Genomic DNA, 122,486 nt, shown 5'->3' on the forward strand with positions numbered 1-122,486 from the left:
CCCAAATATGAAGAGGTACTTGGAAAAAACCCTGGAACACCTTGGGCGCTTTGCAGAAACCGAGGTGAGACACATAACTCAGGATCTAAACAGCAGAGCAGACGCCCTATCCAAGCTAGTAAGTACCAAGCCAGGAGGAAATAACAGAAGTCTGATCCAAGAAACTCTCCAGGAACCCTCCGTGGTAAAAGTAGAAGACAAACAAGAGGTCCTTGAGGTAGTCGGACTAAACCTCGGATGGATGAACCCCTTGGTCGAATACATGAAGTTCGACATCCTTCCCAAGGAGGAGAAAGAGGCTAAGAAAATTCGTAGGGAAGCACAATACTACACCTTGGTGAGAAATATTCTCTACAGAAGGGGGATATCAACACCATTATTAAAGTGCGTACCGACCTCAAGAACTATCGAGGTGTTAGAGGAGATACATAGTGGGATCTGTGGAAACCATCTCGTGGCAAGGTCATTAGCCAGGAAAGTGATCCGAGCTGGATTCTACTGGCCAACCTTGCAGAAAGATGCCACAGAATTTGTGAAAAAATGCCAACCATGTCAGATGCATGCAAATTTCCACGTGGCTCCCCCGGAGGAACTCATCAGTATCACTTCTCCATGGCCCTTTGCAAAATGGGGAATGGATTTGTTAGGTCCTTTTCCCCAGGCGCCAGGACAGGTCAGATACCTGATCGTGGGAATAGATTATTTCACAAAGTGGATAGAAGCAGAACCATTGGCCACCATCACCGCACAAAGAAGTCGGAGGTTCCTCTACAAAAATATCATCACAAGGTATGGGATACCTCATTCCATTACTACAGATAATGGAACCCAGTTCACCGACTCTACCTTTAGAAGCCTAGTAGCCAGTATGAAAATCAAACACCAGTTCACCTCGGTGGAGCACCCGCAAGCCAATGGGCAAGCCGAGGCAGCCAACAAAGTCATACTAGCAGGGCTAAAGAAGAGATTACAAGATGCAAAAGGAGCCTGGGCTGAAGAGCTCCCACAAGTGCTATGGGCTTACAGGACAACCCCCCAATCCGCCACTGGAGAAACACCATTCCGACTAGTTTATGGCGTAGAAGCCATGATCCCAATAGAAGTCAACGAGCAAAGCCCAAGAGTGATTCTCCATGACGAGATCGGAAATATACAGGGGCACAAAGAGGAGCTCGACTTGCTCCCCGAAATCCGAGAGGAAGCCCAGATAAGAGAAGCAACGTTGAAGCAAAGGATGACTACAAGGTACAACAAAAAAGTCATTCGAAGAACATTCGCCCCGAACGACTTGGTCTTGATCAGAAACGACATTGGAGTCAACAAATCAGGGGAAGGAAAACTCGTTGCAAATTGGAAGGGACCTTACAAAATCAATGAGGTCTTAGGAAAAGGTTATTATAAGGTGACCGACTTAAACGGCACCGAGTTACCAAGGTCGTGGCATGCTTGTAACATGAAAAGGTACTACAGTTGAAAGCGAACTCTACTCCCTGATGTACTCTTTTCCTAACTTCATGATTTTTTCCCAAAATCAAAGGGTTTTTTCTGGAGAAGGGTTTTTAATGAGGCATCATAGTAGGGGCTAAGGGGAATAAACTGTCAAAAACCCTTAGTAGCAATAAAGTACCTCCCCAATTAATAAAGATCTTTTTCATCTTACAAATATCTCTTATAAATTCCTTCTTTGTTTTCTCTTTCGACGAAACGCGATGACTTAAGCTCGACAAAATGTGAAAATCCCATGAACCGACCTAGATGGTCGTCAGGATAAAACGACGAGGTACAAGTCGGTGTAAAGAGGTTATAAAAGTTGATCGTAATAAACTCGGGAATTATCTGACTTACAAGTCGGAAAAACCGAAAAATAAAGAAACGCATCGCAAAAATAACCTAAGTCATAAAAACTCAATAAAACAAAATTGAGTACGAGGAATAAACAAAAGAGAACGAAAAACCCAGGAAAAGATCAGAAAGCTGTCCTTAAAATCCTTAAAACAAAAAGGTGCAGAAAGACAGACAAGCCAAAGAAAAGGTTTTTTTTTTAAAAAATCAAGGAGAGTTCGAAAAATCACCATCGAAAAAGCATGCACACATAAGGTAACTTAAACCCTTATCCAAAAAAGGGTACTTGTTTTAACTTAAACCCTTATCAAAAAGGGTATTTTTTGTTTACGGCCTTAAAAGGCCAGAAGAAATTGTTCAACAAACAAACATAAAGAGTTTAAAAAAGGGGGGACCCACAGGCCGGGCCCCAATATAGCCAACAAAATTATTTTTTCAAAAGAGGAATAAACGGATCACCACCACCAGAGTCGGGAAGAGCGCCACCGGGACCGGGAAGAGAGGCATCCATAGGAGGTGAAGAGGAAGTCGGAGGAACGGTAGAAGAGCTCGGAGCGTCCTCAGGACGAGGAGGAGACTCTATGATTCTCTGCCTCCGAGTCTTCAATTCTGACTCGGAAACAATCACAGGGACAGGAGGATCCACAATGGCACCATCAATGACGACTTTGTCGGGATCTAAAGGAGAAAGGTCCAAGTCAGGAGCAATGACTCTAACCTGCTCCTTAAAGACCCTCCAAGCCTCCTCGGCGCCATCAGCAATAGAGTCCTCCAACTCGGTATAGGCCTTCCAAGAATTCAGCAGATCATTCTTCACAGCCACAAGATCTTCAAATAACTTTTGATAGCTGCCCTGCGCTGTTTTCCTCAAGTCCACCTCCATGTTGCATTGGGCTTGCAATTTTCTCTCCTTCTTCCGGAGGTTATCTCTCTCCTCCTTCAGCTTGGCGACTTCCTCCTTCAACTCCCTCTCATGCTCTTGATATATACGAAGTCTTCCTTCCAGCTCTTCGACCCTTGAGGTCATTCCTAAAGAGCTGAGAGGAGCCTTCTCAAAAATATCCAAGAGTTTGCCACAAACTCCCGCCGCCTTGAGACTCTCTTCAACCAGAGTGGTAAGGTGGTGACGAACAGACACATCATCCATGCTTATACGAGCATGGGGGTAGATGTTCTTTCGGACGAATGCAAGAGCATCCGCCTTCACCTCACCCGAAGAGCCAGACTCTAAGGTCTTGCGCTTCTTCTTCTCTGGCTTAGGAGAAGGTCGGGCAGAGGGGGGCGGCTGAGAGGAAGCAGAAGAAGAAATCACAATAGGCTGGGAGGGAGTCCCAACGTTCCGAGGAGGAGGAGGAGGAGAGATAACCGCCTTGGCGCCACCAGTCCTGGCGCGAGACCTCGCTTTGGCCTCCTAGACCCTCTGATAAGACTCCTGAGCATTCTTCTTCGCCATCTCTACAAAAAATAACAAAAAGTCAGACAAGTCGGTACAAGAAAACACAAGTCGGAAGTAAAAAACAAAAGCTACCTAGTTGCGCCTGGATAAAAGTCGGAGACCCCTGGAGGAATTTCTTAGTGTCCAGATATGGGGCCCTCCCCCACACTTCTCGGAGGAACCCCACAACGGCCGCCTCCACTTCGTTTAGATCATCCAGACCATACTTCTCACAGGGGGAGGCCTCCAACCAGTACAAGGGAAAGCAGGGGGAAGAACTCTCGTCCAGAAAAAAGGGGTGGTGACCCTCTACAGCTTGAACTTTGAAAAAATAATTTTTAAAATCATGGAAGGATTCGTCAAAAAGGGTGAAAACTCTCCGACCCTGTATGGCTCGGAAAGATACCCACTGTTGCTTATTGTTTAGCCCACTAAAGGGTTTAGTCATATGAAAAAGATAGAAGAAAATCTTCAAAGAGGTCGGAAACTCCAAAGCTTGGCTGATAAATTGATAAATTTTCAAAAAACCCCAAGAATTGGGGTGAAGCTGGGTAGGGGCAACTCGACAGTGACGCAAAACAGACATCTCAAAGTCTGAAAAAGGAAGAAAAACACCCAAACGGGTGATCATACACTCGTACATAAAGAAAAAATGAGGGGCCGCCTCATTGGCCCTCCTGAAGCAAACCCGGTCTTCTGGACCCGGGACTACCAATTCATACTTCGGCTCATCTTCCTCAGAAGCACAAATTATGTGGTGAGTGCGAATATGGGTAATAAACTCAGTATCGACCGAGGGTTCCTCCCCTAGGACCGTGACATCAACCCACTGAGAAAGAACATCTACGGAGGCCATTTCTTTTTTCTTAAAAGGGTGACAAAAACCTACAAAGGAAAAAGAAAAGGAAAATAAAAAACACGGTCTCTAAAGGGAGGGAATACGGAACCAAAGTCTACAAACCCATCTACCTACAAAATAAAGGTATAAAAATAGAAAGGCATGTTACAGAAAGAACTAACCTTTATCCGAAAATGAGGGCTGGAGGAAGCAAAAGCCTTCGAAAACGTAAAGGTACAGCACGAACGAATGAAGAGGAAATTTGAAAAATCGCAGAAACGAAACAATGAAAGAGAGGGAAAGTATTTATAAGTACGTTAGAGGCACAATGGTAAAAACGGGGCAGTCATTAAAGACGCACCGTTACCAAGGCCATTAATCCCTACGCACATCCCTAATAGACACGACGCTTGATTAGACGTAACTGTCAGAACCAAAAGGTCACGAAAAGTCACGTCGGCTTCAGACCATCACGTCGGTCCTCCAACAAGTCGGCTACAACCCCGAGTAGAATACTCGAACCCAAATCTTAAAGAGAAATTGGGCTCGAGTAGGGGCACTGTTCATACCCTGGCCCAATAATAAAGGCCCAGAACCAAGCGAAAGGCCTAATCCAAAGGGTTGGGCCTCACCCAGTACCAATCTTCGTCTTAGGAAGTCGGTACTCGCCACGACTTGCTCTAAAGAAGTCGGGAACGAGGGTTAGCTGGCAGATAAGCACTCATTTGAATGAATAACTGCCCCTAGAATCTCTCTAACCACTTCCACAAGCCATATCTTAACTTCCCTACGATAAAGGGACGGTTAACACCTTAAAAAAGTGGCACTACTCCAACGGTGGTTATTGATTCACCACTATAAATACACTGACACTTCTCAGGTATCTCTAAGTCCCAATACTCTCTAGACCTGCTCACACCCTTGCTGACTTAAGCATTGGAGTGTCTTTGCAGGTACCACCCCCCATTCTTTCGCATACACAAGTCGGACGGAGGGCACCGAGTTGCAGATCCACTTGAAATCCTCCTCCTCCATACGTTTGGGCCAACCAACGCCGTCCAGCCCACTAATCTCCGGTTACCCATCGTAACAATATTATTATTGATTGTTGGTGATTGTTGATTGAATATGGATATAATATTTATGCCATGATTTCTTTTAGTTATAAATTGTGATTTTTGAATTTGAATGTAGAATTTTAATGATGATATGAGATATAGTTTAGTTAGTGGGGAAGTTATGAAATTTTAAATTTTATTATCATATGAATGATTGAATTTAAATTTTAAAAGATTTATATTATACTTTTAATAATTTTATTTTATATTTAATGAAACTGGTTTGACCACGATTCAACTATGGTTAGACCATTGAATTATTAAATCAGTAATTTGACCGGTTCAATGACCGGTTCGGTTCTCGCAATAATCAAATGAGTGGGAAACCAAGTGAGACTCAATTGCACTACAACACCCTTTCATAATTTCCTAAATTTTATTTATTTCCTTTGGGTGGTAATTACTAATAATTAGATTCCATCATTTTATTCCACAGAAGCGAAGCTGATTAATCCAAATTGTGACCAGATTCAATGCACTAGCATCATTTCTTTTTGGCACCGGAGATATCTCCACTATTTTCCAATCCAACAAATTAAGAATTAATATATTATAATATTAAATTTTATTTAAAAAATTATTAATTAATAATTATTACATACTCAAAATAAAATTTAATTTCTCAATATTTATTTAAATAAACTAATGAAGTAATAACTAAACCAACTCTTTCGTAAATGGACTCGCATCATTGACACTTCAATTTTAAGTCCAACCTTTGTAGCTTAGCTATTAGCGTCTCTACTCCGAAAGCAAAACAAAACAAGATTCCCATTTTTGGGGGGATCATTGCTCCGTCTCCCCCCGCCTCAGTACTCCGCCGCATCCAATGGCCTTCTCAGAGTTCCGACCACTCGACGACAACTCCCTCATCGAATACATAAAATCAGTGCCGGCCCTCTCCTCTAAGATCGGCAACGACTTCGACACCTTGTCCGTCAAAGAAGTTGGAGATGGCAACCTTAACTTCGTCTTCATCGTTCTCAATTCCACAGGTTCTTTTGTCATCAAGCAGGTAACATTTTTTTTATACTTCTCCCCACTGATCCAAAAATCGTGGGCACTCGCAAATTTAGTTTATTTTGTAGCTTTCGATTCAAAGTTCGATTTTTTTATTTTAAGGCTTTGCCTTATATTCGCTGCATTGGGGAGTCATGGCCGATGACGAAGGAGAGAGCATATTTTGAATACCTGGGGCTGAAAGAAGAGGGTCGCTTGAGCCCTGAGCATGTTCCTGAAGTTTACCACTTTGACCGTACAATGTCATTGATCGGCATGCGTTACTTGGAACCGCCACATATAATATTAAGAAAAGGGTTGATAGCTGGAATTGAGTACCCTTTGCTTGCAGAGCACATGGCTGATTTCATGGCCAAGACACTCTTTTTCACTTCTCTCCTTTTCCGTACAACTTCCGAGCACAAAAGGGACGGTATGTGTGAGCTTTCCCATTGTTACTCTTTTCTTTAGCAATTGTTGTTGATTGATTCACACTCCTCAACTCATTTTTTGGACAATTCGATATATTTGTTAATCGGAGAACTAAGAAGATTGTTTATGTCTTCTTCACTGATTGATAGTATCACCTTTATCAATCTATTACTCTGCTTCAAAGTTGATTGAGCTGAAACTGGTTATTTTAGTTTAAGTTTTGCATTAGAAAAAATGTTTCCTTTCCCTCGTTTGGTTGCTTGTGCTTTGCTTATTCAGTTATTTGTGCTTGTGGAAGTTTACCTCTGTAGTTTATTCTCCATTTGAAAATGAGTGATAAGTGATAAACTGATATTCTACTTGTGAGTATGAGGAACGTTGTTGCATATTGATGTTGCCTTAAGCTGAATTCATGCTGGCTCCATGCAGTTGCCGAATATTGTGGTAATGTGGAGTTATGCAGACTCACCGAGCAGGTCGTGTTCTCTGACCCTTATAAAGTTTCTCAATATAATCGTTGGACTTCCCCTTATCTTGATCGTGATGCTGAGGCTGTTCGGGAAGACAATCTTCTGAAGCTTGAAGTTGCTGAGCTGAAATCCAAGTATTATGACCAGCACACTTCTTTTACTGCATTATGTGTAGCAATTGTGGTGTTAGGGTTTTTATACTTTATAAGAATGTACATTTTTGTAGGTTCTGTGAGAGGGCCCAGGCTCTAATACATGGAGATCTGCACACTGGTTCTGTTATGGTTACCCGTGAATCAACACAAGTTATTGATCCAGAATTTGCATTTTATGGACCAATGGGTTTTGATATTGGAGCATTCCTGGGAAATTTGATTCTGGCTTACTTTTCTCAAGATGGGCATGCAGATCAAGCAAATGATCGAAAAGTAGGTTTCCTTCTTTATGTATATTGGTTGTGTACTCTTGTGGCTCTTTGTGGCTTCTGCTCTTAGCATAGTCCAAAGTTTTTTATCGGAAAAAAAAAAAGAAGGAATGAAACAGAAAAACACACAGGCACACACACCCCTATTCTGCATAATCTGATTTAAACGCTTTGATTCTCTTTGGTTCTTTTCGGAGGCCAAATCTGTGCATTTTTACAGTTTTGAAATACCTTGGACTGTTCTGTTGTTTTGTCCTGCCTTGTCTTGTTTGTGTAGTGCTAGTGACTTTGCTTTATTATACTAATGAAGAGAAGAATTTCCTGGTGTGCATGTGCACATTGGTGAGCTATCAGATTTATATCATGTGAAATCCAAGAAGTCGTAGAGATAGTTTACAGAAATATGAGCTGTAGTTATAAAACAAGACTTGGTAGGATGCCAATTATAACTACCATTTTCTTTTGCTGTATTTTTTCTCTTCATTTTGCTGGACTTGTGGCTCTGGTAATGTTATTGCTTAGAACTGCAGCATCAATGACAAGCTGGGATTTGTTATAGTTGTGCATTTAGTAATAATTGTGAAGACCGTTGATTGCTGGGGCAAAAGTGTGTTGTTTATTGTCTGATATATACTGATATTTACATTATGCAGGCGTACAAGGAGTGGATTCTTAAGACAATCGAAGATACCTGGAATCTTTTCCATCACAAATTCACTGCTCTTTGGGATGAGCACAGAAATGGTGCGGGTGAGGCATATCTTCCAGCTATATATAACAATCCTGAGGTTCAGCTGCTTGTACAGAAGAAATACATGACAGATTTGTTTCATGATAGTCTTGGGTTTGGTGCTGCCAAAATGATAAGGTGAAATTGCTGAGCATCATTTTTAACCAGAATGCTATATGTTTAGTGGGACTTATTTTGTTAGTTAGATATAAAACTATTTGAGAGCTTCTGCTTAAATTGGGCAATTGACTTGATCAGACCCTTTTTGACCAAAATGGCGACAATTTTGATTGTAGTTTGCATTATTCCTATAAAAAATATGGATGGTAATATTAGAATGTGTCTTTTGCATGACTCTAGTCTAAAGTGCTCGTGTGAGGAAACATGTTAGTTATAAAATTCAGTGACAATGTTGGAATTGCTCTCTACTTTCTAATGTGTATATAATCATTTACACTGATGTTTAGTTGAGGTCATCCTGGCCCTAGAGCTATCTCCATTGTGCATGCCATGTTCTGATTTTATATTCAGTAAGATATATATTTGTTGAACAGTATGATTCTGAAGCAATGGCTTGTATTTATGATTTGAGCAACATGAACATTCTTAGGAGGCATGGCTAACCCCTTTCATTATGATCATTAATACACAGGAGAATAGTTGGTGTAGCTCATGTTGAGGATTTTGAATCCATTGCCGATGCTGCTAAACGTGCAACATGTGAAAAGCGAGCACTTGATTTAGCTAAGGCGATTCTCAAAGAAAGGAGAAAATTTGAAGGCATTGCTGAAATTGTATCAGCAATTCGGCAATATGAATCCTGATTCATGGTTTTCATATCGATACCTCATCATGTATCACGTTTTCCTCCTGTACACTACTCGAGATTTTGGTGTTCTGCTACATTTAACAGTTTCACTGTCAAAGTTATGTATGAAAAATATAAATTTTCTGCTTGAGTGTACTAATTACAGTTTTATGTTACATCTTACTTGCAGCAAGGACGTTTTGTTAACACAACTTTGTTCAGCTCAGTTGTTACTTATTATATTGTAGATATATTATTATGTGCAAACTACTTTTTACATGGACACACATTTAATATATCACATTTAGGCAAACTTACAAGTTACAACTAACTTTATTTAATATATACTTGCTTTTCTTTTTATAACTTGTACATACCTTTTTGTGAGTGAGGCTAGAAAAACACTTTAAACTATTCTTATGTCATAATTCTTACAAAGCTACAAACTAAGGATTGATCAGTTGTTGAGATCATATAAGGCCTTGTATTCAATCCAAAGTTGAGCAACTGGCTTCCCTAGAAGCAGAACAAAGTAGCTCTTACTGTATCCATTTTGCATCATCAACTTGTTCAAATCCGCAACAAACCCAGCTCAGATATTTTCACAGTAGTCTAGAAAGTATGCAGTGACTTGGTATCCTTGGTCCCAATTAGAGCCTTCACCTACATCACCCCAGCTATCTGCAGCATAGTCAGCCCTCAACCTCACAAAATCTGCCATGCCTTCAACAAGCCCTGAAGGCGGCCGGGCCCTGTCACTCCCATCGGATAGCAATATATGCGCCATTTCGTGATAGATGACCCCAGTCATTTCCCTTTTGATATCTCTATCACCACCAGGTACCTTTCAGTGTACCCTGCACTCACATGAATGTTGTTGTCGCTGGTAGTGAATGCGACTCCATCGATGTTCTCAACTGTGATGGAGACTTTGTTGACTGCTGCAAAATTGCTGTTTAGGCCAAATAATCTGTCTAAGAAGTTGGTGGCAGCAATGAGTGTTTGCTGGGCATATTCAGCACCAATTTCCTGATCAAAGGGTGGAGAGGGCATTGTTTAACACAACGTATTCAATTGCATTCCCCAAGGTAGCAGCTGTTAGAGTTAGTGCAAGACACAGGATCATGTGATTGAGGTTTAGAGCCATTGTTGTTTGTGTTGGGAATACTATGAGATCGTCTGAGTTGCTTGTTTGGCTTTAATAGAAGGAACAAGAGCATGACATGAGTGTGATAAAGTGGAAATTACTTGTGAAACAAGGTTTTGTTGGCACAAAGATTGTCCAACAGGCAGTATCCATATTGCAAGTCCAAATAGATCTTTAGAATATGCATATGCAGAAATTTTCAATTTCTCAATTGTTGGAAACCGGTCCTACAAATAGATCGATGTTACATTAGTCAAAGGTGGATCATCAACGCTAAAATTTCCTTTGATAGTAATCATGTTTGGTACGACTTCAAAACAAAATGTTCGGTACGAATCAACAATTGGTACACTAGTTGTTGCTACTTAATTTCTTTATCAAAAACACTATCCAATCATGAAACAGAAGTGCTTTATAGAGTTTACTTTAATGAGACATGATTATGGCAGATAGAGTGCAGCTTCCCCAATCCCCACTTGGAATAATGGGTAAGTGACACTTAATTAATCCTCTAGCTGAAAAAATGCATCAATGACTTAATAAGCCTGCCTTGTCATTATTCCACCACAAACCCATTTCCAGACTGTAAAACTTCACAAGATAATACTACAATCTGCTTTAGCATTATAATGCTTAATTAGGCCATGCATGTTTGAGTAATAAACTAATAATAGTTAAAAAGCTTTAGCTTTTGCATAATTACTTTTCGTCGAAGCTTATTGTCACCTTAACTTTGGTGCATTAGTTTATTTTTACCTTTAGTTAAATAAATATTAACTCTTTTACGTAATATATTTTATGTCAATAATTCCAATTTAAAAGAATAACTTGCTAATCAGGTTAACCACTCTTTTGATAAAGTTTTAAAAAATTGAATGTTTAAAATTTGGCAAAAACTCGTATGCAATTGTCATTATAACATTTTTGACTAAATTATCGTCTAACAATTCTCAATGGTCAACTTTATATAAAAACAATTGCATATAAACGATTGTCTTAAAATTTATTAATTTTTTCCTTACCTTTAATAGTATGTCATTTTCTAAAGAAAGTTAGATTATTTATTACTTTCTTCGCATCTCATTAGTATTCATCGTGATATGCTAAGTTAATCTTAGAGAAATAACTAAACACAAGATGAATCAAACAAGCTATAAGTAAACCATTATAATATAATTGGTAGAACATACAACACTTATTGATGATTATACATATTTAGTATGATTTGATCTTATTGTTTTCTTAGATATTGAAAATGATTATGATATGTTGCCATACTTGGCCTTATAATCCTTCCACAACTGATCAACAGTTTTGCCAAGCAACTGAACAAAGAACTGATCACTATAACCATTCTTAAGCAACTTGTTCAAATCAGCAACAAAGCCATTCTTGAGGCCATTACAATAATCCAAAAAGCGAGCCGTGACGTCATAACCCTGGTCCCACTTATTCCCTTGGCCAGGCTTGACCCAATGGCTAGGACCCAGGTTAGCCTTGAGCCTGACAAAATCCGCAATCCCTTCAATCAAGCCACCAGGGGCTTGGCCATTCCCGTTCCACTGCCACACGTGAGTCATCTCATGGTACAAGACGCCAGTCACTTCTGTCTTCACGTCACCTGAGTAGCTTCCAACGTATCTTGCACTAAGGTGGATCTCGTTGTTGCTGGTGTACGCAACACCGTCCATGTCATCAACGAACAAGCTCACTTTTTGGACGGTTTTTCTGTCAGAGGGGTTACTGTTTTGTTGGAATACTGACCATATGAATTTTGTGGCTTTGTCAAGGGTTTGTCTTGCGTACACTGCACCTATTTGGTCACGGAATCGGACACCCCCTGAAGTTGAGAGGGCCCTGTTCGTTACGGTGTAGTCCACTGCACTTGATCCTTGCATTCTTCCCGCTGCAAGGATTACTAGGAACAAACACACGGTGGTTTCATGAGTATGCTTCATCATGCTTTTCTTTGCTTCTTCAGGTTATTGCTTATTGTTTTGTCACACATTTATGGGGTGCTTTATATAGAGAGAAAAACAAGCGGTCAATTATTACATTTACTAATTCAACTTATGCGGATGTCGGTGGAAACCAAGTATAATTGACATGATAATTTAATTAAATTTATTAAATTATTTAATTATTTTTAACTATTAACTCTACATACTGAGTATTTTATTATGGTTTCATGAAAAATCGGATTTTGGTTTGTGCTTCGTGATCTCAGGAGTGATTTTCAAACATATTATTCAAAAAGTGATTTTAATTAAACGATTTTGTTTACTTTTTGGCTGGTCACATTTTGGTTCTATATACTTTTCCTTTTATTATATGGGAGATGCTTTCATAAAAACGCGTAAAACATCTTTTTGTAAAGACCGCTTACATGTCACATTATTATTGAATGTATTAATAAATCGGTTATTTTTTAATTTCTTAACAAATTAGAATAAAATCGATTTTTTTAATAACAATAATAATAAATCCAACTTTTTTAGGGATCTAATTGTATTTTTAAATTTTTAAGGATTTAAATATTTGCAAAACAAAAAGTCAGATATATATTTATTCTTTTATAAAAAAATTTAAAGATATTCGATTTATATTTTATAATTTCATCAGATCAAATTGAGTCTAATAATTATGATGCAGATAATTAGATTTATTATTGTTGTTATAATAAATTGATTTTATTTTGATTTATTAAAAAATAAATTATTAATCAATTTAATAAAGATGTCCAATAATAATATAATACATATAAATATCTTTAAAAAAGATATTTTTAGTATTTTTATTAAAATGGTCTTCTCGTTTATATTCCGTCCCATTTGTTATCATTATTAATTTATTATATGACCTGGTCAAGTCTTATAGGTTGCTAACGTGATGAGGAAAGACATATGTTCTTATATCTTAGTGGATAAGAAAGAAAAATATGTTGCATTTCATTTTGCTAGCGCAATTAATGAGACCCAACCAACTCTAAATTATTAAAGTTTTATTAGTTGAACTGTATATTAAATATAACAACTCTGTTATCATACACTATATGTATATGAAAAAGTACGAGAAAATAATAGAATATTTATATAATGTTTTTTAAGAAATTCTCCAAAGAAACTAAATAAATGTTTTCCAGGTTATGATTGAAACAAAAATTTAAAAATAATAAATCGGCCTCTTAAGATATCCTCCTTGTAGAATCTGTTATAGATGGTGAAAATTCAGGTGAAGTCGATTTTACGTGAAGTTGATATGTGAGAGTCGTCAGATAAAAATTTAGTCAAATCAGTTAAATCATCTAATGATTCTCAAATTTCAACTTTACGTGAAGTTGACTGCACTTGAGTTTTTATCGTTGTAGATACCACAAACAAACTCATAAGACCGTCATTACTCACTAGGTCGTTTGGGTTGACTGACTTTTTCAAAAATAAATATGAGGTGCGCACCCTTAATTTACGGACATATGTCAATTTCTCTTGGTTAATTATCTGGCCGCCGCATTATATTATAGTCAATATTGAATATTCAGAGTCCTTAACACTAACATTCAAAACCGGCACGACAAGTTTATTATCTATCCACCTGTGGCTACCCTACTATTTTTTCTTGCTAGTTCCTCATCTCATCTCATCTCATCTCATGTCCTTGTTTGCTTCCTTTTATCGTGTCTCAATATCAATGTTTGATTATTTTGAATGTATTTAAAAAATTCATTTGTTTTTCTTGTCTTTTCTCTCTTCAAAATAAATAAAATAATTTACTACTAAATCTAAATCTAATCGTACCAAAATGTTTGATTGCTTTACTTGTCTCGCTAAATTAAGCTTAAATAATGAAACAAAACTAGCTTGTACGTAGAAGGAAACCTTAAAAGTCTACATGGAAATATTTTTTTTTTAGAATATTTTACCTTTGAAAGTAATTCTTTCATGTTGAGGTTTGTTAGTAGTCCTCTTTAATTAACTTGGTTCTATACAAGGTTATATTATGATTTTGGCTCGATAAACCTAGTAATTAGTGGTACAAGTTTATATTGTTTATATTATTTAAAAAAATTATTGTTTATCTAGAAAAGTAAAAAAAAAAACTCTCTTAAGTTTCATTATGTTGGGTAGGGGTGTGTATGGGTCGGGTGAAATTGGGTTTGATGTGATCCAGATCCGACCTGAAATATATATCGGGCCTATTTATTAAACCCAAATCCGGCCCTAAACCGGATGAAACCTATACACTCTCGGGCCACGATTATACCGGGTAAAAACCGAGCTGTTAACATTACATTACCTTGACACCTTCTTATAAGGTAACATGTGAAAATATCCAAATTTCCAAGACTCCAACCATTATTTAACATGGTAAAATTCACTTAGAAAAATATAACAAGAACCAACTCTTCTCTAAAATTAAAGCATAACCATAATCAATACTAATATTGTCTAATAACACTAAATATTTAAATCAATATAAATAACACAATATTATGCATTAGTCTAAAATCTTATGCATTTTAAATATAAAACATTAACTTATAGTCTTATAATAACTAATAACACAAAATATTAAGGTTTACAATACTTAAATTTCACATAAGAATAGCCATCATCTATCACTAATAACACAAAATATTAATTGTGTATGATGACGGGTCACCGGGCCGACTTCGGATGACCCGAGCTGAAACAATGACCGGATCTGCTTTTGAGACCCTTACTCGACCCTAGACCCGATGAAATCACACCAAAATAGTCCCTAAAATGTTCGGAGTCGGGCCGAATTTTTGGGCCGGATCGAGCCATGCACACCCCTAATGTTGGGAATATAATATACTCTCTCGTTCCTTTTTTTCGTGGGGATAATATTCTCTTTTCTTTCGTTTTTTTTTTTTTTTTTTTTGGTCATGGGGATATTCTCTTTACAAAATAGCACTGCTAGTAGTTTTCTTGAATTTGGGTTTGGTGTTTAGGGCCTTGACACTGATTTTGGGTTGAAAACTGACAAACTGGATGGAAGTATGTATTTATTTTTGTTCGTGGCTAATTTTTAGGGTTTTTTGTAGGAGGCAACATAACTGGATAACTAGAGGCCCACCAGAATCTTTTTACGGATTATAATCCATAGTTATGTCTGATAATGGGCCTAGACAATACTACTCAAAAAAAGAAAACGAAGAGAATCTATTAAAAAGAATATTTTTAGTTACCAAAAAAAAAAAAAAAAAAAGAATATTTTTAAATTTTTAAATTAGCATACACATTTTGATCACTCTGTCAAGTGCAGAAACTGGATTGGCTCCTTTCATAGTAAATGAGACAAGTACACTCAACTTTATGTAAAATTAATAATTAAAAACTATTAAATAAAAATTTAATTAAATTATTCAAATTATTTTAATAATTGTCCAGTTATAAACCTCACTTAAAATTGACTTTAGCTGAATTTTCATCTTAGTCATGAATGAGACATTGAAATTTCCACAGAATCGAAGCTGATTAATCTAAATTGTGACCAGATTCAATGCACTCGAATCATTGACGCTCCAAGTTTCAGTCTTTCAGTCAACTCATTCTACCTTTAGCTAATGGCGTTCCTCCTCCGAAAGCAAAACGCACCGAATCCACAAAACAAGATTGAAGATTCCCACCTTTGGGGATCATTGCTCTCTCTCCACCCGCCTTAGTGCCCTACTACCACCACTATTCCGCCGCATCCAATGGCCTTCTCAGAGTTCCGACCACTCCACGACAACTCCCTCATCGACTACATAAAATCAGTGCCTGCCCTCTCTTCTAAGATCGGCAACGACTTCGACAACTTGTTCGTCAAAGAAGTTGGAGATGGCAACCTTAACTTCGTCTTCATTGTTCTCAACTCCGCAGGTTCTTTTGTCATCATACATGTAATTTAAAAAAAAAAAAATTTACTACCCACTGATCCAAAAACTCGTGGGCACTTACAAATTTCGTTTATTTTTTAGCTTTCTGATTCAAAGTTCGTGTTTTTTTTAGGCTTTGCCGTATGTTCGTTCCATTGGAGAGTCATGGGCAATGACGAAGGAGAGATCGTATTTTGAATGGTTGGCGCTGAAAGAAAAGGGTCGCTTGTGCCCTGAGCATGTTCCTGAAGTGTACCACTTTGACCGCACAATGTCATTGATCGGCATGCGTTACTTGGAACCACCGCACATAATACTAAGAAAAGGGTTGGTAGCTGGGATTGAGTACCCTTTGCTTGCAGAGCACATGGCTGATTTCATGGCCAAGACACTCTTTTTCACTTCTCTCCTTTTCCGTACAACTTCTGAGCACAAAAGGGACGGTATGTGTGAGCCATTGTTATTGATTGATTCACACTCAATTCATTTTTTGTACAATTCAGTACACTTGTTTATCTAAGAACTAAGAAGTTTGTTTATTTATCTTCACTGATTCATAATGTCGCCTTCATTAATCCATTACTCTGCTTCAAAGTTGATTGAGCTGAAACTGTTATTTCAGTTTGAGTTTTGCGTTAGAAAAAATGGTTCCATTCCCTTGTTTGGCTGCTTGTACTTTGCATATTTGTATTTGTGATGCCTCTGTAGTATATTCTCCATTTGAAAATGGATGTAATAGATAAACTGATATTTTGCTTCTGTGAGTATGAGGAACATTGCGTATTGATGTTGCCTTAAGACATGTTTGTGTTAAGCTGAATTCATGCTGGCTTCATGCAGTTGCCGAATATTGTGGTAATGTGGAGTTGTGCAGACTCACTGAGCAGGTCGTGTTCTCTGACCCTTATAAAGTCTCTGAATATAATCGTTGGACTTCCCCTTATCTTGATCATGATGCTGAGGCTTTACGGGAAGACAATTTGCTGAAGCTTGAAGTTGCTGAGCTGAAATCCAAGTATTATGACCAACACTCTTCTTTTATTGCAGTATGTGCAGCAGCAATTGTGGTGTTAGGATTTTTTTTACTATATTATAAGAGTATACATTTTTGTAGTTTCTGTGAGAGGGCCCAGGCTCTAATACATGGAGATCTGCACACTAGTTCTATGATGGTTACTCATGAATCAACACAAGTTATTGATCCTGAATTTGCATTTTATGGACCAATGGGTTATGATATTGGAGCATTCCTAGGAAATTTGATTTTGGCTTACTGTTCTCAAGATGGACATGCTGATCAAAAAAATGATCGAAAGGTAGGTTTCCTTCTTTAGGTATATTGATTGTGTGCTGCTGTGGCTCTTTGTGCCTTCTGATCTTAATATAGTCCAAAATTTTTGAGGAATGCTAGGGGGCCAGCAACTTTGTGATTTGTAGCCATCAAATAGCCATCAATGATGATTTTAATGGTGTGAGATGGATGTGAGATTTCATCCAATGGCTCACTTTTCTTTGCTGATTACATGCTGGCCAAAATTTAACAAAGTTGCTGGCTCCCTAGACTTTTCCAAAAATTTTTACTGCAAAAGAAAAAGGAAGGAACAGAAAAACTTGCACACCTCCTACTTTACATAATCTGACTTAAACACTTTGATTCTCTTTGGTTCATTTCAGAGCCAAATTTGTGCATTTTTATAGGTTTGAAGGAATGTTTCTGTTTTCTCGTCTTGTTTGTGTAGTAGTGCCAGTGACTTTGCTTTGTTATCCTAGTAAAGAGAAGGATTTCTTTGTGCACATTGGTGAGCAATCAGAGTTATATCATTTGAAATCTAAGAAGTTTTAGGGATAGTTTCACAGAAATATGAGCTCTCCCGTAGTTATAAAACAAGACTCGGCAGGAAGGAATGTCAGTTATAACTGCCATTATCTTTCGCTGTATTTCCTCTTCATTTTGCTGGACTTGTGGCTCTGGTAATTCTATTGCTTAGCTTTGCTGCAACAATGACATGATGGGATTTTTTATAGTTTCATTTGATGATAATGGCGAAGACGAATGATTACTGCGGCAAAAGTGTGTTATTCCTTGTCTGAATTCTGATATATACTGATGTTACGATATGCAGGCGTACAAGGAGTGGATTCTTAAGACAATTGAAGATACCTGGAATCTTTTCCAGCACAAATTCACTGCTCTTTGGGATGAGCATAGAAATGGTGCTGGTGAGGCATATCTTCCAGCTATCTATAACAATCCTGAGGTTCAGCTGCTTGTACAGAAGAAATACATGACGGATTTGTTTCATGATAGTCTTGGGTTTGGTGCTGCCAAAATGATAAGGTGAGATTGCTTATCATCATTTTTCACCAGAATGTTATACTTATTTTGTTTATATTAGCTTACACTTCTCATTTTGATTATTATCTAATACACAGGAGAATAGTTGGTGTGGCACATGTTGAAGATTTTGAATCCATTGCTGATGCTGCTAAACGTGCAACATGTGAAAAGCGGGCACTTGATTTAGCTAAGACGATTCTCAAAGAGAGGAGAAAATTTGAAGGCATTGCTGAAATTGTATCAGCAATTCGGAAACATGAATCATGAGTTATGGTTTATATAGATACCCCATCATGTATCATGTTTTATATCTTATGTAAATACCATATTTATATGGCATCATCTGAGTAGAAGTAAATAAATCAACCAGAGTTGAGGATGCCTAACTTCTATTAATCTTATGCATATTTTGTTCAGTTTGAAATTCTATGTTGAATATGATTTTCATTTCTCTGCACAAGATAAAACAAAATCGTATTGCAAATAAAGCATATAAAATTCGACTAAGTTAAGTGTATACCAAAATTAACCACTAAAGTCAGTCACAAGTATAAAATACATGTTGGAATACAAATACATATTGAAAATAAACTAAACTATACATATATTTATACACAAATATATTCGTAACTGATTTTGGTGTATAAATAGTATTTTTTTATAAAATTTTGTTGACTGTTGACACTTTATGTTGCTTGTAATCATACATTTATACATGATCGGGAAACCGGGATAAAAAATGTTACTAGTTGTGGCCGGCATTATAGGCTTTGAATTGGTTTTGTTGTTGTACACAATAATTAATTATATATATATATATTGGTTTTGTTATATACAATGGATTGCTGTGAGATTTAAATCCTTGACATTTGCTTAAAGTCTTAAACTGAATAGTAAACTAACCACTAGACCAACCCAACTTGCTTAATCATGCATGGATAGATTAGTAAAATATATCAATTAGTACTAAAAACAGAAAATTGATCTACCACGCTGATATATGTATATATAGATTATGTGAATATATGTTATTTAACCTGCGTTAAATTTTCATATATGCAAGTGTATTTGCTGGTAATCTCTTTTAATCTGATGAAACCTTTAAATATATTTTCCAATTTTGCGTTTCATTAAAGCCACATTTGTTTACATAAAATAGGGTTTCATTGTCTCATTTCCCATTGTATGCACGTAACATGTGAACGCATGGATGAATGTAATACAAAAAAGGAACGAATTACTCATTACTCTTCATTTTTATTTGTTTTAATTTAACATAATAGAGTCGTGTATGTATGTTGAAAGTGTGTCTTTTCACACTTAATTACCAGCTTTCTAACAACTAATTAAGAGAAAAAGTTTATTAATATGCATATATATTTATACTAGAACTAGCACTAGCAATAATATAAATACATTTTACAATATAATACAATACAATCGTTTATATTATAAAATTTGTATAAATTGAAAAAAAAAAAAAAAGAAGAAGAACAAACTGCTTTATGCTACACTAAAAATAAGAGCAAATTGTCACGTGAAATTGTCACGTGCATGTTCATCCTACTCATTATAAGCTACATGAAGAAAATCCAATTTTCCTAAGCATTAATTAAACACATACAGTTGCCATACCTAGTGTATAGTAATACATATAATTGTAAAGAAAATGAAAAAATGAAGTTTAATTTATTTGTTGGTGATCAATGACCAATACCTCTGTGGCTTGGCCCAGAATAAGCCCGGTTGATTATGGATGATATGAAGGAAGAAGCAGAGGAAGATTGATGATCTTTGAGGAGTGGTCTGGCCTCAACAGTATTCATAGAATATGAGAGCAACAAGAGAAATAAGACCATGACCACTGAAAGAGAGTAGTAATCTTTCATTTCTTCTTTTTTCTTTAATAAGGACTTTACTTGAGTGAAGCAATATATATTGGAATTGGAATGGGTTGGTGTGAAGCATGATGAGAGTGAAACAAGTTCTCTATATATAGCGTGGGAATTGCTTATTCATTTCTTTGAATTCAAGTTTGATAAGTCACCATTTGTTCTTTGACTTTAACCGTTTGGCCCGAGTTAGGTAGCGGGCTTTGAAGGTTATTATTTGCTCATCACCTTTCATTTCATTTTCTATTTTGAACTTTGAATAAATAAATATGGAAAACTCTAAGCCAGTAACTTTGTTAAATTCTGAACAGCATATAACCAGCAAAAAAAAGTGAATCATTGAATGAAATTTCATACCATTAAAACTATTATTGATGGCTATTTGATGGCTACAAATAACAAAAGTTGCTGTCTCCTAGCATTCTTCTATTTTTTTATTATATAATGAGTATTTTAAGAGTGTTTATTAATTTTTAATTATTTAATATATTAAAAATTATACCTTTTTATAATTGTTTTTAAACCTTAACAAATATTATTGTTAGCGCTTATTAAAAAAAAAATCTTACTATAATTAGCCTTTTGTTTCTTGTGTTTGTTGTGGGGCATGTTAGGAATAAGTCAGCTACCTAGTTGGAATATCACTAATACAAATAATACAAGTATATATAACTAGGTGGGTGTTATTTAATTTTACAAAGAAACCAATCAAACTATATACAAAATTCTTTCTTTCACATCCATCAAACTATATCAACCTACCAAATTCTTCCTTTTAACCTTATTTCGGTCATTTTTAATCATTCTTTAACATATCACAATATGCCTCTGATCTGATCTTTCCCTTGTTACTATTTATTATTATTATTATTATTATTATTATTATTATTATTTATCTAGCTTGTTAGTTTTAGTTTTGGGCCAATGTCTCAATTTCAAAGGTTTCCTTTCACACATATGCAATGGAAGTTATTATACAGTGAAAATTTAGGTAAAGTCGACTTCACGTGAAGTTGATATTTGAGAGTCGTTAAATGAAAATTTAGTCAAATCAGTCAAATTATCTAACGGCTCTCAGATATCAACTTTACGTGAAGTCGACTGCACTTGAGTTTCCACCTTATTATATTATAAGTAGAGAAGAAATTTGCCTAAGTGGAAATTAAACCTGTAAAGCTTGGCAACAATATCAAAACATTATTCAAAGCATTACTAATTAGCTAAGGCAGGCAGGTAGCCTGCACGTGATGTGAATTTAAAGAGATAATAATAGAGAAAATTGGAAATGGAGTTTGAATTGGTCTGTCTCTCTTAGAATTTTTTTTTTTCTTAAACTAAAAATAATAATACGTAGTTAGCAAATAAACAAATTAAATTGTCTCATTGGATGTCTCTATATTAATACATGTTTAAGGTAGTTCACTCTTGATTTGTATTACGAAGTCAACTGATTGAGGGAAACTGCTGTTTAAGCTAGTTCACTCTTTTTGAATTTTTTTTGTTCTGTTAATTACTGGGGTCCCTTATTAACGAGTCAACTTTTATAAACGCTTTTGACATTATTATAATTATTTAAAGCATAAATCTCTAAACCCTGTTCATAGTTGTGTATATTAACTACCTAGGGAAAAATGCTTTGGTGTGAAAATAATAACGGAAAAAATATTATAGGTTATTAAAATTTATTATTTTTAATTATCAGTTAGTTATTAATATTTTAAAGAATATCATAAAATATATTATTAGATTATTAAATTAAAAAAATTAAATTCATGATTAAATGATAATAAAAATAATAAATTCTAATGCTTTTAGCATATTTGTAATAACATATAAATAATAATTTATTAAATATATTAATTATTTAATAATTTTTAATTATTCTTATATAAAGATATGTTTATGCAGTATCGAGGCATATCCTGAATGTACAACCATCTTGAATTAAGTAGCTACTTCATTATGACTACTTTGTTTGGGTCAAGTCAAACTATTGTTCCGTATAACTAGCTACTACAATAAACGTTAGCAAGAAATCAACTTGGGTCAGGTTGGTTGAGTGGTTAGCTCACTCGTCCGCTTAAACAAGTGTCAGGGTTTGAATTTTGACTTGTGCATGTAGCAACTCATTGGCCAGCGGCAGACCCTTAAATGGAGTTCAAATTTGTGACGGATTAGTTTTTGACCTGTCGAGTTGGGGAATACGGTGGGCAACTAAAAAAAATAAACGCTGGCAAGAGACTTATTAATAACCTCACATTTGAATGTCTAGAAATTAAAATCCATGGTACCGGGGATGACTTCCTATTACAAAATTTGTTAAGTAATAAGTAATCTTCTGCCATTTGAACGACTTCATATTGCTTGCAGTCAATACAAGTCATTACGTGGAAATTCATGTTATCATTTACCAATAGTCCAATACACATGGTTGAAAGAGGTTTTTTCACAAGTGTTAAGGGTAAAAAAGGGACAAATATTCACCAATGCTTTCAAAGGGTTTATTTGAGTCTGTGCCCTGTTTCCTAGTTTTTGTATTGCCAATAAAAACTTTCCGGGCCTGAAATTTGGACTACTGGCCCATATACAATTGTTTGTTGGGGCTCATGCTGTAGTTATTATACATTGGATAGCATCTGGTAACTGGATTTAGGGGCGTACATGGCCCGGTGAAATCGGGTTTGATGTGATCCAGACCCGATCCGAAATATATACCAGGCCTATTTATTAGATCTGAACCCGGTCTTAGACCCGATGAAATCTATATATTTTTGCGTCACGGTTATACCAGGTAAAAATTGGGTGAAAATCAGACCATTAACATTACATTACATTGACACCTTCTTATAAGCTAGCATGTGAAAATATCTAAATTTTACGTCGAACCAAAAATTTTTTTCTTCTTCCAACTTTTCGAGCCTCCCATTCATTTTCATTGCCCGTGGATCCCCCTTCTCCTAATTCTTTTCACTCTACTAATGAAGAATTTATAAGAATTCACTTAGAAAAATATAACAAGAATTAACTCTTCTCTAAAATTAAAGCATAACCATAATCAATACTAATATTGTCTAATAACACTAAATATTTAAATTAATATAAATAACACAATTAGGGGTGGAAACAGGCCAGGCTTTGCTCTTAACAGGCCTGGCCTGTCATACAGTTGATTGGCCTGAGCCTGGCCTGCAGCCTGTTATAGGCTCTTTATAAAGTATTAGGCTTGGCCTGTTATTCAGCCTGGCCTGCCCTGAAGCCTGTTAAAAGGTCTGCTAATTTTTTTTTTTACAAAAATAAAAATATTATTTAAAAAAATTATTTTTTAATAAAAATAGTTATATGTAATATGTCATATATTTAATATTTGTAAAAAATTTTAAACTTTTAACATATTTAAAATATACAAAAATATTTATAATAAAATATAATAAATTTAAAATATCTCATAATTTTATTAATAATAAATAATTATTTATATATTTAATTATATTTTAACAGGCCCAGGCAGGCCTGACAGGCCTATAAGGCTAATTAGTGAGCCTGGGCCTGGCCTATTAATGTATTAAGGCTTTTAAAAGAGCCTGGGCCTGTACCTATTTTATAACAGGTCAGGCCAAATACAGGCCAGGCTGCAGGCCCCTGGCAGGCCGCCTGGCCTTTTTCCACCCCTAAACACAATATTATGCATTAGTCTAAAATCTTATGCATTTTAAACATCAAAATATTAACTTATAGTCTTATAATAACTAATAACACAAAATATTAAGGTTTATAATACTTAAATTTCACATAAGAATAGCCATCATCCATCACTAATAACACAAAATATTAATTGTGTATGATGACCGGGCCGACTTCGGGTGACCCGGATCCGACCCGAAATAATGACCGGGTCTATTTTTGAGACCCTTACCCGACCCTAGACCCGGTGAAATCACACAAAAATAGCCCCTAAAATATTCGGGGTCGGGCCGTGTCTTCGAGTCGAGCCGGACCATGTACACCCCTAACTGGATTACGGGATTTTTTATTTAAATAAAAATATTCTATATTTTTATACCAAAAAAAATTCTACATTTAATTATTTATCAATTGAAATGACAGTAAAAAATTATAGGCTAAAACATATTTTTTATCTTAAAATTTGTAACAAAATTTTAAATACTCTAATTTTAATTTTATTTTAGATTCTACAAGAATATTTGTGGGACCATATTTAAATAGTAGTTTGAAATTCAAAGTGAAATTTGCTCCTTAAATACTTAGTGTTAGTTTGTTTAAAATTTTATATTATTTTTTAATTATTTTATCAATATAATTATACAAATAGCAAAATTTTATTCATTCTCCATCCAACTGCTATCATATCTCTAATAAGGGAATACCGATTTCATTTTATATATCAATTCCAATGCAAATTTCAATTCTAAATCAATTCACTCCTTGAAATTATTAAAAGTGATACTCTAAAAATACTTCATTGGAGATGTTCTTAAATTTTATTTTGTTTAAATCTTGTCCCAAAAATCTTTCAATTTGCATCAAATATATCTTTGACAACTAAATTTTAAAAAAATTTAGGACTAATTTAATAATAATAATTGACAATTAAGAGCTAATTTCTTATGTTAAAGGTTGTCTATGAAAAGTTTTTGCTAAATTGGTCTTAATTGTTTTTAAAAATTAGTCTTTAGGGATATATTTGATTCAAATAAAAAATTTCTAATACAAAATAAAAATAAAATAAAATTTAGAGATACTTTTAAAATTTTCGACAAACTTCAAAAACAAAATCTATATTTTACCTTTTTTCAGCTAATGCTCAAAGAAAAAAATATTATATCACAATTTCGCATACATTGCTAGTAAAATTGAGAAAGTAAACATAACATAAACATATAAGTTATACTGCACAATTTTTATTATTTTTAATAACTTATTTACATTTATATTCATTTTAAAACATAAATATTAATAAAAAATATTTTAATTTAAAATAAAAGATAGAAAAAACTAACAAAAATAAAAATTAAATTTTAAAAATTTATATTTTTATAAACTTATGTATTTAAAGTGAAACGACTTACAGTTTTTAAAATTCACTTAATTTTATCGTTTAATTTGTTAGCATTTAAAAAAGATGAATGTTAGAAGGCTAACAATAAATTTCGATAGTCTCTAATATTTTTGTAAAAAAAATTATTGCCAAAACTTTTGATATTAAAAAAGTTAACATAAAATATAATCTTTGAAAGTAATGAGCTAAAATATTGATTTTTTGTTATATACACAAATTTTAACTATATTTGACGTACACTAAAATCAGCTATAAAAAATAATTATTAGTGTAGAATATATATTAAAATATAAAATATATATTAAAAATAAATTAACTTTAATTATATTTATACACAAATATATAATAAGTAATTTTTTGTGTGACTATATGATGATTAATTTGATGATGTACATATAATATAATTTTTAAAAAAATTGTTCTAATTCTCTAGGGTACTAATTATTTTTTATATAATTGATAAAGTTGTGTAGTACACTAATATGAATTTAAATTGGTGTATTTTATAAGTGTGATGTACAACATAAATCATGAGGACTAATTTGTATAATAAAAAAAATTGTAATTTATGATTTTATAAATTATACTTTTTTAAATTAAAAAATTGAAGCAACTCATGATTTCTAGTCACCTTTTGTTTTATTTAAAATCGTAATTAATATCCTGATTATTTTTTTTTATTTTTTCTCTTATTTAAAATCATTGCTCACGATTTCTTCTGATGTCATATACTTTTTATATCACTTTATTACACTAAAATATCATAATATTAACAAAAATTACTAATAATATTCTAATATAAAAAAAATTAGCCTCTCTATGTTTGAAAGTTTGAGATAAAAAAGCACAAACAAAATTTTAGACCATAACAATATTCTCTTCTCTTCACTTTGACGGACTGACTGTACACATTTAATTTAAGGAAAAATATAGGGGCAGCAATTTTTGTGTTTTTTGGCTAGCACTTAATCATTAAAACAAAAGTGAGTGATCTCTCACTATTAGATGTAATCTCACACCATTAAAAATACTATTGATGGTTGTAAAATACCAAAATTGCTGGCCCTAGCATTTCTCTTAATTTAATTTAATTTGAATATACAGCAACACCACCCGCCAGATGGATAAATTATGAAGTTAAAATTTGAGAATAAATTTTCTCAGTTATTTTTTTTAAAGAAGTCACTTAGATAAAGATGTTAGATAAAGATGTCAAAAACGTCTTTTTTTTAAAGATATTTTTTAAAAATTAAAATTTAACACATATAATCAATTAAATTGTATTATTTTTATTAAAATTAGACCCGACAAATTAATTTAGTAAAAAAATTAATAAATTAAATTTTGAATCGGTATAAATTAATATTTGTTTATTAAAAAATTACTACAATATCCCTATTATAAAACACAACTAAAATATCCCTATATATATATATATATATATTTTAAAAACTTTAAATTCTAACCCTATAACGATAAAAAAGAAAATGACTAAAATTTAGAATTCTCAAAATTAATATATATATAATAAGAATATTTTAGTCATTTTATATAATAAAAGTATTGTAGTCATTTTTTATAAAAAATAATATTAATTTAGACGGATTCAAATTTTGATTTACTATTTTTCGGTCAAATTAATTTATCTTACTTAATTTTGACAAAAATAACATAATTTAAATTATTATATGTATTAAATTTTAATTATTAAAAAATATCTTTAAAAAAAAAATTTTTTTTTTTTGTATCTTTACGAGAGTATCCCCTTTTCTTAATTATTTGGTAAGATGTAATTTTTTATCTTATTTTTTTAAATAAAATAAAAAATATATAAAAAACATTAAATAATAAAATATTATATTTTATTAAACAATTGAAAAAAAATGACAAGATCTAATTTACGAATCAAACCATAACTACAACCCTACAACTACAACGCATCCCGTCACAGGTGACGACTGAGGAAACCGGTAATAAAATATCCCTGATACGATTATTCCAATACTAACATTTTTAGTTGAATATGATATTATTCTTTCTCTTAGCAGATGAATTTTGTTCACATTTTCAAGACTTGGATTATAGAATTGTTCTCCTAGCTAAAAAGTTGCCAACCCTTTTGGAATAACTTCATTTTAATTACTAGTATCTGAATCTACCGAGATTTACAAGGGACAAAAACATAGATTAAAAATATATGGCATCCTAGAATCCTAGTTGAGGCCACACATATCCCTAAATCCTTCCTCTGAGAAAAGGGTCCCTCCACAAAATAGATGATACATAATTTAGGACAAAATCTTGACCTTTCAATTTGTACCCCCATGTGTACACTTTGAACTATTCCTGTTAATAGTTATATCCACTTTCCCTTTTCCTATACTTTACCCTCTAATCCTTCCATCTCCAATTTTGTCACACCCATTCCCCAAAACATACAAAATTTGTAAACTATATATTCATTCATAATAAATTCATATATAAGAAAATTAATATACTTTCTACAACTAACTCATTCTTTTGCATATAACAAAAAGGAAATGAGTGTAGTTGAATAATAATAACTGTATGGTCTATTTGGATTGGTGGTGTGCATAAGGTGTAAGATTGTTGGCTGCACCAGCAGGTGACCAGAAATCAGCACCGTTGGTACTTGACACGTGTAGGGTGGATTGGAGGGGGATGAGGCAGAGTCCCATGCTCTTCAAGTCCCTCTTGTCTTCTTTCACTTGCTCCTCCTCCTCCCCCTGAAAAAACGGGTACAGAAACCAAAAAAATGTGGTGTCATAAAATGAAAAGAGTTGAAACTTGAAATGGGAAACTGTCACAGTTTGACGCATTAAACAAAGGTCAACATTTTCAAGTAAGTGTAAGGTTTGGAAGGTGGGTGGGGGTAGTGTTGTCCACATCAAAAGTAGGACCCTCAACATCACAACTTTACCGTCTCTAACTCCTTTCCTTGGCTTCTTGTGGATTGGTTTAGAAAACCAATTAATTGCAATAAATCATAAGCATACAAGAATCTGACGATAGAAAGAGAAAGAGAAAAAGAGATTGCGTACACATTGATGTTGAAATGAAGAAGGAGAAGAAGAAGAAGAAGGCAAGCGCTGCAAGTAAGGGGAGCATAGCACTTGAACTTGGTCATGGAGAAATCTTATGTAGCCCATTGCCTCGTGAAGCACCGAAGCTGTATCTGTCTGCGCATGCATCATCAATTTTCATTCAATCAATCAATCAAGAATATGAATTTTATTAATATTAATATATTAGGTGAAAACTTAAATAAAATCAACTTCACATGAATTGATATTTGAGAGTATTTAGATGATTTTCATCTATCTAAAGACTCTCAAGTATCAAATTTACCAACTTCACGTTTTACCAACTTCACGTGAAGTGAAGTTGACTGCACTAAATTTCAACCTACGTCAGTTGCTATAATGCTACCTTCCCAAAGGGAGAAACTAGTTGTTGCAATGCTGCAATTCGTTCCCCGAGTTTCTCCTTCTTCTGCTAAACCAATTCCAAATATTAATTATATAAAATATATAAAACCATATACTTGTATATATGCATACAGAAACAGAATCACACATGTAAAGTTTGTTGTTTTTTTTAATATGAAAAGGACGTGTCATGTGTGTGACAGCGAAAGTGTTGAGTTGAAAAGAGAATAGGGTCATGCAACTGCAAAACCCAAACAATTAAAATGTTTGAAATTCCTCACCTTTGCATGACCGCTTGAAGTTGAACTCGGAGGATTCTCTGTTTTGTTCTTCTTGTTGTTACTGTTAGGCACCTTCACAATGGGTTGTAGCCCCGGCCAATTTCGCTTTTTCTGCAAACTCTTGAGCCACACGGTGAACAAAACGAAATATTTGAAAGAAAAAGAAAAGAAATAAAGAAAAAAAAAAGGAAGATTATTACATTGGTCTTGGACATGGAGTTAATGGCGGTGGTGGTGTGGTTGCATGAAGAAGCAGAAGAAGAATCACTTGAAGTGATTACAGATTTCTGAGGGGTAGCGTTGGTTTCAGGGAGCAAGAGGTGGGGTTGAAAGTCTCCAAAAGAGAGCATTTTGGGTGGCTTGTCAATGGAGAAAAGAGGGAGATGGTCCACAGCAGCAGCAAAACCCAATGCATGTTGATGATGATCATCGTCATCTCCGAAGAGTAGTTGAGAGAAACTACTGCTCCCTGTAGCTGTGGTCAAATTGTCCACCTCAAAATCAACCTTGGCCTCCATTAAAGACTGATGTCAGAACTCAGAACAGAACACACAAGGAAAAAAAGCAATTTGCAGTCACAGCTACAAGAGTAGAAGAGAAGTTCTCTTTTCTTTTCTTTTTTTTTTTTTTTAATTTTATTTGGAGGAAGAGTAACAGAGGCAATAATAATAATAAAGGGAGAGGTCATAAATGTGTAAGTGGCAGAAAGTGTGAGAGACATTTGTAACCACGTTAATGTCACTGCTGCTCGCTGTTGTTTAGAGTTAAAGTGGTAAGTGTGTGGTTAATTTTTATTTAACAAAAGTATGTAATTCATATTTTCATTTTCATTTTCATTTTAGATGATGAAAATGCGGTTAAATATTAGTGTAGTTGGGCTGAGTGAGAGAGTGGGCTATTTCCAAGGAAGGCTTTGGTTTTCGGCAAGAAGTGGTCAAACCCACCAGGCCCGAGAAAACCGTGGTTTCGCCCTCCAATGCAAATGCAACCTTGTCTATTCTCAATTTCTTACCAATTTCTTACCCTCTCAGTGTTTTGCTTTTTTTTTTTTCTTTACCCAAACAGCATCCCCCAACCCGATATGTTAAGGACTAATTCGTCGCGGATTTAAATTCCATTTAAGGGTCTGTCGCTGGCCAATGAGTTGCTGCATATACAAAGCGGGGTTCGAACTCCCGACATTTGCTTAAGCGGACGAGTGAGCTAACCACTCGACCAACCCAAATTGGTTCAGTGTTTTGCTTTACCCCCACAAGGATGCTACTTCTGTAATAGTAGTATAGTGCTAACTCTGCCCATCAATTTCTTAAGAAATACTAGTAAATATTTTTCATTTTTTTATTTTTACTTCAACAGAGTTTGTAAATATATAAGTTTAATTTTAAATAATTGGTTTTAAAATTGCATGTCTATTACTAACTGAAAAGAGGAGAGTAGATAACCAAAAAAAAAAATGAAAAGTCAAAAGAGCATAATAAGCAGAGGTTCATGTTCACACATGAATTTCTTCCTTAAAGTAGGTGCATTTATTCATATCTGTTAAAAACATTAAAAAGAAAAAGCATTTTCAAATTGGTCTATAGTATTCCATCAATTCTCATAAGTATTTATTTTAAAATTTTAGTGGTTTTTTAAAAAAGGAATATGCATTTAGAAAAGAGAAAGTTTAGTGGCCGCTATTTTTAGCCAATAATTTAATTTCTTTTGGTAGCATTTGAAAGTGGAGATTGAGATTGAAATTAGAAAATTGAGATACAGGATGTATTTATTAGCTAGATATTAGAATTAAAATTTTAATAATGATATATAAAATTTTAATCTCTTTGATACTTCTAAAAAATAGAGATATATAGGATTAAAATTTTTAGAAATAGAGACTAAAACTTTTATAATATTTATTTTTAAAAATACTCTTATTTCATTTTTCAAATTCTAAATCTACTGTTCAATTTTCATAAAAAAATGTTTGAGAACTATTAGAATTTATTATTTTTGGTCATCAACTAACCATCAATTGAATTTATTACTAAAAAAATATTATTGGATAAAAAGAAATTTTGAGTAATAAATATTATTTTTTTACTAAATTTTAAATCTTAAATTTTGTACTCTAAATTTTAATAACATCAAAATAAAGTATTAATTTAAAATATTAATTAAAATTGATAAAAAAATATTGTCATCTGACATTTATTTTTTTGAAGGTGAAAATTCAGGTGCAGTCAATTTCACGTGAAGTTAATATCTAAGAATCGTTAGATAATTTAACTGATTTAACTAAATTTTTATCTAACGACTTTTAAGTATCAACTTCACGTAAAAGTCAACTTCACCTGAGTTTTCACTTTTTTTGAATCTATATGAAAACTTAAAAGTAAAAACTTACATCAAATACTCTTAACACTTGTATAAAAATATAATAATTATTAATTAATTATATATTTAATTTTTTTAATTAACAAAACAAACAGAATTTATATATGATTGCCAATAAAATACTGACGTCAAATTAGTGTTTATTATAAATTATAAATATAAATGATATACATATAGCGGGATTTAAAAATATAAAGTAATAAGTAGACTTTTTCAAAGTTCAATCTGGAACGAATTAGATTTTGAAAAAGAGTGTCAATTAATTAAGTCTTTTACTATAATAAATAGTAGATATATTATCTCTTTTTTTTTTGTCAATTTATTATATAAAATTTAACAATAATATTTATCCATATCATTAATTACAGTTACGTGTTTATTTATAAAAATAAATCATAAAGATAATAATTTTTGAAACGAAATTTCACTTATTTTGTTAGGATTCGTCAAAACAATATCATTTTCTTATTCATATAATCACAGGACAAGTCATTATAAAAAATAAAACATATAAATAATTTCGTTTCGTTTTACATTATCCATTAATAAAAAGATATAATATATTTATCGTTTATTATTGTAATTGATTATTAATATTTTTTATATTAATTAATTCGAAATCAAAATTTTTTTGGATTTAATTGTCACTTTTTTTAAAAAAATGAATCATTAAAGATAGTTCTTAATTTTTTTTGGTGACAAGGTAGCTTTTTAAATACTTGCAGTGTATTTATATATTAAGAACGAAATTTAAAAGAATTCTACTAATAACAACTTTAACTCTTTTAGAACCAATTTTCTAAAAACACTTATTAATAAAAAGTAAACAAAAGAAACTCTAAATAATAATTAAATACACACAAAAATGGTACACTCCATGTCTCCATTTCATCTCTTTGAAACAAACCATGCAATAAGTTATCTCAGTGATATCATCATGAAGTCCGGTAAGTCAAAGAGTTGCCAAATTGTGAGCCAGTAAAGGGGGAAGACTTATTAATACGAAATTAAGAGTTTAAGACAAATATTTTTGGTGTAACTACGTAACTGAAGAGCAGATGGATCATGCGTACTTCCAACGCTCCTCACAGACCTCACCTTAATGGAGCAAATTTCCTTTTATAAATCTAAGAGAGAAGAACAAATAGGTCTTTGATTTTTTTTGTTTGTAGATATTTTTGTTTTCAAAAAATAAAAGATATATTTATGTTTCTGATTTTTTTTAAAATGTGGATAAATTTATTCCTCTATTAGACTTAACAGAAAATACTGACGTGATTTCTGTGGTGCTGACCTGACCGTTACGGAATGATACATGTACTATAGTTTCTGAAAAGAGAACGTATTAATCCCCAAGCTCCAAAACGACGCCGTTTCTCTCCCACTCTTCCGAACACATTTTAATTCTCATTACAATATCCATAACACTCATGTTTGATTTTTTGAATTACTGAAAATCCTAAGAAGACAAACGATCAAACTCTCTCTTTCCTGTTTCTCACTCCAAAAATTACACTACGTATAGAAAAACAATCGGTGCGGGGTGAAGTTGCTGTCGGAGGTTAAGAAAAAGGTTTTTGTTGAGGTCGTTATTGCTACCTTCGTCGTCAGAAGGTAATAGCACCTTACTTAACGTTGAAGTTTTGGTTATTGTTGTGTGAACTAAGGGTGAAGGCATTATGTGTGTATGTTGACAGTGTAGGTAATAGTGGTGTTATGAAGTGAAAAAACTATTTTTAAAATGTTGTGTTTAGAATTAGAAGGATGGATTGTGTTAGGGCAAAGAAGTTTCATTCATAATTTTTGTAACTATTTTTAGATTGACACATAATTGTTCATGGGTTAATTTCAGATGGTTGATATTTTTGTGGTGCCGGTTTTTCACCACAGAGGTAACTTTGTCAGAGGAAGTGATGGATCCCTGGTTTATCAGAATAGAAAGGAAGAGAGGTTCCCTGAGATGAACCTAGACTTTGTGAATTTTGGAGACCTTGTAACATTATTCAAGGGTTTAGAATACCAGTCATACAAGACAGTATACTGGTATGATCCAACAAGTGCTGACATTGAGTCTGGACTAAACATATTAACTGGGAATGCAGGGATCAATGCAATGCGAGAGAACATATTAAAGAACCAATAGACTTCTGAGTTCTATATATACTTTGATTACCCTGTTTATGATCCTGAGGTTGTTGATGATGTTGGTAAGAATAGTGATGGCGCAGTGGATGTGGATGTAGATGAAATTTTAGAGGAACTGAAGACATCCTCTTCATTAGATGACGGGTACGAGAGCATGAAAGATTTGTTATATAAACCTCCGCCAGCTGGATTTGAGACTGATAGTACTGAAACCGACAGTAATGACGGGGTTGCTGGTGGCAAGAGAAAAAGAAGTATGAAGGGTAAAAAGAAGGTACTGGCCCCTAAGAAGCCAGTTGCAAAGAGGCAAGGGTTAAATGAAAAGTCTAAGGTTGGAAAGAAGAGGGTTCAACATGGCACAAGTGTGAATGCAAGAGAAGAAAATAGTGGAGGCGCTAATGCTGGGACAGGTAGTATAGGTGGGGCCCAGAGGGCTGATGGGCCGAATGATCAAGGAGGTGGTGGTGATGGGCCTAATGTGCAGCCGGATAATCCAGTGCTAGGTGGATTCTATGTCAGTAAAGTCCCAGTAGAAGTGGAGGAAATCATGTTTGAGTATGAGTCTGAAAAATTGCATACACCCAATTCATCTGAGGATGAAGGTAACAGTAGGAAATTTCATGAGTTTGATGATGATTATGCTCATGGTCAGGGCAGATTTGAGTTAGGAATGAGGTTCGCCACTGTTGAAAGGTTTAAGGAGGTGGCAAATGATTCATTCATTGTTGAAGGAAGGGAGCTGAAATGGATCAAGAATGATAGGGGGATGGTCAGAATGGGTTGCAAGGATGAGGAGTGTCCGTTCTTGGTTCATTTGTCATACAACAAAACCTTGTAATATTATCAAGTTAAGACGTACCAGCATGAACATACTTGTGCAAGAAATTTAGGGAGTAATGCAGCTGATTAGCATTGAATTAGCAAGAAAATTGAAAAGAGGGATCGGCTGGCCCAAGGTTCATAATAGGCATAAAGATCCTACTGAGCCATTGATGCAAAGGGAAAAAATTGAAGAAGTTATTCTCTATGTTTTGCAGCAAATGTGGTGAAAAGGGCCACAATTACAAAACTTGAAAGGGAGCTCCTTCAAGCCCCAATTGAAAGTCGAAGACAAAGCGGCCTAAGAAGAAGGAAGGTAGCACCTCACAAGCACTAGTTGTGCTTCTTTTGTCACAATCAGCTCCCCCACCAGAGGTAAGATCACTTTATGGATAATAGTGTATTTGATTATACACTTCAACAATAATTTTGTCTTATCATTAAATAAGTCAGGGATTAAACTGTCTTAGTACTAGAAACCACAGGAATTAGTATGTCTTAATACCATAATCTTCAAGGACTTATCTGTCTTATTATGCTATTCCTGAAGGACTAATATGTCTTAATATTATTCACTACTATGTCCAGGATGCTTCAAATAGCCAACCAGGCAACAACAACACCCTACTGTAATGATGCAATTATTTGTCATTATAATCTGTTTGATATATGCATTGACTGAATATGGTTTGATGTGCTTTGCGTTTTGTCATGTTTTGGTCCCCTCCTTCCTACAGGTTCTGAGTGCAGCTGGCCCAAGTCCTCCAAATATTGCACCAGGTCCAACCAGAGTTACAAGATCCACACTTGTGATAGCACCATCAAAGCCAACAGTTACTCAAGGTAGGCCACCGGCCCCAACTTCAAGCTGTCTATTTAAGCCTCCAAGAAAAGCTCCATTAAAGTTTAGACCAAAGCAGAAGATTTTTAAACCACCAGCTCCAATTGGTCAATAACCAGCACCATCTAACACACAGCAGGCAACAACAGTTTAGGAAGTCTCCCAAATGCCAACTCCATCTAACATACAAACTGCTGCACAGAATCAGGAGGCTCCATTCCCAACTGTACCAAATGTGTCAACATCTAAGGATTTCAGGGAATGAAGAGTCATGCCATTATGTTATTTCGGAATAAATGTGTACTGTTGTAATTCTTAATGGCAAATTCCAGATATTTTTCTTTTCTTGTTAGCTATTTTTTGGCTAGCCGTTATTGGTCAAGTAAAAACTTGTTAATGGTAGCATGCCATACATGTGTAGACATTACTAGCAAACCGGTTTCCTTTTTTTGTTTGGTGTCAGTTCTAATCATGAATGTTTATTTACACAACTTTAATATCAGTTCTTGAATGTTTAATTACCTGTGATTTTGCCAGCCTTCGCTTTAAACATACATTGCAGCATACAGGCTAAATAATGATACGTTTATAAAAAGGACATGTTGAATTTTCCTGGTAAGAAATTATCATATTTATCATTTTCAACCAATGATCAATTCTTACAACCTAAAACAGCAATAATTAGGACAATTAAAATCACACATATACACCACCCTGTTGGTTTTATTTTTATTTTTTATTTCTAAAACTATTATCCTCTTTCTCCAAAAATCTGATCCTGTTTTTCATGTCTTGCTTCTAGTGATGCTCTTTAACATCACCAATTTCTTTCTCTCCTAGATACCTTGTATCAATCATTCCAAGTCTTTCAATGTGCTCATCCAACCACAAAAAGAACTTGCAATAGGGTTGTCTTACCTACACAAAATCAGTCCATATAACTCAGAAAAAAATATGGTTTTGGGGATAAACCCTAACACAAACAGAGTTTCACAGACTTGCTTCACATACCTTATAGAACGGACATCTCATAAATAATCTGTTAGGATTGCTCCTCATCTTCGACGTGAACAGGATTGCATTTTCTCCACAGAAGCACTTTGGTGAGACGTCATCTTTGCCATCCTTCCCATTAGGAACCGAGCCTTCAGCGAACTGGTCTTGTCTTCCTCCATCTCCACTTCTTCTCGAGCCACATGATACTCCATCGGATACCATAGGATGAAATGCTCCCTTTCTTCGTTCACCCGCTTCACCCGCTTCACTCTATCTGTGCATTCGAAGGATTAGGGCTAAAGAATTTGAAAGATTGGGGGTGGGGAGAAACGACGTTGTTTTGGAGCTTGGAGACTAATACGTCTTTTTTTCAGAAACTATAGTACACGTGTCATCTCGTAACGGCGAGGTCAGCATCATGGAAGACACATCAGCATTTTTCGTTGGGTCTAACGGAGTGACTTTAACGGAGGGATAAATTTATCTACATTTTAGAGGGGTCAGGGACATAAAATATTTTTCATTCTTCGAAGACGAAAAAATTTGTAGAAAAAATAAGTTAGGGACTTTTTTGTCTTTTTCTCTAAATACAACTATATGACTGGATTTATTTACTGGCAAAATACTGATACAAAAACACAAAAATATAAAATTATATTTAATAATAAAATATAAATATATATTATATTTAGATATATTAAATTAGTATATTTATATTATTTTTGACAAAAAAATAACAATATCTTTTATAGGAAAAAAACATAAAAATACTGATAAAAAATATAATTTATTTGTTATTATTTTTATTAGTTTTTTATAATTATATTTTTTTATTCTTATATATTTATTTTTAAATTTTTTGTATGAAAAAAAAATAAATTAGATTTTTATAATTTATTTTTTATATTTAATTTATTATAAAATAAAATATAAAAATATTAATTTTTATGTCTTTATTTTTTATATTTTATTTTTATTGTCATGTTATGTACACAAATGAGTAAATTATTAACTAAAAATATTTAGATTGTATATAGATTAATTTGACTTTAAATATATTACATAATGCTTAGTTAGCTTGAGTTTTTCAATTAAATATAGGTTTAATTATTTTGTCAAATTCTTATATTTTATCAAAATTTTAATTAGATTTTTATATATATATTTTTAATTAAATTTATATATCATATTAAATTTTGTAAATAAGTCTTTACCGTAATAAAAAGATTAGAATTAACGGAATATTATATTAAATTATATAAATATTCAGTCAATTGTTAGGCATATTCGTTTTGTTTAATAGAATATTCCATTAATTTCAATGTTTTTGTCTCGACAGAGATTTAATTACAAAATCTGATATGGTATAGGGACTCAATCGAAAAGAAAAAAAAATACAGAGACCTAATTGAAAATTTAGTGAAACTATAAAGACTGACATAATAATTAAACTTAAACCTTAAATATAATAATAATTTATTTTGATAAATCTGACGGCATTCAACGAATTTTTTGTAGCGCATGAAATTAATCTAAACATTTTGGTATTTAAATTTTTAATTTAATTTTGATACATTGTATTGCAGGTAAAATAATTTTACATATATATTCAATTACGTAATGTTATATTAGATATAATTATATAACTGTATATTATACTCTCAACGTATTAAAATTAAACTATATATATAAAATAAAACTCTACATCCAAACAAAATACTTAACCAATTATAACCAAGTTGTTATAACTTTTCAAATCACGCGCCTCCTTTTCCTTCTCCGTTTCTTTCTCTTTCTTCTCCTCCTCCTTCTTCTTTACATCTTTATTAGTTCTGATTTTCTCTGATGCCATCATTAAATAATTTCGATTCATTTCTTAGTTTATTTCGGTTCATTTGTGTGTTACTTGAGGTTCACTTGATGCTGCTGATAAATAATATTGACCAAATTTTTTATTCTTTAAATAATTTTTTAATTGTTTATTCAAATTTAAATCGAATTCGACTTCTTTGTGAATTGAGTTAGGTTTACTTGATACTACTTTTAAATATTCACCAAATTTATTATTTCTTAAAAATTTCGTTGATCACTTAGTTTAGAGAGTGCACAGTATCAAGTCCAAAAAAAAAAAAACGATTGCCCAATGTACATCTGTGAACCTCAAGCAACAATAGAAACAGAAGCAAGAAGGAAGCAGCATAGCCAGCAACCTTGTGCCTTCCCTCCTCTCTCTGTTTTGTTTAATTATTTTTGTATGCGTTTGTTTTCTTTTAAATTAATAACTTCTGAACAAAAATTCTAATTTAAAATTTTTATTAATTGACCAATAGTCCAGTATTGCCAAGAAATATTACACACTAATTGAACAATTCTATTTTTTTTAAGCTATCGGACTAATTTTGATCCCAAACAATTATTATCTAGATAAATTAATAACATTAATATTACATAATTCTTTTAAGGGATAAGTATTGTTTTGATCACAAACGTTTAAGGTCGGAATCAAATTCGTCCCCAATGTTATTTTGGATTTAAAATCGTCCCCAACGTTTTATTTGGGAGCAAAATCGTCTTTTTGGACGATTTTACCCTTATATCACAAGACACAGAGAGAAGCAACATTGCTTCTTCGTTCTTCATTTCTTCTCAGTCTCATTCTTCAGAGAAGAGAGAGAGAGAAGGAGAGAAAAAAAAAGTCTATCCGTCGCCGACACCGACACCCTCCCTCTCGACCTCGCCTCGCCGCGCCTCGATTTTCCCCTCGCCCTTGCTTCACCGCGCCTTGCCCTTGCCTCGCCTTGCGTTGCCTCACCGCACCTGGACCTCGCCCTCGCCTCTGGTTTCTCGTCGTCGTCGGGAAGGTGGTGGTGGTGGTGGTGGTTGTGTTGCTCGCGTTTCCAGCATCACCGCCACGCCTCCCTTTCTCTTCCCTCCCTAATCTCCACTATCCAGATTTACTACCACCACCACCACGCAGCTCCACCGTCAATGCCATCATAGGTAAGTTAAGATTCAAGTTTCTAATTCTTGTTCTTATTTATCAGAATCTCTAATTTTCAAATTCATCACAAAACCTAATTTTCAAATTCATCACAAACCTTTCTGAATCTGTGGTTGTTGTTGTTGGATTTGAGGAATTTGAAGAAGATCTGAATTGCTTGATGCTATTGCTTTTTTCATTCTTTTTTGTTTTTTGTTTTTAATTCTGAATTTGTGATTGTTGTTGTTGGATTTGAAGAATTTGAAGAAGAAGAAGAAGATCTGAATTGCTTGATTCTGTAGTTTTTTTATTCATTTTGTTTTTTTTTTTAATTCTGAATCTGTGGTTGTTGTTGGATTTGAAGAATTTGATGTTTATCACAATCCCTAATTTTCTAAGGATTTGAAATTGTTGTTGTTAATTGTATTTAAGGATTTGTAATTTTAAATTTTGTTAATGGAAGAAGAAGGAAGAAGAAGAGTGGACTGGTAAAAAAAGGGGGGCATTTTTGTCATTTAGAAAAAAATTTATTAAAAATGACGATTTTAATATCGTTTTAAAACGTTAGGGACGTTTTAAATCCAAAATAATGTTGGGGACGAATTTGATTCCGACCCTAAACGGTAGGGACCAAAACAATACTTATCCATTCTTTTAAATTGAAAGCAATTATAGTCAATTTCTGGACTTTAAGTCTTCAAACAAAATTTCTTTTCCAATGATAATAATTGATTGTAGCGTTGGTCTAATAGCAATAGCGTAAATGAAAAATTGTATGAAAGTTTATCTAGATGCACAAATGAATTGAAATGTGCTTTTCTTGTTAATTGATTGTTTATCACTTTTTGTTCAAATCTGAACCAAATTTGGTTCATTTATAAATTGAATTAGGTTCACTTGATACTATTTTTAAGTATTCATCAAATCTATTATTCCTTAAGAAATTCAGTTTATCTCTTAGTTTAATTGAGTTCATTTGCATGCAGAAATGAATTGGAATGTGTTTTTCTTGCTGAATGAATGTTTATTACTTGTTGTTCAAATCTGAACCGAATTCAGTTCATTTGTGAATTGAGTTATATTCACTTGATACTACTGTTAAGTATTCACTAATCTAAATCAAATTCGGTTCATTTATGGATTCAAATGAACCTCAGTTAAAAGGAGGAAAAGAAAAAATGCAGCAACAACAAAAAAATGACGATTGAGAGAAAATACCCAAAAAAGAAGAAGGAAGGCGAAAAAGAATAAGAAGGAAGGCGAAGAAGAAGAAGGAGGAAGAACGCGAAAAAGAAAAAAGAATGCAAAGAAAACGTTATTGAAACGCGTATGTGTACATGTAGTTGTAATAAACATGATTTTTGTTGAGTTTGAACCTACTTGACTGAACTTAGATATAAAATTTTTTGAATGTGTAGTTGAAATATATATATATATATATATATATATATATATATATATATATATTAAAAAAAGGTTATATATATTGGGATCACTAGCAAAAGCTTCTTATTTTTTTGTTAAGGGAATTTAACTCCATATCTTTATATGGAATATAAGTGTAATTAATCTCGATCAATTTGAGTTGATATTCTAATTAAGGGTCTATAATTAAACGAAGGAGACCACTTCAATAAAGATATTAAAAATATTTTTTTAAAGATATTTACATGTGTCATAATATTATTGGATATCTTTATTAAATCGGTTAATAATTTATTTTTTAATAAATCAGAATAAACTCGGTTTATTATAGCAATAATAATAAACTCAATTGTCCGCATTATAAGCATTATAATTATTAGATCCGATTTGATCCGATCGATTTACACAATCTAAACCGAATCATGTTAAAATTTTTTGATAAAAAGACAAATATATTCCTTATGTTTGTTTAAAAAAAACTAAAAAAAAAATGATCCAGTGTGTTATGTAAATTGGTCGGTTTGACCGGATCTGATAACAATTGACTTTATTATTTTCGTTATAAAAAAATTAATTTTATTCTAGTTTGTTAAAAAATTTAAAAATAACCAGTTCATTAATATGTACAATAATAATGCGACACATAAATATCTTTACAAAAAGACATTTTATGCGTTGGAGCATCCTCCTTAAATGAATGCATCTCCTTTTCCATTCGAGTAAATATCCCACCCGACCCTGACAATTACCTCGAAAGGACAACGAGGTCCCAAAAAAAAATACACAATCCGACCCCTGATTAACTTGTTTTAGCACAGAAGCTTCGTTGTTTTTTCGAAATAATTATTAAAAACATAATTGAATTTTTTTATCAAGTGTCTCGTTATCTTTTGAAATAATTGTCCAAGAATGTTTTGGTTTTTCTCATTCCATTCCCAAATAAATTCGGAGATATATAGATTACTGTAATTACGAAGTAATGCGTGTGAGACTAATCAAATCTCTTCATCAACAAAACCTCCCTACTCATGGGTTTCAATCAAGAGACAAAAACTTCAGGGTCATGAGTTGGAAAATCTACCTCCTAAGGACCTCTCATGCAATTTTTTCCCTCCGGTGGGTCTTTAGGCCTTCTGCACCACGGAAATTATTTTGTTTACATCTATGCCTGCTCGTTTTGTCTTGCTTAAATAATATACAATCTTAATAAGTACATGAAATATGTCAATTAAGATTATGGTGAGTGGATGGAAATTAATAAGTATCATATATATATATATTAGTTAGAGATCATAAAACGATTTTATTGGAAAATCTTGAAATTCCTTACAAGCCACGGCCTTTAGAGTGCCACAGATGTTCAATCTTAACCACAAAACCTAACAGCAACAACCACAACTATTTTGTTTTGTATACATAAAATCAGGGTTTTACTCGGTCAATTATTTTTGAAAATGTTATCTAGAATATATAATACAGGACGGGTATTATGTTATATCAGTATTTTTATACGAAGAATGTTAGGGTTCAGCAACTTTTGTAATTTGTAGCCATCAAATAGTTATTAATGATAATTTTAATGGTGTGAAATTGATGTGAAATTTCATCAAATAACTCATTTTTTTTAACAAAATTGCTGGTCCCTAGACTTTTCCTTTTTATATAATTAAGGGAGATTGTATTTTGCTATTAATGCGTTTAATTTATCAAATACTTAAATGAAACGAACATGTTCAATTAATCCGAACCACATACATGAAATTATACATGACAAAATAGGCGAGCTTTAATTTTTTTTTTTAATTAAGCACTCAATTCTTTATATATATATATATATATATATATATGAAAAATTCTATGGTGACATGAGAAGTGGTGGTTAAAAATGACCAAAAGTTAATTAACCTATAGAAAGAAGATATGTGTTGATACAATGAATTGAAGACGAATTTAGAATGCTCGAACTCCTTGTTCCATATGCTGCTAAGTGTCAAGCTTGTAATATGTGAAAAATTTTTTAAAATGTGAAAAATTTTTTAAAATGCTTCATAAGAGACTCAAACTATTGCCCTCAATCCCTCGTAGATACAAGGAAGGTGATCATACCACTATACTGTAATGCTCTTTGCTATTATATAGACAAATTATATATATATATATATATATATTATTTTACTTATATTTAATTTTAAAGTTATTCATTTTAAAATTAATTATATTTTATTTAATTATAAATTTTATTTAATATATACAAATTAAAAAAATAAACATAAAAAATTTATTAATCACAATTTTTTTTTTTATAATTATATCCAATACCTTTTTACTATATACTTCCCTTTCTCTTAAAAAGAAAACACTTATTTCAAGAGAGAAGGAATAATATCTGTGATATTGGTTATAATTTTCACACTTGCAATTTGCAGTTGAGTTGAGAAAAATAACAGATGAATTGTTTTTTTTTATGTGAGTATATCTGATACAGAAAACACATGCATGAGGAGTTGCCAAGTCTACTGGTACACGTGTAAGGATAAAAGCCCCAAAACTAACCGAAACAAAACCTGAATCTACTCCTGAAGCAGCAATCACAAATCACATGAAACGAGACAATAACCAAATTCCTTTCAATATTCCACAGCCATCAGAGTGAGTGTAGAAGAATCTGAGACATACAGAAAGCGAAATAAAACTGGACGCCATTAATGAAGCCAAACTCGAACCTCAAATAAGACACACTAACCCACTCTCAACCACCAGTTCCTCATCCTTGCATGGCTTCAACTCCATCCAAGTTTTCAACCCGGTTATCATTCATCTCCTCTTTATAACCCCCCTTCACCTCACCCATCAAAACTTCAAAACCACAAGCCATACAGAGAGAGAGAGACGTAAACTATGGATGTCTGGTTGTGGATATCTGATCTTCCCAACTCGGCCGAGTGGGATGAGTCTGACTCAGTCCCCACCTTCGAACTTGCAAGTTCAGGACTCGGCACTGAAGAAGACCCAACCCGGTCCATTGAGCTGAAAGCCGAGCGAACTTCTGGGTCAGACTCTGAAGCTGCGGTAACATTTACCGTGTGCTTGCAAGGGTTCCACCCATTCAATGCAGAGAAGCCGCTTTGGGTCTCCGAAAAGTGCCAGCTGTCAGCAGAAAACCCTTTCCTCCCGCTGCTCCTACAGCTCCTCCAAGAAATCATATCCAACTCACCCACGGCGCATGATAGCACGTGTCCTAGGTCACAGCTCCAGAAGCTGAAGCCGGAGCCCATATCATGGATCATGGACTCGCACACACCGGAGTCCCTCTCCATGTTCTTCAACCTCGTCCTCACCATGCGCCTCTTCTGGCTCTGCGCCTTCGACGCCCCCAGCGAAGCCGGCTCCCTCTACTTTCAGTCCCTACTCGCTCCCACGCTCGAAACGGCGTCGTCGAAGCTCGCTTCCGTCCTCAGAACCTTCTTCATCACCGTCGGCGTTGACACGGAGCTCTGTTTCATGCGAACCCTCGGGTTCATAATAGCAAAGTGGTGCATTATAAGAGAGATGGGCGTAGGATTACAAACACTGCTGGTTCCTCCGCCGCAGGTGAGGAACCCGAGATTCTCTTACTCGGCGGAGAGTAACGGCCTGTGGATTCTGAAGGGTTACGCGCCAGTGATGACAATGAAATTGGCGCGAAGCAACGGTCAAAAGAGTCAGTTCCCAGGGATCGATGCAAAGGAGTCAATACTACGCTACACTATGGCGCACCAGCAGCTAGAGGCACACGTGCAGATCGAATACACCGTTGGATTCCGCGATGGCTTCATCCAGGTTCGTGCACGTGTCGACAACATACGCCTCCACGTGGCGAGGCTAGGGTTCGGGCAAAACGACGACGTTGCGGAGTTCCTCGAGGAGAAGCACTTCCCTTCCCGCGTTAGGGTCTGGGTGGGCCCGGAGATTGGAGCTACGTACGTGTCCGGACTTAGCCTGGGCCGGTCCACGGAGAATCGAGAGAGGGAAGTGGAAGTTCAGAAGATCGTGAAGGGTGATTTCGAGAAATCACAGGTTTCGAATGTGAGAGCTTCGACGAGGTCAGCGAGGAGAACGCACACGAAGAGTTGGAGAATGGATCAGGACTCGGAAGGGAACGCGGCCATATTCGACGCCGTTTTGTACGATAACGCGACGGGGCACGAGGTGGCATCGTGGAAGCCCACGGGCCCAACGGGTGATGACCCGTTCCATGGGCTGAGAGGGCGATACGTGGGGTCAAACAGGGCGTTCAATAAAAGCGGGTCGGTGGTGATTGCTGGGGATGAGTATGGAGAGGAAGTAGGGTGGAGACTTAGCAAGGATATGGAAGGGAGTGTGTTGAAGTGGCGAATTGGTGGTGAATTTTGGGTTAGTTATTTGCCCAACCGAGCCAAGGGTTCTCATTTTGAAACTCGCTATATTGAATGGTGCGATGAAGTTGATTTGCCTCTAATTAAAAGTGCGTCCATGCACCATGCATGAAATGAACTTTGTACGTGTAAATAACTATATTCACCTAAATTGAGTTTAGATATGTATTGTAAGTGATTCTACTTTCTCTTTAGTCTCCCCCCTGTAATGTATGTGGTGTATAATTAACGGTTGTTTAGGGTTTAGGCTCTATGACCACTTAAACGAAGCGTTCTTTCTATCTTACATTAAAGTCACTTACATAGCATAACTCCTAATAGTATAACACCTTGTTGAACTATATGTAAGCCCTACATTGTATGATTCAAATATCTAAATAAAAATAAATGACAATTCATGGGCAGAGGGATACGTACTGGGTTATGAATCGTAGCTAAGACAAAATGGATAAAAACAATGAATTAAAGAACCTTCTCAAAATTTAGTTCTGGCAATGGCGATACCTATTGCAAGGAGGGACATAAAAGAGAGACAGAGAGGACCATAGGAGTTCTAATTAGGGGTGCACAGACCCGGTCCGGCCCGAAGGCCTGGCCCGGTCCCGAACACTTTTGGGGCTAATTTGGTGTAATTTCATTGGGTTTAGAGTCGGGTAAGGGTCTCAAAATTAGACCCGGTCATTATTTCGGGTCGGGTCCGGGCCATAGCTCGGGTCACCCGAAGTCGGCCCGGTGACCCGGTCATCATACACAATTAATATTTTGTGTTATTAGTGATGGATCATGACTATTCTTATGTGGAATTTAAGTATTGTAAATCTTAATATTTTGTGTTATTAGTCATTATAAAACTATAAGTTAATGTTTTATGTTTAGAATGCATAAGACTTTAGACTAATGCATAATATTGTGTTATTTGTATTGATTTAAATATTTGGTATTATTAGACAATATTAGTATTGATTGTAGTTATACTTTAGTATTGATTGTGGTTATGCTTTAATTTTGAAGAAGGGTTGGTTCTTGTTATATTTTTCTAAGTGAATTTTACCATGTTAAATAATGGTTGGAGTCTTGGAAATTTGGATATTTTTACATGCTAACTTACAAGAAGATATCAACGTAATGTAATGTTAACGGCCCGATTTTCACCCGGTTTTTACCCGGTATAATTGTGGCCCGAAAGTGTATTGGTTTCCTCGGGTTTATGGTCGGGTTCGGGTTTAATAAATAGACCCGATGTATATTTCGGGACGGGTCTAGGGCACATCAAACCCAGCTTCACCCGAACCATGTGCACCCCTAGTTCTAATCATTCAAAAGAACGTGGATTTGTGAAATTAGGGCTTGTTTCTTAAAAATTGCCATTGGACAGTCGATTACCTCTTACAATAGCTGCCTACAATAATGCAAATCAAACACAGCTTTGACTGCATCTTAAAAAGAAAATTAATTAATATATATTTTAAGAGCAAATAAAGTTAAGGTTATTATTAATAAAAAATTTACAATTGTATAATTGCAAAGAGTCTTTGGATTATTAACATTGGAATTAGTACCTTTTATCTTTCTTTTTTTTTTTGAGAATGATTAAGTTCTATATATTCTGGATCAGAAATAATTTAAAAGAAGTTACTTGCTGTTTTAAAAGCGTATCTTGACTCTTCTTTTTGCACCAACTTGTTATAATTTATGGATTGAGAGGAATTGTCGAATTATTGAGATTGTCATGAGGGTTCAAATGCTTGCTTTCATAGAAAAAATCTTTATCTAAATAATTCGACAATTCAGCCACACAACTCTTACTCTTGTACCTATTGTAATGTCATTTGGATATTAATAGACGGTGAATTTCGTGGTGCCTTGGAGTAAGATGGCTAAGGATGACTAAAGTTTAACTGACTAATGATATGCAGACACTTGGCAATGCAGGAATCTGAACAAGGAGTTGATCAACGTCACTCAATGCACTGTGATCGTGTTAATTTGGGTAAACAATTTAAATATTTTTTTTTTAAAAAAAAGAGTTTAAAGTATAATTTTTTTTAAATAGCAGTTTATAAATAAATTATTTTGTATTTAAATTTTTAGTAATAGAAGTATTTATTTTAAAGTTGTAGTATGTAGATAAATAACTCAAAAATTATAATTTTTTATATAAAAAAGTAAAAATTAAAATAACGATGATAACAAATATTTTTCAAGTTAACTATAAAAATAATAGCAAGTTATATAAAAATAAAATCACATGTAAAAAATAAAATTAAAATTGAGATTTTATACTACACACAATGTTAAATACAAATTTAATAATAAAAATAGAGTGATAAAATGATAAAAAATAACTATAAGAAATATATGTAGTAGGTAGTTTAGATGGAACATTGTTTTAAAATAGTAGCGAATGGTCAATATTTTTAGCAGATGAATCATTACGTGAAAATGGTGGAAGGCCAGTATTTCCAACAGAAACAGGAAATATTTTCACAGACCCAAGAATGAAAGTAGATCTTTTTTGTTTTGAAGTCAATTTTTTTAGAAAAGTGCAGTGATAGAATTAGGGATGTCAATGGGGCAGGGCGGGGGCGGGGGATGCCTCCCTGCTCCCCATCCCCGCCCTCAGATTTGCTCCCCATCCCCGCCCCATTCCCCGCCGTGGGGGAATATTGCTCCCCATCCCCATTCCCCACAGGGCCCCATTCCCCGCGGGGACCCCATTCTCCATCTACATAATAGTTCTAACTAATTATTAATTTCCATATGAATAGAGCTACAAGTATCTATCTTATACAAAAACTGCAAGATTTTATACAAAAAGTCTAAATGATACGATGGTGACTTCTTTCGAAATAATACAATGGAGGGACGCAATGACGGGTCAAAGGAAAAAGCAGTGAACGAGGTGGGAGATGCGGCAATAGAGAGGAGAATGGACACGACGGTAGAGTTACGAAAAAGAACGCCGCAAATAGAAATTACGACGCGGTAAGGATGATGGCATGGTGAGGTGTGACGATGCGGTGAGAGGGTGACGAGGGGGTGGCTGCAGAGAGGTTGGATGGAGTATAGACAGCCTTAGGGATCTCTGAATTGAAGAAGGATTATGCAAATAAAGATTAGGAGTTTTGGGTTTCTGTATATATATATATATCTCTGAATTGAAGAAGGATTATGCAAATAAAGATTAGGAGTTTTGGGTTTCTGTATATATATATATATATGTATGTATGTGTGAGAAATGACTAAAAAACATATATGAGAATAAACTATTAAAGATAATTTAAGGAATTAATAAATTTCGGGGAATAGTGGGGACGGGGCGGGGATCCCCGCTCGGGTCCCCGCGCCTGCTTCGGGGGAATTTTGTCCCCCATCCCCATCCCCACGGGGAAAATTCCCCACAATCGGATCCCCATTCGGGGCAGTCCCCGCAGGGATCCCCGCGTCTCGGGGAATTTTGCCATCCCTAGATAGAATGACTTATCGAAAACGAGAAGTCATATATTTTTACTCTTTTAAAAAGCTGTGAATTAACTTTTTAAGAAGTTAAAAACTGTTTTTAAAATGGTGCCAAACAAGCATATAATGACTTTTCATAATTAAAAAAAAAAACAAAATAGCTTCTGCCGTTTATCAAACGGGTTCTAAGTGTGGTAACTTTGAATTGTTTATTACAAGGGCTGTTCGAAAATTTTGCTTATAAAAAAATTAATTGTGCAACCTGGGCCTAAGGCTTGATGGACAAAAAGTAGTTTCATTAAAAATTGTTGTTTGTCCAAAATAAAGGAGGAAAATGAATGTATCTGATTTTTGAATAGAAGAAAAAAAGGATCTTGGATTTGAGAGAGATGACTTTATAACAATGTTGGTGTTTTTTTTTTCTTTAAGTAAATAATAAAAATAATTACAAATTATTATAAAATAAATAACTCAAAAAGATATAATAGATATAAAATAAATAAGTATAAATAGAAGACTCCAATATTAATATTTACTAATATAATTATCTCACGATAATAAAAGTAATTAATATATTTACTAATATTATAAAGAGTGAGAGAGAGAAATATTTAGAATATTATAATATATAGAAAGAGAGAGAATTGTTAATTTCTTTTGCCTCGTTCATGCTTTTATAGGCAAACAAATTCTACTTTTCAAACTTCATTAATTGTGCTTTGTCATGAGAAATTGCTACTTTCAACAATCAACATAGGAAAACTGAACCGCCCATAAATGGGCATCCATCCTTGTTGTAACGCCCCCCTTGGATGCTCATTTAGAAATATGATTCATTAAAACCTTACTAAAGAAAAATTCAGTGGGAAAAAATCTTAGTGAAGAAAAAAGAGTACAATATCCTTCGTGACGGGGATTGCCTCATTAAAAACCTTGTTAAGAAAAATCCAATGGAAAAAAAACCTGACTAAGGAAAAAATAGTACAGTCTCTCCATTTTGTCGACATCATTTAATGTCTCGAAATCGGCACATCCCAATCTCATGTACCAATCTTTTAAAGGAGGATTTTGGGAGTGACTTTGTAAATAAATCTGCCAGATTATCACTTGAATGGATCTGTTGGACATCAATTGTCCCTTGATTTTAAAGATCATGAGTGAAGAAGAATTTGGGAGAAATATGTTTTGTTCTATCACCTTTGATGTATCCGCCTTTAAGTTGAGCAATGCATGCTGTATTATTTTCAAATAAGACAGTTGGAGCTATCTTATGATCAATCAGTCCACATGATGACAGAATATATTGGATCAAACTCCTGAGCTAAAAATACCCGCGACTTGCTTCATGTATTGCTAGTATTTCAGCATGATTAGAGGAGGTTGCTGCTATTGTCTGTTTCGTGGACCTCCATGATATAGCTGTACCACCATATATGAACATGTATCCTATTTGAGATCTCTCTTTGTGTGGATCAGACAAATATCCTGCATCTGCATAGCCAACTAGTTGTGACTTGGATTCATAGGGATAAAACAACCCCATATCAATCGTTATATGAAGATATCGAAAGATTTGTTTGATTTCACTCCAATATCTTCTGGTTGGAGAGGAACTATATCTTGCTAGTAAATTCACATCAAATGATATATCAAGTCGTGTATTATTAGCAAGATACATTAGCGCTCCAATGGCACTAAGATATGGTACTTCAGGATCAAGGATATTTTCAATCTCTTCTTTAGAACGGAATTGATCATTTTCCACATCCAAAGATCTTACGATCATTGGGGTACTCAAGGGATGTGACTTATCCATATAAAATCTCTTCAAGATCTTTTCTGTGTATGTTGTTTGATCAATAAAGATCCCATTTTTTGTATGCTCGACCAGCAGGACGAGACAAAATTTAGTCTTTCCAAGATCTTTCATCTCAAACTCTTCTTTTAGAACTTTTATAATAGTTGGAATCTCTTCAGGAGTTCCAATGATATTTAAATCATCAACATACACAGCAATTATGATGAATCCAAATGCAGATTTCTTTATGAAAACACACGGGCAGATATCTTCATTCTTAAATCCATTTTTGGCCAGATACTCAGTAAGACGATTATACCACATTCGTCCAGATTGTTTTAGACCCTATAAAGATCTTTGCAATTTGACTGAGTATAACACTTGCGAATATTCATTGGATGGTTTAGATATCTTTAGTCCGTCAGGGACTTTCATATAGATATCCCGATCTAATGAGCCGTATAAATAGGCTGTTACCACATCCATTAAATGCATATGCAGTTTATGATATGCAGATAAACTGACCAAATAACGCAATGTTATTGCATCCACTACAGGGGACTACGTTTCTTTATAATCTATACCGGGCCTCTGTGAAAAATCTTGTGCTACAAGTCGAGCTTTGTAGCGTATAACTTCAATTTTCTCATTTCGTTTTCTCACAAATACCCATCGGTATCTAGCAGGTTTTACATCCTCTAGTGTACGGACTACAGGTCCAAAGACTTCACGTTTTGCAAGTGAGTCTAATTCAGCCTTCATAACTTCTTCCCATTTTGGCCAATCATTTCTTTGTCGACATTTTTCGACTGATCTTGGCTCAAGATCCTTACTTTCATGCATGATATTTAATGCCACAGTATATGCAAATATTTCATTGACAATTGTCTTATTTCGGTCCCATTTTTATCGAGATCTCGTCATTTTACAATTTTCAGGTACCTGAACTTCTTCTGGCGTTAAAATTATATAAGAATTTTGGACAACTGTAGGTGTCTTTACTATGTCTTTTTCAGCAGGAATAGTATTGACCTCTTTTATTTTCCAAGGATTTTTGTCTTTGGAACCGACATGCCTGCCACGCTTTTGGCGTGAATTTGCTTCAGTGGCTATTTGTCCGACTGGGACATCAATTTGGATTGGGGTATTTTTCGCCGGTATATAAGATTTGATTATCCTCTTTGTATCGGAAAATGCATCAGGCAATTCATTTGCTATTCTATGCAAATGTATAATCTTTTGAACTTCTAGTTCACATTGCCCTAATCGAGGATCTAAATGCATCAAGGATGATGCATTCCAATTAAGTTCCTTTTCAGGAAGCTTATTCTCTCCCTCTAATGTTAGAAATTTTGATTCATCAAAATGACAATCCGCAAATCGGGATTTAAATACATCTCCAGTTTGTATCTCAAGATACCTCACTATGGAGGGAGAATCATATCCAACATCTATCCCCAATTTTCTTTGGGGTCCCATTTTGGTGCGATTAGGTGGTGCAATGGAAACATATATTGCACACCCAAATATTCTTAAATGGGAAACATTTGGCTGCTGGCCAAAGGCTAATTGCATAGGAGAGAACTGATGGTAACTCGTTGGCCTCAAACGAATAAGTGCTGCGGCATGTAAAATAGCATGCCCCAAATCGAGGTTGGGAGATTTGTTCTCATAAGTAAGGGTCTAGCAATTAATTGGAGGCATTTAATAAGTGATTCTGCTAATCCATTTTGTGTGTGAACATGAGCTACTGGATGTTCAACACTTATTTCATTAGCCATACAATAAACATCAAAGGCTTGGGAAGTAAATTCACCAGCATTATCAAGACGAATTGCTTTGATTGGATTTTTTTAGAAATTGTGTTTTTAACCGAATAATTTGAGCCAGTAGTCTCGTAAACGCCAGGTTGCGAGAAGACAATAAGCACACATGTGACCATCTCGAAGATGCGTCTATCAGAACCATAAAATATCTAAAAGATCCACATAGTGGATGAATAGATCCTCATATATCACCTTGAATTCTTTCTAAGAATTCAGGGGACTCAAATCCAATCTTTACTGGTGATAACCTTAAAATTAACTTTCCTTGAGAACATGCAGCACAACAAAATTCACTAGATTTAAGAATCTTCTGGTTTTTTATTGAATGTCCATGGGAGTTTTCAATAATTATCTGCATCATGGTTGTTCTCAGATGACCCAATCAATCGTGCCAAGTTATGAATTCATCTGGGCTAGTAAACTTCTAGTTTACAGTGGCATGTGATTCAATTGCACTAATTATGGTATAATATAAATCAGATGAAAGTGAGGGCAACTTTTCTAATATAACCTTTTATTTGAATCATGAGTTGTGATACATAAGTACTCATGACTTTCCTCATTCATAGTCTCAATATGATATCCATTTTGGCGAATATCTTTAAAACTCAACAAATTTCTTAGAGACTTGGTAGATAATAATGCATTATTTATTATGAATTTTGTTCCTTCGGAAAACAAAATTATAGCTCTTTCGGAGCCTTCAATCACATTGCCTGAGCCAATAATAGTATTAATATATTCTTCTTTTGGCACAAGATGGGTAAAATATATATCACTTTTGAGAATGGTGTGTGAACTTGCACTATCCGCAAGACATACATCTTCATTATATATCCTTACCATTTTTCTTAAAAGACAAATAATAATAATAAAATAAGTAGTATGCACAGTTATATTGAATACTTGATCGGAATTATTTTTCTAAAAAACATTGTACATCAAAATAATGTCATATACTAAAATTTTATTTTAAAACTTGACACATTTAATGATATAAACATGAATATTTTATTATTTATATACATCATATTTGAAACTTAAATATATAAAAAATAAAACTTAACAATAAGTTCTTTACATTATTTATTTACATGGATACTTAATTCCACATATTAAACTATTCCATCATTAATCAAATGACTAATATTTCCTTTAGGATCCTCAAAGAAATAAGATAGATCATAATGAGTGGTGGAATTTTCAGTATCATTTGAAACAAAATTCGTTTCCTTTTCTTTATCGTCCTTTTTCAAAGATGTTTGATAAAGATCGACTAGGTGCCTTGGTATACGACAAGTACGCGACCAATGTCCATTTCCTCCACAACAGAAACACTTATCCTCTATTCATTTATTTTGCCCAATATTTCTTTCTTTATCCCACTTCTGGTGAGATCATCTCTTTTGAACATAATTCCTTTTTCTTCCATAATTTTTCTTGTTGCCAAAACCTTGCCATTTACCTCTTCTAGGGTAATGACTTGTCGCATTTACTTTAAGAAATGGGGCGGCGCCAGCTGGCGCGCTTCATGATTCTTTAAGAGCAACTCATTGTTGCATTCAGCAACAAGAAGGCAAGAAATTAAGTCAAAATATTTTTTAAATCTTTTTTCTCAATACTACTGTTGTAGGAGTACATTCGAGGCATGGAAGGTCGAGAAAATTTTCTCTAACATATCATTATCAGATATCTTTTCCCCACATAATTTCATTCGTGAGGTGATTCGAAACATTACTGAATTATATTCATTGGATTTAAAATCCTGTAGACGCAAGTGCGTCCATTCATATCGGGCTTGAAGAAATATCACCATCTTTTGATGATTATACCTTTTTTCAAGGTCTTTCCAAAGATCTGCAGGATCTTTTAATGTGAGATAATTCATTTTTCAATCCTTCGCCAAGATGACGACGAAGAAAAATTATAGCTTTGGCTTTATCCTTTTGGAATGTATTATTTTCAGTTTTAACGATATCTGTAAGATCCATTGAATCAAGATTGATTTTAGCATCTAATATCCATGATAAATAATTATTTTCAGATATATCAAGAGCATTGAATTTAAGATGAGAGAGTTTCGATATAATAAAAATTTGTTACCTGAGTCTTCATAAAAATTTGATCAGAATCTCGTACTGATAACGTGTTATAAAGTAAATAACTCAAAAGATATAATAGATATAAAATAAATAAGTATAAATAGATAACTTTAATATTAATATTTACCGATATAATTATCTTATTATAATAGAAATAATTAATATATTTACTAATATTATAAAGAGTGAGAGAGAAATATTTAAAATAGTTGTAATATATATAAAAAAAAGAGAAAATTATTTTTATTGCTTGTGTATTTTTTTTGCCTCGTCTTGTTCATGTTTTAATAGACAAATAAATTCTACTTTTCAAACTTCATTAATCGTACTTTGTCACGAAAATTTGCTCTTTTCAACATAAAAAAACTGAACCGCCTATGAATAGACATCCATCCTTATCCATTCTGTTGTAACACAAATAATAAATATACATTTTTTCACAAACCGATTTGTTTGAGATTCGCCGACTCAAGTTCATTTTACAACAATTAAGTTACAAATTGACAATGATGTAATTATGCTAGACCGCTCTTTGATTTCCCCGTCAATCTATGGCGCCAAAACACGTCTAATGGTCCAGCTTTGAGATTCGGCCAAAGATACATTTGAAAACTTTCGTTGCAGTATCCGCCAACTCGAAAAAGATGTTCTTTTATTCCCCTCTTTTTCGTGCAGAGGCACTACGGGCCTCAAATGACTTCAATGGAAAAGCAATCTTCATTTGTTGCAAGGCTATTGCTGTTTCTGCTCTTAGCTTTCAATGTTCCACTCACTCATTCCTCATCATCATCAACAGTAAGTAATTTCAGCACTCTCTGTTAGTTAAATAATCTATCACCTTCTACTATGAATGATGTCAACTAGTGTCTTGATTTTGCAATGCAGGAGAATGGAGAATGGGATATGGAGGATAATGGCACCCTCAAGGTTACGTTCTCTGAGGGTGCTACCCACTGGACCGATGCCATACCCATCGGAAATGGCCGTCTTGGGGCCATGATTTGGGGTGGCGTTTCATCGGAACTTATCCAGCTCAATGGTTGGTAAACAAACACCCTAAACCTAAACCATCTTTCTTTTGATTTCAGCTTGAATATTTGATGAGGTTAGAGTTAGAATGTATGCATAGCTGATCAACTATGTTACGTGTACACCACAAAATCAGCCATCAAAGTCGACTCTAGTATAAAATACATATTGAAATACAAATACACATTAAAAATAAATTAAATCATACATGTATTTATACACAAATATATTGGTAGCTGATTTTGGTGTACGAATAACATTTTTAAAAGCTGATTATAGCCATATGCCCAATTACATATTCAGAAATCAGAATTGCTACTAACCACGACAATGGTTCTTGTTTCGTTCTTATTATCCACATCACACAAAACTACTTTTTATAGGAAGCCTTGTGATGCCCTTAATTTACCATCAATCATTTTGGAATGCTTCATCATGATGTTTGTTAGATTAATTGGGGATAAGGAGCAAAAATCTGCTCTGACAGTTGAATGTTTTTGTTGAAAATTATATATGTGAGCTATCAAGGTTAAGGTTATGCTGCATCCTGCAGAGGGAAACCAAGCAGCTATCTCTTTCTGATGCATGTTGTTTGCTGAAATGAAGACTTTTGAATTGCTTTACAGAGGACACACTTTGGACTGGGACGCCTGGCAACTATACCGACAGCACCGCTCCGGCAGCACTGGCTGAAGTCCGCAAACTTGTCGATAATAGAAATTACTCTGGAGCTACAGAAGAAGCTCTCAAATTGTTAGGAGGTCCTGGTGCCGTATGTAATTTATTATAGTTAATATAATCCCCACCGAGCCTAATTTATCAATGATGATTTATATATTAACCCGGCTTTGGTGTTGACAAACCAACAATATGATATCTAATTATTTATAGTCAACTAGGATTCTCATATTTTGAGGTTGTCTACTCCACTCCTTAAATATCTGCTTAGTGGTCTTCATTTGGATTTTGGAGTTGCCAAGTTGGAACATGAGTTAAAGGAAGCTTTAACATAGTCATCTCTAACTGTTAGTTTTTTTTTTATTTTTTATTTATGTGAAGATGTACCAACTTCTTGGTGATATCAAGTTAGAATTTGACGATTCTCATGCTACATACTCGAATGAGTCTTACTACAGAGAGCTGGATTTGGATACTGCGACAACAAAAGTAAAATACTCTGTGGGTGATGTAGAATATAGTAGAGAACATTTTGCTTCTCATCCAGACCAAGTAATAGTGTCAAGAATTTCTGCAAGCAAGCCAGCTTCGTTGTCATTAACAGTGTCTTTGGATAGCAAATTACCTCACAGTTTGCAAGTTTGTGGCCAAAATCAGGTACTAATGAAAGGAAGCTGTCCTGGTGAGAGGCAACCACCAAAAGTGAATTCAAGTGCCAATTTAAAGGGAATTCAATTTTCCGTTGTTCTTGATGTACAGATTAGTGGTGAAAAGGGGATTGTGCATGTTTTGGAAGGTTCAAAATTAAGGATTGAAGGTTCGGATTCTGTTGTTTTGCTTCTGACAGCTTCTTCTTCTTTTGATGGACCATTCACAAAACCTGAAGACTCTAAGAAGGACCCTACTTCAGACTCCCTCAACACAATGAAGTCGGTAAAAAAATTGTCATATGCTAACCTTTATTCACGTCACTTGGATGACTATCAGAACCTATTTCATCGTGTGTCATTGAAACTCTGTAAAAGGTCAAATCTTTCCTCTCAAACCATTCCAACTTCGGCAAGGGTCAAATCTTTCCAAACAGATGAAGATCCTTCACTTGTAGAGCTTTTGTTTCAATATGGTCGATATCTACTTATTTCAAGTTCACGTCCTGGAACTCAGGTGGCAAACCTGCAGGGTATATGGAACGAAGAACTTGAGCCTAAATGGGAGTATGTTTTCCTATCTATGTTCATTTATTTCCTCCCCACCCACCCCCAAACTATGGCAAGATAAAAAAATTACAACAAAAAGTGTTCTAATTATCATGAGAGTATGAAAGGTATCATTTATTTTTCTATATATATATATATATATATAAGTAATTTAACTGTCCTTTTTCTTGTCATCTAGTGGTGCTCCTCACTTGAACATTAATCTTCAAATGAACTATTGGCCATCTCTTCCTTGCAACTTACGTGAGTGTCAAGAGCCACTATTTGATTACATTTCCTCTTTGTCAGTCAGTGGAAGTAAAACTGCAAAGGTATCTCCTGCTTTCACCTTTTCCCCCAATTGAGGCCAAAAGCAAAAGAAACAGTGGCTGCTATAACATATAGCCATTAGCAGAGCATCTGGTTGCCATGTCATGGATTTTTTTTTTTGTTGTATCCTGAATTCGATTTGATACTGTATACAGGTGAATTATGAGGTAAACGGTTGGGTTGCACATCAAGTTTCTGACATATGGGCTAAATCGTCCCCTGATCGAGGTCGTGCAGTTTGGGCATTATGGCCAATGGGTGGAGCTTGGCTTTGTACCCATCTATGGGAGCATTATACTTATACAATGGACAAAGTAAGTTATGGCTTTTGAATAACATATTTGAGCGGCTCAAAGCTGGTCTTGAGAGGGGAAGTAAAAGTAGATTTACCAATTTTAGATCTTCCCAAGTTGTTGAATTTGCAGATCATTTAGTATTATAACTTGTAGAACCAGTCATTGCACTTTACTTTTGTGGTTTAGAGAAGTCAAAATAGAAATATTGAAAGGATCATTGATTTTTCTTTCATATTAGGAGTTTCTTAGAACCAAGGCATATCCTTTGTTGGAAGGATGTACTTTATTTTTGTTGGATTGGTTGATTGAAGGCCATAATGAATTATCAGAAACCAACCCGTCAACTTCACCGGAACACATGTTCATTGCACCAGATCAAAAGCCTGCCAGTGTGAGCTACTCGACAACCATGGACATGTCAATCATCAAAGAAGTTTTCTCATCAATTGTATCCGCTGCTGAGGTGATCTTTTGCTCAAACTTAATGATTATTATCTACTATGAATCTTGGTAAATAAGTTTTTCAAATACAGGTTTTGGGGACAAGTAATGATGCTGTTATCAAAAGAGTAACTGAGGCTCAGTCCAAGCTTCCACCAATAAAAATTGCTAGGGATGGATCTGTTATGGAATGGGTAGGCCTCCCTTCTCTGTTGTCCATTTTGTCAGAATTTGAAGTGGTAGTAGTTTGGTCGCATTACTCGCATATTGATGAAGTGAATAGTATATATTTTGAAAGACCTATAAACCCATTGTCATAAAGTTTTGAGTTAAGATATGATGTTAAAAATGTTCTCTCGTTTCTCAATTCATTGATTTAGATCTGCTGGATTTTTAACTCCCCTTGATCACTTGCGCCAACACATTTTTCTAAATTTAAGATCTTATTTATCTGGCAGGCAGAAGATTTCCAGGATCCTGAAGTACATCATAGACATCTTTCGCACCTATTTGGCCTCTTTCCAGGGCACACAATAACTCCTGAAAAAACTCCAGACATCTGTGAAGCTGCAAATCGCACTCTATTCAAAAGAGGTTTGTTATGAGAACTTTCAATTCTAAATTTGTTTCCAGTGTGAATAGTTTAACTTTTCCTTAAAACATGCATGGCTGTTATTTGTTATGTTGAAAAAACTATTGAAAGAACTATAATAGCTCTAAGTAAGTTATTCATATCATTTTAAAACAATTATATAAGATGCAGTGGGATAATTAAGATTATTCTAATGACGGTATAGGAGTCACAGTTACAAGCCTGAATCAGATTAAAGATTGTTATGGTTAAGTTACCGGTTACCCTGTATCTGTAGAGTTTTAATCCTTACATACTAGAAAACAATTCAACATTAGTTGCCATTTCTGCACTGTATTGTCACAGGAGAGGATGGTCCCGGGTGGTCAACAACTTGGAAAGCTGCATTGTGGGCACGTCTTAACAACAGTGAGCACGCATATCGCATGGTAAAGCACTTGATTGTCTTGGTGAACCCTGAACATGAAGTTGGTTTTCAGAGAGGACTCTACAGTAACCTGTTCAATGCACATCCCCCTTTTCAAATCGATGCAAACTTTGGGTAAGCACCATCATTTTGGAAGAACTGTATCATATTTATATCTAAGCTGTCAATTTCATTTACACGGTTCCACCATATGAAGGCTTGAGCTGAAAACAAAAACATTCTGACATTGTGTGTTGCCAGTTTCTCAGCAGCAGTTGCAGAAATGCTTGTTCAAAGCACAATGAAGGACCTTTACTTGCTTCCGGCATTGCCTCGCGACAAATGGCCGAACGGCTGTGTGACAGGATTGAAAGCACGCGGCGGGATCACAGTGAACATATGCTGGAAAGAAGGAGAGCTGCATGAAGTTGGGCTGTGGTCAGGAAACCAGAAATCCCTAGTGAGAGTACATCATAGAGAAACCATGGTCCTAACAGATTTATCACCCGACATAGTTTACTCATGTAATAGCCGGTTGAAATGTGTGAAGACATAGTCTGTTGCTGGATTGAATCCTTGAAAATCTTTCTTCCAACCTGCCGAATAAATCTTCTACTGTGCATGCATGATTTTGGTAGTTCAAGCAATTATAATGTATTCTCCTAGAGTCATGTTAGCCTTGGAGTATGTAATTTAACGGAGTAGTATTAAACCAAATAATGAATTTGCATTACGGTGGAGGGTGTAAACTATAAACTATAAAACACGTTAATAATTCTACCATTTTTTAATACAAACCTAAACAAAGACCATTTCTTTTTTAATTCAGCTTCACGTGATTAGACCACTTATGTTATATTTGAGTATCAAGATCTTACGATAATGAAGCGCATGTTTTCCAAATTGAAGTATCTTTTACTCTCATATATTCCTAGCAAAATCCCAAGTGCTTTGAATGAAGAGTAATAATAATAATTGTATTTGCCTCTCAATAATGCCAAATTACCTTCCTAAGTGCGTCCAAACACGAAGTGGATTTTGTGCGTGTAAATAACTAATCTTCACCTAAATCGATTAGGATATGATACGTGTATTTATATAGTGTTTAGATATGTCTTATACTTTGTCCACTATATTATTGATCATTATAATATCGAAAAAGTTTAGGGGGAGCAACTTTATTAAATTTTGGCCAGTATATAACCAGAAAAAAAAAGTGAACCATTAAATGAAATTTCACACCATTTAAATCATCATTGATGACTATTTAATAATTACAAATTACAAAAGTTGCTAGCCCTAACACTCCTCTTATATATCAGTAGGGTTGAAAGGGAGAGAGGTTAGCCAAACGAGATGTAGCTCTACTCGTTTTAGACATAGCTTAGATTATATGCATAAAAAAAACTTATAAAATTTATTGGACTGATGTGTCGAAATATTATTTAGTTTGGATTTTTAATTATTTACTTGTAAAAAACCCAAAACAAAACCAAAAAATCATATTCAAGGTTAACTAAGATTGTAATTGTCACAAAAAAAACTAAGATTGTAATTCTTTTAAAAATGTTTGTTTATGAATTAGAAGTATGATTATAATATGTAACTAACAATTAATGTATAAATGAATTATGAGTTACAAATTATAAATTTTAAGATTATCTAATATTAATTTATTTTTTAAAGATTATTATTTTAAATTATAATTTATAAAACGGACTTTTTAGATAAATTTATGAGCTTGTTGGATTTTTAAACAGGTTGAACTCGAACTTTAAAAAAACTTACAAAAAATAACAAATTTAGACTTAAATTATACATTTACAATACGAAATAGACTCACTTAAATAAAAATTCATCTCGATTCGGTCAATTTCTATCGCCTAGTAATAGGTTAAAAGTGATTTTACTTGCTCTTAACCCTTGTTTAGTCTAAAACACTCTCTTTGGGTGATTTAAAATACTTTATTTATTAGAAAAAATCTTAAACAATTATTTTAAAAGATAATAAAATTCTCAAAAAAAAAAATATTTTTTTAGTTTTTCATATTTATTTTATGAAATTGATTAGCCGTTCTATCAATATTTTTTCACTATATTAATAGAATAAGTCTACATAGCATGTTAAACTATTGATTTATCCATTAAAAACCAACTAAGATTAACAAATTCTTTTTTTTTTGAAAATATCGTTATCCTTTAATAATAATTGTTAAGAATGTTTAGCTTTTATTTTTATTTCTTATTATTTTTTTAAATACATTAGTTAAATTTATTGTGTAAAATTAAGAAATATTAATAATTTTTAAATTATTTTTACTTATAAAAATTAAATAAAAAATATATTAATAATTAATATATCACATAAATATATTTTGAAGAGAAATCATTGATAAATAGACTAACCAATCTCATAAAATTAAATATTAAAAATTAAAAAAAAATTATTTTTTTTAGAAATGTCATAATTTAAAAAAGTTTATCAAGATCAGGTTAAATATTCAATCTTTATTTATAGTAAGGTGAAAACTGTGCAATTGACTTTACGTGAAGTTGATGTTAACTGATTTAACTGATTTAACTAAATTTTTATTTAACGATTTTCAATTATCAACTTCAAATCAAATCTATTATACCTGAGTTTTCTTTCTATAGCAATCATGCATTTGTGCAAATTTAGGGCTTATTAATTTCAAAAAAGAAAAGAATTCTGACAAATAGTACTATTATTCTCAACTCTGAAACGTTTCAATATCATATTATCATGTAACGTAATGGTGTAAATGAGTGGACCACAATGACCTTAACACCAATCAATAACAAGAGATCAAGAGGCCGAAAACTAAACAATCTATGTAGAATTAGAAATCTAAAAGGTTAATAGTTAAATTCGTTTTTGAAACATCACTCATCTTTTAAATTAGTTGCTAATTTTTTTTTTAATTATATTAATCCTTAAACGTAAGTTAAATTAGTTTTTTCATTAAGATGATGACGTATCATGTTAAGTGTCATGTAATATGATGATGTGATAAATTAATGTCATGTGTTACAAAATGATTGGTTGACGTATCAGATTAGTGACACTTAGTCAAAAAATTATTTATAATTAAAATAGTTCTTAAAAGTCTAGATGTAAGTGATTTTCATCTCTAAAATTTTAAAATTTAATCAAATTAGTCCTTATATAAATTTCTTTTATTTTTTTCATAATATTAAATTTAAAATTTTTTTGTAGTACTAATTTTAATATTATTTTTTAGACCTTAATAAATAAAATTCTCTTTACATAAAATAATAAAAATAATTAAATTATTATAAAATTATTTTATCATTTGTATTTTAAAATTTTACATTTTCAAATTATAATTTTTTTAGTAATTTTTTTTATTTAAACGAATTTATCAAATTATTGTTGATTATAAATTTAAAAATTTAATATTTTAAATCTCACTAAATAATATAGTAGTTATTGTAAAATTTAAATCTTTTAAATTTTTTAAAATTATAATTTTTATTATTGCTTAATTTATATGGTAGAATTTAATAATTGAAAAATCGATTTGTGGGATTATTTGTTGACTCTTAATATTTTAATTTTATTTTTTTAAAATAACTACTATATTTATTTAGTAAAATGTAAAAGATTAAAACATTTAAAATAATTATTATATTTTATTTTTTTAAAATAACTATTATATTCATTTAAAGTAATTACTAGTTTTAATATTTTAAATTTCACTAAATAAATATAGTAGTTATTTTAAATATTTTAATCTTTTAGATTTCACTGAATAAATATAGTAGTTATTTTAAAAAAATAAAATTAAACTATTAAGATTCAACAAGTGATCCCACAAATTGATTTTTTTATTATTGAGTTCTACTATATAAATTAAACAATAATACAAATTATAATTTTAAAAAATTTAAAAGATTTGAATTTTAAAATAACTACTATATTATTTAATGATATTTAAAATATTAAATTTTTAAATATATAATCAACAATAATTTGATAAATTTGTTTAAATAAAAAAATTTTACTATAAAAAAATTAAAATTTGAAAATGTAAAATTTTAAAATACAAATGACAAAAATAATTTTATAATAATTTAATTATTTTTATTATTTTATGTAAAGTAAATTTTATTTATTAAGGTCTAAAAAATAATATTAAAATTAGTACTATAAAAAATATTTTAAATTTAATATTATGAAAGAAAAATAAAAGAAATTTATATAAGAACTAATTTGATTAAATTTTAAAATTTTAGAGATAAAAATGACTTACGTCTGTCGTCTCTGGACTTTCAAGAACTATTTTGATTATAAATAACTTTTTTACATGTTGAGTGACACGCGACGTGCTAGGTGTCACTAACCTGATACGTCAACCAATCATTTTATGACACGTGGCATTAACTTACTACGTCATCATCTAACTAACAAAAAGACTAATTTAACTTACGTTTTATCTTTCAGGAATTAATATAACTAAAAAAATCTTTTGAAAACTAATTTAAAAAATAAATGATCTTTCAAAAAACCAATTTCAGTATTAACCCAAAATCTAAACCAAGACTCCAAGAGACAAATAAAGGAGGAGTTATACATAACTAGCTTGCTACAGAGAAAGGGGAGTAGATCATCTTCAGTGAAAAAAATTGGATGGTATTAATTGTGATTTTTCACCTTTTATTGCTCTCTTTCATATTTAATTTTAATCCCACTTATAAAATTAATTGCAAAAAATCACATTACATTTTGTGGAGTGTTAAAAAAACTGGAGAGAATCCATTTAATCAAAAGAAAGAATGTACTAACTTTTAGTGGTACGTACTATGTAAATTCTACGTGTACTAAGCAAAATTCCATTTCCAATATTCTCAGTTTATCACTTCAAAATAGTTTTCTCTAATCAATATTATTCTCAATTTGTTCTCATCGGACTTTGTGGGAGAAAGTGCAGGCACTACGGGCCTCAAATAAATGACTTCAATTGAAAAGCAATCTTCAGTTGTTGCAAGGCTACTGCTCTTTCTACTGTTAGCTTTCAATGTTCCACTCTCCCATTCCTCATCATTAACAGTAAGTAGTTGCAGCACGCACTGTTACTTCATAATTTATATCCTTCTACTGTGCATGATGTTCAGTAGTGTGTTGATTTTGCAATGAAGGAGAATGGAGAGTGGAATATGGAGGATGATGTCCCCCTGAAGGTAACATTCTGTGAGGGTGCTACTCACTGGACCGATGCCATACCCATCGGAAATGGCCGTCTTGGGGCCATGATTTGGGGTGGCGTTTCATCAGAACTTATTCAGCTCAATGGTTAGTAAACCAACACCCTAAATCATATTTCTTTTGATTTCATTTTGGACATTTTTGTTTAAAACGTATGTTTATGAAAGTGAAGAGATTTCGGCTAAACCATGCATAGAAAACTGATTATAGCCATATCCTAAATTACATATTCAGAAATCAGAAATGCTACTAATCACTACACATCTACTTAATATTTAGAGGAATGCTAGGGTGCCAGCAATTTTGGTGTTTTGTAACCATCAATTGGCCATCAATAGTGTTTTTAATGGTGTGAGATTACATCTAATGTTGGAAAATCACTCACTTTTGTTTTGATGGTTAAGTGTTGGCCAGAAAACACAAAAGTTGCTGGCCCCTAGACTTTTCCATAATGTTTATTCACATCACACATAACTAATTTTTTATAGGAAGGCATTGTCATGATGTTAGTTAGATTAATTGGGGATAAGGAGCAAAAATCTGTTATAACAGTTGAATGTTTTTGTTGAAAATTATATATGTGAGCTATCAAGCATAAGGTTATGCTGCATCCTGCAGAGGGAAACCAAGCAGCTATCTCTTTCTGATGCATGTTGTTTGCTGAAATGAAGACTTTTGAATTGCTTTACAGAGGACACACTTTGGACTGGGACACCTGGCAACTATACCGACAGCACTGCTCCGGCAGCACTGGCTGAAGTCCGCAAACTTGTTGATAACAGAAATTACTCTGGAGCTACAGAAGAAGCTCTCAAATTGTCAGGAGGTCCTGGTGCTGTATGTACTATGTTATAGTTAATATAATCCCCACTGCATAATTTGTAAATGATGATTTGTATATTAACCTGGTTTTTGGTGAAATCAACAACATGATACACAATTATATATAGTCAATGGGGAATTGAGTAGGTGACTATTTTGTTACATATAATTTACATCATTTTATTTAACTAGGATTCTCATATTTTTGAGGTTGTCTACTCCACTCCCTAAATATGTGCTTAGTGGTCATCATTTGGGTTTTTGGAGTTGGAACATGAATTAATGGACGCTTTAACATGCTTGGGAGTCATCTCTAACTGTTATGATTTTTTTCCCGTGAAGATGTACCAACTTCTTGGTGATATCAAGTTAGAGTTTGACGATTCTCATGCTGCATACTCTAATGAGTCTTACTACAGAGAGCTGGATTTGGATACGGCAACAGCAAAAGTAACATACTCTGTGGGTGATGTAGAATATAGTCGAGAACATTTTGCTTCTTATCCAGACCAAGTAATAGTGTCAAGGATTTCTGCAAGCAGGCCAGCATCTTTGTCATTTACAGTATCATTGGACAGCAAATTACATCACAATTTAAGAGTTAGTGGCCAAAATCAGGTAATAATGGAAGGAAGCTGTCCTGGTGAGACAAAAGAGAGTTCAAGTGCCAATTCAAAGGGAATTCAGTTTTCTGCTGTTCTTGATGTACAGATCAGTGGTGAAAAGGGGATTGTGCATGTTTTGGAAGGTTCGAAATTAAGGATTGAAGGTTCAGATTCTGTTGTTTTGCTTCTGACAGCTTCTTCTTCTTTTGATGGACCATTCACAAAACCTGAAGACTCTAAGAAGGACCCTACTTCAGACTCCCTCAATACAATGAAGTCAGTAAAAGAATTGTTGTATGCTAAGCTTTATGCACGCCACTTAGATGACTATCAGAACCTATTTCATCGTGTGTCGTTGAAACTCTCTAAAAGCAGTAAGACTGCTGGGAAGAATAGGAAATTGGTTTCCTCTCAAACCATTCCAACTTCGGCGAGAATCAGCTCTTTTCAAACAGATGAAGATCCTTCACTTGTGGAGCTTTTGTTTCAATATGGTCGATATCTACTTATTTCAAGTTCCCGTCCTGGAACTCAGGTGGCAAATCTACAGGGTATATGGAACAATGAACTTGAGCCTAAATGGGAGTATGTTTTCCTATCTATGTTCGTTTATTTTCCAGGTAGCCTCCCCACCCACCCCCCAAACTAAGGCAAGATAAAAAAGACAGCAAAAAGTGTGCTAATTAGTAATTATCATGAGAGTATGGAAAGGATCATTGATATATATATATAAGAAATTTATCTGTTTTTTTTTGTCATCCAGTGGTGCTCCTCACTTGAACATTAATCTTCAAATGAACTATTGGCCATCTCTTCCTTGCAACTTACATGAGTGTCAAGAGCCGCTATTTGATTACATTTCCGCTTTGTCTGTCAGTGGAAGTAAAACTGCAAGGGTATCTCCTACTTTCACCTTTGTCCCCAATTGAAGCCAAAAGCAAAAGAAACAATGACTGCTGTAGCATATAGCCATTAGCAGAGCATTTGGTCACCATGTCATGGATTTTAATATTTTATATGTTGTATCCTGAATTCCATTTGATCCTTTATACAGGTGAACTATGAAGCAAATGGTTGGGTTACACATCATGTTTCTGACATATGGGCTAAATCATCCGCATATGCAGGTCCTGCGGTCTGGGCATTATGGCCAATGGGTGGAGCTTGGCTCTGTACCCATCTATGGGAGCATTATACTTATACAATGGACAAAGTTAAGTTGTGGCTTTTGAATAACTTATCCAGGCCTCAATTTAAAGAATAAGCTCAAAGCTGGTCTTGAGAGGAGATGTAAAAGTGGTTTTAGCAATTTTAGATCTTCCCAAGTTGTTGAATTTGCATATCATTTACTATTATAACCTATAGAGCCATTCATTGCATTTTATTTTTGTGGTTTCAGTATGACAAAATAGGAATACTGAAAGGATCATTGATTTTTCTTTCATATTAGGAGTTTCTCAAAAACAAGGCATATCCTTTGTTGGAAGGATGCACTTTATTTTTGTTGGATTGGTTGATTGAAGGCCGTAATGAATTATTAGAAACCAACCCGTCAACTTCACCGGAGCACATGTTCATTGCACCAGATCAAAAGCCTGCCAGTGTGAGCTACTCGACAACCATGGACATGTCAATCATCAAAGAAGTTTTTTCATCAATTGTATCTGCTGCTGAGGTGAAAAAGATCATTTGCTCAAACTTATGCTTATTAGTTACCATGCTAGTTTAATCTTGGAAAATAAGTTCCTCAAATACAGGTTTTAGGGACAAGTAATGATGTTGTTATCAAAAGAGTAACTGAGGCTCAGTCCAAGCTGCCACCAGTAAAAATTGCTAGGGATGGATCTGTTATGGAATGGGTATGCCCTCCATTTTCTGTTATCCATTTTGTTAGAATTTAAAGTGTTAGTAGTTTGGTCACATATTGATTAAGTGAATAGTGTATATTTCAAAAGACCTATAAACCCATTATCATAAAGTTTTGAGTCAAGATATGTTAAAAATGTTCTCTGGTTTCTCACTTAATTCATTAATTTAGATATACTAGACTTTTAACTCCCTTCGATCACTTGAGGCAACACATTTTGCCAGCTTTTGCCATGTGGTATTTGTTATTTTGTTCTGATTTAGGGTGATCAAGTCCCACCATTAAGCATTGGCTTTCAACTCCATGCCAAATTTAAGATCTTATTTATCTGACAGGCTGAAGATTTCCAGGATCCTGAGGTGCATCATAGACATCTTTCGCACCTATTTGGCCTGTTTCCGGGGCGCACAATAACTCCTGGAAAAACTCCAGACATCTGTATAGCTGCAGATCTCTCACTAATTAAGAGAGGTTTGTTATGAGAACTTCCACTTCTAAATTCTTTACAGTAATGAATGGTTAACTTTTCCTTGCAACATGCATGGCTGTTATTTGTTATGATGGAAAACTATTGAAAGAACTTAGTAGCTGTAAGTAAGTTATTCATCATTTTAAAACAGTTATAAATGATGCAGTGTGATAGTTAAGATTATTTTAATGACAGTATAGGAGTTACAAGCCTTATCAGATTAGAGATTGTTATATATATGTTATCCTGTCTCTGTGGAGTTTTTAATCCTTTAACACTAGAAAACAATTCAACATTGTTGGCTTGTTGCACTGGGTTGTTGCAGGAGAGGATGGTCCAGGGTGGTCAACAACTTGGAAAGCTGCATTGTGGGCACGTCTTAACAACAGTGAGCACGCATATCGCATGGTAAAGCACTTGATTGTCTTGGTGAACCCTGAACATGAAGTTAGCTTTGGAGGAGGACTCTACAGTAACCTGTTCACTGCACATCCCCCTTTCCAAATTGATGCAAACTTTGGGTAAGCACCATCATTTTGGAAGAACTGTATCATATTTGTATTTCCACCATATGAAGGCTTGAACTGAAAACAAAACATTGTGTGTTGCCAGTTTCTCAGCAGCAGTTGCAGAAATGCTTGTTCAGAGCACAATGAAGGACCTTTACTTGCTTCCGGCATTGCCTCGCGACAAATGGCCGAACGGCTGCGTGAAAGGATTGAAAGCACGCGGCGGGATCACAGTGAACATATGCTGGAAAGAAGGTGATCTGCAAGAAGTTGGGCTATGGTCAGAAAACCAGAAATCCCAAGTGAGACTACACCATAGAGAAACCATGGTGCTAGCTGAATTATCACCAGGCATAGTTTACTCATGTAATAGCCAGTTGAAATGTGTGAAGACTGAAGACATATTCCATTGCTGAATTGAATCCTTGAAAATCTTTTGGTAGTTCAACCAATTAGCCTTGGAATATGTAAATCAATATAATGAATTTGCATTACAATGGAGGGTATAAACTATAAACTATAAAACCCGTTAATAATGCTACCATTTTTTTAATACAAACGATAAAAAAAAACATCATTATTTTTTTAGTTCAGCTTCACGTGATTAGACCACTTATGTTGAGTATCAAGATCTTACGGAAGAAACTATAAAGCGCAGGCTTTCTCAAATTGAAGTATATTCTTGAGGTAACGTAATAACGTATACGTTCAAACTTGTATATTATATGTCATTGGAAAACTTAAAATCTTTGTTTTCTCAATAGAAATCTTTTACTCTTAAATTCTTAACAAATATTCCTAGCAATTTTTTTTTTGGGTCAAATGGATTCTAAAAGAAACTATTTCCATACTTCGTTCATTAGTACTTGATTGAAGTTACTTGCTTGCGGTATTTTGATTCATATTTGAAAATTAAAATTTTTGTTTTTAAAATTGAATAATATGAAAAAGAGTAGTTCTTGATTTCAACTGCATTACTCCAGCAAACAAAATCAATTGCTTTTACTATGTCATTTAGTTTGGATTACTTTACATATATGATGCCAACTTAAAAGTTAAGCAAAGTGTCACTACATCACTTTCATGACACAGTAGTGAACACAATCTACGATCTATTTATTTTTATTATATAAAAATTGATACTAATTTTTTATATAATAAATTTAAATTATATATTTTTCTTCTAATTATATCATATAAGCAACTTTAATGATTTGACAAAATTTAAAAATCAACCAATTATCATTTAATAAAATTTTAAAAAATAAAATAATTTATTTATTATTATTCACTAAAACATAAATATTAATTAAATACAATAAATATATATTAAAAATGTCATAATAATTATAATAATTTCAGTTATAAATATTAAAATTTTACAAATTATACATATTAATAATATGTCTATCTTACTCTTTTAAATAAATTTAAATTTTACATATTTTTTTACTAAATGATTATAATTATAAAATTAAGTCATAATTTTATATTATATTTTTGGTATTTTTTAATTTTATTTATTTTTCAAACTAAAGTAAGTTTAAATTTGGCACATCTCTTTACTAGATATATTTTTAAATATATCATGATATAATTTGATATTATATTTTTGGTGTTTTTCATTCTCATTTATCTTTTTTAATTTTTTTTAATTATTTGTAAAGCAAATAATACTATATGAGAAGACAAAATATGAGTACTAAAACAAATAAAAAAATAGAAGTAACAAATGAAGATGTCGTTAAGTCACCAAAAACAAAAAAATGAAGATGTGGTTTGTACAACTCTAATATAAAAGGACTACATCTTTTTTAAAAATAAATAAATTTAAATTTTTAAACTAATAAACTATATTTTAATTTTTATTAAGTAAAAGCAACAAATAAAAATGTAGTTATATACAACTCTAATATATAAAGTCTAAGTCTTTTTATAAAAATAAATAAATTCAAATTTTTAAATTAATAAATTATATTTTAATTTATATTATATTTTAGTTAAATAATTATATAAAATTATATATAAATTATCAAATAAATATCTACAAAATATTTTTAATATAAATAATTTACATTTAACATTAAATTATATATTATCTGATTAATTTTTAAATAATATAATATTTATTAAATTATACCGTAAAGTGTAATTATTTTTGCGTGAATCTCACTCTAGTTGTATTTAAATTTTAATAGTGGGTGTGACATTTACGATTTGAGTATCTAAAACATTTAACTTTAACTTTTAAATTTTATAGGCAACCTCAGAGATTATTAAGAAGTAGCAATTAAAACAATAAATGCTAGTGGGCTATTTGGGCACGTGACCCCACAGCAGAAGCCTCAGCATGCTGATATTTTTTATGTATGGGATAATGATCATCGCCGAAGTGTTGGATACATATATAGCACAAACTTGGTGAGTTGTTGCCAGGCCAGTGCCTAAACCTAAACCGGTTGGAACATCTCATTTTCGTTTCTATTTATTATCTAAGATCTGAATGCAGTACAGTGAAACGCGTTTATAAGTAGATAGATTTCAGCACTTTCAACAAAACCAAATAAGAAATGGTTTGGTTGGTGAGTTTAACTTTTGATACAATAAATTTAAAATTTAACGCTAGCATTGATTTTATACTTTTGAATATACAGTCCCACATTTCCATTTAAGAAATAAATAAGCTACAAAAAATATCTCCAAACTATTAAATTATAATAATTTTTTTACGAAAAAATACCTTTGAAAATTGAAAGTTTGAAACATTTCCAAACCCTTACCGGTTTTTAAATATGTATTCGCAAAAAATTTTAAAAATTGAATTTTAATGGGAATTTTTTACAAATCTAATTAAAAAATGTGACTTTTTATTATTAAAATTTAGTCATTTTATATTAAATAAATAAATTTTATTAATAGTAAAAAATATTTTTAAAAATAAAGAAATTATATTTTTATAAATTTTCAAATCAAATCCAAAAAGTATTTGTTTTTTTTTATATCAAAGATAGGAGACTCGAACTCACCAACCTCTTAATTGAGTATGAGAAGTCTATGTCATTTGAGTTATAACTCATTGGCATCCAAAAAGTATTTGTTACTCATAAAACAATGATATTTTTTATTTTTTGTGATATTTAAAATATCATTAAATTTTAAAAGTATCTTTTATAAATGATTTAATAATTCGGAAAACAATTTTACCTGTATGGTCTGAAAAGAAAAGAAATTGGCTCTTTGATTGTTACTTATTGAGTGATGGATAGTGTGTAAAGAGGGAGATTTTCCTTCTTAAATGCAATATTAGCTCACCGTATCCACCGCCTACTACTGTCCTTGTTGCCTTCTTGTCCATCCCAAAATACATCCCACCAAACCATTCTTTTATTTCATTTAGAGAAGGGTTAGAATACAGTATTTTTATTAAAATTTGATCAATATTTAATTAAAAAAAATAAATTATTTTATATTATATTATTAAAAACATGAATCATAATTAATTAATAATTATAAATTATAAAATTTGTTGACTCTTAATAATTAATATTCCTCTTTTATTTAAATTTAAATATAAATATAATCAAAATCATATCATATAGTAAATCTTAGTACATCTATCTATCTATGTATACAAACCATACAGTCTGGACTGTCCCGCAGGTTGCAGCTCCCACCGGACTTATCCTGCACCTTCACGTGCCATTTATTTATTTACTTCTTCTTCTTCTTCTTCTTCATCCCACTCCCACCGCCAACAAGATTCTCCTTTCTCTTTACGACTTACGAGGTTGATGTTCTTTTCATCATCATTTCTTGAGTATAATATACTTTACCTTTAATTATTTCATTATAATATTATTACGTACCATAGTGTGCTTAATTGTAACTAATTGTGTTGTTGCATTAGGCATTAGATTCTTTTGTGATTGCATTGTATCATTCCTGCTTCGATGACTTCACTTCAAGTTCCTCCAAGGCTATTGCTGACTCTGCTGTTGTTTCTTTTCTATGCTTCACCTTCTCATTCCTCAAAACCAGTAAGTAGCTAAACCGTACCCCTGCTGCTCTTTCTGAATCTCTGCCTTTTTCTGAATATCTCTTTCTTTTGCAATGGAGGAGAATAATATGGTACGGAGAGCCCCACAGAAAGAGTGGTGGAGGACAATAAGTGGAATGGAGGAAGAGGATGGTGGTAGCAGGCCATTGAAGGTTACGTTCTCTGAAGCTGCAATCAACTGGACCGATGCCATACCCATCGGAAATGGCCGTCTTGGGGCTATGATTTGGGGTGGTGTTTCATCGGAGCTTCTCCAGCTAAATGGTTAGTCTTAAAGTGTCTTTCTTTTTTAGAAAGTCCAAATCTTGCACACTTTTTGCTGGATCTTATCTTTTCGTGTTTTTTTTGGATATTTTCATCAGCTTTTTTTTTTTTTCTTCCTCTAGGAAAAAATTATTTTAGTTAAAGTTTTTTTTTGAATAGACTGGTTATTTAATTCCCAAATATACATTTATGATTTATATTAGTATAATGTATAATATCACTTAATTACTCTAATATATTCTTTTGTCTAGTTCTTAAAAGATGCATATGGCATTGTGTTAGTCTCCGAATAATGTCACATGATAAATAAACTGGTGAGCATGAAAAACAAAAATGAATGATCCAAAAAGATGTCAACATGTAGTGTGTGTGTGTATATATATATATCTCAAAAATCTTTTTATGGACCAAGCTAGTAGCCTAATATCATAATATCACGTGCATTTTGAAAAGACTAAACTGTTAAATAAGTAGTCAGTTTCTCTTTTATTCATATTTAAATTATTAACATAAAACATTATTTTCACAAAAATCTTAAAACCTTTAAAACGGTATGTATACTGATACAGGCCATTAATTATGACTTAAAAATAATTGATAGAATGCTGTGTCTGGGCAGTTTAGTTTGTTGCTAGAAACTCAACATGGGATTAAAAAAAACAATTAGATTTGGCTTCATGTTCTTTTGGAGTTTGAAAGTAGATTGCTATCATTTATTTGAGACCATGAAGGTTCTTGAATTGCTTTAACAGAAGACACACTTTGGACTGGAATGCCTGGCGATTACACCAACAGTAGTGCTCCAGCAGCATTGGCTAAAGTTCGAAAACTTGTTGATAACAGAAATTACTCTCAAGCTACAGAAGAAGCTGTCAATTTGTCAGGAGAGCCTTCTGCTGTAAGTAATTTGTTACAGTAAATATATCCACCATCACCAAAATAAGTTTTGACAACCCAGCAGCATGATATGTTATTGCTAAATTGTTAATATATAAGTTACATGCTTTTATTCAACTAGGATTCTCATTTTTCTGAGTTGGTAGAAGCTTTAAATTAGTCATTGTTGGTAATCATCTCTAACTGTTATGACTTAATGTGAAGGTGTACCAACTTCTTGGTGATATCAAGCTAGAATTTGACGATTCTCATGCTGTATACTCGAATGAGTCTTACTACAGAGAGCTGGATTTGGATACTGCAACAGCAAAAGTAAAATACTCTGTTGGTGATGTTGAATTCAGCAGAGAACATTTTGCTTCTTATCCAGACCAAGTGATAGTGTCAAGGATTTCTGCAAGCAAGCCAGCTTCTTTGTCATTTACAGTGTCTTTGGATAGCAAATTACCTCACAATTTGCAAGTTAGTGGCCAAAATCAGGTAATAATGGAAGGAAGCTGTCCTAGCAGAAGGATACCACCGAATGCAAAGTCACCACCTTCATCGATGGCTAATTCAAGTATTGATCCGAAGGGAATTAAGTTTTCTGCTGTCCTTGATGTACAAATTACTGGTGAGAAGGGGGTTGTGCATGTTTTGGAAGGTCCAAAGCTTAGGATTGAAGGTTCAGATTCTGCTATTTTGCTTCTGACAGCTTCTTCTTCATTTGATGGGCCATTCACTAAGCCTGAAAACTCTAAGAAGAATCCTACTTCAGATTCTCTCAATACAATGAAATCGGTTAAAAAGTTGTCATATGCTAACCTTTATTCACGCCATTTGGATGACTATCAAAATCTATTTCATCGTGTGTCGTTGCAACTCTCGAAAAGCAGCAAGGCTGCTGTGAAGAATAGGAAATTGGTTTCCTCTCAATCTAACATCCCTCAAACCATTCCAACTTTGGCGAGGATCAGCTCTTTTCAAACAGATGAAGATCCTTCATTTGTGGAGCTCTTGTTTCAATATGGTAGGTATATACTAATTTCTAGTTCGCGTGCTGGAACTCAGGTCTCAAATCTACAGGGCATATGGAACAAGAATCTTGAGCCTGCATGGGAGTATGTTTTTCTATCATGTTCATTTCATTTCATACTAATTTCTGTATTAGCAGGAATGCAGTAGAGTTTGTAACTTGTATTCCTTTGTTATCATGCAGCGGTGCGCCTCACTTGAACATTAATCTTCAAATGAACTATTGGCCAACTCTTGCTTGCAATCTACATGAATGTCAAGAGCCATTATTTGATTACATTTCCTCTTTGTCAGTCACTGGTAGTAAAACTGCAAAGGTATTTCCTCCTCCTTTTCTCCTCGGCTCCACTTGAAGCAAACGAAAAAAAGGTTATTATAGCATATAGCCATTTGCACAGCAATCTAGCCACCTTCTCATGGATTTCATATATTGCATCCTGAACACCATTTGATACTGTATACAGGTGAACTATGAAGCAAACGGTTGGGTTGCACATCAAGTTTCTGACATATGGGCTAAATCGTCCCCAGATCGAGGTCTTGCAGTTTGGGCATTATGGCCAATGGGTGGAGCTTGGCTTTGTACCCATCTATGGGAGCATTATACTTATACAATGGACAAAGTAAGTTATGATGGCACTTGCATTAATATTTCCTTTCCTTTTTTGGGGTATTCATATCCTATAGTAATGAGTGATTTTTGTTTCATATTAGGATTTTCTAAAAAATAAGGCATATCCTTTATTGGAAGGATGTACTTCGTTTCTGTTGGATTGGTTGATTGAAGGTCCTAATGGATTATTAGAAACCAACCCATCAACTTCACCAGAGCACATGTTCATTGCACCAGATCAAAAGCCTGCCAGTGTGAGCTACTCGACTACTATGGACATATCGATCATCAAAGAAGTTTTCTCTTCAATTGTATCTGCTGCTGAGGTGAAGTTGATCTTGTGCTCAAAGCAACGGTTGTTTCCTGTTATCCTGATTTTATCTTGGTCAATAAGTTCCTCAAATACAGGTTCTGGGGACAAGTAATGATGCTATTATCAAAAGGGTAACTGAGGTTCAGTCCAAGCTTCCACCAACAAAAATTGCTAGTGATGGTTCCATTATGGAATGGGTATGTATGCCCTCCATTCTCTGTTGTTCATCTCTCCAGTTTATGTCGCGTGGCGTATGGTATTTATTCTTATTTCACTGATCAACAGAGAATAAATAAGGTTTTGCATTCTGTGTTGGTTTTAAACAACATGCTAACTTAAGACCTTATTTGTTTTTCAGGCAGAAGATTTCCAAGACCCTGAAATACATCATAGACATGTTTCACATTTATTTGGCCTGTTTCCAGGGCACACAATAACTCCTGACAAAACTCCAGACCTCTGTAAAGCCGCAGATTATACTCTAATTAAAAGAGGTTTGTGTTTTGGTGTGAACATTTAACTTTTTCTTACAATATGCATGCCTGATATTTCTTACAATACTACTATGTTTATGTTACCTTGTATCTATGACATAAAGCTGCAAATTTTTATCCTTGGTACTATAAAATAATTCAACATGGGTTGCCAATTTTGCACTGTGATTCAGGAGAGGAAGGTCCAGGGTGGTCAACAACTTGGAAAGCTGCGTTATGGGCAAGACTTAAGAACAGTGAGCATGCATATCGCATGATAAAGCACTTGATTGTATTGGTGGATCCTTTTCATGAAAGTAATTATGAAGGAGGACTCTACAGTAACCTCTTCACTACACATCCTCCATTCCAGATTGATGCTAACTTTGGGTAAACCCCATATTTATGAAAGATCTCTACCATTTTTCTATCTTGTCAATCACACTAACACCATATAAAAGCTTGAGCTGAAGTATAACTATATACTTTTCTCACTGATCAAAAATAAAACTCTTGCTTTAGAAACCTGTTGAGTGTTGACAAATGGTTTGTTTTCAGTTTTTCAACAGCAGTTGCAGAAATGCTTGTTCACAGCACAATGAAGGACCTTTACTTGCTTCCGGCGTTGCCTCGCGACAAATGGCCGAACGGCTGCGTGAAAGGATTGAAAGTACGCGGCGGGATCACAGTGAACATATGCTGGAAAGAAGGTGATCTGCATGAAGTTGGGCTATGGTCAGAAAACCAGAAATCCCAAGTGAGACTACACCATAGAGAAACCATGGTGCTAGCTGAATTATCACCAGGCATAGTTTACTCTTACAATAACCAGTTGAAGTGTGTGAAGACATACTCTCTTTAAGTGATTCATTGAAATCTTTCTTCCAACCTGGCCAATAATTCCACTAAGGAGCATGCATTCATTTGTTACATCTTGATTCATTTCATTTCATTTCATGATGATTTATAATTGTATTCTTCCTAGAGTGTTATCTTAGCCACGGATCATGTAATTTAACAGTGAAATATTCGGTCAATGTATTTGCACAACAGTTGAGGGTATAAAGCCATTTAATAGTATAATACTACCATTTGTTTTAATACCTAAAAAGACCTATGTTTTCTTTATTCAGCTACACGTGAATGGACCATTAATGTTATTTACTTATTTTGAGTATCAAGATCTTACAGAGTAAAGCTTAGGAGTTAGGCTTTCCAAATTGTGCAATTTCTTAATTTCTTTTCGGTATACCACTTTTTGGCCAATTATTAAGCATATGTTTTATTCTGTTGGTCATTAAACCGATTCTTAAGCGGAAAAATGAGCTAATCACCTAATTAAAAAAAGTTGGTTGTATATAATACTTCTTAGAAAAAAACCTGAAACAGCCTCTAACAATTACTTCGAAAGACAACGAAGTTCTTGACAAAAAAAAACCAACTCGACCCCTGATAATTACTTTGAAAGGACAACAAGGTCCCTGTGTCAAAAAAAGTCAATGTTGTTTTTTTTGACATAGAAACTACTCAGTTTAAAAAAAATAGATCCGGAGCTGAATTGGATATTTTTTTTCTTGGAGCCTCGTTGTCTTTTCGGAATAATTGTCAGGGTCGGGTAGGGTCGGGTGGGATATTCACTCTATTTCTTATTTGTTTAGTATACTAGTGTTAAACCTGTGCGATGCACGGGCTTATATTTAAATTTGATAAGTTAAATTAAAATTAATATTTTATAACCATATATTTTCTTAAATTTAGTATAACACTATCATCGTCGTTATATAATAAACGTATTAAATGTTGTTTTATCTTTATTCAAAGTAAAATATAAATAGAAGAGTTTGAAGTTTATAATATTCTTAAAGCATAAGGAGGGAGACATGAAAAAAATAAGAACATATATAACTGTAATAATAGCATGTTAATTTTACACTAAATTTTATATAAAAAGCTAATAAAAATTTATCGATCGATAATTTAGTATCTTACTAACTTCATTAGAAAAGCAATTGGCATAGGATGTTGGGCTCCTTGTTATACACTTCATTTCAAATCTGAAAAAAGAGTTATAGATAAATTAGTTATATCTATAGTAAATATTTGTACAAAAGTATAAATCATAACATGCTATTAAAATAAAAATAATATTATTCTTACCTAAATATTATTAAAAACCTCTTTGAACACGACATTTGTTGTTGATGACTTTGAATTGCCGTCTTCGTCTAGAATTAAAACCCTGAGGCCACTGCGACTCTTAACTCTTGACAAAGCAACATAAAGTTGTCCATGGGTGAACACTGATTTTGGCAAATAAAGCCCTACATGTGATAATGATTGACCCTGACTCTTGTTAATGGTCATTGCAAAGCATACTGTCAATGGAAATTGTCTCCGTTGGAACTTAAATGGCAATCCTGAATCTGAAGGGATCAAGTTCATTCTTGGAATGTACACTTTATCTCCAATATTTCTACCGGTCACTACCGTCGCTCCAATTACGTTGCTGCCAAGTTCGTTAACTATTAATCTTGTCCCGTTACATAAACCTGAAGTCTGGTCTATGTTTCGCAGTAGCATTACAGCGACTCCTGCCTTCAAAGTCAACTTGTGATTGGGTAGTCCCGAACATTTGATGTCATTTAGGAACTCTGGTGTGAACCACTCTTGTTGTACATCTTCATTCTCATCAGCTTGACATGTTGTGTCAGAGCTCAAATACTCCTTTTCCATCCCTGGAAAGATTGTCAAGACAAAATCATTTACCTTCTCGACACTCTCAAGCGTGGGTGCAAGAATTGCCCTACTCTGAAAATACCTGTAATCTGACATATTTTGCAATAAATTTGGATATGCAAAGTCTACCAAATGAGCGAGAGGATCATCAGTAGTTGTAATCAATAGATCATTTGGAATTTCAACTTCTGATTCATCACCAACAACAGAGCCAATATTTCCATTTCCAACATCAAGTATCCAATTAGCAAATCTCTTCATTTCACCTTCATCTTGATCCGAAGAAGACATTAGAAGCCTCATATTCGTATGCAGTTTCAGAACCTTACAAAATGACCACAGATGGGATGAGTTAATAGCGGATGCCAATATATCGTGTCTACTTCCTTTCGGAATCACCGGAAGTATCTGTCTGAAATCACCTCCTAGAACAACAACCTTACCACCAAATGGTTGATGTGTCTTATGTTGATCGGTAACTGACATAAGATCCCTGAGTGTCCGATCAAGTGCTTCAAAGCACATTTTATTGAGCATTGGAGCTTCATCCCAAATTATTAAGCTAATTTGGATGAGCAACTCAGCCTTCAAACTGCCATGCTTGATGTTGCAAGTAGATTCATCAGTAATTGTAATGGGTATTGAAAATCTAGAATGAGCCGTTCTGCCACCAGGTAGGAGTAAAGAAGCAATTCCACTAGATGCGATATTTAAAACAATTTTTCCTCTAGACCGAATAGCAGAAGAAAGTCCATTCCAAATAAATGTCTTACCACACCCACCATGCCCATAAATGAAATAAAAACCACCAGAGTCTGTAATAACAGCATTGAGTATCTCATCAAATACTAACCTTTGCTCATGAGTCATCTTTTGTTCTGTATATAAGTTTGTATGAGTCAAGTCATTTGTGTCATATGCTAACTCCTCCTCTATTAGCTTATTCTGAAAAAGGCGAACATCAGACATCTCAGGATATGGCATTGATTGATAGTCTCTTAAAGATCTCGCATTGCTGTTGAGTATCTTCTCAATCTCAATAAGGCAGAGGTTTTTCAATTCGTCATCAGTCATGTTTAGTCCTAGAAAAAGCACATAGTGGTTTTATGAAATACTTAATAAGTAATTCTAAAATAAAACTATTAATATTATTAATAAAAATAAAGATAATAAGAGAATACAATCTTGATATAAAAAAAAAAAAGATATAGTAAAATACCTTGATTTTTCAAAGCTTTTCTCCTCTCATATAGTATTCCATCAGCTAATAATGTCCAAGTTGCATTCCAAACACGCTCTGGGTTGCTAATGCTATTAGATATCAGTAGCATCGCAAATAATTTTCTCAATTGATTACCAGATGCAAGTTCAGCTACCTCATTAATAGCTGCAATGAATTTCCTATCATCGCACAGTAGTCCCATGGAATAGCAAGCATCTTGGAAGCTAGAATATGTAATTCCATTAACTGTCCTAATAGACTCATATGTTGTGCAACCTCTCTGAACAGCTAACAAAATTCTCATATAATAAATATCACCTGTACCCGGTGGAACATAATTTAACCTCCCGATAGAATACCCTCTTTTGCGTGGATGCCATTCCCTTGATTCTCTATCATAAACAAATTGATTTGGAAACTCAGCATACGTCAAAATTTGACCTGCTTCAAATTTTTTATTGGCCTCCATCCATGTTAAGAACATTGTACATTTTCCTTCCTCTTCTTCCACGATTTCTTCAAGATCATCATCATCTTTAAAGATGATATTTTGCTCTCCAGGCAAATGAAAGATTAATCTCATCACTGAAGGCCACCTTTGATGAATATCATACGCTAAGGTTCTCCACATAGCCTCACATGCAGACAAATATCTGCAATCATAAAATTGTTTGATCTCATCAATAACCTGAGCATCCTCTCCACTGGAAACTTCCTTTGTAACTCCAACTGCTACCCTGTCTGGACCTTTATTTACGTACTTGAACAAATATTTGATAGCATTCGACTTGTTGCAGTACTCTACATTAACATGCGCTTGATAAGACATCAGCAGATATGCATTGTATGGAACCACATTCCTGTTATCCATATGGACTCAAACATGTATTTTGTGTCTCTCTAAAATGATGAAAGACATGGTCATACACAAACACCCATTAAAAACATGTATTTTGTGTCTCTCTAAAATGCTGAATATGAAATTAGTGTCTATGTAAAATCGCATAGGTTTTATTTTCATTGGCTGCTTTAATTTTCTTTTTATTCTCATTTATTCAGTTACGTAAACATATTTTACGGAAAATAATATATATTTTTTTTCAAAAGTAACTTTTTTCAAATAAATATAAGTTTAATCTTACGATCAATAAATTCAACTTACAGTTAAAATCTTTTTTTTTTCATTTCCTTAAATAAAGAGATTGAAAATGAATAACTTATAAGTAAAAAGAGAGAAAAAGATGAAAGTATCTCTATTATTGTGCTGAGATAATCTAAAAAATAACAATGTAAACGAAGTAAACAGAAAAAATTTATAAATGTGACAAATAAAAAAAATTTAAATTTAAAAATCAAAACGGTTAAGAAGTCATTTAATTATGGATTAGTATTAGAATTTTAAATTTCAAATTTTTAAATAGAGTTTCCTAATTAGCTAGTGCAAATTTAAAATTTTTAAATAAACTTTTTTAATTAAACGTTTGTTGTTTATTAAAAATATAGAAATTTGTTAATTTACAAATAATTTTTATTAGTTTCGTCATAAATAGTATCAATCCTATTATTTATCGATAAAAATAATAAAATTAAATATAATCTAAAAATTAATAACCTTATAAATGACGTAAATTTAGAAAAAAATATTTAAAAAGAGAGAAAAAGATGAAAGTACTTCTACAATCTAAAAGATAATAATAAAAATTTATAAATGTGTCAAGTAAAAAAATTTAAATTTAAAAATCGAAATGGTTAAAAACTTAATTAGAAATTAGTATTAAAAATTCAAATTTAAAATTTTTAAATAGAATTTCCTAATTAGCTAGTATAAATTTTAAATTTTTAAATAAAATTTTCTAATCAAACGTCCGTTGTCCATTAGGAATATAGAAATTTGTTAATTTAAAAATAATTTTTTTTAGTTTCATCATAAACAGTATTAACTTTATTATACTTTTTCTAAAATTTAAACAGTATTATATTTTTTTTAAATAGTATAAATAACTTCACATCTTAATAAGACTGATAATTCTATTTACTTTATTATAATCCTTTGTAATTAGCATAGTAGCTTATAAATTATATAAATTTTTAAAAAATATTCTCAAACCCAATTGCTTACTTAAAAATTCAAAAAAAAAATATTTGAATTTAAATTTAAAATTCTAAACATAATACTTTAATTAAAAATTATAATTAGATTTTTTTTAAATAAGTACACATTAAAAATTAATAACTAACTTACTTATATCAACAATAATTCAAAGAAGAAATTTATAACTTTATGACATTAAATATTAAATTAAAAATTATCATAATATCAACGGTGAGAATCAAATTAAAAATAAAACCACAAGTAATAACCAAATAACTTCAATTTATATTTAAAAAAATTCTAAATTCCAAACATAAAAATCGAAAAGAACAAAAAGAAAAATAACTCAAGAAAAGACAATGTTTTCACCAAAACAAACATATGCTTGGCATTATTCTATTAGATAGACTCTAAAAGGGATTCCAAAACATGTGCATCCAAATTCTCAAGTTTCTTTCTCAATCTTGATCTTCTTGCAAGTTGAGGTATTTCCTTCCACCTTCGAATCTTTCGACTCCGAGGATAGTCGCTTAGTTGGTATAATAGCATTTTCCAACAATTCGGATTCATCATTGGCCGCAATTTCGTTGGAATTCAAGCAACAAATTCTGTACAAAAAAACCACATTATCAGTCATCTTCTTAACTTTATAAGAAGGTGAAAAAATGTGGATTATCATATATGTGAACTTCAACGATGAAGAGAAAGATCTTATCAATTAGGTTGAGCAAAAGTGTAGGTGTATCCAATAAATTTCCTTTCTGTAGGTATTACATAATATATTAATAATAAATAATATAAAAAGTACCAATAAAAATATCTTCACTAATGTTTTTAGAAATAAATATTGGTTAGATCTTACCAATAGGAGTGGATCAAGTATCTCTACACAACTCTTTCCCAAAACTTGTTTTGCCTCCTTGTCAAAGACTACATTACATGCACAGTCAGAATCATCAGTGACACCAAAAAAAGAAAATAACATAAAAAAAAAGTTAAATATAGACTTATTCAATATCTAATCCAATATACATAGACTTTAATTTAAAAAAATAAATAAATAACCTTGGAGTCATGGATAAAAGGATATTAGTAGAAAATCCGTGTCTTCATCGAGTCAAACCATCTCAATTGAGTATGGCAATGGAGAATTTTTGTAACTTGATAGTGTTCATAACCGTATCACTCGTATACGTACACACAAATTGTCGATGGTAGGATTGATGTCAGCAATTTTGTGAATACCAGCCATTGGAATAAGTAGGGAGATTTTGGATATATGTAAAGAAAGGGATTGATGTACTTTAAATTGTGGTGCTTTACATCTCTCATAACTTATCCTTTTATAGTTGCATCATAACTAAAATTTTTTAAATTTGGTTGACTTTAATTTAAAATTTAAAAAATAACAAACTAAGTAAAACAACCCAAACTTAAAATTTGAAAATAACAACCTAAACAAATAATAATTTAAAAATTATAAACTAACGTAAATCTTTATTTATAGTAATATTAGTATGTAACAACCGAAGAATAATTAACGTAATTTTTTTTAAAACTCTAAATTTCTTTAAAAGAATTTATGTAGCTGCAATTTAAAAAAAAATCAATAAAATTTTTAAAAATAATGCTAAAAAGAATTAACAGATTTTTAAAAAATAGTGTTAAAATATAAAAAAGAATAATCTAAGTAAAATCTAAATAAAATTAAAAAAATAACAACTTAAATAAAATAATTTGAAATCTAAAAAATAACAACTTAATTTAAACAACCCAAACAAATAAAACAATTTAAAATTTAAAAAATAACAACCTAAGTAAAACAACCCAAACTTAAAATTTGAAAATAACAACCTAAGTAAATAATAATTTATAATTTATAAATATAAATCTAAAAATTTCTAGTGACGACACGTAAGCAAATAAACTCCCAGACTCAACGTATGAGCGCCACGTCAGCAAATGAGCTTCCCATTTGTATTTGTATACTATACTATAAAGATAAAGATAAATATACGGTCAAACGGAGTTTGGACCGAAGCAAATTAGGGTGGTTCTAAGCCCAGCATCCGATTCCAAAAAAAAAATGTTATTAAGAGGAAAGGCTAAGCCCAATGTTAACAACCCAAAGGTAAAACGACTGCGTTTAAGGAATGCCCGGCTTAACCTAGCACAGGTGCCATCCCAAAACCCTCGCAAACCCCCTCTTCAGTCTTCACGCTTCAGTTGTTGAGTTCTTCATTTCTCAGATTTCGATTTTTATTGGAAGCAAATCAGCAATGGCATGGCGTTCTGGATCTCTCTCTCGCTCACTAATCTCCACAGCTAGGGCTTCCCTCCGCCCATCCGCTCCCCGCCTTCGTCCTCCGCCGCTCGCTGCCCCTCGCCTCCACTCCCGCCGCTTCTCTATCCCTGCTTCCAGGTTCCACTTCCAAAATTTCATTTTCCTTTTGCAATCTTTGAAATAAATACATATATATATAGTGTGATTTGTGAATGTGTGTTTGGGACAGGAACTTGGGGGAATTAGGGTGCATTCAATCACTGTTACCAGTTCATAGCACGATGGCTGTGGCGTGTCTCACATCGCACCTTGCTGTTAGCGCGCGTGCTTATTGCGAGCTCTCCCATGGTACCTTCCGTCGTTCTTGTCAAGATCGCTAGTACAGTATCTTTGTGAGTCTTGTGCTGGTTCTAGGATACATAAATAAAACCCCCATTCAAAATGTTTTACCTCGTTTTTAACATCATCATTTTTATGCCACTCTTTGAAAACGCTCCTTTTTTTTTTTTTGGTTTTCTTTCGTGTGTTTTCCAATTAATTGCCTTAGAGAAGCTCAGATAAGTGTTTAAATTTAGTTAGTCCAGTTTTGACGGAGGTGAATTGGGTAGAAGTGTGTCAAGTCTCTCTCTCTAGCTTGGTTAATGAGAAGGTATTAAGATTCGAATTTATAGGTAGGAATGGAAAAGATGGGTGATGCGCAAAGGACATTGATCATCCAGTGGCGAGAGAAGAATGCTGCATAGTAGGTTCCTTTTTCCGCCCTTTAATCTAAGATTATAAGTTTTAAAGTGTTTTTACTTAAATCCATATACAAGTGAGAGTGGTTGATGATATCTAGAGAGGAAGTAACTGAAGTAGTGAGATATACCCTACATATCCTTCTGGTATTTGTCTTTTTAAATTCCTTGAAATCAGTTTCAATATAAGATTTTCTATGTTTACAATCTGAATCATGGAGGTTTCTCACAATGAAGTCATGTGATGGGACAACTTGGCCATCTATTGTCGATCTATTCTATGTATAAATTTACTTTAACTAAAAAATAAAATCCTGCCTAAGTCATCCTGGAAACGGCTTTATGTTCAACCCTTTCATCGGTTCTTCTAGTACGACTAATGGGAAACTTCATTCCTTTCACAGGTGATCCTGATTCCTGAGTTGAGGTACTAAATCCCCTTTAATTGTTTTGGTTGAACTTATCACCCAACTTCAATCCATTGGTCTGAAAGATGTGAGATTTTTGTTACCCCCTGCTTGAAATTCTGCCTGTGAAGGCAATTTGGAAGTTTCAGGCAGCTAGGCATGGTGTGGCGAATAAAGTTACCACCTATCCTTTGATGTAAATGATGATTGGAATTATTGCCTTCTTTTCGTTGAAGTAGTAAAGTACTTCTTTAAATTGTTACATCCTGGTTCTGGCTTAAGCCAATCTACATCTTAGATGTGGCTACCATCTTGAGTATCCAGAAATCCCTAGTATTTTTGTGGTTTCAGGGTAAATGATGCCATGCATGTCCTTGTGCGTGATGATATAAATTCTGAATCGTTTCTTTTATGTTATATTAACTTGTAAACAAGTGCTATGGAGCTGGCTTCGTAAGATTGTATCTGACGACATGTAATCTACTGTACTTCTATTTTCTTATGACCTGCATTGTTGCTGCAGGTACGTGAGAAAGCTATTGGATTTGCATAACTGCCTTAAAGAATATGGCGGATCAATATATTATGGATAGTATTTTCTGGGAAGTGACATTTGTAGGAAGTGAGACCCTAATCCGTTTTGCTATCCTTAATTTTGACTATTTCTGATTCAGTAAGAGGGTAGAAGAACCTCTTTTTTCTTTTCAAATTGCAAATACATTAAAATTAGACCTTGATTATTTGTGGCTTTTGGTTAAATGTTGTACATGTTTGCTGTTTTCTACTTCTGTTTTTGGGAATAGTATTTTTTTTTTCCTTACACAAATGGAGGGATGCATTTTTCTTGCAAGAATTGAAAGGGGGCACACATGTGGGATTAACCAAATTTCGTAGTCTAACTAAAGTGGAATTGTGCCGGAGAAATAAGAATAGGGGAAAAGTGTTGAATCATAAATGATCTTAAATTCTATTAAGTATGAACTGCTTAAGAGAATGTTTGGTTTCCGCCCACACTTAAGTTTGGTTGTTCAAATTAATTCCTATTTTAGGACAACCAAAATAAAGTTATTTTTAATTTTGCGAATTGAAATTTCACTACTCTTTACACTTATTTTTAACATATTCAAACTACGCACAATTAAAAAGTAATTCTTTAAACTTAATTTTTCTAAGAGTAATTCTTCAAAAAGTTAAACTAAGTAATAAGTATATCGCTTGTTTAAACCGAAAAGTACAAGTTTCTCCATTGGATTATTTGGTTGAAAGTAATGTTTTAAACATCGGACTGATTTTTTCTTTTTTTTAAACTAAAGATAGAGAGATTCGAATTTGCAACCTCTAAGTGAATATAGAGAGATTATGTTATTTGAATTATAATTCGTTGGTAATTTTTGTGTACTTTTTACACATGAAGATAGTGTAGTAATATATTTTTTATACTACATAGATGGTCAGTCATTCAGAGCCTTAAGTTCAATTGGTTGATAAATAAAAAGTAATTCTTTACTATTAGCATATATTAATTAAAGTATTTAGTTTAGCCATTTACCATTTTTTTTTTTTTTAATGTTCACTGTAGACAAAGTTAATTTCTTTTTTCTTTTTGGTAATTAGAAAAAAAAAATAATTTCTATTCAGCAGTGTATTATACCTACTACTACAACCACAAAAGCCCCATTAGGTGAGATGTCTTGTATTCATATTTAGATCTCTTTTAACTCCGCAGAATGTTTTTAAGTTTCTTTATCTCTCTAATCATTAGTCTACTTTCTAACCGAATTGCCCTCCTGACTACAGAAAAAGTTGCATCAGACATTTGACAATCGAAGTAAACTTTTGTTGAATCTAAATAACATTTAGAGTGTATTATACCTCAAATAAAATAAGGTGGATTCTATGATGTAGAAAGAAAGATTCTTCTACATGTGTATGTTTGTGTTGTTAAAAGAATAGTGTGACAAGTGTTTAGAAAGAGAGTAATTGAAGAGATAAGATTTGACATGTTGCAAGTAAAATGTAGTGTATTTTGTCTTATGTAACATGTAAATGATGTATTGATTAAATAGACTAATTATATTTATGTTAATTAATTATTAAAGATAATATTGGACCTTGTATGATTTTCTTATTTTTGAACTTTTTGAATGTACGCTCTCTTTCTTCAAAAATATTAACTTTACACACAAAAATTTATTAATATTTATTTATTTTAATATATTCTTTTTTTTTATGACTTAGATATATTCAGTTTCACAAATATAAAAATGTATTTATTTACATATTTTAACCAACAAAAAAACATATAACTTTACATATTTACATACATTTAAATTAATAATATTTATATATATTTAATTTAAATATTATATCAATATATCTGTCAATATTACTCTGGATACATATAGATATTTATAAAAAAAATATTATTCAAACGCTACATATTCTTGACATCTTATAAAAATAATTATTCAGATGATATTTATTATGTAAATAAAAATAATTAGTTGAATTTTCTTTTTCAAGTAACATGAGTTGGAACTTGGAAGAAAAATAATTAATTGAATTTTTCTTTTTTATTAATTTTTCATCTAAGTTAATAATTTTTCTTTCAACTCATGTTACTTGAAAAAAAAATTCAATTAATTATTTTTATTTACATAATAAATATCATCTGAATAATTAATTTTTACACACAAAAATTTATTAATATTTATTTTAAATTAAATTAATGAATGTATAATATATATTAGGAAAATTATCATCTTTCTTCAACACACTTCTATGCCTTCAAAGAGAAACTAATCGTATAATTTTATTAAATTTATTCAGACATACTTTTTTTGTTTAATAACATAATAAATATTAAATATTCACTCAATAACATAGTTTATTCATTGTAAAAAATTAATAATTTAATTATAAATAATAGGTTGAATCTAAAATATTCCAATAATAACTTGAAGTATTTAATTTTTTTTAGACAATTTTTTTTCTAAAATATTAATTATTAAAAGATTTTTCTTTTTTTAGTATTTGAAAATTTTTTTAATTATTTTTTATAAACAACTGTAAATAGATATTTTAATGCAAACAAAATAACAAGATATTGTCTACATAATACTAAAAAATAACTATATTTTCTTATATTTTTCTTGGTATCTACCATGTTTTTTTATATGTCTGGTGTTATATAAATTTTGAGTGCACATATTTTTAGTGAGTTTAATTTTAATGTATTGACAGTGTAAAATGTGTTTTACATAGTCGTGTAATTATATTTGGTCTTTTGGATGACAATTTACACCGTCTATAAAAAGTAATTATTTTTGTTAATATAGTGTTGCGTCATTAGATGTAAATATAAAATTATTTTATACTAACACTACATTAAAATTAAATTTATTTTTAATTTCTCTTTATAACAAAAAGCAAAATTTCTTATTACAATTTTTATTTTTAAAAAAAATCAATTCTCCCAAAATATATATTCTCTCTTTCTGCACCATAAAAATGACAGTATTACAAATGTTATTTTGACATCAATAATTTTTAAAAAATTAAATATAATCTTTTTTTTGTTTTATTAATTAAAAAAATTTAAATATAAAAATAATTAATAACAAACTATTTTTATAAGATGTCAAGAATATGTGGTGTTTGAATAATATTTTTTTATAAATATCTATATGTACCCAGAGTAATATTGACAGATATATTGATATAATATTTAAATTAAATATATATAAATATTACCGTTAATTTAAATGTATGTAAATACATAAAGTTATATATTTTTTGTTGGTTAAAATATGTAAATAAATACATTTTTATATTTGTAAAATTGAATATATCTAAGTCATCAAAAAAGAAAAAAGGAATATATTAAAATAAATAAATATTAATAAATTTTTGTGTGTAAAGTTAATATTTTTGAGGAGAGAGCGTACATTCAAAAAGTCCAAAAATAAAAAAAAATCATACAAGATCCAATATTATCTTTAATAATTAATTAATATAAATATAATTAGCCTATTTAATCAATACATCATTTACATGTTACATAAGACAAAATACACTACATTTTACTTGCAACATGTCAAATCTTATCTCTTCAATTACTCTCTTTCTAAACACTTGTCACACTATTCTTTTGACAACACAAACATATACATGTAGAAAAATCTACATCATAAAATTCACCATAAAATAAAATAAAATAAAAATATGTATAAACCAGACTAGGAACATTCCCCGATTCTTGCCTAATGGTTGCATTTCCATAACCAACTATGGAGAATTTGGCAAAATTTGATCCCATTGTGAGCCATGACTCATCCATCCACACTTCAAGAGGCAGTTGTTTGCTTGTTACTTTCATTTATCCTTTCTTTAATTTTCTTCTGTTGCTGTATTTGTCACCAAGTCTGTCACATTTGTCTTGTCATTTTCTCTATACAATACTTCTGTACTTGTACCTTAATCTTGTTGGATTTGTTGGATCTCCATTCATTGACAAACCATCTTGTTTGATCAATTTACCTTGGATTCATTCTTGTGAGATAACTATGGGGTAAATCTATATGTATACATCAAATTCATATATTAAAATGTCCACTTCCACCCTAACTTAAAAAAGTAAAAACTTGAAATATCTGGCTTTTCTCTCTTGTGGTTATAAAAAAAGACCATGACCATGAGACAGCAGCCAAGGCTATTCCCTTGGATTCAGTGATATGCAAATGCATACTTTAACCTCCAAACTCCAATGTAAACTCCACAAAGCTGGGGTCTAATTGGTTGTTGAGATGTCAGTGTCTATTAGACGAAAAAAGAAAAGAAAGATGTGAAGAACCAACTTCAAGTTACAAGGGAAGGTGTGAATAATTTTGCCATGTTATGAGTGAGTTTGATGAGGCTAGGCCAAAGTACAAGTGGCTCCATCTAGGACCACTGAATTAGATTAGATAAATCATAAAACTGAATGAAGTAGTGCAAGTTGCAAGTTGGTCCTTTGATGCATTTTCTGGCAACTGTGCATTCACACATTGGCCACAATAAGTTTGGAAGGGAACACCAAGAAGCCCCAACAAGAAAACACCCACGTAGATGCCCATAGCCAGACAGAAAATACTATTCTAAAATAGGAAGTACCTCATTATCTTGTTTCCAACTTTTTAGCCACCATTATTTTGGAAATAAGCTGGGTACAGTTCCTCCCAACAAAACATCAAATCATGAAGCAATGAAAAGCCAAACACACACTACCCTACATATGCTTAGGCTCACAAGTCAGAACCTACTTTCACTATCAATTGGAATATAAAGGTGGGAAATAATTTAAAAAAAAAAAACACAAATGCAAATTCTTGTAACAGTGGCCAATGTGGATAAACATGAAGACTCCATGTTGGAATCCATCATCATATATCTGTACCCTACTCACTACTCAGCAAACAAAATAAAGTATGGCAGATATATAGAAAGATAGATAGATACACATAGATGGGGGTAATAGACACACATGGCAGGCAATTCAAATAAATTTGTGAGATTTGATTTTGACAATGAATGGGGAAGATTTAGTATTGTCAACCTTGTATTTCTATGGCTATTCCTAAGATAGCCAAGAAAGGTTGGTACTTTGTGAGGAGAAAAAAGGAAAAAAAAGGAGAAAAAAGATTATAATGGGGAATCCTAAGCTTTGAAAAGATGACATAAGCATTGTTCCCTATAGCACAAAGCATCACTAGGTGGGGTTACTGATTGGGATGACACAAAATTATAGTTTAAAAAAAAAAAGAACCTTTCCAATCTCACTTCCCACTCTCTTCATTTTAGTTTTCTTCTTCTCTTCTCTTACTTTTGATCTAACACCTTCAAAAAGGTATTCTTTAAGCTTCCCCCTTTTCTCAATAATTAAACTTTTCTTTGATCACCACTCACAACAACTTGTATTAGAATTTAGGGATGATGATCAAGGAAGATGAGGCTACTTTGACAACAGCCAAGGAACAACAAGGGGAAGGGATGATGAATGAAGGAAAGAACAATGACGAAAGTGATCATGAGAATAATCCTCAAGAGTGGTTGAACCTGAGCTTAGGAGGCAAATCACTCACAACAGCAGGGGACCCTGATTCATCATCATCACAAACAAGACCAGTCACTGCTACAAAAGTTTTCTCATGCAACTTCTGCATGAGGAAGTTCTATAGCTCACAAGCATTAGGGGGTCATCAGAACGCGCACAAAAGGGAAAGAGGTGCTGCAAGAAGATATCAGTCTCAGCGGACCATGGCCATGATGGGATTTCCCATGATGAGCACTCCAATGATGCGATCACTCGGTGTTCAGCCTCATTCACTGGTGCAAAAGCCATGCAGAGGTGGTGGAAGTGGAGGAGCCATGGTGGCACCAACCTTTCATGATGCATATGCATCATCAGGGCTTGGAATGGCATGGACACCTTTCATGGCTGAGGAGCCAACTGATCTGGTTTGGCCCGGAAGCTTTCGCTTGGTTCCACAACAACCGGAGCCGCAGCAGGAACCACTCAAGCTTGATTTAGACCTCAGACTGTGACACAGGAGTTTTTGAAGATTGATAACAGGTAGGACCCTTCACCTTCCAAGAATCAATAGCTTGGATTTGGATGATGGTTGGTACTACTTACTGTGATGGGTAAGGATGTTTTCCTCTGTCTATAACATGTTATATATATATATACCTACTATTTTCTTCTTCAATGATGTTTTTTTTTTTTTATCAAGTGGATTGGACAATCTCAATTTTAAGTATCACAACACACCCACACTATACACTCATCCACACAATATTTAAGGGTTTATATTCAACACTTGGTGCACTCATCAAGGTGCACCAAGGTTTGAACCCAGATGCAGCATATTAAGAGACACATGGTTTAACGAGCTGAGCTAAGCCTCAGCTGCTATTTCAATGATGCTTGAAATAATCCTCATGTGCAGTGCTCTTTTTGGCGTGTGTCTAACTTATCCAGGAGTTTTTGCTTTGCTAACCTTGGAAACCTGATTTTTTTTTTTTTTGGGTTTTTTCTTAGTTCCTGTACTTTCGAGAATCACATCGTATTTCACTGACAAAATGTTGTGGCCAAGGCTTAAGCACATGCTATGTATGTACTTTCAAGTTGAAGTTCCACCAACACACGTGAAGTTTCAACTCTTAATAATTGTATTAAGGTTGGTTTTAATTGAAGGTGAAATTTGACGAATCCAGATTTACAAGCAATTGAAAAAATTAAAACGTAAAAAAAAAAGGGCTTTCTAGGCAGGCGTGTCAACATCAAGATTAAATCATATTAATACAAGTGTAAAAATTGTAATACTGACCTTTCGGTTTCGGACCCAAAAAATAATTATCTAAAACATGAACATTTATTGGCGTGTCAACATCGGGATTAACATAATAATACAACAAAATGATAGTTATTGACTTATTTCTATTCAGAATTTAACGATGCATTCTTAAAATATGTTTTCTTTAACGCACGAATTAAGCAATGACCAGTGCCCAAAAAAAAAAAATCGAAGCAAAGATAACGGGCTAAAATTTTTATATATGAATAATTTTAATATGAAATATAATAATATTTGATTATTTTGGTATTTTACACGGTTGTGGTAGTAGTACAAAACGTCATTGACGTTTTGCAATAATTTTTTTTTAATCATGAAAGACTGACATTTTGTAATAAAAAATATTATTTTAATTATTAAAACACAAAACGTCATTAATATTTTGTTAAAAAAATATTATTTTAATGAAAGTAACACAAAATGTCACTGAACACTATTATTTTATCTTAAAGGATTTCACCCCTAAAAATATAATATTAAAAAGAAAAAGTTCAAGATAACGCTTGTCCATACTTAAATAATAGAATCAATTCCTAATTGTTAGGCAGACCGACAAATTGGTGAAATATTAGAATTGAGATTAAGTGTACCTAATTCAACTAAAAAAACTAACTGGGAATGAAAAGTGTCACAAACTTATAAACTATCTAATAACCAAATTCTATGGAAATGTAAAACCGGTAATATTTGTCATATCTACAAGATGAATTTCTTCTTTATTTCTTTTCTTTTTTTTTTTTTTTTTTTGAACGAGAGGATTGAAACATGAAGGCAGGAAAGGGAAATGTTTCTTGCATGATAATGAATGCTAAAGTTGTATAAAAGAATGTTTCACGGGGTTGTGTTTCAAGACAAAAATGTACTTTCAAAACTATTGACGCATTTGAGCAAACCCTTCTTCTCAAATGACTATTATGCGAGTATATGCTGAGTTCCAACTTCCAAGCATTTTCTCTTTTTGCCATCTTTAATTATTCTATTCTATAATAAATTGTATAAGCACAAAGCATGATAAGTACGCATCTTGACTTGATATTACCTCATGACGCAAGTAATAGTTTCAATAGCCATGCCAGAAGTTTGAATAAAAATATGAACAAGAATTGATTATAACCCCTTTTACATTATAGGGAATTTACAGCCATATAACTTAAGAGGAAATAACAAGCTTTTGAGCCCTATGCATGATGATGGGGAGCCTCTGGCTGATTATGCTTGGATCATTATATGTAGCGGCATCAAAAGGGTATCCTTTCTGCATGAACCAATCAATTAGAGAGGCGTTAAACATCAAATTACAACCATTCTTGTAGATGACAGCTAAGACAAAGCAACTGCAGGAGAAATAAGAGCCCTATAAGAATAAAAACAAAAATAATGAAAAACTATCAGTCCAAAGCCTAAAGTAATAATAGTATAATACAATGAGTTTATCACTACCGCCAGTCATCTAGCTGGCTGTCAATGTCAATAGGCTTGAACATTCCCAAAATTTTCGGTTAGACAGATTATAAAGCAAAGAATTAGGAATAACAGAGATTTGAGAACTTAGATGATTCTGTGTGTTTAATAACAAAACAGACATAATTGAAAAGATTAGGTAGAGATGCATGAAAAGGAGCCCATGGTTCTTCAATCTGTCCAAATGAGTAGGAATTGTGTAGAGACATAAACGGGAAAAGAAGACAGGCTTCGGTGGGACCTACTTTTGTGATTTTACGGTTTTATGTTTGGGTGGGACCTGCGGTTTTGCCACAAAGGAGAAAATGACGATCTAACTAGCTTGACATCAATTCTACTTCTATTATTTGCAACTTTGCACAACTAATACATAATCATTTCTTCTCTTTTGGATCAAACCGAACAATATGAAAGGAAGTAATGAACAAATAATTATTAAGCAGAATTTTGGAAATACAAATTAAGGTGTTCCACAAATCTCTCCTAAATTAACTATTTTCTCGTGACAATGTCTTTTTACTATTCCTGCTGCTTAAGATTGATATGCGAATTCTAGAAATTGAGACAGACAGAAATTGCTTCAGTAATGCTAATCAAGAAACTACAATAGCACCTAATTCATCCATGATGGAATTTGCTTCTAAAAATTCCTAAAATCATTACCATAGATCATCTCAGCATAGCGAGCACTAGACAAGCACTCAATCCGCAAACAGATGTCGTCTCAAGTGTCAAACAGAAGGAGACTACTTTTGGAAATACTGTAAGAGACACAACATGCACATGGATATTGGAAATTACACACTTACAGCAGACAAAGCTTCAAATGTAGATTCTCTCCAGCAAGTCTCCCGAAGTATAATGGGATTTGTGCTTCCACCAAATACACAATGCATGCGAGTTTCCCTCAGTCGAATGAGCACTCCATCAACTCTAAGCTGAAAAGTACCAGATCAATCAATAAAAATTGAGTTTCAAGAGCCTCTATAAAGCAAGTAAATGTGCTGACTAGAAGATCCAAGATCGTCAACAGAACTGATGATCCTTAGTGAAATCTTCGTCATGTTATACGATTGCAAGGTAAGAAAATTTTTAACGTAGTAGACGAAGAGAGTCGCTAACCCAGAATCGCAGGAGAAGAAACCAAGAACTTGGCATTACTCTCTACAAAACAAAAAATGGATGCCACTAGTCATTGGCAGTCATATTTAATTTACATACAAACAAGGAAAACCCCCATCAATAAAGAGGGAAAAGTTATTACCACTTTTACAGTAAGAAGTGATACTCCATTGTCAGCAAGTTCATCCTCATATAGGACTACCTGTCCACAATGAGAAATTATTTGTCATGAAAAGCAAATGCTATAAAAGAAGAGAATGTGGGCAATTTATTACTACAAATGAAAAACTCAGATAAAGTATACATTAACACCTTGTTTGGATTTGGAATATCATAAATATATAGCAGATCTAACTAAACTATTTTACTCTCTATGCAGATTAGGTGATTAACAAGTCAAAATGGTCAGATCAACAGCAACTACATGCTATTTCTATTTCTTGATTTCACGTGAGCACAATTTTCTTAAACAATGCAGAAGAGAAATCCCAAGGCCCATAAAAAAATTCGTATACAAAAACTGTTCTGAATACAGACTAGCGAGGTGATTAGTTAAGGTAGTTTTTACTCACCTCATCATAAAACAATATAGGCTCTTTGGATGCCAATGCAACCAAATCAATTTGTTCCTTGCAGTCTTGCCAAAGGATATTGCTTGTTTCCTCAGAAGTTTCTTTTGCATTCTGGCATACAAAAATTGAATATCTTCTATCACTATGTAGCTGTAGTTATCAATAAATTATTGAAAGCAGTAAGATCACACATTACAAAAATCATGTTTGAACAAATGACTCAAACGAAAAAGAAATGCAGTCAAGTTGGTAGATTCAGTCCATAAAGAAGAAGAAAGTATAAATGCATACCATATCTTTATCATTCTCAACTGTGCAACTTCCACAATAAGGTGTTGTAAAAGTATAGTCATAATCTAGTATTACTTGCTGAGAAGGCTTGCTGCACATTTTCCCCAAAGAGAATGTGAGACTTACAACATAAATACCTCGTGCAAAAAAAGCTATCACGATGATAATGACATGGTGGTAAGAAAACATTCATATCCAATCCAATAGGAGTAAATGCCGCAATCAAACACTAAGCAGTTTCATGATGTATCTAATAACAAAGGAATTTTGATTTTTGAGCTAAGGTAGAAAACATGGTAGTGCATTATTTCATCCATTACCTTCTAAACTTCCATTTAGCCGCTGCAGGAACTTCAACTGGTGGCAAGGCTTCCTGCTTCCAACCACAAAGAGCATCAAACGCATTGAAATGAATTTTGGTGCCACTGCTCAAGTGCTTCAGAATCAAAGTGTTCTCCCCAAAAACCATTTCCGGTAAATGATTAGTATCAAGTTTATGTTCCCACCTGCGACACATGATCCATCATCATTACAAAACAAAGCAAAGGAATCAAAGGCTCAAATATCCAATTAAGAATAATATACGCAATTAAAGGGTCACATCTTTCTAACATCCATGAAAATGTGGAAACATCCTAAAAAGTTGCAAAGTTAGGGTTAACTGAGAATACGAAAAATTACTGACTCTTGGATAGCTGCGGAGTTGAGAATGGAGTGTGTGCGAGACTCGATCAGCCATCCATGGATGCGAACACCGCGATTGCCGCCATCAGCGAAGAGTTCAGCGCCGGCGGCTTTCAAGTCTTTGTCGTCAATCTCCACTGCCATCTTCGCCTGCTTTGCGTTTCGAGCTTCAGTTCAGTTCACATTTCACTGACTCGGTGATTTGAGAGTTGGGTCCGAAACGAAGCCTGGTTTCGGATCCAATCATTGGACATGGATCAGGCTTTTGGCCCATTTAGCTTCACCACAGGCCTGATTTAAGCTTAAAAGGTCCCTGACCAAAAAAAAAAGCTTAAAAGGTCGACAAAATCCAAAAATAAAGCTTAAAAGGTTGACAAAAATGTTCCAAAATTTTTTAGAAATGTTAGCGCATACTTTTTTAGGGAATTATATGCCATAAACATTTTCTTTTAAAGTATTCTTAAATATGCTATTAAGGCACATGTTAGGAAGATTTTTCTTTTTAATTATCTTTCATTCTACGACTCACCATTAAATACAATGTTCAATTTTTCCTCTTCCTCCATTTTTTTATGTACTATTGTTCACAAAGTAATGATTGGAAAAAGTACTTAACTCGAAAGACTATTACAAATACGTTATTTTCAATAATTTGTTCTCTAAATATATTGATGATAATTTAAAATTAAATTTTACATAGATATCAATATTCTATATTTATCATCAGCTCATTCTTAAATTTTTTTATTAAATAAGAAACATTACATTCCTTGTTAATTAAATAAAGCTTAACTCTATTTATTATATTTTATATCAATAATTTATTTACAATTCAAAGTTTAAGATTTATGATGTTGAATTTGGAATTTAAAATTTAGAGATGCTTTATTTTCTATTTTTTTATTTTACTTTTAATAGCAATATTTTTCAAAGAGCGCTAGATGCTACACTCCTTTATTTTTTTTGAAATGCATTAACATTTATGAATGAAACCAATTTAAAAAAAAATCACCTCAGTTTTTAAATCCAATCAAACAGCAAACTCAAAAAATATCTTTTCATTTCCGAAATTTCAAATGTATGTCTAAATTATGTAAAAATATATAAAATAGCTTACTGCTAAATTTTTCATTAAACAATTTTTTTCTTTAAAAAAATATTATTTTAAATAATTATAGAAATAGGTGAAGAAAAACTTTTCAATCAAAATGATGATTTTTTATCGGAGAAATTTTCTAAATTTTTTCAGATGTAGATGAACAAGCGCATCCTAAATTATGTCAAACGAAGGACTTTGAACAGATAGAATAGCTTCTTCCCAGCAGTATAATGATCCTAGACGTGTAATAGTTAGGAATCGTGTAATCGCATTTCAATTCTGATGCTCAAATCACAGTTCCATAGCCTAAAAAATACAAAAGAAACATGATAGAAGATAACCCTCAAATAGCAAGACGAGTGTTGCATTTTGTGCAACTTGTAAGTTGTAACTTGTAATGTATAATAAAACACTAGCTGTTATAAGCTGTTACTATTGCCTACATGTCAATAGAATGATGAAAATTGAATTCTAATGTTTAAAGAAAAAAGATCTCCCCTAATATTCATCTTCTACTTTGGCGTTTTGTCTTGTTGGCATACAACCCTCAAAAAATGAAGGAATGGGGTCTCTGTAAATGAAAATGATCCTAAAAAAATAATATTAAAAAGGGTACAGGGCAACTATTGAGTGTTTGCAATTCGCATGAGGGGAAAAGCTAAAACTAAATCTGCTAAGATGGACATCTAAAAACTATTTTTCTAAGAATACAAATGGCACACATTCAAATCCACAAGATCCAAAGTTGATCATCTTAGAGACTTAAATCGCACGACAGGTTGGATACCTTAATTTGGCTGCTTTGTAAGATATTAAGCTTCAGTTGTCAACAATGTGTCATTTTCTTTTCCTTGTCTTCATTTTATGACTTGATGCTTTATCAGCATTCTGAGGAGACTCAGATGCCAGGGGTTCAGACATACCCTTCCTCTTCTTAGAGCTTGGGGTTTTTGAGTTTTCTCCGGTGACATCTTGGGGGAATAATTCACTGTCCCTGTTCTCTCCACCAGGTGCCACCTCATTTTCAGATATGTTATCAGTGGTCTGCGCCAAAGCATTTTCACCTGTCCTGGGTTCCTTATGGGATGAATGCCTAAAGCTCCATCGGGTGTTGTCAAACCATTTACTTACCTGAATGAGGGAAAAGAATGAATTATTCAGGAAGTCACAAGAGAAACTAAATTGCATTCACTTTATGAGAGCAATGTTAAAGATATGACCTGCTGAAGTGTGAGTCCTGTTTCTTGTGCCAAGCTTTCTTTTGTGGTCCGATCTGGATACTGATTCTCTTTGAAAGATTTGTAAAGTCTCTGAAAAAAGATAATGGTCACTCTTAAAAGCTTTTGACTTTACATGCATGAAAAAAAAGGTGTGCCTCTCATGCCTTTGTGTTAGGAAAATATAGAAAACTTTTTACATAAATTAGACAGTAATTCATCCTTACCTCAATTGCAACATCTCCAAGTCTGTTGTATGTTGAAGATCTTGGTTTTTTCTCCCCGGAACCTGATTTTCCAGAGCCTTCAAGTGATTTAGCAGCTGAGTTATTTGTTTTTTCAGCTTTACCGTCACTTCTCAGAGTATGTGTAGAATTATTTGAGGCTTTTCTATTTGGTGACACTGGAGTCAATTTACCAGTGACATTCTTCTTCCTAGTTGGGGTAGCAGTAGCATTCCAGTCTTCATCATCATCACTAGTATCACTTTTGTATGTCTCCTAAAGAAGTAGCATACATGAATATATTAGGCGGGGGGAGCTAAAGAATGTGACAAGAAATAACTTTGACTCTATGCATCCACTCTTGTATACATACAAGCTGGCATGTTTGTGTATGTGAAGGAAATGTACCACAACATCAGAATCACATTTAGATAGTGAGGTTGATATGAAAGAACATTCACATGTCACCGTCATGTTGTGTATCAGATTCACATATCCTAATTCAAATAACCATGCATGCAAACTGATACGATACTATTTTGAACCTTGTACCATTAAACAGAACTTACATCATACAGCTTTTTGTACCATTTAATTAGACAGTAATTCATCCTTACCTCAATTGCAACATCTCCAAGTCTGTTGTATGTTGAAGATCTTGGTTTTTTCTCCCCGGAACCTGATTTTCCAGAGCCTTCAAGTGATTTAGCAGCTGAGTTATTTGTTTTTTCAGCTTTACCGTCACTTCTCAGAGTATGTGTAGAATTATTTGAGGCTTTTCTATTTGGTGGCACTGGAGTCAATTTACCAGTGACATTCTTCTTCCTAGTTGGGGTAGCAGTAGCATTCCAGTCTTCATCATCATCACTAGTATCACTTTTGTATGTCTCCTAAAGAAGTAGCATACATGAATATATTAGGCGGGGGGAGCTAAAGAATGTGACAAGAAATAACTTTGACTCTATGCATCCACTCTTGTATATATACAAGCTGGCATGTTTGTGTATGTGAAGGAAATGTACCACAACATCAGAATCACATTTAAATAGTGAGGTTGATATGAAAGAACATTCACATGTCACCGTCATGTTGTGTATCAGATTCACATATCCTAATTCAAATAACCATGCATGCAAACTGATACGATACTATTTTGAACCTTGTACCATTAAACAGAACTTACATCATACAGCTTTTTGTAGTCCAACCTTTCCACATTTCTTTTCCCCGAAACAGGAGTGTAACTCTCTTGGCCAGGATCTGCCTCTAGTAAAGATGACAATTCATCAGTTATAGATGGCTTCTTACCGACTTTACTTGTTTTGCTGGATCCTTTAAACTTCTTTGCATCATCCAATGATGCAGATGTGATATCTTCACCGTGTCCTGGGGGCATATTATCATTAATTGTAGCAGCAAGATCCTCAGAATCAGATGTGAAATCAGAGCTCGAACTTTCCTCTGCAACTTTCATGTCTTGATCTGGAGCATCAGGATTATAATCATCATCCTCAGAATCTTCAGAAGGAAGGCCCATGTACTGATCCTCATGGCCTGAATCCTCCAATTTCTCAGAAGCAGAAGCATACTCAGATTCATCAGAACTTGATTCACCCCCTTCAGCCTCCACATCTTCTTTAACATCAGGATCATAATCATCATCATCAGAATCATCAGAAGGAAGTCCTGAGTTGTGATCCACATTGAATGCATCAACTGCAGCTGCTTCTGGAAAAACCCTCTGAACAAGGACCAGTCACATAATCAGGAGAGTAAAAATCCTAAAAAAGAGTCATCACAATATTGAACAAAAATACAGTAATACACATAAATAAATTTCCCCAACCTCCCAGCTATCCTCAAGAGAGAGACGTGTTCCTAAGGAGTCATTAACAATTTCAATACAGTCATCTTTGCAATCACATCCCGGGCATAGCCAACCCTCATCGCCAGGTGGAACTGTAAGCCACAGCAAATAAATAAATGATAGACAACTTGGAAGTACAAAGTGACCAATCAATGCAGTAAACAAGAGATTACTGTTTTCAGTTAACAAAGGAGGATCCACACAAAGCTGGTGAAATCCACGTTCACAAGCACCGTCACAGAGAATTATATCATTGTTTGTGCTCAACTCTTTGGAACTACATTTTGCACAGAATATCTGCACTCATAAAATTGAAAGTTAGTAATCACAACTCCAAAATCCAGAAGTGGATACTTCATTTAGGAATCAGACATGTGAATCCTACATCCTCACTGTCAATCTCTCCTTCAGAATCAAACACAGATTCAGGAAGCCTTCCTTCAGCACACAATGAATCCAAATATCGAAAGAGATCCCTCATTTTCAATTTACGTCGAAGTATTTCAGTCTTAGCCCGTTGAAGCTCCTTTTCAGGCTTTAACTTTTCCAAACTGCAAAATTATCACAAACCAACAGGTAGACACAGTTAAGGCACCTCAATATTGAAAACAAGCACAGGCCATGATAAGACTTTTATATTAGTATGCAATCACAATAATAAGGGCAAACTAAAGAAACACACCTTGAATCCCTTTCTAGTTATATGGCCCTCATCTTTGGTAGTTTAAAATAATTTTTAAAAAATGTCAAGAATACCCTTAAGAAAAGAGATAGAAAATATGGGTACAAAGGTCACTTTATAACTGTAAGTCACATGTAAGAGAGGCTTTTGTATAACACTGATTAATTAAAGGAAGTGAATGTAATATTACAAACTAAACTGAGACAAATGAAATTAGAAAGCACCCCAAATGAGGCAAATTTAAAACTTTTTGTAATAGCAATAACAATAAAGATAAGAAGAAAGAATGATTTAACATAGAAGTCATCATCTAGAGAAAGCTTATGCTCGAAATAACAATTAAACAAAAGCAAATGATACTATTTTGCTGAGACAGAATTTACAAATTGTTAATGCTAGTATTAGCCCATATCATTTACACTCTTAAGAGTAAGACTCAGTACAATAATAATCCTACTACTCTAGCTTTTGTAATAATAATAATAATAAATCCTACTACCGTAGCACCTATACAGCTATACTGTATTATTTACTCTAGGGCATAGAAATATACAATGTCATTCACTGAGCATTGTATAAAGCAAGTTGTTCAGAAATCCTACAAATGGCACTGAATCAATGGTCAGAAAACTCTGGACCATTTAACCAATTTAATGACATTCCTAATAGAGGCTAAGATCCAACATAAATCAGGCAAATGCTAAATAGATTACAAGTTAAACAAAGAGCAAGGTAATTGCAAAACCAACGCACCTGTATCCTTTCCAGCCCTCACTAGAATAAGCATCAATCAAGTTCTGCTCATAGCTAACTCGTTTCAATAAATATCTTAAGCGAGCTCTTATTCTAGAAAATTCATCAATAACTCCTTCCCCGTCTCTCTTTTTGTTCTTCTTCTTCCCCCTTTTATTCTTCACGCCATCATTATTAGCATCAACCAAATTGCTATTTGACTCAGGTGGTTTAGGTTTTTCGCGTGTCCTTGATCGCAAAGCTCTATCACTGCTTCCTAATGACCTTAGCATATACTTCTTCTTTAATAATTTTGAGCTTTTTTTACCCTTGCAGCTCAACTGCATAGATGTTGTGGCTGTAGATTTTCTTTTTGAACAATTCAAACCAGTATTTTTCACATCTACAGATGCTGGAGCTGGATCCTGTAGTCCATTTGCAGAAGTGGTGTTCACTTGTGTTGGAACAGATAGCGTTTGGTTCTCAACAAGAGAACCAGTTACAGGATTATTTATTTCCACGGACACATTTTGGCCATTCTGAGAAAAAGGCTGACATTTGATCTCTGATTTGTCATTAGACAAATGAGAGGGGTCTTGTTCTGAGGTACTCCGTTGAGAGCATGAACCTTCTGCAGTTTGACAACTCTTTTTCAAATCACGCTGGCGTTGTGCAGGCAGTGCAATAACAGCACCCCTAATAATTTTTCCAGAAACTTGGTTTGAGTTTTCATCAATAACAGAGCTGGTTAACACATTGCTTGGCATGCTTTGTGCATTGTGTAAACACTGAGAACTCTCTGTCATTTTGTCTGAAACTTGGTTCGATTTTTCATCAATCACATGACTGGTTAACACCTCGTCAATTACACTTTGCTTGTTGTCCAAACACTGAGAACTCTCGGTCATTTTGCGAGAAACATGGTTTGAGTTTTCACGAATCACAGAATTGATTAACACATCGCCATGCATGCCTTGCTTCTTGTCCAAACGCTCAGGACTCTCAGTCATTTTTTCATATACTTGGTTTGTTTTTTCATCAATCACAGAATTGGTTAGCACATCACCATGCAGGCTTTGCCTGTTGTCCAAACACTCTGGACTCTCAGTCATTTTGTCAGAAACTTGATTTAACTTTTCATCAATCACAGATTTGGTTAACACAGCACCATGCATGCTTTGCTTGTTGGCCAAATGCTCAAGACACTCAAACATTTTATCAGAAACTTGGTTTGATTTTTCATCAATCACAGAATTGGTCAATGCATCATCGCTATGCATGCTTTGCCTGCTGGCCAAATGCTCAGGACCCTCGATCATTTTTTCAGAGACCTCATTTGATTTTTCATCAACTACACAATTGGTTAACACTTCACCTTGCAAGTTTTTCTTGTTGCCCAAACACTGCGTACCATCAGTCATTTTTTCAGAAACTTGGTTTGATTTTTCATCAATCACGGAATCGGTTAACACATCACTATGCATGCTTTGCTTGTCGTCCAAAAGCTCAGAATTCTCGGCCACACGGTTTGAGTTTTCATCAATCATGGAGCTTGTTAACACATCACTAGGCATGCTCTGCTTGTTGTCCAAACACTCAGAACTCTTGGCCATTTTCTCAGAAGCTTGGTCATCAATAAGAGAACTGCCTAACACATTGCCAGGCACACCTTGCTTGTTGTCTAAACATTCGGAACCCACCTGAGATGTTTTCTCTGACAAATGACATTGTTCTGTTCCAGCATCCGGTGTTTGCATCTTTCTAGAGGCACTTTTGTTGGGGCTTGTAAATTCTTCTAGTTCGCCCTGCATTGGTCCAAGGAAATATCCACGCCGACAGCATCCACCCACATAATCAGGAAGGAAAGGAAGCTACACAGATAAGAATCAATCCTCTTTGAGCCTTTTCATAATGCATGTCTAACACTTAACATGAACACAAGATGTGGGAATCAACAACTACTGAAATAAAAATTCACATTTAAAGTCACGACCGAAAATATCTTTACTCATGCAGTCATTACACGAATTTAATTTTAAACCACAATAAGCAACCCAACAAAGAAGCAATGTAGGGAACAAATCTAACCATGTGCATCTAGCTTTGATGTTGTAGTCTCTAACTCTAACTAACTCTACAGCAGATACACAAAATAATAACAATGAATTGCACGAGGGATATTTAGGGCAGGGAAAAAAAGGTAGGAGTTGAAAGTTGAAACCACCGACATCAGGAATGATGTGCACTGCATTTTGAAGTTTCAGACATTTTTATTACCACCAATTTCCTTTCCACGTCTTCGACGACAAAGAAGAATGTCGAAACGAGCTCAAAGAAGACGAATGAAGGCAAAGAAAAACGTTGAGAAGGCAAGTAAATAAGAGAGAGAGGAGAGAAGGAAACTTACGTTGTGGCGGTGAGGAACATCGTAATGTCCGGAGGCGCAGCAAATGGGAAGAAATGAAGAAGATAGGGACAAAGAAACAAGGGTTCTTTGATCTAATTCTTCTACGCGGTGAAGACGGAGAAAGAGAAAGAGAAAAGTGTGTGTTGTTTCGTGAGAGCTCTGTCTTCTTCTAATTTTTATATTTTATTTATTTTTGGGAGGGTGGGTTTTGTGAATTGTGAATCTGAATCTCAGCGAGAGCGGCAAAGAGAGAAAAAAGCGGTGGTTTGGTTAAAGTCCTTCAAACATGGGCCACCCTTCCCATCGCATATAGCTAAAGCTAGTAAGCTACTTCACTGTTCACACCTTCCCTCCCTTCTTCCCTCCTTCCTTCCTTCCTCTCACTCTCCGTTCAATTTAATCAAACTCTCCCTCCCCTCCAGTTGCGTCTATATGTGTGCGCCACCCACTCGCTCACCCAACATTGCGGGGTTTCGGCTTTCTGGTTTGCTCGGTTCTGGTCCATTTACCTTATGGATCATGGGCCTCCTTCCTCCACTTTATTTTTGGAAATGGCCCAAGATGCTTCTTGCTCAAACTCTTCTATCTCATCAGATGAAGAAAACCCATATAGAGAAAAAAAAAACGAAGAAAACCATGCAAAAAAAAGGTTGAAGAAAATACCCAAAACTCAATGACGAAGAAATCATTGTTTTGGTTAGGTGATTATAGGGATGGCAAAACTTCCTAAGTCACATGGATTTTTGTGGGGATCTTTTCGAAAAAAGATTGACTATGAAATTTTTTTTGTGAGAACTGAGGCGGGAAGATAAAATTCTCTTGAAACATGTGCAGAGACTCAAGCAAAAAATTCTGTTCTGTTTTCGCTAATTTTCAAAATTTATAAACAACAACAACAACAAAGCTTTGTTCCATTAAGTGGGGTTGGCTGCATGAATCAAACGACGCCATTGTGCACTGTCATGTATCATGTCTACAGAGAGATCGTTTACATGTAGGTCTCGTTTGACCACCTCATGGATGGTCTTCTTAGGTATTCCTCTGCCTTTCGCCCTTTGTCCATCTTCCATCTCATCCACCCTCCTGACTGGATGTTCTATCGGTCTTCTTCTCACATGTCCAAGCCACCTGAGACGCGATTCAACCATCTTTTTCACAATGGGTGCTACTCCAACTCTCTCCCTTATATCTTCATTTCTTATTTTATCCAATCGCGTATGACCACTCATCCATCTCAACATCTTCATCTCTGCCACACTCAGCTTATGTTCGTGCTCCCCTTTAGCCGCCCAACACTCCGTACCACACAGCATAGCCGGTCTTATAGCGGTGCGATAGAATTTACCTTTAAGTTTTAAAGGTACTTTTTTGTCGCATATAAAACCAGATGCATTCCGCCATTTTGACCAACCTGCTTGGATCCTATGATTTACATCCTGTTCAATCTCTCCATTATCCTGTATGATGCACCCAAGATACTTAAAACTTTTAACTTTTCGTAGGGTGTTTTCTCCAATCTTCACCTCTATATTGGGGTTTTTCCTTCTCAAACTGAACTTACATTCCATATATTCCGTCTTGCTACGGCTTATGCGCAGACCATACACTTCTAGAGCCTCTCTTCATAACTCCAACTTCTTATTTATGTCTTCCCTTGACTCCCCCATAAGGACAATATCATCGGTAAAAAGTATGCACCATGGCACAGGCTCTTGAATGTGTTCTATGAGTACTTCCAAGACTAATGTGAAAAGGTATGGACTTAAGGATGATCCCTGGTGTAATCCTATACCAATAGGGAATTCTTCTGTCACACCACCTTGAGTCTTCACACTAGTTGTGACCCCATCATACATGTCTTTAATTGCCCGAATATATGCGATCCTTACTCTCCTCTTTTCTAAAACCTTCCATAAGACCTCCCTTGGTACCCTATCATACACTTTTTCCAAATCAATAAACACCATATGTAGATCCCTTTTATTACTACGATACCTCTCCATCATCCTTCTTAATAGGTATATCGCTTCAGTGGTAGATCTTTCTGGCATAAATCCAAATTGGTTCTCTGTTACTTGTGTCTCTTTTTTCAACCTCCGTTCTATCACCCTTTCCCATAACTAGGGGTGGCAAGCGGGGAAGTCCGCCCCGCCTAGTGAGACGGTCCCGGAATCCTAGCCCGCCCCGCCTAACGGTGGGCTGGCGGGCCGGCGGGCTAAACCCACCAAATATCTTTTTTTTTTTACTTTTAACTATTAAATAATATATATAAAGATATAAAAAAATCTCTTCTATTTTTTATTTTTAACTATTATAATTGTATAAACAAATTATAATTTTTATATTCACAAACATTAAAATCTTTGTAATTATAAATATCTAATAAACATAATTATAAATCAAGTTTTTATCCAAAAAATAATTATAAATATTGTTCCCAAAACAAAATAAACATAATCCAAAACATAATTAACAATATTGTCTCTAAAACAAAATAAACATAATCCAAAATACTCAATTTTCATCTTCATTCTCTTGTAAGTTGGGTTAGGGGAAGTTGGGTTTTAGCAAAAAAAATTGTAAAAATACCCCTTGCAAAAAAATACAAAGTCCGGCGGGGAAGCCCGCCCCCGCGCCGCCAAAGCCCGCCAAAACCCGCGGTTTAAGCGGTGCGGGTTAAGCGGGCTTTTGCTATTTGGCGGTCCCAATTTTCCAGCCCGACCCGCCTTTTTTGGCGGGTTACGCGGGTCGGCCTGGCGGGTTTAGGCCCGTTTGCCACCCCTACCCATAACTTCATAGTATGACTCATAAGCTTAATCCCTCTATAGTTTCCACAACTTTGTATATCCCCCTTATTCTTGTAGATAGGTACCAAGGTGCTCTTTCTCCACTCATCAGGCATCTTCTTTGACCTTAAAATCTCATTAAAAAACTTGGTTAACCAGTTGATGCCTTTTTCTCCAAGACCCTTCCAAACCTCAATCGGGATATTATCAGGTCCTACTGCCCTGCCATTTTTCATCTGCTTTAGAGCCTCTTTTACTTCGAAGTCTCGAATCCTTCAATAGTAGTCAAAGTTTTGATCTTCTTCCCTTGTGCATAATCGACCAAGGCTCGGAAGAGTCTTCTGTCCCTCATTAAATAACTCGTAGAAGTAGCTCTTCCACCTTTCATTAATCTTCTCCTCTTGAGCCAACACCTCTCCATCCTTATCCTTTATGCACTTAACTGATCCAAATCTTTCGTTCTTCTTTCCCGGCTCTTTGCGATTCTATATATACCTTTTTCTCCTTCTTTCGTGCCCAAAGATTGGTAGAGACCCTCATATGCTCTTGTTCTTTCTTCACTTACAGCCACTTTTGTCTCTTTCTTAGCCGCCTTATATTTTTTCCAGTTATCTGCATTGCGGCATAAAGACCACTCTTTAAAGCATTCCCTTTTTATCTTTATCTTTTCTTATATACTCGCATTCCACCACCAGGACTCCTTGTCTCTTGGTCCTATTCCTTTAGATTCACCAAAACTTTTTTTGCTGTTCTTCTAATAACTTCTGCCATCTCCCTCCACATCTCTTCTGCGCTTTCATTCCCATCCCACTTTGCCTCTTCTCCTACCCGTCTTAGGAAGCTTCTTTGTTCCTCACCTTTCATCCGCCACCACCTTGTCCTTGGGTTCTTCGTATGATGTCTTTTCCTCAACTTTTGCTCAACGCGAAAATCCATGACGAGCACCCTATGTTGTGTTGTCAAACTCTCTCCCGGGATAATTTTACAGTTAATGCAAAATTTTCGGTCGACTCTCCTCAACAAGAAGAAGTCGATTTGAGAGCTTGTCATGCCACTCTTATAGGTTATAAGATGTTCGTCTCTCTTTTTAAAACATGTATTTGCGATGAGAAGATCAAAGGTTGAGGAAAAGTCCAAAATAGTTTTACCCTCGGCATTGATCACTCCGAAACCATGGCCTCCGTGAATACTCCCATATCCAGTCACTTCTCTCCCAACATGGCCATTTAAATCTTCTCCTAAGAAAATCTTATCTCCCAAAGGTATGCCTTGAACCAAACTCTCTAGATCCTCCCAAAACCTTATCTTGTGTTGTTCGTCCGAACCAACTTGCGGTGCATAGGCGCTAATCACATGGAAAGCGCCTCCCTCCACCACAAGTTTGATAGAGATGATCCGATCTCCCACCCTCTTGACATCCACTACGTTCTTCTTCCACTACTTATCCACAATTATTCCAACCCCATTCCTATTCTTCACATTTCCTGTATACCAAAGTTTGAAACCAGAAGTATCCAATTCCCTAGCCTTTGCACCAACCCATTTCGTTTCTTGTAGGCACATAATGTTAATCTTCCTCCTTGTCATGGTGTCCACCACCTCCATGGACTTTTCTGTTAGAGTGCCTATGTTCCATGTCTCAAATCTCAACTTTCTGTCGCTTCGACCTTTACCTTTTACTTTGTGAACTAGTTTATTTACCTTCATCCGTTCACGAAAACGCGAGAACCCTTACTCATTTAACACTACATCCAGGCACTGATGCAGCGGCTCTTGCTTTGACACCGTACTCGAGCTATACGGCGCGTTGCTTCCGGGCAACGACCTAGCTTTAGCGCAATAATGTATTTGATTTATGTCATGGGGGTTCGGCTATATTTTTATGTTGGTTGCCGAAGACCTAACACAACCTTCATCCTTTATCCGGGCTTGGGACCGGCTATGTACCACAAGTGTAACATAGGCGGAGTTAATTTTCAAAATTTATAAAATTTACTTAATTGTTCTTAATAATTTATTTCTCATTTTAGTCATTTCACATGTCATATATAAAGAGAAAACACCCTAAATTCCTAATCCTCATTTGCATAACCCTTTTTCAATTTAAAGATTTATATCGTTGTTCATACTTCATCCAACCTCTTTGCAGCCATCTCTTCGCCACTTTTTCTTCTCAGCACACTATCACCCCTCACCATGCGTCAACCCTCATAGCGTCGTTCTCTCTATTCGCGGTGTTTTTTCTCCACTTAGAAGGTGTGTCTATTTTTCTCTCTGCAATTCCGTCATCATGTCCATTATCCTTTCCATTGTCACATTTTTATCTTGTTCAATGCTTTGTATTCTGTCTTATCATCGCATCTTTCCACCGTATCAGTCTAAAAGAAGTTATTATCTACCGTTTAGTAATTTTATATAAGATATTGATATAAAAATTAATTATCAGTTAAGATTATGGAAGAAATAGAAAATAGTATCCCACAAAAAATATAAATAAAAACAATACTTTTTTACAATAAAAATTAAAGATAAAAATAAAGAGCAAATTTGAGAGCGAAAACAGGAACTTAAAGACATTCTCCTTCCCCCATTATCATCTCTACTCTCTAGGTAATTAGGTCAAATAAATTAAATTTCCTAGACCCAAAAAATAAATCAAATCTCTATAAATATTTGTTGCCTAACCCATATCAACTCAACTAACCAAAGATAGAAAGATCAAGTTGGATAGTTAAAGACAACTTTAATATGTTGACTTTTATAATAAGTTCTCTTATATTAAGCATATATTTAAAGTTTCGAAAATTTATTACATGTTTTACTAACTAAAGTTACCAATTTTTATTAAAAAATATTATCAAATTATTATAATTGTATTGTATGAATATGTTTAAATAGAAGAATTTGGTTCAATTATATAGTATAAACATCAAAGTTAAAATCTTAATTCATTTAACTAATGTTTAAATAGGGATATAGTGACATTATATAATTTGGAACAAAATAAATTCGATGAGTTAACCTCCTGTAAACGGTGTAAATTAATATTTAAATATTGAACTTCACTAGTTGCATGACAAGAAGATGATGGAATTCACTAGAATTTACAGTTTGATAAGTAAAAAAAATAAATAAATTGGAATTTACATCTTCTAAACCAAGACAAGTATGTATATGTAAATTGATAAGGTAAATAAATAATCACTTTTAAATTACACGTATCATAAAAAAAAAAATGAGAAATGCTAGAGAGTGATAGAATTTGTGATATTTTTTAGTCATTATCAATATTTTTAATGGTATGAGATGGCATCTAATAATGTAGTATTAATTATTTTGGAAAAGTCTAGAAACCAGCAACTTTGTTAAATTCTGTCCAGCATGTAACCAGAAAAAAAAAATGAACCATTAGATGAAATTTCATACCAATTTCACACCATTAAAACCATCATTAATGTCTATTTGATGGCTACAAATTACAAAAGTTGCTAGCCCCTAACATTCATCGATTATTTTTTCAAAAAGAATACTTCTAATACAAGATATTAGTTAATTTTGTAGAAACTAATTACACCATTAGGGAAAAAAAATCCTAAAAATTAACAAATTATTGGAGATGAACATTGAAAGACAGCGTGCATGTTTGACTATCCCATATCATATGTGAATTGTGAAGGGCGAATCAGGCATCATTATGGTGCTTTCTATGACCCATAATAATTAAACTAAATTAATTTTTATATAATTTTGTCCACTTGTGAGTTTAGTGTGGCTACAAGTAAGAGAGTCGGAGAGATAGAGAGAGAAAGAGAGAAAGAGAGAGAGAGGAAGAAGAGCGCCGCTGGTGGTTGGCGGTTGTTGCGATGGCAACCCTTTCCTCCATCCTCTTCTCTTCCTCTCTTTCTCTTTCCCCCCGCCACCACCTTCATCTTTCACCCACGCGCTTTCCCCTCTCTTTCTCCTCTCTACGCTGCACCTCAAAACCTGCAAAATCCCGAACTCCCCTTTTGGTCCTTGCTTCCTCAACCCCTTCCTACGAAAATTCCAGCTCCAAAAGGTTCTCCAAGGTACCTTTTCACTCTTCATCCTCTAAATTGTTCCCGTGCCTTCCTTAATTCCTTTCCTTTTGGGGATTATTATTTATAGCTGCATGCTTCTATGTCTAAACCTACATATTTGTATGTATTTATGCTTTGGCCCTCTCTTGTTGGAGTGGGAATTTGATTAGGGAGTTCGAAGTTTTATGTAATATACTTTCTGCTTTTCTGAATTTAGCTATTGTGTTCAGGAAAGCATTGTTCTTCGGGAAGATATGTAATTGATTGCTGAATCTTGCATGTTCTTGTTTGCTAGTTTCAGTGAAAAGAAACATTTATATTTTGTATTGTTGATGTAAGACTATAAATTGGATTACTTAGCAATAGTGTTGTTCAGTAATGATTTTCAAATATAATAGTGAGCTTGATTTGATAATGGAATGTCATTCTTGTAGAAATCGCTTCTTTCGGAGTTGATACAAGATATAGAACCTCTGGATGTCAGCCACATCCAGAAAGATGTTTCACCAACTACAGCGGATGCCATGAAAAGGACGATATCCGGTATGCTGGGTTTACTTCCATCTGATCAGTTTCATGTTATCATTGAGGCCTTGTGGGAGCCCCTCTCTAAGTTACTGATTTCTTCAATGATGACTGGGTAAGTTCATTGTGTCTGTGTCAATTGCCAAAAGCTTTGCTATATTTGTTGTCGTTCAGGATGCTTATTGGTCTGTTATCTTCTTGTAGTTGTTTACACACTACACTTTTAATGTAAATTGTGTTCTCTTAAGCCTTGTAATTGGTTTCTCCTCTTCACTAGGTTGTTTATATTAATGGACAAGCCGTGTGGAGAAGGGAGAGAATATAGATGTCCCAACTATATAATTGCATGAATGTACGTTTATTTATGTCCTCGAATTTTGTTGGAACTTCTGAGTAGTATTATCCTTTCTTGTATGATCAAGTTATATTTATCCAAATTTGAGTATATTTGAGAAGCATTTATTTTGTTTGTTGCAGGTACACACTGCGCAATGCTGAATATAGGCTTTGTCTTGAGAAAAACCTTGATATGTATGAAAGTGATACAGAAAAGCCAAAGGCAGAAAGTACTGGGCTTGACTTACAAGGATTGCTACATGACAGTGTAAATGTAATGGACTTCTGCACAAAGAATAATTTGTCTTCCAATGTTGAAAATCTTCATGAGGATATTGATCTTCAAGACCTAGGTGAAATGTCTGCCGAAGCTCAACAGTATATCTCCAATTTGCAATCTCGTTTGTCTTCCATTAAAAAGGTATGTTCTAAAATTGAGAATCCTACTTTGATAGTAGAAAGGGTTCAAGCTTGAGATTCCTAATTTGCAATGCTCTCTTTACTTGGTATTTTCTTTCTATTTATTTAATTTTCGGGGAACATTTGTGAAGGAACTCCATGAAGTGAAAAGGAAAAGTGCTGCACTTCAGATGCAACAATTCGTCGGAGAAGAAAAGAATGATTTACTGGATTACTTGAGATCTCTTCAACCGGAACAGGTTTTGCCTCTTTGAGTGAAGTTCTTAGCTGTTGCATTTCTATTTGGCCCTGGTTTCCCATCCTAGCATTTGTTTTCATTTATTTATTGAAAATCTCTAAAGGAGAAAAGTTTGGAATTTTGTGAAATTTTACTGTTTTCTTTGTTATGTCATGCATCTGTTGCTTATTTGCATGTTTTTGTCATTTTAAGTAATGTATATTTTGTTTTCTTTTAATACAACATCTCATATAATTTGGAACTTCTATGCTATTTAAAATTCATATCTTTTCCATCAAAACGTTGAAATTTCCAAGGATTTGACAAATTTAAATATCCATTCAAACATTTGAATAAGCAAGTTCTCTTGCATTCCTCATCATATTTGACATCACTAGTTTGTGCACAACTATTTCATTCAACTTTGTTTTCAAATTATAGTAGTAATTTAATTGGGTATGTGTGTGGCTAATGAGCAGGTTGCTCAGCTATCAGAATTTACATCCTCAGATTTGAAGGACACCATCCTCTCTGTTGTCCATGGTCTCCTTGCTACCCTTTCTCCTAGAATGCATTCTAGACCTTCAACTATGTCAGAGAATGCAACAGTTGGAGCAGCAAATGCTGGGAGTGAGGATTGTGCTGAAGTTATTGAGAACTCTTCGCTTCAATTCCAGCCAGCTATTTCATTAACTCGGGACTACCTTGCCCGCTTACTCTTTTGGTTAGTTTCTTTTTTCTGATTTTGATTATATACCTTCATTCTCTGTATATGTCTTAGTATTAGTTATATGCTAGAATGAATTTTAATGATGGTCAAAAGCAAAATAGAATTTACTATGAAGCTCAAAAGATTATTTACAAATTGCAATATTTAATACAAGGGATTCTGTATTGCAGTTCTCTGATGATGCTAATGTGATAAACGAACTAACCTTATCTTTCTAACCCATTCCCCTCTTGAATGAAGGTGCATGCTTTTGGGACACTACCTTAGAGGCCTTGAGTACCGAATGGAGTTGATGGAACTACTATCCTTGACGAGTGATGCTGATAATGATTCCTCTGGAAGTGAACAAATTGCTTGAATGCTGGTCAAATTTTGGTATCTTGCTATGTGTATAGACGTGTGGTTTCCGCACGTTTTTTGCATTCCAGCATGATGAGATTACAACAGAGACGCAATTTAAAGTTAGTGGAAACATCATTGCTCGCTACTGTAGAACACAAATCTTGCTTCGCTGTGGGCTGGTGATTATATCATAGAATATGGAAATGTTGTGACCAAGGAGCATGATATGCAAGATGGAGCTCATTATTTTTATCAGATCATGTGGTTAAAATGAAAAGGTTTAGCTGATCAAGAATTTTAGTGAATATATAACTAATTAATCCATTTTCACTTTAACTACAAGGTCGTTGGCTATACACTAGAGACATCTATACCAAAGTACTTAAAACATGTTCACATAATAAAAAGGGCAATTTACTGAAATAAATATTATGGCCTCCAAATTTATCAGAATACACATTTTGCAAAATGGATATCGAAATGCATTTTTTTCATGAACTATGTAAACCGCGACAGGGGTTTTGTTTTTAGTTGAACATTTTTCTAACCTGGACTTTCAACTTTTAACATAGTTTTCACTAGTTTAGGTGCTTCACTCATGTCTGACATCTCATCAGTGGAAAGCCTCTGACGCTTAACGACCAAGGTGTGGTTTTTGTTTTTTTATATAAATAAATAAAATAAAATGATTATTTTTTTAAATATAAAATGGAATTGCACATCATTTCAGTCATAGTGCCTGTGAATTGGAGATTGAAATCATCTTTTTATATCTGCCCAGAAATGAGACGCCTACAAAATAGAGCAGCGACCATTTTTCTGCTGTCGCAAGCGAAATGACTTCCATTAGAATATTAGGATAAATAAGGAATGATCATATTAAAAGGAATGATCATATTAAATCTTCCTACTTAAACAATAATAAGCTTGAATGTTTCACAAAAAAAGGAAAGTGGGTTGTTAAAAACAGGTTTAGATTTTGCTTTTCATTTTCATTTTTTAAAAATAATTTTTATTTTCAATTTTTAACATTTAAATTTTTTTTTTAAAAAAATACCTTATTTTTAAATGTTGAAAATAATAAAAATATATTCAGCTGGTCTATTTTTAAAATATATTTTTTAATATTTTAAAATATAAAATTATATTTTTATTAAATGTATGTTTTTAGTTATTTAATTTTTTTATTAAGTTCATAATTTATTTTTATATAATATCAAACATGAAATACATTTGTTGAATTTATAGTCAATTTAGTTCTAAAATTTAGGATTGAAAAAGTATATTTGTTAAATTTTTTTATTTAGTACTGAGTACGTATTACCTGAATTAAAAGAGTTATGGTAAATAATAGATTAACTTACTAGTCTTATTTTTTAATGGTTGACTTATATAAATTCAATTAATTATTTTAAGATTGTAATTTATTTCATATTTGATATTATATAAAAATAAATTATTCTTAAACTTGAAATAAGAATCAAGAGCATCATTGAGATTCCATTGATCAAATGACAGAGAACTTAGCCAATGAAATAAGCTAATAATTAGAGAAGGCATAACCTGAAAAAAATAAAAACAAAACTAAATAAATACTCTAAAAAAATTGATCTTTTGATAAAATTGAAACAAAATAATAAAAAAGGTCGTTGAAAAAATCAACAAAAAATATATATATAAAAAAAGAGAAAGTGAAATAACATGAGAATTGGAGAGCATGATGGGAGAATCAAGCAATGATGTAGGACTAATGCCAGGGCTACAGTGATGCAGAGTGATGCAGAACAAGAAAAGTGGTTTATGAAAGTTTGCAATTCACACATAAAACACGACACCCTATTACAATTTACATAGTTTATAAAAAAAATACATTTCGATATCCACTTTGTAAAATGTGTATTTTGATAAATTCAGTAAATTGCTCTAATAAAAATAAAATAAACTAAAAATAGAAAAAAGCATAAGCTCACATGCCCCAAGTTCCAAAAACAAATTATCCAGCAAAACTTCAAAATTATTGTTACATATGCTCATTATCCACTAACAAAGCATATGCTCATTATCCATTAGGAGTTGTTAAAGGGAAGGATGTGGTTACGGAATCATTGGCTCCTCACGTGCCTGATGGTCTTGTTAATGAGGCATGCATGGATGATGGAGAGGGCTGGCAACAAGTGCTGCGTAAGAAAAAATTTACAATGGGCCAGTCATCAGGTTTGAAGGACCAAGATGGAAAGCAGCACAAGTTTGGTTCGAGAAGAGTTCCAAGGCCCAATTTGCATGGTGATGGAGGCAAATCAACTGGCATTAGGATGGGGAAGCAAGAAAAACATGAAATTGCGCCATCTCCATCGCGCAGAACTCCTGCACGTCGTGGAATTTCTCTACGGAAGCGTCCTCGGCCTTCCTCCTTGCAGAACTCGCCAGTTGATAAAAATGGTGGCACAACGGAGGAAACCTTAGTAGATGGAAGCATGGCAAATGCAGTGTCAGGGGGTCCAAAGGTGGCAATTATTGAGGATCAGAGTGTGCCAGTACCGCAGGACAAACCACCTATTGAGGTTGGTGATTCTGTTTAGAGTTTATGTTCTTATTTATTCTGTCCCTATTATTTATGGATAGTTTAAATATGATTGTTTGGAATATTAGGGGTGCTTCTAATAAGTTAGCCCGGGTGCATTGTAAGGAACTTGTTAGGAAATTTAGACCTGTTTTCTTTATTGTGGTTGAAACTCACTCCCCTTTTCAGCATTTAAAATTATTTTGGGAAAGGTTGGGGTATCACTCTGTTGGTATAGTAGAGGCAGAGGGGCATAAGGGAGGTATTTGGTTTCTATCCTCTATGAAGGGTGTTTGTTGTAAGTTCATTGATGCTTTTGATCAGGGTGTTACTGTTGAGGTTCACTTTGATAATTTAATTTGGAGGTGTAGTGGTATTTATGGCAGTCCTCAATTTAATAAAAGGGTTCTCCTTTGGGATTATCTTGTTGCACAATCCATGGTTTTTCAAGGACCTTGGATTGTTCTTGGTGATTTTAATGAAGTCAAATTTTCTCATGAATCTAAGGGCTGTCAATTTTCTCATCAAAGAGCAGACATGTTTGCTACTTCATTAGGGGATAGTGGTTTGTTTGATCTGAAGACTATCGGGAGGCAGTTTTCTTGGTACAGGAGGGTGAAAAATTATGTTGACGTGGCAAAAAAGCTTGATCGAGTATGTATAAATAGTAGTTGGTTATCTATCTTTCCAGAGGCTTATGCAGAAGTTTTAAATAGGCTTCAGTCTGATCATTGCCCTATTCTGGTGCGTTGTAAAGGTCGTCCTCAGCCTAAAGGGAATCGACCTTTCCGATTTGTTGCTGCTTGGGCTACTCATCCTGGGTATAAAGATATTGTGAACCAGTCATGGTGGTCTGGTAATAGAGGAATTCATGGCAAGCTTTCAGAAGTACAGAAGAATTCACTAGAGTTTAACTCGAAAGTATTTGGTAACATTTTTGTTAAGAAATGTGAATTAGAGCAGCAGATTAATTATTTACAAAAGCGTTTGGAAGTAGTGGATAGTATTTATTTGCGTCAGAAAGAGCAACAGTTGCTTGATGATTATAATAATACTCTAGTGCAAGAAGAGCTCCTATGGTTCCAAAAGTCCAGAGAGCAGTGGGTAAGGTTCGGGGATAGGAATACAAGATTCTTTCATATTCAAACTCTTGCGCGAAGGAAGCATAATAAGATTCATGGCCTTTTTCTCAAGGATGGAGTGTGGGAAACTGATCCAGAGGTTCTGAGTCAAGAAGCAGAGTCTTTCTATAAAAGCTTATTCTGTCATTTGGATGATGTTGATTTGGGTTGCCTTGGTGATGTGCCTCTTCCTTCTCTGAATGAGGAAGCTTGTAATAATCTTACGGCACCAGTTACTATGGAGGAAGTTAAAACAGCTGTTTTTCACATGAACTCTTTTAAAGCTCCAGGTCCGGATGGGTTTCAAGCTTTCTTCTTCAAAGAATATTGGGAGATCATTGGTTTTGATGTTTGGAAGATGGTTAAGCAGGCATTCTCCGGTGTTACTCTTGATCCGAGAATGTTGGAGACTTTACTGGTTCTCATTCCAAAGGTTGAATCACCGGTATCTATGAAAGATTTCAGGCCGATTAGTCTCTGCAATGTAGTTTACAAGATCATCACGAAGGTCCTTGTTAATAGGCTTCGTCCTCATCTTGCGGAGATTGTTGGCCCGCTTCAAGGAGGATTTATTCCGGGACGAGGAACTCCTGACAACATCATTATTGCTCAAGAAGTCCTCCACTTTATGAAGAAGACTAAATCAAAGAAAGGCACACTGGCCTTTAAGATTGATCTGGAGAAAGCTTATGATAGAGTTGACTGGAGGTTTTTAGCTCATACCCTTAAGAGCTTTGGTTTTCCTATTCCTACACTTAATTTGATTATGAATTGTGTCACTGCTTCTTCCTTATCTATTCTTTGGAATGGGAGTCGTCTGAATGGCTTTACTCCTAGCCGAGGTCTTAGACAAGGAGACCCTATGTCACCCTATCTTTTTGTGTTGTGTATGGAGCGACTGGCATGCTTTATTAGTCATCAGGTTGATTTGGGCTTGTGGGAGCCGGTTGCTATTTCTAGAGGGGGACCAAGAATATCCCATTTAATGTTTGCGGATGACTTGCTTCTATTCTGTAAAGCTACAAAGAGACAAGTGCAAAATGTGATGTTGGTTTTAGAGAGTTTTTGCAAAGCATCTGGGATGAAGATTAATGTGGAGAAGTCTAAAGCGCTTTGCTCCAAGAATGTCTCTGCAAGAAGGAAAGAGGTTTTCACTGGGGTATCCTCTATCAGATTTGTCCAGGATTTGGGCAAGTATCTTGGAGTTACCCTTAGCCATTCTAGGGTGACTCGTTCAGCTTTCAATGGTGTCCTGGATAAGATTCGGAGTAGGCTAGCAAGCTGGAAAGGGAGTTTACTCAATCGGGCTGGTAGACTCTGCTTGGTTAATTCTGTTGCCGCTGCTATTCCCACGTACCAGATGCAGGTCTCTATTTTTCCCAAAGGAATCATTAGTAAATTGGAGTCTATGATGAGGAATTTTCTTTGGAAAGGACAAGTTGATGGAAGAGGATTGAATCTTGTTAGTTGGAAGGTACTGGTTACTCCAAAAAAATATGGAGGTTTGGGGATTAGAGATCCTTATTGTGTAAATATTGCTCTTCTTGGGAAGCTAGTTTGGACTTTTTTCCAGCAGCCAAACAAGCTATGGGTCCAATTATTGGATGCCAAATACCGATCATCTCTATATGACTGTTTTAGTTATCCTAAGAACAAGGACTCTCCCATTTGGAGGTGTCTTTGCAAGGCTTGGAAAGTGTTGAAGGATGGGTTTGCTTGGTGTATTGGAGATTTGAACCAGAATTTTTGGTTTTCTAGCTGGAGGAGAGAAGGACGGTTATCTAATGAGATGGATTATGTCCACATTTCTGATTCGAATCTCCGGATACAGGATATTTGGTCGGTTGGTAGGTGGCATTTGGATACTCTTTATTCTCCTTTATCTCAAAATCTAAAAGATAATATTCTCTCTTACAATCCAGATGAACAAGCAGGTCCGGAAGTGGGTTGGTATTGGAGTGGGTCTGCTGCCAAAGTCTATGACTCACGCAATGGTTACTTGTGGTTGTGTAAGCAGCTGTTTGGTTGGGAGGAGAGGGAGAATTGGCTTTGGCTTTGGCGTCAGCTTGTTCCGGAAAAGCATAAATTTTTGGCTTGGTTGTGTCTTAAGGAGGCTCTTCCTACTGCAAGTTTTCGCTTTAGAAGAGGGATGTCGTCATCGGATATGTGTCCAAGATGTCTTTCTAGCCAGGAATCGGTTATACATTGTATTCGGGATTGTCCAAAAGCTCAGCTTGTCTGGCAAAGGTTGGATATTCCTTGTCATCCTTTGGATTTGAAGAACTGGTTCTTGTATCATAGCAGAGAGCACCCGTTCAAGTTCTTTTCGGGACTTTGGTGGATATGGCGAGCAAGGAATAACGACATCTTTAATCCCCATGAAACTTGGCCTCCGGAAAAAGTCATTTGTCTGGCATTAACTTCAGAAAAGGAGCTTAGAAATATTTTTGAATTACAACGTATGTCCCTTCCCTCTACTCTAAATGGTTTTTGGAATCCCCCATCCATTGGTACTTTTAAGATTAATTGTGATGCTAGTTATTTTGGTTCGGGTGATAGTGTTGGTTTTGCTTGTGTTATTAGAGATTGTAATGGGAGCTGGCAAAGGGGGTGTTTGGGAATGATTGAGAGTAATAGTATTCTTCAAGGAGAATTGTTTGCTATTTGGAGAGGATATCTCTTAGCTTGGGATGTGGGTCAACGAGATGTTATTTGTGAGACAGATTGTGTGGAAGCATTTAATCTTGTTACTCAAGATGGTTTTGGGTTTATTGATCCACTGGTGCTCAAAATAAGAGATATCATGTATTGGAATTGGCGTGTTGACTTTCGTTTGATTATGAGAGATGCAAACACGGTGGCAGATACTATGGCAAAGATGGCGATGAAGTTACAACTTTCGCATGTGGAGCTTCTTTCACCTTGGGAGGAGTTTAAGAGTAGTCTTAAACGGGACTGTCCCTCTATTTAAGCAGTTCCTTGTTTTATTTTTTTTGTTTTTCTTTGTTTAATTTATTTCAGTCACCAAAAAAAAAAAAAAAAACAGTGGATGTGCTAACACAAAACTAAATTGGTAATGCTAAAGAGAAAAAAAAAATCGTAAATTATGACTGTTTTTAATTAATTTTTTTTTATCGTCGTTCGTTTTCAATGCTGATCTACGCAAGATTGTTGAAGGTTGGGGTTAGATTACAGCAGGAACAACTACCAAAAGTTATGTTATCCATCATATTTTTGTATGTTTTTTAGGCTAATTTTTTTTTTATATTGGTTAAATATATGTGTAATACATTGTTATTGGAAAATTAGGTATTTTTTTTATATGGTGTTTTATTCTGATTTTTTTAATGAAAAAAATAAATTACAAATCGGAGGGTCCGATTTGCTTAAAGAAAAAATTAAATTTCAAATCGGAGGGTCTAATTTGTATTTTTTTTTTAATTTGTTAAAATAAAAATCGGACGGTCCAATTTTAACATTAAAAATTTTTTATTTTCGAAATTACAAATCGGACCGTTCGATTTGTGATTGTTTGTTTAAACTTCGATTTGTGTCATCTCGTATCCAAATAAAACACCTCTCTCCTCACACCATATTGTCATACACGTTTCTCTCTCCCACATGAAAAATCAAAAGCTCGTTTTCTTAGACTATAACTGATTTTATTGTCAGAATTCTCTGTAGATACCACTCCTAGTTGATTCAAAGATTGTGACTGGC

The 122,486-nt window shown here is 33.7% G+C and overlaps 14 protein-coding genes and 1 pseudogene across 32 annotated transcripts; 9 read left to right on the forward strand and 6 right to left on the reverse strand.

The window, feature by feature from the left end:
- Positions 1-5,888: 5,888 nt before the first annotated feature.
- Positions 5,889-9,409, forward strand: LOC112776186 (methylthioribose kinase). The gene is made up of 6 exons (XM_025820234.2): positions 5,889-6,248; positions 6,356-6,665; positions 7,094-7,268; positions 7,361-7,562; positions 8,212-8,426; positions 8,941-9,409. Exons 1-6 carry the CDS (start codon positions 6,063-6,065, stop codon positions 9,110-9,112), a joined length of 1,260 nt encoding a protein of 419 aa, XP_025676019.1. The 5' UTR covers positions 5,889-6,062; the 3' UTR covers positions 9,113-9,409.
- Positions 9,377-10,380, reverse strand: LOC112776187 (uncharacterized; annotated as a pseudogene).
- A 1,001-nt stretch (positions 10,381-11,381) lies between these two features.
- Positions 11,382-12,274, reverse strand: LOC112776449 (uncharacterized). The gene has a single exon (XM_025820615.3). It carries the CDS (start codon positions 12,202-12,204, stop codon positions 11,503-11,505), a length of 702 nt encoding a protein of 233 aa, XP_025676400.1. The 5' UTR covers positions 12,205-12,274; the 3' UTR covers positions 11,382-11,502.
- Positions 12,275-15,684: 3,410 nt separating this feature from the next.
- On the forward strand, positions 15,685-18,886 carry LOC112776447 (methylthioribose kinase). Of its 4 annotated transcripts, none has more exons than XM_072227463.1 (6): positions 15,685-16,128; positions 16,258-16,567; positions 16,965-17,139; positions 17,239-17,440; positions 18,248-18,462; positions 18,558-18,886. In XM_072227463.1, exons 1-6 carry the CDS (start codon positions 16,087-16,089, stop codon positions 18,727-18,729), a joined length of 1,116 nt encoding a protein of 371 aa, XP_072083564.1. In that variant the 5' UTR covers positions 15,685-16,086; the 3' UTR covers positions 18,730-18,886. The 4 variants fall into 4 exon arrangements, with proteins under 4 accessions (XP_072083564.1, XP_029151692.1, XP_025676398.1 ...); XM_025820613.3 differs by having other exon boundaries at positions 15,686-16,148; XM_029295859.2 differs by having other exon boundaries at positions 16,965-17,440.
- An 8,662-nt stretch (positions 18,887-27,548) lies between these two features.
- LOC112779564 (transcription factor bHLH113) lies at positions 27,549-29,824 on the reverse strand. Of its 4 annotated transcripts, none has more exons than XM_025823881.3 (5): positions 29,362-29,824; positions 29,162-29,272; positions 28,882-28,944; positions 28,494-28,631; positions 27,549-28,178 (listed from the first exon to the last, which is right to left on the reverse strand). In XM_025823881.3, the coding sequence occupies exons 1-5, from the start codon at positions 29,677-29,679 to the stop codon at positions 28,005-28,007; spliced, it is 804 nt and encodes a 267-aa protein (XP_025679666.1). In that variant the 5' UTR covers positions 29,680-29,824; the 3' UTR covers positions 27,549-28,004. The 4 variants fall into 4 exon arrangements, with proteins under 4 accessions (XP_025679666.1, XP_025679665.1, XP_025679664.1 ...); XM_025823880.3 differs by having other exon boundaries at positions 28,882-28,947; XM_025823879.3 differs by having other exon boundaries at positions 29,162-29,281.
- Positions 29,825-43,107: 13,283 nt separating this feature from the next.
- Positions 43,108-45,541, forward strand: LOC112779851 (uncharacterized). The gene has a single exon (XM_025824205.3). It carries the CDS (start codon positions 43,642-43,644, stop codon positions 45,247-45,249), a length of 1,608 nt encoding a protein of 535 aa, XP_025679990.1. The 5' UTR covers positions 43,108-43,641; the 3' UTR covers positions 45,250-45,541.
- A 9,187-nt stretch (positions 45,542-54,728) lies between these two features.
- Positions 54,729-60,023, forward strand: LOC112777479 (alpha-L-fucosidase 2). Its single transcript, XM_025821853.3, has 11 exons — positions 54,729-55,117; positions 55,208-55,361; positions 55,978-56,123; positions 56,411-57,243; positions 57,425-57,557; positions 57,711-57,869; positions 58,090-58,314; positions 58,385-58,486; positions 58,751-58,886; positions 59,230-59,425; positions 59,552-60,023. The coding sequence occupies exons 1-11, from the start codon at positions 55,016-55,018 to the stop codon at positions 59,844-59,846; spliced, it is 2,481 nt and encodes an 826-aa protein (XP_025677638.1). The 5' UTR covers positions 54,729-55,015; the 3' UTR covers positions 59,847-60,023.
- A 4,127-nt stretch (positions 60,024-64,150) lies between these two features.
- LOC112777477 (alpha-L-fucosidase 2) lies at positions 64,151-69,307 on the forward strand. Of its 5 annotated transcripts, none has more exons than XM_025821848.3 (11): positions 64,151-64,382; positions 64,451-64,625; positions 65,230-65,375; positions 65,703-66,550; positions 66,729-66,861; positions 67,020-67,178; positions 67,416-67,640; positions 67,723-67,824; positions 68,168-68,303; positions 68,627-68,822; positions 68,914-69,307. In XM_025821848.3, exons 1-11 carry the CDS (start codon positions 64,284-64,286, stop codon positions 69,224-69,226), a joined length of 2,532 nt encoding a protein of 843 aa, XP_025677633.1. In that variant the 5' UTR covers positions 64,151-64,283; the 3' UTR covers positions 69,227-69,307. The 5 variants fall into 5 exon arrangements, with proteins under 5 accessions (XP_025677633.1, XP_025677634.1, XP_025677636.1 ...); XM_025821849.3 differs by having other exon boundaries at positions 64,472-64,625; XM_025821851.3 differs by having other exon boundaries at positions 64,169-64,382; positions 64,472-64,625; positions 65,230-65,364.
- A 3,127-nt stretch (positions 69,308-72,434) lies between these two features.
- On the forward strand, positions 72,435-77,552 carry LOC112777480 (alpha-L-fucosidase 2). Of its 2 annotated transcripts, none has more exons than XM_025821861.3 (12): positions 72,435-72,597; positions 72,718-72,847; positions 72,927-73,131; positions 73,884-74,029; positions 74,233-75,128; positions 75,227-75,359; positions 75,507-75,665; positions 75,757-75,981; positions 76,064-76,165; positions 76,327-76,462; positions 76,636-76,831; positions 77,000-77,552. In XM_025821861.3, the coding sequence occupies exons 2-12, from the start codon at positions 72,761-72,763 to the stop codon at positions 77,301-77,303; spliced, it is 2,589 nt and encodes an 862-aa protein (XP_025677646.1). In that variant the 5' UTR covers positions 72,435-72,597; positions 72,718-72,760; the 3' UTR covers positions 77,304-77,552. The 2 variants fall into 2 exon arrangements, with proteins under 2 accessions (XP_025677646.1, XP_072083567.1); XM_072227466.1 differs by having other exon boundaries at positions 72,457-72,597; positions 72,930-73,131.
- A 1,046-nt stretch (positions 77,553-78,598) lies between these two features.
- On the reverse strand, positions 78,599-81,270 carry LOC112779173 (uncharacterized). Its single transcript, XM_029295830.2, has 3 exons — positions 80,397-81,270; positions 79,771-80,259; positions 78,599-79,302 (listed from the first exon to the last, which is right to left on the reverse strand). Exons 1-3 carry the CDS (start codon positions 81,268-81,270, stop codon positions 78,599-78,601), a joined length of 2,067 nt encoding a protein of 688 aa, XP_029151663.2.
- Positions 81,271-84,614: 3,344 nt separating this feature from the next.
- On the forward strand, positions 84,615-86,703 carry LOC112777336 (uncharacterized). 6 transcript variants are annotated; one of them, XR_003190384.3, is made up of 5 exons: positions 84,615-84,913; positions 85,005-85,123; positions 85,447-85,517; positions 85,917-85,939; positions 86,443-86,703. XR_003190384.3 is itself a non-coding variant. In XM_025821689.3 (4 exons), the coding sequence occupies exons 1-3, from the start codon at positions 84,771-84,773 to the stop codon at positions 85,467-85,469; spliced, it is 285 nt and encodes a 94-aa protein (XP_025677474.1). In that variant the 5' UTR covers positions 84,615-84,770; the 3' UTR covers positions 85,470-85,517; positions 86,443-86,703. The 6 variants fall into 6 exon arrangements, 5 of the variants coding, with proteins under 5 accessions (XP_025677474.1, XP_025677475.1, XP_025677472.1 ...); XM_025821689.3 differs by lacking the exon at positions 85,917-85,939; XM_025821690.3 differs by lacking the exon at positions 85,447-85,517 and having other exon boundaries at positions 84,619-84,913.
- A 4,567-nt stretch (positions 86,704-91,270) lies between these two features.
- Positions 91,271-92,665, forward strand: LOC112779836 (zinc finger protein 7). The gene has a single exon (XM_025824192.3). It carries the CDS (start codon positions 91,887-91,889, stop codon positions 92,499-92,501), a length of 615 nt encoding a protein of 204 aa, XP_025679977.1. The 5' UTR covers positions 91,271-91,886; the 3' UTR covers positions 92,502-92,665.
- Positions 92,666-94,322: 1,657 nt separating this feature from the next.
- LOC112777260 (TIP41-like protein) lies at positions 94,323-97,697 on the reverse strand. The gene is made up of 8 exons (XM_025821593.2): positions 97,445-97,697; positions 97,080-97,265; positions 96,760-96,850; positions 96,469-96,579; positions 96,039-96,098; positions 95,897-95,938; positions 95,584-95,712; positions 94,323-94,568 (listed from the first exon to the last, which is right to left on the reverse strand). Exons 1-8 carry the CDS (start codon positions 97,585-97,587, stop codon positions 94,464-94,466), a joined length of 867 nt encoding a protein of 288 aa, XP_025677378.1. The 5' UTR covers positions 97,588-97,697; the 3' UTR covers positions 94,323-94,463.
- A 1,172-nt stretch (positions 97,698-98,869) lies between these two features.
- LOC112776981 (uncharacterized) lies at positions 98,870-106,149 on the reverse strand. Of its 3 annotated transcripts, none has more exons than XM_025821258.2 (10): positions 105,672-106,149; positions 103,286-105,069; positions 102,236-102,401; positions 102,024-102,147; positions 101,830-101,942; positions 101,167-101,724; positions 100,601-100,873; positions 99,987-100,259; positions 99,763-99,852; positions 98,870-99,673 (listed from the first exon to the last, which is right to left on the reverse strand). In XM_025821258.2, the coding sequence occupies exons 2-10, from the start codon at positions 105,019-105,021 to the stop codon at positions 99,380-99,382; spliced, it is 3,627 nt and encodes a 1,208-aa protein (XP_025677043.1). In that variant the 5' UTR covers positions 105,022-105,069; positions 105,672-106,149; the 3' UTR covers positions 98,870-99,379. The 3 variants fall into 3 exon arrangements, with proteins under 3 accessions (XP_025677043.1, XP_025677041.1, XP_072084194.1); XM_025821256.2 differs by having other exon boundaries at positions 103,286-105,135; XM_072228093.1 differs by having other exon boundaries at positions 103,286-105,225; positions 105,672-106,144.
- A 5,953-nt stretch (positions 106,150-112,102) lies between these two features.
- Positions 112,103-115,512, forward strand: LOC112775401 (uncharacterized). The gene is made up of 6 exons (XM_025818987.3): positions 112,103-112,524; positions 112,950-113,155; positions 113,518-113,797; positions 113,928-114,035; positions 114,493-114,737; positions 114,984-115,512. Exons 1-6 carry the CDS (start codon positions 112,321-112,323, stop codon positions 115,099-115,101), a joined length of 1,161 nt encoding a protein of 386 aa, XP_025674772.1. The 5' UTR covers positions 112,103-112,320; the 3' UTR covers positions 115,102-115,512.
- The last annotated feature ends 6,974 nt before the right edge of the window (positions 115,513-122,486 follow it).

The sequence above is a fragment of the Arachis hypogaea genome, chromosome 19, assembly GCF_003086295.3.
Source record: "Arachis hypogaea cultivar Tifrunner chromosome 19, arahy.Tifrunner.gnm2.J5K5, whole genome shotgun sequence".
In the NCBI taxonomy this organism is placed as follows: domain Eukaryota; kingdom Viridiplantae; phylum Streptophyta; class Magnoliopsida; order Fabales; family Fabaceae; genus Arachis; species Arachis hypogaea.

Bases quoted from the DNA above. Each gene is read 5' to 3' on its own strand.
- LOC112776186 (XM_025820234.2), top strand. From the start codon at position 6,063: ATGGCCTTCTCAGAGTTCCGACCACTCGACGACAACTCCCTCATCGAA. The intron at 6,666-7,093 runs GTATGTGTGAGC...GGCTCCATGCAG, and splicing joins TTCCGAGCACAAAAGGGACG to TTGCCGAATATTGTGGTAAT. The intron at 7,269-7,360 runs GTATTATGACCA...ACATTTTTGTAG, and splicing joins GTTGCTGAGCTGAAATCCAA to GTTCTGTGAGAGGGCCCAGG.
- LOC112776449 (XM_025820615.3), bottom strand. From the start codon at position 12,204: ATGATGAAGCATACTCATGAAACCACCGTGTGTTTGTTCCTAGTAATC.
- LOC112776447 (XM_029295857.2), top strand. From the start codon at position 15,963: ATGGCCTTCTCAGAGTTCCGACCACTCCACGACAACTCCCTCATCGAC. The intron at 17,441-18,247 runs GTAGGTTTCCTT...TACGATATGCAG, and splicing joins ATCAAAAAAATGATCGAAAG to GCGTACAAGGAGTGGATTCT. The intron at 18,463-18,557 runs GTGAGATTGCTT...TCTAATACACAG, and splicing joins GGTGCTGCCAAAATGATAAG to GAGAATAGTTGGTGTGGCAC.
- LOC112779564 (XM_025823878.3), bottom strand. From the start codon at position 29,679: ATGGAGGCCAAGGTTGATTTTGAGGTGGACAATTTGACCACAGCTACA. The intron at 28,948-29,161 runs GTGAGGAATTTC...GAATTGGTTTAG, and splicing joins CTTCAAGCGGTCATGCAAAG to CAGAAGAAGGAGAAACTCGG. The intron at 28,179-28,493 runs GTACGCAATCTC...CCGTTTTTTCAG, and splicing joins CTTCATTTCAACATCAATGT to GGGGAGGAGGAGGAGCAAGT.
- LOC112779851 (XM_025824205.3), top strand. From the start codon at position 43,642: ATGGATGTCTGGTTGTGGATATCTGATCTTCCCAACTCGGCCGAGTGG.
- LOC112777479 (XM_025821853.3), top strand. From the start codon at position 55,016: ATGACTTCAATGGAAAAGCAATCTTCATTTGTTGCAAGGCTATTGCTG. The intron at 58,315-58,384 runs GTGATCTTTTGC...TTTCAAATACAG, and splicing joins CAATTGTATCCGCTGCTGAG to GTTTTGGGGACAAGTAATGA. The intron at 58,487-58,750 runs GTAGGCCTCCCT...TTTATCTGGCAG, and splicing joins ATGGATCTGTTATGGAATGG to GCAGAAGATTTCCAGGATCC.
- LOC112777477 (XM_025821848.3), top strand. From the start codon at position 64,284: ATGACTTCAATTGAAAAGCAATCTTCAGTTGTTGCAAGGCTACTGCTC. The intron at 64,626-65,229 runs GTTAGTAAACCA...ATTGCTTTACAG, and splicing joins AGAACTTATTCAGCTCAATG to AGGACACACTTTGGACTGGG. The intron at 68,823-68,913 runs GTAAGCACCATC...GTGTGTTGCCAG, and splicing joins CAAATTGATGCAAACTTTGG to TTTCTCAGCAGCAGTTGCAG.
- LOC112777480 (XM_025821861.3), top strand. From the start codon at position 72,761: ATGACTTCACTTCAAGTTCCTCCAAGGCTATTGCTGACTCTGCTGTTG. The intron at 72,848-72,926 runs GTAAGTAGCTAA...TTTGCAATGGAG, and splicing joins CTTCTCATTCCTCAAAACCA to GAGAATAATATGGTACGGAG. The intron at 76,463-76,635 runs GTTTGTGTTTTG...ACTGTGATTCAG, and splicing joins TTATACTCTAATTAAAAGAG to GAGAGGAAGGTCCAGGGTGG.
- LOC112779173 (XM_029295830.2), bottom strand. From the start codon at position 81,270: ATGGATAACAGGAATGTGGTTCCATACAATGCATATCTGCTGATGTCT. The intron at 80,260-80,396 runs GTATTTTACTAT...TGCTTTTTCTAG, and splicing joins AAAAGCTTTGAAAAATCAAG to GACTAAACATGACTGATGAC. The intron at 79,303-79,770 runs GTTTGAAGGCTG...CTCATTTGGTAG, and splicing joins TTGCAACATCAAGCATGGCA to ACTTTGCATATCCAAATTTA.
- LOC112777336 (XM_025821687.3), top strand. From the start codon at position 84,771: ATGGCATGGCGTTCTGGATCTCTCTCTCGCTCACTAATCTCCACAGCT. The intron at 84,914-85,004 runs GTTCCACTTCCA...TGTTTGGGACAG, and splicing joins TTCTCTATCCCTGCTTCCAG to GAACTTGGGGGAATTAGGGT.
- LOC112779836 (XM_025824192.3), top strand. From the start codon at position 91,887: ATGATGATCAAGGAAGATGAGGCTACTTTGACAACAGCCAAGGAACAA.
- LOC112777260 (XM_025821593.2), bottom strand. From the start codon at position 97,587: ATGGCAGTGGAGATTGACGACAAAGACTTGAAAGCCGCCGGCGCTGAA. The intron at 96,851-97,079 runs GTAATGGATGAA...GAAAATGTGCAG, and splicing joins GCTAAATGGAAGTTTAGAAG to CAAGCCTTCTCAGCAAGTAA. The intron at 96,099-96,468 runs GTGAGTAAAAAC...CATTGTGGACAG, and splicing joins CTATATTGTTTTATGATGAG to GTAGTCCTATATGAGGATGA.
- LOC112776981 (XM_025821256.2), bottom strand. From the start codon at position 105,075: ATGCAGGGCGAACTAGAAGAATTTACAAGCCCCAACAAAAGTGCCTCT. The intron at 101,725-101,829 runs GTTGGGGAAATT...GTCCTTGTTCAG, and splicing joins CTCTTGAGGATAGCTGGGAG to AGGGTTTTTCCAGAAGCAGC. The intron at 99,674-99,762 runs GTCATATCTTTA...TCCCTCATTCAG, and splicing joins CAGGACTCACACTTCAGCAG to GTAAGTAAATGGTTTGACAA.
- LOC112775401 (XM_025818987.3), top strand. From the start codon at position 112,321: ATGGCAACCCTTTCCTCCATCCTCTTCTCTTCCTCTCTTTCTCTTTCC. The intron at 112,525-112,949 runs GTACCTTTTCAC...TCATTCTTGTAG, and splicing joins GCTCCAAAAGGTTCTCCAAG to AAATCGCTTCTTTCGGAGTT. The intron at 114,036-114,492 runs GTTTTGCCTCTT...GCTAATGAGCAG, and splicing joins GATCTCTTCAACCGGAACAG to GTTGCTCAGCTATCAGAATT.